Below are 121896 nucleotides of genomic sequence, written 5' to 3'. Positions count from 1 at the left end.
TGTTAAGTGGCAGGGGAGGAGACTTGAAATCCTAAAATTAAGGTTGTGAAAAATTAAGTCATCAAACCAATTAAGTTACTGCAACTTGAACTTAGTTTGAAATTAATTTACGCAGAAGTTTGAGTTTAAAGGACACACAATGCTAAGTTGATGTAATAAGTAACATTCTTATGTCAACACATTTATTGAAATAATGTGTGTAACTTAAAAGTTGAATCTAAATCAATACATTAGATTTTTTAATTTGCAGCCATGCTATTAAGCGGTAGTAACAGTTCCCCTGAATTACTTTTTAGAGTGTAGGAGCCCATCAGTGAGTCTTACCCATGGGAGTCTTCAGGGTTAAACCTGTGAAACACTAGGAGATAATGATGATGCAATGACAGGTTAAAAGTTCCCCGCCCTGAGTCCACACCTCACCCTGGACCTCTGACCCTCACACCAGACCTGCAAGCCCCATCCAAATAACACAGCTGATCAATCAGACAGAACTCGAGGAAAAGATGGGAATGGTGATTTAAAAACAGCAGGGAGAGTTGATATGGACTGAAAAACAAATATTATTACTATTATTTTTACTTATTACTATTAGTTTTCCTAATTGTTTATCATGTGCTATGTACAATTATTTGTAATCTACTATCTTGGCGCCAGGAAGGCCAGCGGCAGCTATACTGCAGCTAATTGGCATCCTAAATAAACTTAATTACAAAAAAATGTTGACTTATTATAATTATTAATATCTTCTATTACACTGTAAAATCTACAAGTGACAGCTGCTGATTAATCCTTCCATTAAATGCCAGAAAAAATATAAAATATGTCATCAAATTTTCAGACTGACTAACTGTATTGTGGTTACACTTACACTTAACGTATCACAAATTAATTAGAAATGACTCAGCAGAAGTCCACGTAGGGAGGAGGTCTGGGTGGTGGACGGCTTAAAAATACACAGGACTTTCACCCAGGAGACTGATGTTAGTGTCCTGTGTGAATGAATGTTTGTTGTGTTTTTTTTTGTTTCAAATTCATTTTAAACCAAACCATGATGTGTTTTGCAAAACCTATCCAAGTCGTTTTGTTGTCTTATTCTAACTAGTTAGTTTTGTAGCGTGATTTGTTATGTTCGTTAACCACCTGTTTCAAAATGGGACTGTTCAGAAAAGTCGAGAAAAATAGGTTTCCCTGGAAAATATTTCAGTGCAATTTAATTTTATGGGAAGGTACATAAAATCAATACAATTATAACTCCATATGACCTCTTATTCACTTTTAAAGCACTTACAGTATAAAATAATAAGAATTTTAACAGCATATTACTGCTTAATTTAACTAATTCAAATATGTCTCCTTCAGGGGGAACTTCGACAGTTGGAAATTAGCTTTTGTCACTTGAACATAAACATACAGTATATTGCCAAAAGTATTCATTCACCCATCCAAATAATTTAAATCAGGTGTTCCAATCACTTCCATGGCCACAGGTGTATAAAAGCAAACACCGAGGCATGCAGACTGTTTCTAAGAACATGTGTGAAAGAATGGGTCGCTCTCAGGAGCTCAGTGAATTCCAGCGTGGTACTGTGATAGGATGCCACCTGTGCAACAAGTCCAGTCATGAAATGTCCTCACTCCTAAATATTCCACAGTCAACTGTCAGTAGGATTATAATATAATATATATAAGTGGAAGAGTTTGGGAACGACAGCAACTCAGCCAAGAAGTGGTAGGCCAGGTAAAGGACGAGTCTGGGTTTGGCGGTTGCCAGGACAACGGTACTTGTCTGACTGCATTGTGCCACGTGTAAAGTTTGGTGGAGGGGGATTTTGGTGTGGGGTTGTTTTTCAGGAGCTGGGCTTGGCTCCTTAGTTCCAGTGAAAGGAACTCTGAATGCTTCAGCATACCAAGAGATGTTGGACAATTCCATACTCCTGACTTTGTGGGATAGTTTGGGATGGTAAATGGTAAATGGCCTCATTTATATAGCGCTTTTATCCAAAGCGCTTTACAGGAATGACTGACATTCACCCATTCACACACACATTCACACACCGACGGCGGAGTCAACCACGCAGGGCGACAGCCAGCTCGTCAGGAGCAATTGGGGTGAGGTGTCTTGCTCAGGGACACCAGGTACTCAGCTAGGAGGAGCTGGGGATTGAACTGGCAATCTTGCGGTTGCTTGCCAACCCGCTCTACCTCCTGAGCTAAACCCACCCCGGATGGCCCCTTCCTGTTCCAACATGACTGTGCACCAGTGCACAAAGCAAGGTCCATAAAGACATGGATGAGAGAGTTTGGTGTGGATGAACTTGACTGGCCTGCACAGAGTCCTGACCTCAACCCGATAGAACACCTTTGCGATGAATTAGAGTGGAGACTGAGAGCCAGGCCTTCCTGTCCAACATCAGTGTGTGACCTCACAAATACACTTCTGGAAGAATGGTCAAAAAGTCCCATAAACACACTCCTAAACCTTGTGGAAAGCCTTCCAGAAGAGTTGAAGCTGTTATAGCTGCAAAGGGTGGACGGACGTCATATTAAACCCTATGGATTAAGAATGGGATGTCACTTATGACTTATATGCAAGTCAAGGCAGGTGAGTGAATAATTTTGGCCACATAGTGTATGTTGTTTGAGGCATTTGCTGAAACAGCTGACTGTTTTCTTTCTTGGGAGGACAGTCTCAAACGTTTTCTACAGCTGGCTGTTTCTACAGCTCAACCTGACACCTTTGTAGTGTTCAGTGGCCCATCTTGTTTCAAACTTCTTTCAGTGTATCTGACAACCAAAGGTCCTCCAGCAGCAAACCATCAAAGAAGACCAATATTATCGAAAAAGCAACAAGAATTCTACTAAGGGGCCAATCACCATAGTTTTTGATTGGTACGGCATGCGTGCATTGGGCACTTCCCTCTTACGCCCTGCTTCTCATTTTTCTAGCCTTTTTTTAGATGTGCATTAAAGTTAAAATAAGGAATTCTTTTCAGTGACACTTTAGGTGGGATTTATGTTTATTTTGAAAAGACACACTGCATACAACAAGCATATATTGACCTGCCATCACTAAAAACAAGCAAAGGTAACTCTTGAGGTGAGAATGTGTCCTTTCAAAATATGCTTTGCCAAAGGTCGTTTATGAAGCAGACACGCCTGTTGCAACGTATCTCTTGATGATGGTCTTAGTCTATTGAATAGACCATATTTTCTGGGTTGCCCACAGTAGAGACATTTTGACTGCTTGTCAAATTTGGCGCTTGATCCAAGCGCTTAACTTCAAACTACGACATTCTACATGACCTTCTAGCATCAGTTTTGGCATGGTGTCTTCAAAATAAACTTCTCTATCTTCACAGGTTAGGTTTAGGAAAAAAAAACACTTAGTCGTTTATGTAGGGCCTACCATCTCTTTTCCTAAACCTAACAACTGACGTGACAAAATGACAATTACTTTCAGTTTCACACAGGACAAGACCGGCGGCTTTCCTGGGTGAAAGTCCTATGGGTGCAGTCGAATAGTCAAAAAATAAGGTCCTAACTCCTATTCCTTGACCTTTGGAGGAAACGTCACGGGGTAAAGGAAAGGCGATAGGAGAACTGAAAAGGATTTAGAAAAGGCAGCCGCGGTGCTCAGGGAATCCGACCGGACTTTCACTAAGCTACATGTAGCCCGGTGGAAATTTAGGAAGATTAAAACAGGAAATATGTTCAAATAAATGGGGTAATTGCTAGAGATGTCATAAAGTATATATAAATAAAGTTAATGTCATTGAGTTTAAGGAGTGAATGCTGTGTGATGTTTTTGGTATGTGGAGCTATGCCTTTAATATGTTGGTTATTTGTTGTTTGTAAATGTAACTGTGGTTCGACTATGCCTGAAAGTACAGGAAGAAATAGACACACAAATGTTATGAATGTATTTTATTTTGAAAGGTGTCAGAGTGAGCCGATGATCCGGTGGTAGAAAAAAACACGAGGGAGACGACGCAGGAAAACACGGTGAAAAGAGGAATAGACTGTCGAGTGAATGTCCGTCACCAGGGTCGTGGAGGTGTTCGACCAGAACTCCGTGAGAGACTTTGGGGTGAGGTTGCTGTCTGTTTGAGCGGACTGCTCAACTTAAGAGAAGCGAAAGTTAGCGGCTGGACAAGTGGCTAGTAGTTTCCACGGACTTTGCTAATAGGCTAGCGGCTAGCGACCCCTACGGCAGAGCCTGTGGGACAGCGTGTTTGTGCTGCAGACAACGGAACCGAGTCACGGCGAGAGTGACAGCGACGCGGACGACGACGACGTCGAGCCACGGTGGGTTCGGTGGCGGCATGCGTCTTCTTTTCCTCTGGGTGGATCATCTCTTCCCACTTCGGCCGTTCTTCAGCGCAGGCGTGTGAGGCTTCAACACCTGTGGATTACGGTACCCCTTCTTTTCTTTTGCCCTCGTGGCGAAGCCGCCATTTGTTTGAGGATACAACGTACCCGAGCTGCATCCTGGTTGAACGGTATATTTGAACAATTGAGTTTTCATTTCTTTGCTGGCTATTTTATCTTCCTGGGGCCCATTAAAGTGTCATGGTGACATGTATTCTTGTTTGGCAATGTCTTTGAAAAGTGTGTGTGTACCTGCTGAATAATTTGTGAGTAAATGGTTCATTTTTTATTTATACTGAACAGTTGTGGTCACTTGAGTTACTATTTCAAGTTCATTAAGGTCAAAAAGAATAAGCTACGTTAAAAGGTGATTAAAAAGTAATATTATTATAAAAGTATTTAAGTTAATCCGAGAGTAAAATTGATGGTTAAAAATTTGATTTAAAGGGGAAGTCAAGACCACATTTAAAATTCTCTGTTCGCACCTACTGTTGTTGTATATGTTGAAGTTTATTACCGAAACCCTATCTTGTTGTTTAAGAGTAAAGAAAGAGCTCAGGTTAGCCACCTCTCACAATAGTTTCATACACTAGAGAGGCGCTACATAAAATGGAGGCACCGCTGGGATATTAGTGTGGATTTTTAGTGTGGGTTTCTGGTGTTTTGTATATATTCTGGGAAAATTTTGAAGGTTTTAAATAGTGCTAACTGTTAACCTAAAACTCAAGCTGAGCTAGTATCAGAGTTAAAGGGATGGTGCCGTGGCGAGGCATTAGATGAGGCTCATGCAGTTATGGTTATCATTCAAGAAGATGTAAGCTCTGATGCAGTTGAGGAGACTATGCAAACAGTGAAGAGTTGGGGACGTGTGCGTGTCCGAGGTCGAACCTTCAACTTACGGCACAACCGGTACTATGTTTTGTGCGAATGTCGGGAAGCTGTTAAAAGTGACATGGTTCCCCCTGAAGTGGCTCCTATTGAAGGTGGGGAGCGTTGGTCTGTCATCTTAGCAGATAAAGATACTCAAGACAATACGCAAGTGTCTGGGTCATCACCAACAGACGGTCAGCACGTGGAAGACCTCCGCACATTGTTCCCTGCCGAAGAGGCTGCAGCCAAGTCAACAGAGGCTATACTTCGGGCAGTGAATGATTTGCTCGACAAGACATCCAAGTCATCAAGTGAACATGGAAGCTATCGACGCCTACGAGTTTTCTCTGGGTTATCTCCCACGCCAGCTGGAGAAGAGCAGTTTGAACACTGGCTGGGTCAAGCATGGCTCATGGTGGAAGAGTGCGACTGCTCGCCAAAAGAGAAAAGGCGGAGATTGATGGAAAGTGTTAGAGGTCCTGCTCTTGACATTTTAAAAGCTGCGCAAGCTAGTGATCCTGAGGTCGGCCCTGAAGACTGTTTAGAGGCACTTGAGCATGCATTTGGGACAGCGGAGTCAGGTGAAGAGTTATACTTTGCTTTCCGTTTACTGCAGCAACAACCAGGTGAGAAGCTGTCGGACTTCCTTAGACGGTTAGAACAGTCGTTGGGTAGGGTTTTGCAGAGAGGCGGTCTTCCCTCTGGTTATGCAGATAGAGCAAGGCTTGAACAGTTATTGTGTGGTGCTATAGCCTCTGATCTGATGCTCCTCAATCTTCGTCTGAGAGAGAGGAAGGAAAAGCCCCCAACCTTCCTCCAGCTGTTAAAAGAGATACGCACAGAAGAAGAGTATGAGGCATCAAGAAAGCAGATTACACCTGTTGTGCACAGTTCATATAAGCAAAATGTGGATGCAAAGCAAATTGACATACAGAACTTGAAGTCTGAGATCAAAGAACTCAAGACACTCATTGCTGCTGTTGTGTCTAAACCAGCTCAAGATGGGTCAGCTAGCGATGAGAAAACTCCCCCAAAAGTTGCATCCAGTGAGTCTAGTTCTGATAGTGAGATAACAGCTTTAAAAAAACAGTTAAAGCACCTACAGCAGAAGTTCACTAATAAAGTAGCTGAACCTCTAGCCTCTGTTTCAGCTGTTAATGTGGCAAAGCCAGTTGCAAGCTCTCCCCAAAGATCTTTCAAAGTCCCAGAGGAACATTTTTGTTATCGATGTGGGGAAAATGGGCATTATGCTGGGAAGTGCCAAAACCCAGAAAACCAGGCTAAAGTTATCAAACGGCTCATTCAGGCCCTGAAACTGTCAAAAAACAACAAGTTGTCAAGTGATGCCACAGTGAGTAGAGTTAACTGCTTTGTGAAGAAAGGTGCTGCTGACCGGTCAGACAAAGTATGTATTCCAGATGGTTTGGTTGGTCCGCCTAGCCTGGTGCCATTGAAGGTAAACGGACAACCCTGCACTGCTTTGTTAGATAGTGGCTCGCAGTTGACGATCATTTTTTAACCCTGGTACCAAAAACACCTACCTGATATCCCTATTCAGCCGGTGTCCGGTCTTTCCCTGTGGGGATTAAGTGAGTCTGGAGTTGGTTACCCTTACCGTGGTTATGTGGTGGTTGACTTGGAGTATCCAGCTGAGGTGGTAGGGACCAGTCAGACTGTTACTGTCCTTGCACTCATTTGTCCTAACCCCAAGACAGGAGATGATGAGACATCTGTTGTTGTGGGCACCAAAGCTAGCCATGTTAGACGCTTGGTGAACCAATGCAAGGAAAATGGCGTTGATGTCACAAAGACACTTGGGTTTCGAGTTAGTGTCAAGGAGGGTCAGCCTGCCCTCAATGGGACTGCTGCCCCCACCTGGGAAGGTGAGGCTGGTTGGATCAGATGGATGGGTCCAGGCCCTTTGATCTTACCATCAGATGGTGGCACTCATGTGGTGTGTAAGGTTGAGTTGAACCAACCAGTTGGACAAGAAATTCTGATGGTAGATTCGGGACCAGCAGCTGCCTTACCTGCTGATGTGTTTCTCCATCCCATGGTTGTGCCCAGTGGGGCTTTGGATGTCAACAGTTTGAGAGTGTTAGTCAAGAATGATTCTTCGAGAGAGACTTCCATACCTCCGGGAACGGTGATTGGAGGTATGTACCTCATCGACTCTGTTACTACTATTCCCCCCAAAGAGACTGTTCCCCCAGAGTTTGATGAGAGTGTGATAAACTTTGGAGACTCTCCTATCTCTGAACAATGGAAAAACAGACTACGAAGGAAGCTGGCTCAGAAGTCTCATGTGTTCTCCATGTGTGAGTGGGACGTGGGATTAGCCAAAGGTGTGGAGCACAAAATCCGGCTCTCTGATTCCCGGCCTTTCCGTCAACGATCACGCAGGCTTGCCCCTGCAGACATCGAAGATGTTCGAAAACATTTACAAGGGTTGCTGCAAGCGGGGATCATAACTGAGTCGCGAAGCCCCTATGCTTCCCCAATAGTTGTCGTCCGTAAAAAGACTGGAGCTATTAGGATGTGCATAGATTACAGGTTGTTGAATAGCCGAACCATACCTGACCAATATACGACCCCCTGCATTGAGGATGCACTAAATGCTCTCACAGGGAGTCAGTGGTTCTCTGTTTTGGATTTACGTTCAGGCTATTATCAGATAGCTATGTCCGAAGAGGACAAAGAAAAAACGGCATTCATTTGCCCATTAGGATTTTTCCAGTTTGAGCGCATGCCGCAGGGCATTACAGGGGCTCCAGCAACCTTTCAGAGGTTGATGGAGAGGGCAGTAGGAGACATGAACCTCTTGCAAGTGTTGGTGTACCTTGACGATTTGATTGTGTTTGGAAAGACGCTTGAGGAACACGAAGAGAGACTGCTCAAGGTCTTGGATCGTCTTGGTGAAGTTGGGCTGAAACTTTCAGTGGACAAATGTCAGATCTGTTTGCCAAAGGTTAAGTACCTAGGGCATATTGTGTCTGCGGAAGGTGTCGCGCCCGATCCAGACAAGATTGAGGCCGTTACCACCTGGCCTAAGCCCACTAACCTGAAGATGTTGCAGTCTTTCCTTGGATTTTGCGGTTATTACCGTAGGTTCATACAGAACTATTCTGCAATCCTTAGACCACTGACTGAACTCACCAAGGGTTATGCTCCGACTCAGAAGAGAAACAAGCATGCCCCAGATGTAGACAAAGTCTACTTGAAGGAATCAGAGCCCTTTGGAGATAGATGGGACAAATCCTGTACAGATGCATTTCACCAGATCATCTGCTGTTTGACCCATGCACCTGTTCTGGTGTTCGCTAATCCACAAAAGCCATACATTCTGCATGTCGATGCAAGCTTAAAGGGTCTTGGGGCTGTATTGTACTGGGAGATTTTAACATTCACATGGACAATACCAACAACCCACTCACAAAAGACTTTACATCCTGCCTCGACAGTTTTGGATTTCATCAGCACACCGATACCCCCACTCACTCGAAGGGTCACATTCTGGATTTAATCTGCTGCTCTGGTGTTCCCCCTTCTGACCTAACTGCAGTCGAACTCCCCATATCTGACCATTTCCTCCTCTCATTTAATGTTAAACTCCCTTTCTCCACCACCAAGCTCCGCCGTCTCATTTCTTTTCGCAACATTAAGGACATTAGCTTAGATTCCCTCTCCTCCAGCATCGACTCCCTCATGGCCACTCACAACTCAGTCTCCCTTGAACAGCTGGTTTCACACTACAACACTGGACTTCAACACATTCTCAACTCCCTTGCTCCGCTAAAAACCAGATCTGTCTCCTTCTCCCTTTCCGCTCCCTGGTTTACCCCCGAACTTCGACTCATCAAAACTAAAGGACGACAACTCGAGCGGCTATACAGGAAAACTGGACTTCATATTCACAAAGACAATTACAAAAATCACATGTTACATTACAAGAACTGCATTACCCAAACCAAATCAAATTATTACACTGGCATAATCTCTTCCAACAAAGGTAACACCAAATCACTGTTCTCACTGCTCAAGAATGTCACCCAAGCCCCGGAATCTCTACCATCTCACCTCTGTTCAACTGCTTTCTGTAACTCCATCATGTCATTCCTCAGTCAGAAAATCCAGATGATTCACCAACATCTCAGCTCACAAACCACCCTCAATGTTGTATCTGAACTTCCTCCTCCTACCCACTCTTTCTCCTCCTTCCAGCTCCCCACCCCCCCAGAAATTTCAGATCTTATCCGCAAGTCCAAGCCATCCACCTGTCAGCTCGACCCTCTCCCCACAGTTCTGGTCAAAGCCTGCCTTCCTCCTCTGGTCCCTCTCATCTCCGCCATTATCCACTCCTCTCTCTCCACTGGAACTGTTCCTACATCATTCAAGACTGCTGCAATTACCCCAATTCTGAAAAAACCTGGTGCAGATCCCACAAACTTCAATAACCTCCGTCCAATTTCTAATCTCCCCTTCATTTCCAAGATTCTTGAAAAAACAGTAGCAATTCAACTCCATTCTCATTTATCCAACAACAACCTGTACGAACAGTTCCAGTCTGGTTTCCGCCCTCTCCATAGCACAGAGACTGCACTCATTAAAATAACCAACGACCTCCTCATGGCAGCTGATTCTGGTTTACTCTCCATTCTCATCCTCCTCGACCTCAGTGCAGCCTTCGATACCATCTGTCACACCACCCTCCTCAAGAGACTATCCTCCCTCGGCATCACTCATACTCCTCTAAACTGGTTCAAGTCATATCTCTCCTGCCGCACTCAGTTCATCCAGCTAAAAACCTTCACATCCCAACCTTCCCCTGTCACCTCAGGTGTGCCTTAAGGCTCTGTCCTGGGGCCCCTCCTCTTTATCATTTATCTCCTCCCCCTTGGCAATATCTTCCGCAAACATAACATCACTTTTCACTGCTATGCGGATGACACCCAGCTCTACTTCGCCAGCAAGCCCACTTCCAACCTGCCGCCCTCCTCCCTTACTGACTGCTTAACTGAAATAAAATCCTGGTTCACTTCAAATCTACTAAAACTCAACTCTGACAAAACTGAGATTCTTCTCGTTGGCACACAATCAATACTCTCCAAAACCAACAACTTCCCCCTCACCATTGACAACTGCTCCGTTTCCCCCTCCCCACAGGTTAAGAGTCTGGGTGTCATCCTCGACAGCACACTTTCTTTCCAATCTCACATCAACAACATCACCCGGTCTGCTTACTTTCACCTACGCAACATCAACCGCCTCCGCCCCTCCCTTACTCCCCACACCACTGCTATCCTTGTCCATAGTCTCATCACTTCCCGCCTGGATTACTGCAACTCCCTCCTCTCCGGTCTCACCCATAAATCCCTGCACAAACTTCAACTGGTCCAGAATTCAGCTGCCCGTGTCATTACCAGAACCCCCTCCATCCACCACATCACTCCCGTCCTACAGCAGCTCCACTGGCTCCCAGTCAAGTCCCGCATTGACTACAAAATCCTCCTGTTAACATTCAAAACCATTCACAATCTTGCCCCCCCATATCTTTCCAATCTTCTCCATATTGCCATCCCCTCTCGCACACTCCGTTCATCCTCCTCCATTCTGCTGACTGTCCCCCCGGTCCGTCTTACCACCATGGGGAGCAGAGCTTTCAGCCGCTCTGCTCCCCGGCTCTGGAACTCTCTGCCACCCGAAATAAGGAACATCAGTACATTTTCACATTTCAAGTCCCGACTCAAAACACACCTGTTTAAGATTGCCTTTTCCCTCTAACCGAGCTCCCCATCCATACTTTACTTTACTCTTGTGTACTTTTGTGGCTTATTTTTATTTTATTTTATTTTATTACTTCATTTTTATTTTATTCTATTGTGTACTGTACATTGTCTTTTATTTACTGTAAGGTGACCTTGAGTGACAGAAAGGCGCCTATGAAATAAAATGTATTATTATTAAGAGTATCCTGAAGGCCTGAGACCGGTTGCTTTTGCGAGCCGAAAGCTGAGTTCCGCTGAGAAAAATTACCCCATACATCAGTTGGAGTTCTTGTCGCTCAAGTGGGCTGTAGTTGACAAATTCCATGACTACTTGTATGGGGCAAGATTTACAGTACGTACAGATAACAATCCGCTGACGTACGGGCTGAGTACAGCAAAGCTCAATGCGGTAGGGCATCGCTGGCTAGCTGCTCTATCAACATATGAGTTTGATGTTCAGTATCGTCTGGGGCGACAGAACATTGACGCTGACCTGTCAAGAAAACATGCCAGGTGCAGATGGTGATAGTTGGGTGACTATCCCACAGTCTGGGGTCAAAACGATCTGCCAGAAGGTCTGCGCCTCAGTAGCTGATTGCAGTACGCCTGTTTATGTTGCACAGCTTGGGGCATCCTCCCACAGTATACCTGACATTTATACGTTTCCAACGCACATGGAGTTAAAGTCACTGGAACTCATGAGTAAGTCAAATCTGAAGAATGCTCAAGAAAATGATGAGGCCATCGGACCAGCCATCAAGGCTCTTAAGAAAGGAGGCTGGCCAGAGGAGGCAAACATGAGTCCTGAGTTGTCAAGGTTGAAAAGAGAATCAGGGAAGCTGTCCGCTCGGCGCAAGGCGTAAATAAAGTCCATTCATTCAAGGCGAATCACAGCTGGCGGAGTGGAAGTTTGGCTGACGGCGCGCAGTGCGCACACATCACCGAGACCTCACAGGCAGGTTTCCACAGTTCCAGGCACATTTAAATGCAATACATAATCACAACAAACACTATTTAGTGCAACTAATTGAATCAACACGTGAATTTATATCTATATAGATTGTCCCGTCACATCTGACGTCAGATCAAAGGCGGATGGCACGCGTAACGGAAACTCAGCCTCTCGGACCAAAACATCTCCCTCTCTCTCTCCTGTTTTTTTAAATATCGGCATTGTTATTATTATGATACGCACGCACAGCGCGTGATGCACGTGGTGGGAGTGGCGGCGCTGCTTCTGTCATTGGGTTGTCAAGTGACGGAACTTGCACTGAACCTCCCCTAACGCATTAAAGGAGAGGAGAGGAGCTCATTTGATTGGTGAAGATCTGAATCGGCTGTATTAATCCCAGTCCCCGCCTCGTCTCTTCCTCGTCTCCCACTCACGCCTTCTTCTCCTCCCTCTTTCCCACTTGCGCGGGTGGGCGAGACGGGAGGTGTGCCTGCGCTAGCCTGCGCGGAGCACGAAACTTACAAAGTCCAGGAGGACACACCCCGTCGGCGTGGCGCAGGTGCGCTGAGAGCTGACTGCGCCTGGTCTACGAAACTAGGGCCCTAAACTATTATCTCTGTCCACACGCATTTATCAACACAATTCCAATTACTATATGTCTGCATGAAAGTAATTGTTAAATATGCAAATGCCTATATTGTACACGGCACTTTAAATGTTGCTCTCACAAAGAATTGTGGGTCGGCGTAATCTCCTTTCCTTTCGTAAAGGAAAGTCTGTTGTATCCTATGCTAAAGGAGCTCTGAAAGGAAACATTGGAGCTCCTTTCCTTTGCATTTAAGAGAATTTGAACGGCTCTGATCATGGCGGCCACTTGTTTACTTCCGGGTCACTTCTTCAGTTAGAAACCTTCCTAAGCAAAATAGACTATTCGACTGCACCCTGTGTTTCTTTGACCCTTCCACCTCCCCTCCCACCCTACCTCTTTATTCTATGTAAATAAGACTCATGAATTGGTTTGAATGATCCTTTTCCTCCCACTCTGCATGTCCTGTACGTTTCAGGATCATCACTCACCAGAATTTACATGTTTTCAAAGCTCTTTGACTCCAGGGGAGAACAGACATTCACTCAGAGGCCGGTATGTTGGCTCTGCAGTGTAAAACCACTGCAGGCTGGAGTTTGAACAGCGACTGAGTGGGAAATGGAAACCACTCTTTCCATATCACAAACCAGCCAGCAACACAAGCCAGGATCGTTAAAAAAATATAGTCTCACAATGTTAATTGTGTTTCTGTAAGCATCATTCGAGGATGATATGATTTTTCGATTCTGAAATGTACATTTTTTTGGGCGTTGGATGGAAAACTATGACGTTTGACACCTTTTTGCATTGAAATATTTTGACAACCCTACTCAGAGTTAAACATTTTATTTTTCATTCTCTGATTTGTTCTTTCCCTTTTTCTTTTCGTCCACTGACTTGAATCATGGAAACGCCTCTTGCTTCTCTACCTATTGCTCTTTTTGTTTCCCATTGCCCTCCCTTTCTCTTCTCCCCTCCAACTCTCCCCCATTATCTCACCATCCCCTCCTCTTTAATTGTGCTTTACCTCGGGGCAATGGGAGCGACAGGCTGTTGTTTTCAGATTCCCTCTGCTCTCTAATTATGTTCCCTGAAGACCTGATGAGAAGTCAAACTAAATGACATGCAGACACTCGCAAAAGCGCACACACAGTTTACGTTGCTTATTTGCACTGACTGAATGAAATTAAAATGTGTCGACAGATAGTAGTAACTCTCCAGCCGAGTGAGCTGTCTTAGGTGTATTTTCACTTCTCTCATTCACAAAGAAATGTGAAAAGTTTACTGTCCACATTCTGACAGTTACATTCATGACTCCCAAAATGTTGCCATGCCTGATATAAAATGACCTTTCCATACAACTAAACTGACTCAGACCATAAACTCATGGTTACTGCACTCATAAATCAAGTGAGTTTCTCAGAGACATATTTTTGCAATCAGAGGCGTCGTCCCCTGATGGCCAGTAGAAGAAGAAGATCAAAGTTTGAGGCCCTTTGGCATTGGCTCCACTTTTCAGAACCTGAGGTTGTCGCCTGGTACCAATCAATTTCAACCAATAACATCATGACATCAATCCATCAGACAATCTTTAATTTTAAGCAGCACAGAGCTAGAGAATGAGCTCATCTTTTCAACCATCAATTCAAATTCCTCCCAACCTTATCTCCCGCTTATCTCCTATCCTGTTTCACTGAGAAATACATCACCGTACAGAAAATAGATACTCTTGAAATGATTTGAGCATGATTTAAAGAGTTAAACTGGCCCAAATGAGTTCAACTTAAACCCAGGGCACACACTAGGCAATCTGTACCATGCCGAGGGATGTCTGAGCTAGTGTGAGTGTTCTGTACCATACCTTTCTTAAACACTTCCTCGGGCCCTGGAACGGCTGGAAGAGGAGGGCTTCGACATGGTAAAGTTGCTCATTCACATTCACATATCGATAGGGTGTTCCTCTCATTATCTCTCAGCGCTCAAATCAGATTGCATCCTGCTCCTCTCGAATCGCAACAACTACATTTTGCTTTCTTCCCAGCATGTTCACATAGTACTGTTTGACAGTATCCTTTTTTAGGTACTTTGTGAACTCCATTATTGAACCAATTTTTGACTGAAAATAATGTTGATGACCGTGCAAGACACGGGTCAGGCATGCTTCAGACCTATGGTGTGAGAGGCACCAGAGCGAAACTGGAGCGGAACATAGGGCAACCTTCCATCCTTGTAAAAATGCCACTCTGTGCTCTGTCCATCATCCGCCTGCTTGTGCTCAGCTCACATTCTCTGATGCAAGTCGAGTGGTTACTCAAAATTTGGGCAGATGCAAATTGTCAGTGAAGTTGCAGTCATGTTCTCTCTGTTCTCCATTGTAATAACTCTGAGACGGCGCTAGTTGGAGCCTATGTAAAGCCATGCGTGTCGTAATGTTGTATGTAGTAGGGGTAACCATGCTGCTGTGAGTGCAGACCAGTGGAGGACTGAGGGGGGACAATCTTGCTTCAGCATGGTACGGGGGCAACTGGGCCTAGTGTGAATGCCCCCCAGATGGTCAATTCATGTACTCATAACCTGGGGCAAGTTAAGTCATAGGACCCCTTTCATTGCCAAGTCATATTTTCAGGGTCCTTTCTCATAGATGCATTGTGAGAATGTCTATTGATAGGAGACATCCTGGAATAAGAGTTGATGTTTTCATTCTTATGTCTCCTTTTTCCTTGCCAAAGGACAACATAAGATTGATTGCCTCCCTTACTCTTCCTTACTTAAGACCGTGATCCGGCTTTTCATCTCTGAACTTAAGCCAATGACATTTTTTCAACATGTTGAAAGAATTTGGTTTGGGTTAGAGAAAAGTTAAAATAGAAACATACCGCTTCTTTAAAACCGGAAGAATCTAAAGAAGGCATAACATGCCTCTTCCTATAATGGTGGTGAAGCACACTTCCTCCTTGCTATTTAAACTTCGGGACACAGAGCTCGTTTCTGAACATTTCACGAGATCTGGTGGAGCAATTTTAGGGAAACCCAACCAAAGGGTTCAACGACGTATCTGCCTCCCAGATGTTTGGATTGTCCTCGTTAATCTGTTTATGAATCTGGTTCACCACATCGGTCTCTCCTTGGTTACGCTGACAGAAAGACAGCGAGACCACTTCCCCTAAAATAAATAAAAGGAAAAAAACAGTCCACCTTTTGTGGTTGTTGGTGTACAGTAGTTTGTTCCAGAATAGCCTCTAATAGACTGCAGGCAACTCCTTCGCTATTCCATCCAAAAGAAATCTAGTGAGCTGTTGACAAAGTTAGCTTCCATAGTTTAAGATCAACTTTACAGCGAAGTGTTCTTAGTGGCTAGGTGCATCTGTACCGTGGTTTACCGACGGTAGTGACACTGTGGTAGTGACCTGTCAATCACTGATCACTGTAACTTGTTCACTTGGTTTACAGCGTCATACCAGAAGCCAGATTTGTTAATGGTTTTATTTCGATTCAATCGTAGGAAAACTGAAGAAGGAAGCAAAAATGTTATCACACCAATCATAATATGAGGATAAGTTGAAACTAGCAGCAAGCTTGTGACCTTTTAGCCCAAAAACTGGCAATGCTGAGCAGAACAAATAAATCCTCGTTGCATCACTTGTTTCAAGTTTATTAATCACTTTCTACCCAATCCCTCTTGATACAAGAAGGAGTAGATTTAATGCAGGAAACCTTCCAGTCTGGAAATCTGTTTCTTATTGTGATTCTTCACTTAACCAGCAAGTTTCCTTTGAATAGTTTCTTTCTCATTATCGACTGTGTATTCTCTGTAAACATAGATATAAGTTCACTGTCAGCTCAGAAATGACGTGAGAGCAGATGAATTATCAGGCTCAAGGGTTGGTTCTCCAATCCTATAGCTAGCAATAAGTCAAACTGAAATTCCTCAGTGGCCTCCATCAGCGTCTCTGCTAACACACCTTCCCTCTTTGGTCCATTATCTTCGCTCACAACTGGACTAAAGCTAGTGGTGATGGTAAATCTTAAAGAGTGACCATCCTGGGCTCCAGGAAATAAAAATATATAACATGTAACAATATAAACCCTTTTTATTTTATGGGACCTGGGATCCCTTTCTGGACTACATGGGTGCCACTGTATCTCGTAGGATGAGGTCAGGGCTTATAAACATGGCCTGGAAAAAGGGCGTAGGGCTATAGTCCGATATGTCAAGCTGCTGTAGGAGTTATGCTGTCCTCCTTGGTCTCCCTGAACTCTCAAGTGTGATTGTTATTATTATTTTTGCCTTTTACCCTTTTTGTCTTTACTTTTCATTCTTTCTTATTTCTGTGTCAGGTTTTATTGTCTGTGGTTTATGTACTTTGGTACTGTTGCTGTTTTTGTGTTGTTTGTGGCAGACCTGCTTTGCAAAAGGAAAAGTTCAATAAAAATATGTTTGAAAAAAAAAAAAAAACATGTAACAATATTAGTTTTTTATTCTATAAATTTGGAATGAACCACTTTTTGGATGTCCTTTGATGGCATTTAATACAATTCAAATCCAGTCATCAAAACATATTTGTCTTTTAACATTTACAAGTACAACTAACATTTGTAAGTAGTAATGAAGAGTATTTTTCATTTTAACCAAAATGAAAAGCAGCTGCTGTTTGCTAATTAAAGAGTGATGGTGAAATAATGTGATATCCTTGTAGCTCAATTAATGTTAGACTTTGGCTTAAAGAATCTGTTTGCATTGTGGCTTCAGGAATTTGTTATTGTGGCTTAAGAAGAGAAAAAAGCTGAATGATTGAGACCGCAGTGCGAGACTAAGAAAGCATAGGAACAAGATTGGGGTCAGCAGCGGGTGCAGCAGGCTGTGATTAATGACATTCAAACCTTGGAGGTGTCTCACTGCAGACCCAGCCTCCCATGTGTATCCTCCTCCTCCTCCTCCTCCTCCTCTCTCCATCTGCTATCATACAGCTCCCAACCGGTCACGTTATCCTCCCTCCGTCTGGAAACCTCTCAGGATACTGAGACACTGTGCTCCTGGGTGGCGACTGTTGCAGATCTTTGGATCCAGTTGGACATTTTTTGGTGGGGTCTTTTGTGTGTAAGCCTTCGTGAGGTCAGGTGTTTAACTCCTTTTTTTCTGTGCCTCTTGCCATCTTACTGGAGGTATTTTATCGTGAAGATCAAATCGCTTTTGGCAGATTTCTCACCTGGACGCTGAGGAAGAGAGCAGGATGGACTTACCCACTTACTTTTGGCTCCTCACCACAACTCTGATGTTGATCCATCAGCATCAAGGTAAGGCCACCTTCAATATCTGTCTCTGGAGCTTTATGTTTAGGTGTATAATTTAAAAATACACCAACAAATATGAGAGAAAAGGCAAAAAAACGCTGTGTGCTTATTTGAAGCTTCCAACTGAAGTTAAAATTTCAAAAGATTAATGTGCATTGATGGAAAAGAACTATTGCTCCAGCTTCTCCAGTTTGGGTCAGAATAAGAAAAACTCTTCGTCATAATGTGCTGTAGTCAACATCTTGTTTTTAAGTCCACTCTTTCTGTAAAGTTTGAGCAAACATCCAACAAGCCATCTATCTATCTATCTATCTATCTATCTATCTATCTATCTATCTATCTATACATATATATATATATATTAAGTTGCTGTTGTTTCTTGAGTACTTAGCGGTTGTCATGCAAGTTGTTTATTCTCCCATGAACAAGGGTATAACTATTACCTGCTGGGCCACTGTTGACTCTCGTTCTTCCCAATTCCCTTTGTGATGTTCATGATTCCCCAGGCAAGGATTGGCTAGGATTTGGTGACATTCATAGTCCTCTGATGATAATGACATCAGGGATCTAATTCCCTCTAGCTCTTCCAGTTTTGCAGTGAAATGTCTCTACAAGTACTTTTGTAAAATTGGGAAGGGGCGTTGCTGGATATTTTTAAGTTTGCTCTTATGGAAGGTTTCCTATTTACACATAAAAAGCAGAGGGAGGAAGGGGAAATGACTATAAATATCTGCCACACCTGAGGCATCAGCACCTCTGAGATTTCACATCTGAGCAAAGCAGCTGTGCATATCTGCACTTCTGGTGGACACACTGGTATCTTTCAGTGTGGCGTAATGCCGTCCTCACTGTCAACTTTGTTTATTTCCATTGGAAATGTTTTAATGCTGGGAGATATGAAAAATGGACAATGTACATGCAATAATAGATTGCATAGATTGCTCCACCTGTCGAGGTTCAGCAAACACAGGACAATAAACCTTGTATCTCGAAGACAACATGTTTTTTTTTTCATGTTCACACAACCCGGTCTCACTCTTTGTGTTCAAGGACACAAATTGTCAATTTATTTTCCATCTCATAACTAACACAATGGTAACGGAAAATGGACCCCCAATCATAAGTAGTCTTTCTCAACACTTGCTCTGGATATTTCAGAGTCACATGGTTGTTTTATTTGTGTACCCACCTTGGAAAAGGATCCTAATTAACTTTCCATTGACATTGTTTTATGCTGAGCAACACTAAAAACTTTGACAATTCATGTCCCTGTAGATGGAACCAACAGATTTCTGCCGTGAGACTGGGCTGAATGACCTGGTCGCTTCTTTTTGCTATTTTGCTGCATTCAACCAGAGTGTCTCAGCAGGAAATCTGTCCCAACTGTCCATGCAGTGCTACGACGATCATAAAACCTAGAAGGAAGCTAGGTTCGATGAGGACAAGAACCTTCTATTCTAGCATCACTACAGAACCAAGAAGTAACCAAACGCCCTTTAGAAGCTTCTTCAACCTATTTACTCTGGCGGCCTCTGCTATGCTGTGCTGTGATTTTATAGATTTCTTTTTTACATCTGCAGACTACGCCCTTCACTTTCCCCGTTGCAGAGATTAACGTTTTTATTACATTCCCACTAGATTACTGTCATGCCCCTCATTGCACGCACTCGGGTGTTAAGAAGACCAGAATGTCCAGAATTCAACTGCAATGGTTTGATCTTGGGAACAAATCTCTGCGTGGCTTGGCCTCTTTCTATCTCTCAAATGTTCTGTATCTTCACTGGCTCACTATGTTGTTCTGATGTTCCAACGCTCCACTTCCCCCTCCAGGCTCCAGGCTATGGCTGATGGGGCCTTTGGTGTGGCAGGCTCTCACCTCTGGAATGCTCTCCCTCAGGGTCTGCACATCTGTTGCTTTTCTGAAAACTCACCTTTAAAATTTGACTTTCCTGCTATTGTCTATCTTTTATCTATTTTTATATTTTATATTAAGTTCTTTTTTTTTTCATTAGCACTTTTCTTGCCATCTTTTATTATTCCGGATTATCTTATAGAGGGAGGTTTTTGGCCCATTCTGGCGATGAGCCCCTGAGTCATGGCCTGGAGAATATCTCCCTCCATGCCTGCCTCAGGGCACCCTGGCCTCCTTACAGAGAGCACGCCTATACTCGCCTTGGAGGCACAGGAGAATCATAAATCATATTGCTGTGCATTTTAGCTAGTTCCTTCTGTTACAGTTCAAAGGAAAGCTTTAATAAAACTTGCAAAAACAGTCAAAAAACTAAAGAAGGCTACCAGAGCAGGGGGACCAAAACAGGAACAAGACAATAATTAAACAAAAAAACAGAACTTAGAGGTGGATCTCAAAACCCAATATTGTACAGACAGAACGGTGATGACCAACTAGCAAAGAAAACAGAGATTAAAAACACAAAGGCTGATAGGGAAAATGGGACACAGGTGGATAAACACGAGGGCAGGATGAAAGTGATTGGGGAGAACGCAAGGGAACAGGTAAGGCTGATGAGACTTATCACACACAGGAAGTAAAGTAATCACAACACATCACAGAAAGAGACTTAAAAATAAAACAGGAAGTCAGGACAATACACCATAAAACAGAACTACCAAAATAACTCAACAAAAACACCAGATCCTGACAGAATGTGTGACGGGGCCATGACAAATTAACCAAAATGTGGCTAATCTAGGGTTTTTATTGTGAAGGCAATGTTGTCCATGTTGTTAAATAAATATAGGTGCAACTCAGCCCCACAATGTGATGGGTTGATGCCTTTATTCATGGTGTGAATCATTCGGAAATAAATGTGTTGCTAAATTAACCGTTTTATTTTTAGAAATATACGGCTCATCAGTGAAATCAAGTGGTGACGAGTTGAAACCGGGTTTAGAATCTTGAGGGTAGTCAACCAAACAAGCCTTTTGTAAGAAAAGATAAGGTGAAGCTTTTTAGAGTTCTACGGCTAAAATGTTAAGGCGGACCATGCGTCACCTGAGGAGAGGTGTGTTTATACTCGTTTACCTCATTATTATGAAAGGTGGTTTACTGAGTCCTGATTCATTTCCTCTTGTTCAGCTCTCTACATGCTTATTACTGTCAGAGGGGAGTACTTATCATCCAGCTGAAACGCTGACATTTCTCAGCATGCTGACTCGCCGGGCAGATGTCACCGCCATCACAAAATATCTTCAGCCGTTTGAAGGCCTCACAGGAATCTCTGAGTAGCCATCTGTTATCATCTTGTCTCCTTTTTAGTTTCCTGTCTGGGATGCCTTGAATGTCCATTCCTCTCCACTTCCCTATCCTCAAGTCCTCAGGTTTCCAGGCTGCTTTTCTCGCTCTACTACATCCAACACTTGTTTGTTGTGTTGAAGCAACACTTTTTTTTAAAGATTTTTTGTGGCATAGACACCTTTTATTAGCAGTGGACAGATAGGAAACACAGGAGAGAGAGGGGGGTGTGACATGCAGCAAAGGACCTCCGGCTGGGATTCGAACCGGGGTCGGCTGTGTATGCGTACGTGCGTACATGGCATGCGCTCTAACCACTCGGCCACCTGTGCGCCGAAGCAACACTTTTGAATCGCTACACAACACCAGGGTGATTTGCTTAAAAGAGTACGATTCGATCTCATGACAGTTTGTGAAATGGTCACGAAATTCAATCTATTGGTTTTGTGTGCAGGAACAAGGATTGCCCATTTCTTAGACCAAAAGAGATACAGGGTCCTTTTTCATGGTGGACACATGAATAAAATGCCTATGACTATGACTAATGAGTATGCAATGTGCAGCTAGTGACGTTGAGCATTTAACACTGAGAAAGACTTTTTACGGTGGGGGGCTGGATGGGTCCAACAACACAGGACTTTCAACCGCCAGATGGGTGTTGAACATGTTGTGTCCTAAAGTTTTCTTTTGAAGTTGTTTTTTAAAAAAAAAACCTAACTCAGAGGTTTTGTTGCCTAAACCTATTGTTGGTTGTGTTGTCTAAACCGTGTCTAAAGCGTTGGTTTTGATCTCCCACAGGATCTCAGTCAGAGCGAGCACAATTACCTGGTTCTAGTCACATTTGATCTTCTTGGGCTGGGTCTGCCCCGTACAGAGGTTGGACTTTCAGGCAAACGAGTCTCACTGGTCAGTTATCTCTGGCGTGAACTTACAGAAATGTAATATGAAACATGTATGGGTGTTGTCCTTGAGGTGTGTATCAATTCTAGCAAACCTAATTGACAGATCAAAGAGGGCCTTGAAGATACAACAGGTTCCTGTTTATCAAGTTAAATGTCACACTGTTCTCAGAAAATTAACACAACCAGTAAGTGACATGAGTTAAAGTGAAGGTTCGGAGTGAAATGCACCCTAGGTAATTTCCACCATGACATCCAGCCAAATACCCCCTTGGAAGCATTTTTAGCGATGGTCAGCATTGGTCAAGATAGGGCTGTCAGCCGAATGGCTTAGTACTAGCGCTATAGTACATAGTGTATATCTCGTAAATTACCCCACTAATAATGCATGGAATGTTACCAAACTTCTGCAGCAGTACACATAGGGTCTGTACTCACAAAATGAGGCATTTGAAAGTTTGTACGTACACCAGGAGTTTATTTAAAAGAACACTTGCCTGATAGCTTCTATCCTCGGCTGCTATGCTACCACAGCGTAGACGCCACTTCCGTGTTTACCTAGCCGATGCCGTGACGCGAGTTTCACGCGAGAGTATTAAAACGTTTCGCTGAATTTTTATAAATGCTTGTATTATCAGGTCAACACATTTTTATAAATGCTTGTATTATCAGGTTAACAAGTGTTGACAAGTGTTGACCTGATAATACAAGCATTTATAAAAATTCAGCGAAACTTTTTCATACTCTCGCGTGAAACTCGCGTCACGGCATCTAAAGTGACCAAAGTAAAAGCCAATTCTAACAGTTTTGTTGTCTAAACCTAATGTTGGTTTTGTTATCGTCAAAGCCTTACGTCACTTTTGTGGTCCAATCCAAACTTTGATTTTGTTGATAACCTACACTTTCATACTACAATAAGACAATTCTTCTTTATGTTTGGTTTGTTTTTGTATCCTTTTTTTTCTTCTTGTTTTTGTCATTGCTGCTTCGTAATTCAAATCAATTTTATTCATAGTGCCATATCACAATAGAACTCATCTCAGGACACGTAACACATTGAGCAGGACTAGAATATGCTCATGATGTTCGAGTCAATACAATTTTAAAGTCCCAACATCACCCAGGGGCAAGCGTTACAGCGACAGTGGCGAGAAAAAACTGCCTTAATAGGCTTTTAGGCAGAAATCTCGTGCAGCCCACGCCCTTGGCTTTCAATTGTATTTGGTGTTAGTAATAGTATAGTAGTAGTAGCATTAGCAAGAGTAGTAGTATTTACAGAAGCAATAGTCTCAACAGTAGTAGTCCATGGCAGCAGGCACAGCCACGCCGAGATGGATTCCCTCTCCAGCTCTCAACGAAGGCGGACGCATCTCTCTCTCTCTCCCACTCCCTTATCTTCCCTGCTTGCTTGTCTTGCTGCTGTCTTGTCTCATACATTTGGGAGCCTCTCTCTGTATTTTTCTCTAAATTAAATCATGGAATTGGTCAACTGCTCTCTAAACGCAATTGACAAAATCTTCTCGACGAGAAGTTCGGGGGAACCTGCCTGCCCTGACGGGACGCTCGCCGCTGGTTACACTATTGACTCGTGGGAGCAGTGGAGGGTCGTGTGCCTGGCGATTCTTTCTGTTGAGGACATCAAGGATGTGTACTTATTCGGAACCAGGATAACGGGCTTTATGCTGATTGGATTAGGCACTGCCCTGGTGTATCGGAAAATTCTGAAGATGGTGTCAGCAGTCCAAAGCCCCGGGAAGCTGCCCGGCACAATTGATGGATGGAGACTGGAGCTGCTAGCACTGTGGCTATAAACCACAACACGGATAACATCTTGGACAAAGCTGTCAACACTCTGACTGTGGTAATGAACCGTAATATGGTAAACATCTTGGATACAGCTGACAGTGCTCAGACTGCGGTGATTGACCGTAATATGGTTAACATCTTGGATAGAGTGTCCAGCGCTCAGACTGTGGAAATGAACCGCAACATGGATAACATCTTGAAGAAACTTTCGGCTTTGCTAAGGCGAATGGATCGACTTGAAGATCAAATTGGAAAAAGAGAGTGAGTTGTGTCTACTGAAATGTGACTAATCGCCCTAACCCAAACATCTACAATCTAATCTGCATTCTGGCCCCTCGCGGCAGCTGCCCTGGCCAAGGTTGCTGCTGGAACCAGGAGATCCCTGCTGTGAAAGGCTCTACAATACTGCGTTACTATTCCTCCCTCCCTTCCTACATGGACACCTGTTGATTGTTGACTCTGTCTGGGACCCAATCAAGGACATCTCCATGGCAACTTGCTTTGTTATTGCGGCACTGACTGGGAGGCTGGGCGAGGCAACTCTTCAGGCTTATGATTCACACACGCATGGACACTTTACACACACATTTCGCTGTATTCGTATAGTGACAATAAAGTCTATCATCATCATCATCATCATCATCACTTGTATCCATCCCAACCATGGCATAGACCAAAAGGCAGGAGTAGTTGAGCAGTCACACAGCAGCAGGTGGAGCTACAATATGGTGTTTCCAGTGTCAGGCCAGTTAGCAGTCTGCATCAGTCTGGGCCTCAGCGGACTCTGCTGGACCAGAAAGCACAGACTAATACTAATTTGCACTTCATTTCAGTCATTCTCTGCCTTGTCTTGTGCAGTTTCATATGCTTGTTTCCATGCTGATCACTTGTATTGCATTATGAAAAAAAAATCTAAAACTCAGAGATGAAAAGGGAGACCAGCACCATTTAAAATAAAAAATTGTATTAAATATGAAGGTACAAGGAGTGATTTCTCCTTGATACCATCACTTCAGCCGGCATGTTTTTATTAATGCCGTATGTTGCAGTGGATGCAAACAGTTCTCTCAACCAATAATACTGCTTCACTACAGTGACGTGGAAACCAATGCTGGATTATCATGTAAAGCAGCATTGTTGTTCACATTGTGGTCTTTTGGTGGTAAAGAGTAGTCATGTGTTATTAGCCATGTTTTCCAGGAGCAGCTTGGTCTGACCTCAATGGGAGTTTGATGAGGACACGGTGAGCTGCAGAGAACTGAACCCTGACCGTGAATTGCTGTGTGGGAGCCTTGATCTACACAACGAGCTACGCAGGGAGCAGAAAGAGTGAAGCTGTAACCCACTACATGACCTTGTGTGGCCTTTTGGAGCTGAGAGGATGTGACCCATCAAACTTGTAGCCATCATGTTGACATAAAAAAAAAGTAGTATCAAACAAAAATGACAACAGAAATGAAACATTCAGAGCCATCATCAACCGCTTATCCTGTTCCTGAGCCGATCCCAGGTGAGATTGGGCGAAGGCAGGGTACACCCTGGACAGGTAACCAGTCAATCACAGGGCTGACATGTAGAGACAGACAGGTAAGCAGTCTATCACAGGGCTGACATGTAACGGGTCGGGAGCGGACCCAAATGCAGCATACGTGGGCCGACAGTCAGTTGGTAATGACTTTTATTGCACACTCGGGAAACAGGACAGTTCATAGATGACACCGTAGACAGTTCTTGCTTCCGGGAATGATGCCGCCCACCCACGAGGAACACGCCGCAGGAGGCGACTGGGAACAATGCGGTGTGTGGCGTAGGCCTGCCAACACACGGGAACAGTCTCTTTCCTGTACATAGTACTGTCGACGCGGTTGGAGATCCGAGTGGCAGGCGAAGAATTCCGTGACCGAGTGGATCGTGGAACTAGATCCGGTGGAGCGCTGTTCCGTCACAGAACCACACTGGCGTAAAACAGAAGGAAAACTGATGAGGACTGGTCGGGGACAGGCAGAGTTGGAATTAAAATTAGAATTAGTCGGAGACGTCGACCTCCATCCTGCTCTCCTGGGCTCCCGGGTACTTGTCTCCCTTGTCCGAGGAGGGATCCTCGGAACTGGCGCCATTTTCCTCAGAGTCGTCGCTGGACAGGTCAGGAAAAGGGGGTGACTGAGGAGGCCGACCCCGAGGTCTGGGGATACACCTGGTCCTGGTGGGCTGGTCTGGATGTTCTTGGTGGAACTTTTTGATGAGGGCCCAATCCAGCACATCCCTCGCTGGGACCCAAGACCTCGTTTCGGGACCATAACCCTCCCAGTCCACCAGGTATTGTATCCCTCTGCTGCGGCGACGGGGCCGTAGGAGGTGGCAGAACGTGTAGGCGAGGGGGGGGGGGGCACTCTCTCGAACCGGCTTGACCTTTGAAATGTGAAAGGTGGGATGAACTCTCATGGACTAGGGGAGCTTGAGCCGTGTGGCCACTGGGTTGATGATTTCCTCGATCTCGAAGGGCCTGATGAACCGTGGGGCCAGCTTTTTGGATGCCACTTTCAGGGGGAGGTCTCGGGTAGAGAGCCAGACCTTATTCCCTCGCTGATAACCCGGAGCCTAGAAGCGACGACAGTTGGCGGCAGATGCGTAGTGGCTGGCGGCTCAGAGGAGAGCGTTGTGGGCCTGGACCCAGGTCCGACGACACCAGTGGATGAAGGCTTGGACTGACGGGCAGGAAGCTTCTTTCTCCAGAGATGGGAACAGGGGGGGCTGGAAGCTGTAGGATCACTGGAAAGAAGAGAGACCCATGGCAGAGCTGGTCAGGGTGTTGTGGGCGTACTCCACCCACAGGAGTCGCTCGGATCATGAGGATGGGTGCTGGGATGCTGGGATGTCATGCAGCGAAGCAACGTCTCCATCTCCTGGTTCTTTCGCTCTGTCTGGCCATTGGACTGGGGGTGATATCCAGATGAAAGGCTGACGGTGGCCCCCAGCAGCGAGCAGAACTCTGAAGGGACCTGGACTGGCATCAACCAGGATGCCGTGGAGTCGGAAGACGTGGTTAAGCAGTAGCTGGGCAGTCTCTTTGGAGGATGGGAGCTTAGGTAGGGGCACGAAGTGGGCCATCTTACTGAATCAGTCCACCACTGTCAGTATGGTGGTGTTGCCACTGGACGGTGGCAGACCGGTGACGAACTCCACGGAGATGTGGGACCAAGGACAATGAGGAACTGGCAGAGGGTGTAGGAGACCAGCAGGAGCCTGGAGCAAGGGTTTGTGTTGGTTGCAGGTGGGGCAGGCGTTGACGAAGCCCCTGGTGTCCTCTCCCAGGGAAGACCACCAGAAGCGGCGCTGGACGACCTCCTTGGTCCTCAGAATCCCAGGGTGGCAGGTGAGTTGGGAGCTGTGGGCCCACTGCAGGACCTCGGACCAAAGGTTGGGTGGAACAAACAGACGATTGGGAGGACAAGCGCTGGGAACGGGTTGGTCCTGGATGGCGGCCCTGACTCTCTTTTCGATCTCCCAGGTGAGTGTGGCGACCACGCGGGAGGGTGGAGGCATAGTATCCGGGCCGGCAGAGTCCTCCTCCTCTTCCTGAAACTGCCAGGACAGGGCGTCGGACTTGGCGTTGCAGGACCCCGGCTGTTATGAGAGGGTGAAGTCAAAGCGGATGAGGAACAGCAAACCTGGCGTGAGTTCAGATGTCTGGTTGACTGGATGTATTCCAGATTTTTGTGGTCTGTCCAAAACAGAAACGGCAGCTTTGTCCCTTCAATAATAGTAATAATAATAATTCTTTATTTATATAGCACTTTTCGCAGCCCAAAGTCACAAAGTGCTTCACAAAACATAATAAAACAACACAACAAAGTGCTTTCACGAAACATAATAAGACAACACAGTATATACAAAGATGAAGAGCAGCAAAGAATAAAACAACCACAGTAATTAACTGCCATGCAGTTCAGAGGCCTGTCGAAACAGGTGGGTTTTTAATTGCGCCTTGAAAGCTTCAATCGACGCAGAGGCTCTTAAGTCTGAGGGAAGAGCGTTCCAGAGTCTGGGGGCCACCGAACAAAAGGCTCGGTCCCCTTTTCGTTTTGAGGTTGGTTCGGGGAAGAGCGAGGAGCCCCTGGTCGGAGGACCTTAGGGACCGGCTAGTGGAGTAGGGCTGGAGGAGGTCGGAGATGTAGGCTGGGGCAGACCCATGCAGGGCATTGAAGGTGGTTACCAGTATTTTAAATTGGAATCTAAAAGCTATGGGGAGCCAATGTAGGGAGCGGAGGATAGGAGTGATATGGCAGGACTTCTGTGAGCGAGTTAGCAGCCTAGCGGCAGCGTTCTGTATTAGTTGTAGACGGTCCAGAGATGATATATTGAGGCAAGTAAACAGTGAGTTACAGTAATCGAGTCTGGATGAGATGAAAGCGTGGACGGCCAGTTCGAATTCTGAGTGGGATACCATGGTTCTGAGTTTAGCAATATTTCTGAGATGGAAGAAGCAGGTGCGGGATAGGGTTTTGATGTGTTTGTGTAGGAGCATGTTTTGATCAAATAAAATGCAGAGGTTTCTCAGGCTGGAGCGGATGTTACAGCTTAAGGCCCCCATGTGGGCAGTCACCTTGGCTACGATGGGATCAGCAGCAACAATGAGAACCTCAGTTTTTTCTGAGTTTAGCTGGAGGGAGTTGCCTGCCATCCAGTTCTTCATGGCAGCTAAGCATTCTAAGAGAACATTTATTTTTTCTAAGTTATCTGGTTTAAAAGATAGATATAGCTGGATATCGTCCGCATAGCAATGATAGGAAATACATTTGAAACTATTGATTAGGGGGCCTAAGGGGAGCAGGTAGAGAGCCCAAAGGATTGGAGCCAACACAGAGCCTTGGGGCAGGCCGCAATGTAAGGCTGTGGGCACAGATGTGTGAGGGCCGGCAGCCACAGTAAAGCTTCTCTCAGATAGGTATGAGGTAAACCATTTCAGGGCGTTGCCAGAGACACCTACCCAGTCTTTAAGCCTGTCTAACATGATATGGTGGTCCACAGTGTCAAAGGCTGGGCTCAGATCCAGCAGTACCAGAATGGAGCATTCCCCAGCATCAGATGCCATCATGATGTCGTTAGAGACTCTGAGGAGGGCTGTCTCAGTGGAGTGTTTCTGGCGGAAACCGGATTGAAATTTATCTAGGATGTCATGATTGGCCAGGAAGGAGGAGAGTTGGTTGGTAACAACATTTTCAAGAATTTTGGAGATGAATGGCAATTTGGAAATGGGCCTATAGTTTTTAGGCAGTGATGGGTCTAGATTGGGTTTTTGGAGAAGTGGGTTGACGACAGCTTGTTTGAAGGAGGAGGGAACACAACCTGATTGCAGTGAGGTGTTGATGATAGAGACCAGGCTGGGGCCAACAGAGCCAATAACCTCCTTCAGCAGGGAGGTGGGGATAGAGTCTAGGGGGCTGGAGGAGGATTTCATTGAGCCGACTAACTTGATGAGGTTTTGCCTGGTAATACAGGCAAAGTTGTTGAGAGAAACCTGCCTAGCAGGGCAGGTGAGGCGGGGTACTGTAGAGGGGGTGATACTGGCCCTCACATCAGAGACTTTATTTACAAAAAATGAGAGGAAATCATTGCAGTCCTGGTTGGATGCAATTGGGACTACAGGGAGAGGGGCTGACGATTGTGTTTATGGTTTGGAAAAGGACCCTTGGGTTTCGCCTGCTAGTTTTGACTAGGGTTGCAAAGTAGGCGGCCCTTGCCTTCTTTACACTATTGTTGAGTTCCCTCAATAGCTCCTGTAAAAACAAACGGTGCACCTGAAGGTTAGTGGACTTCGACCGTCGCTCAGATTGGCGGCATTTGCGTCTGAGGCCGCATATCTCATCCGTTAGCCAGGGGATGGGTTTTACAGATGGAAGGTTATGCGTTGTAAGGGGGGCAATATCATCTAGAATAGCAGAGCAGTGTGAATTGAAAGCATGGACCATGCAGTCGAGGCTACGTTGCTGTTAAAAGCAGCTGTAAAATTTTCAGCTAAGAGACTATTTAAATTTTGTGAGGTTTTTACCTGCTGCACTGGAGCAAGATCAGCCTCAAAGGAAAGATTGAATAAGACACACGAGTGATCAGTTACAAAGGGTTGTTCAATGGTGACAGACTCGACGTTTAAAGCCAGAGTGAAAACAAGATCTAACGTGTTTCCCTTTGCATGGGTTGGACCAGAAATGTGTTGAATCAGGTTAAAAGCTTCGGTAACATTTAGAAAGTTGGAGGCAAGGCAATTTCTGCTGTCATTTACATGGATATTAAAATCCCCGGCTAAGAGGATCTTCTCATGGTGAATAATAGATGCTAAAAAATCACTAAATTCAGACAGAAAAACACTATTTACTCCTGGAGAGCGATAGACTAAGGCACAATGAAAAGGGTTCAAGCGACCAACTTTACACAGCAATACTTCAAAGGAGGCAAGAGAGCTGAGGCTTACTCTGCGAATTATAAGGCAGTCTTTATGCGCAATTGCAAGGCCCCCACCCCTGCCTGTGGCCCGGGGTGCACAGATAAACGAGCAATCGGGGGGGCAGAGTTCGTTTAGGGAGACATAATCATCACCTTTTTGCCAAGTCTCTGTCAAAAGGAGGAGATCCAGGCCTTTAGAGGTAAATAAGTAATTTAAGATAAAAGCTTTATTGTTAATTGAACGAGCGTTCAGCAGGGCTATCTTGAGGGGCAGGGAGGGGCACTGCTGTCAGCTACCAAGACCTGTGACAGGGAGCGCAGGTAACGGGGGTCAGGTCCCCTGTGCCTCTTCCCTTTCACTAGTGAGGGTCTAGCACCGGGAGCAGCATTTTTGATGGTAGCAGACCTTGTAGAGATGAGGACAGGAATGACAGGTGGAACGACAGGTGGAAGGATAGGTTGAGAACTAAATGTGTTCATGTTTATGTTAACAACATGTGAGGCTGGAGGAAAAACTACAGAAAAACTTTTCCTGTAGTTGTTAGGAGCAGGGGGAATAGCAGGTACGGCGGCAGCAGGGGCTGTACTGTCTGTGGAGGAGATGTGTAGTAGCGGCAGGAGCCTGTAGGGGGAGTGGTTGCGGGAGGCAGTGCTCACAGGAGTCTCAGAGGGCGCCATAGAGGAAGAGGGAGAGGGAAACACTGCCGAGGGGGTGTGGCACGTAAATAGTCAACACGTGTGGGCCAGGACGTGTACGGTGTGCTGGATGTTTGCAGTAAGCATGCGGCTACCAAGTTTACCCGGGTGAAGACCGTCATGCCGATAAAAACGGGGGCGATTCCAAAAAAGGTTAAAGTTGTCTATAAAGCAAGCAGACCGGAGCCAAGCCAGTGTCGCCATTCCTCCAAAGCCAACTTGATGGCAAGGAGCTCTCAGTTGCCAATGTCATAATTCCTCTCTTCAACCACCTGGAGAAAAAGGCGCAGGGATGCAGGCCCCTCTGCCTTTAGCAGCACCCCTTGATGCCGCCTCTGGTGTAATTGATGAATCTCTGTTGGTTATAATACAAATAGTTAGTCCAATCAACATTTTTATTTATTTTTATCATTCATTTATTATATTTATGGCACCTTCCAGAAATGTGTATGATAGGCTGCCTCTATCAACTGCTTAGTATTACTTTTGACTTGTGTAATGTAGCTTGAGTGGGGTGTATAATTCTTAAAATGTAATTTATCAATAAAATTGTATCTATACCAGTACCATCATGTATTGGTTTACTGTATTTTCTCATGGATTAGCTCTTGTCATATCGCAAATTTGTTTCAAAGGAGTGGTGGTCCATGTAGGGAGGAGGTCTGGGTGGTGGCACAGATGTTAGTATCCCATAAGTATCAAGTAGTTTTGAAGTGGAGTGACGTGATTGAGAAGGTTTTCATAAACCTAATTAAGCACTTTAGTTGCCAAAACATTGGATTTGCTGCCTAAACCTAATGTTGCTTTTGTTGCCTAAACCTAATGTTGGTTTAGTTGCCTAAACCCAAAGGCTTTTACACACCAACAGCAATGTGAATAAATCACACAAAATTACAAATCATTCGGACGCAAATTTAGACATGCCTGTCTGTTCACTTCACGGTCATCACGTATGATGACCTGGTGACAGTTGGTGGACAGTTTAAAGCGCTGCTGCGACAGCTGGCCCCATACCTGAGGCTGAGGTCATGTTAAAATGTGATTTTACAGGTTTCTAAAGAGCGTAGGGAGTCACACAATCAATGGTTTGAATTAGTATAATTTGACTGGCATTAGCAGCAAGTCACCCGGGTGAATGGAGACAGCAGACTCGACTCACCCCGGATCAGTTAAAGGATCTGGGTGATACGAGTGAATCTTCTCCAATCTCTAATGTGCATACCAATTTTGATGATTTTTTTGATGCTGAGGCCTCCAAAAGGCACGTTGAACCTGTGAAAGAATGATAATAAACATTGCAATTACAATAGGGCCTTGCCAGGCCCAACGTTCAGGCTCGGGCCCTAAATATGCAAATTCCCCACTAATTAAGCTGAATGTGTTCTATATTTCTAATCTTTTGTCATGTTTAAAATACTTGTTTTAAGTCATCTGCATATTGTAACAGCACAGAACATATTAATATTTTAATTGACAAGCAATATTTTTGTGCAAGCTAATCTAGGCATGTTCTACAAGAGGTCAGAGGCAGGATGTTGATGAATGCCGAAACACGTAATTTCCCTCTGCGAGCAGTTTACACACAAATTTGTTCTGCTCAAATTTATGAATGAGACCAGTTGTCTTTAAAATCATTGTCTCTGTAGTGCTTTCTTGTTTATCATACAAAACTGAGTTTTGTGGGACAAAATCAATTACTCTGTCATGTTGAATGTTTTGAAAGTGACGTCAACAACATGCCTTTTGATTGGTCCGATGTGTGATGATGTTAGAAACTAAACATTTACAGGTTTGAAAAATAATATAAACATACAAATTAATCGCACAAAAAATACTTCTGCCAAGTCTGGTCTCTAGTTATTTTAAGCCCAACCATACTGTTTTTCCTAAACCTGGAAAAGTATCAGGGAAAACGAACCATAGTGGAGCATCATAGTTTGATGCCCTGGGCCACCCATTAGTGACACCAATGGGTCCAACTTGTTGCTTGAGTCTGCAGCCAGAGGCCTGTACTACGAAGCAAGTTCAACATACCCCAGGGTATCTTCTAGTTATCCAGCTTAAGTAACCCTAACAAAGGCAATCAGAGATAAGCGGTCACACGACGCTGGTTATCAACTCGGTAAGTCAACCAGGGTTTCCCTTTCCAGTTATGAGCGCGTGCACATGAAAGAGGCGGGGTTTGCAGCATTTGACCAATCACAAACATGGATCAGTCTACGGGCAGCAGAGCGGCATAATTCACGTATGAGGAGCAAACCATAATCTTACAGAAATACGAAAAAGTTAAACATATAATACAGGTAAAAGTCAACAGTTTCATCTGCCAAATGCAGGAAAGACAGCTGGCAAAAACTCATGAATAATCGTATTAATATAATGTAATATCACTGCCCCATTATAAGGGCACGAGTAGATCTGACTATAACTACATTTGAGTATTCCATTAAATTAATGAGTTGTGGGTGATAGCTCAGTGGTAGAGTTGGTGGCCCCGAGTTCAAATCCGCCTTACGGCTCTTTTCAGGCTGTCCTCTCAAAAAGGACAAAAAAAAAAACTGAATGTGTTGCTTAGATGTATTTTTATGGCATGGTGTATGACAATATCAACCTCATTCTTTCAGCTGCAATCCCAGCGGTGCATAAAATAAAAAATAAATCTAAAAACATAATTCGTAGCATACATAAAAGTACCCGTGGCAAAGTCACAGTGCAGTACAGTATGCACTGTACGTGCTCGACTCCAACGTGTCGCCCCCCGGCAACTTACCGCTCGAGGAGCTGACACAGATAAGTCATTCCCTCCGATGAGAATCTGTATCTCTCATATAAAACATCATCAGGGAAAGAAAAAGGCTTTTGCCGGTCTCAGAACACTCTAGTTCTCCTAAGAGACCCGATCCACGATCCGGACCGAGCTCCACGGGATCTTTTACAAATGCTGATTCCATTTTCCAAGAGAGCTGATTGGTCAGTAGGCGGTGTTTTTCTCCCCGTTGATCTATTATCAGGAATATAACATGCTCCGGAGCAGGTTAGCTCCACAGCATAAGTTACCATGGCGATCTACCCCGGTAAGAAATGAACCAGTGTCGTAGGACGGAAAACACAGAGTTAACCCTGAAGTTACCTTGCTAAGCCCAAATCCTGCTTCCTAGTACACTGCCCTACAAAGCCTAACTGCAGTAACTACATTTTTGGTCGAAATTGAGTTATAACTAAAAAATAACTTAGATTAGATAGACAAATTTTTAGATTTCAATTTTGCTTGATTTCAGAGAAATAATTATATAAAAATTGCAGTAACTACAAAATCCAACTCAAAATCAAAGCAGACTGCTTTGTTTTTCTGTATGAATTTTAACATAAAACCAAAGCAGAGCGCAGTAAGTGAATTTTCCGCGGTCTGCTCCTCGCGCGACTGCTTGAGGATTCTACTACAGCCGATTTCACCCATTTAACTTCTTACTTGACTTGACTTCTTACTGCTAGCGGCAAAAAACTATATTTAAAAACTTGAAAGGTTTCACATATTAAGGAATGACACAACAATCAAGCAACCATGAGAGTGATCTCTGGCTTTGTCTGATAACATGTGCGTCTTAATTCCATTCATAATCATTCACGGCATTGTCCGCCAGAAATATTGTCCATATGATGCCATTTTATTAACGTTAGTATCCCAACGCGTTTACTGACATTTTAATGCCAGTAATGTGATAAACTGCCCAGCATCAAGTAAGTGTAACCGGTATCTGTCACGTTGTTGACGGAAGTGTTGTCAAGCATGTCAGGTTGTCTGTATGAAAGGTGCTCTATAAATAAAGTTGAGTTAAGTTGAGTTCAGTAGTGTGTTTGCAGACTCTCTAAACGCCACCTACTGATTAGAATCCCATACTGCACCGCCAAACAATGACTTGAAAACATGTACAGTAATATCTGATATATATCTGGGTTTTTTATGTAGCTGTCATTGACTATAGTTATAAACGTGTTATAATAAAGACATTTGACTGTGATACAGTGTAGCCTTGTATTTCTTCATTGTGTTGAATAGTGAAGACAAGAATAACAGAAATTCTAAGTCTATTTGATAGGGAAACTATTATCTAGATAGTGATTAAGTAAAAAAGTGAGATAAAATTATATTAAGACTAAAATATAACAACTTTATAATATCAAGTCTAAAATACACACACTTTGTAAATACACATAACAAAATCAATTTGAAAATGTTTATTCACTGCAAACAAAATATAAAAGCTGAAAGAAGACAACAACATTGTAGTTACTGCACTCTCCTTTTGCATTACTATGAGCCATAAATAAACCAGAGTGCAGTAACTACATTTTTGGGGTCAAAGGTAAAATAAATAATCATGATTTTTGAGCATAAAAATTACATCATCAATACATGTAGAAATAAGTGTCATATCACTTACCTACCTATAACCCATTTGGCTGGCCAGTTAAAAAACTTTAAAGCAGTTTTTCTAAGTTTCACCCTTTGCGTAGTTACTGCAGTTAGGCTTTGTAGGGCAGTACAGGCCTCAGGTGTCCTAAAAATATGTTCTCATACAGCAAACTGCATTAGAAGTTTCATTTTGAGAGAAATTTATTTTCTCACAAGTAAGTTTCTATTGCAATTTGATCCTGATCCCGTTGAGGGATCAGACTAATTAAACATCATAGGATCTGACCGGTTTAAAGAAATAAATGTGGTGTGGTCTGAACTGTTTGCTGCAGTGAAGTGTGAACTTGTGAACCTGACGATCAGCAATTGGCTGAATATCAGAATATCATGAGCATGTGTTTTGTCTGTCATGATGGTTGTTGGTGAGAAGCATGAAATCTCCATACCAAATGCATTCATAAACCATAGCATTCCTTTTGGGATCGGCAGAGAAAAACTCAGCTTAGCCCAGTTTGTTTTGGCAGCGCCCAAAGTGACCTTAACAACCGTTTGGGAGGTTAAAGAAGCTATAATGAGGCAGCGTTGAGTTTCCAAAAGTGTGTACAATCTGCAGGATCAAGTTTATTGATTTAAATTGATCCAATATTACTGGATTATGATTATTGTTTTATTGTTTTTGACATTCAAACCACCCCATTCATCAGGCCTCATTATTGGTACCTTATTCCAAAACAGCAAGTTGGTTTAACATCTATGATATTGACCCCACGAACTCAGGAAGTCAAGGTTAAGCCTGCAGCTGGTAATTATCAGCATGAACAAGGACTTAAGGCTGAGAGAGATGTGTTGATTTACCGTGAACTTTCTTGGACCACCATTAAACCAGCCCTTTATAATGCCTCCTAAATTTGAAAAATGTTTTACAGCATTTCAGACCATTGTTGAACTCACCCCTTTTTTAAACACGTCATGTCACGTTTTCAGTTTCTAACCAAAAGTCGTTTCATAAAACTGACATTCCCACACATCAAAACATTGTGAATTGCGAGGCTTGTTTTGTCGTTGGTTATTTTTTTATTAATTTTGTAATAGACATGGTTGCTTACAGTAGACAATTTGTTCAAGCTTTATCACATTGTTCTTTGATGTCAAGTGTTTTGTTAGAATTGGCTTTTACTTTGTTCACTTTAGACTTGTACTTTTGACATTGACATTTTAAACTGATAAGCAGGAACCAGTTGAATCTTCAAGTAGATACACGCCTCAAGGACAACACCCATACACATTTCATATTACATTTCTGTAAGTTCACGTCAGAGATAACTGACCAGATAAAATGTGACCAGCACCCGGAAACAGGGTTCGTTCTGACCGAGATCCTGCGGGAGCTCTGCCATTCCGAGCCCAGCGCTGCCATACTTAATACAAGACCTGATATAACCTGATATACCTGAATAAATAATATATCTGTGAACGGAGGATTTCTTCCAACAAAAGTTAGTAGTTTCTTATTCTTTCACCTCTTTTGAGTTTTGACAAAGTAATAACTGATTGTGATAAATATAGAATATTTTTTAAATTAAGCCAGTCTCACACAAACATATGTTAAAAGCTTCTCTCAAGTCACCCAGCAACAAATTTCCACTTCTCTGTTCAGAATGTCTGGAGAAATATCAGGTTCTATTTCATTCTTACTGACCGCTAGATGCAGTGCTTAAGCACTGGATGGTTCCATCTCGCGCGTGCGCAGGTCGAGTAATTATACCAACAAAGTCACCTGTGACACCTGGGTGACCCATGAACATCTATATCTTCCGGGGTCACCAAAGGCTCTGACCCTTCTATCTTCTCGCGATAGCGGACTGACGTAGCATGTCAAGTACATGAATTGTTTGTTGCTTAAGTTGTTCTTGTTGTTGTTGCTTGTAGCATTGTAACCCAAGGGTTGGTGCTGTGATTGCGTTTATCCACCAGAGGCTGCACTTGCTGTCTTGAATCACAGAACACAACAAGGTCGTTCTGCACGCTGCGGCCAGCTTTGTTTTCGCCGTGCCAGCTTGCGTGGTCGGTATCTTTGTCCTAAATGCTGTGTCCACATTACGACCAAAGCTGGTGAGTACAGTGCATGATTTTTCGTCATCGCTCTACCAGCGGGTGTTTTTTGCCTAGTTGTTGTTGTGCGTGTGAGAGTGTGAACGGTATAACCTGCGGTCAGCGCGGCTGTTAACCTCGCTTCCCAGCTCTACTATATTGTATGTGCTCTCGCCTGAGTCGATGCATTGTATTCATTTTCCATAGTGCCAGCAGTTGGCTATATTCCATGCAGATTTGCGTTGGGTCTGCTTGTTTTGTTATTGTTTTTGGCAGCCATGTTGGGCTCTCATAACTGTGTTTCTTGTATGGCCTCCCTCCAGGCAGAGGATGGCCATGACCAATGTCCTAAATGTCTCGGGGTTGAACACCTGAGGGACGCAGTGTCAGATAATGGTTGCAACAACTGTTGTTTGCCTGTTGCACTCAGGCTTAGTAGGTCGGCCGTGCTTCAAGGTCTGGCGGACCCTCCAGGAAGTCCCGTAAGGTGGACAGTCTGGCTCACAAGGTTGATACTCTCTCAAATGAGTTTGCTGATATTAAAGCCCTAGCCCAGCTCATAATATTCCGGCCATGGTAGGTAACCTTGAGCCTTTGCACTCTCCTTGCCCCCCAGAGGACGACACGCTGTCCACAGCTGCATCGTGTGCTCTTTTTACGGAGGAGATAGAACCTGGCGTGGAGGAGGAGGTTTCCCAAGCCTCTCAAACCTTCTCTCGAGGGTCTGCTTGTAGCTCGACTGGAGGGTCAGTGTCTGGCCATGACACTGCTAGGCCAGCCATGCGTATGGCCCTGGTACCTCTGGGGTTGGATGAAGCCCCAGTTTCAGCTGCACCAGTAAATGCCTTTTTCTGGCAGGCTCCTCAGTCCTCCGCCTTCTCTGCACCGCGTCTGAGCCTTACATTGCAGAGCTCCATAGATGTTGGCCGGACTCAAGAGCTCTCTCACACCACAATAGTGATAGCAGAGCTCTGGCGGCCATGAATAATGCTCATAGTTATGGCCTAGACCGGTTATCTCCGGTTGAGCCATCTATTGCATCCCTCATTGTCTCCCCTGATGAGGCTCTGAGGCCTGATGCACGCTGTCCCCGGCCCCAGTGCTGAATTACAGACGATCTACTGACGAGGAGCTATAACATTGCTGCCTGTATGAGTCGCCTCTCACCTCATCCTGGCCCTGTCGCAGACTAGACAGGAGTCCTGCTCTAATCCCGCATCACAGACTCTCGGTGATGCTTCACTGCAGACATTTGCTTTTATGACCCGGGAGTTGGGTAGGTTAATGTCGACTGTAACATTGGCACATGGCCTGGTCTGGCTGGCGCAGTCACCCCTGTCAGAGGTGTGTCGTAGGACCCTCCACTCACCTCTGGTGGTACCAGGCCAGACGTTCGGCCCGGCTGCCCAGCAGGCCCTGGAACGGAGTGTACAGGTTGACCAGGCTAGGCAGCAGTTTGCAAGCTTGCGGTTGCTCCCTCCCAGGCCACGGTCCTCTGCGGTACCCTTTGCCACTTACTCCTGTCCTCGTTCAAGTGGGCGGTTGAGGGGCCATCGCCAGGATAACCAGCACCGTTGTATTTCAGCGCGGTTGTCACTTCAGGTGCCGGGAGGTCTGGTTCCAAGTCGCAACCCCCCCAGGGGCCCAAGGGGCAGGGGGGGAATGGCCTGAACCTCAAGGGCAGGTCATCAGACGCTTTTCCTAGCAGCACCTGACCTACTGGGAAGAGCAGACCACAGACCGCTGGATAGCGTCCATGTTTTCCAAGGGTTACATGCTCCAGTTCCGACGCCGGCCCCCAACCTTCAGCGGGATCAAACTTACTATGGTCAAAGATCCCGACAAATCCCTGGTTCTGAAACAGGAAGTCGTCACCATTCTTGGGAAGGGCGCCATCGAGGTTGTAGAACCTCAAGCACAGCTAGATGGGTTCTACTCAACATTTTCTGGTGCCGAAGAAGGACGGCGGGTTTCACCCCATCCATTTTTTGTTGTTTGTGTTGTTGTTTTTGTCGTGTTTTTAATGTTTGATATTTGTTTGTTGGATAATTGTTGTTTGCTGTGCCTCTTTTTACTGCTGGCTGTACACCAAATTGCCCCTCGGGGATAATAAAGACACCTTAAATCTTGACTTGCATGGGTTGGTTCCTCAAGGTTCTTCCCTTCCACATGCTGTGTGTGGCAGCCATCCTCCATAGTGTCACTTGGGGGGACTGGTTTGTGTCAATAGACCTCAAAGATGCATACTTTCATGTCCCAATTACCCAACATCACAGGCGGTTCCTCCACTTTGCCTTTCTCGGCAAGGTTTATCAATTCAGGGTTCTTATGTTCAGGCTGTCCCTGGCTCCGCGTATATTTACACGATGTGGTGCAGCAGCCCTATCACCGTTACAGGCCAGAGGTATGACAATCATGCCATACCTGGACGATTGGTTGATCATTTCCCCAACGCAGGAGCAGGCAGTCAGGGACACAGCTGTTCTCCTCAGCCATGTGAACTGGTCAACTACACCAAGAGCAACCTCACACCAGGCCAGGTCATGAGTTACCTGGGGATGGTGCTCGACTCTGTGTCGATGCAAGCCTGCCTCTCTCCAAAGCGCATAGCTGCCATACTGCAGCTTCTACTGCGCTTCCGGTATGACCAGTTGCTGAGACACGGCCTCATCCTTCAGCTGGTTGGCATGCTGACTTCGGCATCCATGATTGCCTGACTGGGCCTCCTCACATTACGCCCTCTGCAGATCTGGGCGAATGGTCTCCGCTTGGATCCAAAGTGGCACAGACACAAACTTGTCAGGGTTTCTGGCTTGTGTCTCCTTGCCCAAGCAGAGGCTGAGGCATATAAATGTGTTGGAGCTCCTTGCAGTGTCCTTAGCGCTCAGGCACTTCCTTCCAGTTCTGAGAGACCGGCATGTTCTCGTCCGGATAGACAACACCTCCACAGTCTATCACATCAACCACCAGGGGGGCACCAAATCGAGGCAGAGCCTGCGGGTGTCGCAACGGCTCATCAAATGGGCATTCCCCCGTTTTCTAAGCCTGAGGGCGGTCCATGTTCCAGGTGTGCGGAACACTGTGGCAGAACTCCTGTCTCGCCAGAAGCCACCCCCCGGAGAGTGGAGACTCCATCCGGAAGTGGTGGGCGAAATCTGGGACAGGTATGGCAGGGCAATGGCGGATCTCTTTGCTTCCGAAGAGACAACCCACTCTCCCCTATTGTTCTCCTTGATGGAGGAGACCAGCCCACTGGGGCAGGATGCTCTGGCTCATGCTTGGCCAGACAGCATGCTTTATGCATTTCCTCCAATTCCCATTTACGGGCAATGCTGGACAGTGTGGCTTGGCGGTCCCAGTCTACTGCTGGAAGCTCCACATCGGCCGGGAAGGCCATGGTTCCCGGCGTTGCTAAAACTCCTCAATGGAGTGCCATGGTGCCTACCGGAGAGACCAGACCTTCTGTCTCAGGTGGGTGGATGCATCTGGCACCCAAACCTAGGTCTCCTGCGGCTGTACGTGTGCTTGCAAGGACCCACTTTTGTGACCAGTCAGTGATCCAAACTATTATGAGCTCTAGGGCACCCTCCACAAGGTTTCTGTATGCCAACAGGTGGAAGTGGTTTACACAGTGGTACGAGTCACAGGGCGAACTCCCAGAGACTTGCTCGGAGGCTGTAATATTATGCTTCCATTGGACGACGGAAGAGCTGCTTCCACGCTACGGGTCTATTTGGCTGCTATCTCGGCCACACATGCCAGGGTGGATAGCTAGATGGTGGGGTCCCACTACCTGGTCAGGCAGTTTTTAAAGGGAGCCCAGAGGCTTCGACCGCCTCGGCTCCTGAAGGTGCCATCATGGGATTTGCAACTCATCCTGAGGGCCTTATGTCTACCCCCATATGAGCCACTGAGTCAGGCTGATCTGAGGTCACTGTCTATGAAAACGGCATTCCTTCTTGCCATTTTATCTGCAAAACGGGTGGGGGAACTACATGCCTTGTTGGTAAGCCAGACGTGTCTGCGCTGGCATGCAAATGGGTCAGGAGTTGTTCTCTGCCCAAATCCATCCTTCCTACCCAAACAATTGTCTCCCCTTCATGTGAACCAATCAATCAAGTTGACGACTATCAACGACTATCACACTGGTTTGTTGATGTGATCTTGGGCACATATAGAGCACAAGGGCTCCCTGTGCCCTTGAGGGTTAAGTGCCACTCTACCAGGAGTATGGCTACATCATGGGCTGCCTTGAAGGGAGTTCCTCTTCAAGACATTTGCTCCGCTGTTACCTTGTCTTCAGCATGTACCTTTGCTCGGTTCTACAGGGTAAATGTTGCTGTCCCTCATCCTATGGCAACGGCTGTCTTGTCGACAGCTTCGGGCCAGTAGGTGGGTGAGTTCTCCTCGTGACCTTTCTGGTATGAGTCATCCAGTGCTTAAGCACCGCCTCTGGCGGTCAGTAAGAATGAAAAAGAACGAGAGTTACGTATGTAACTACAGTTCTATGAATTCTGGATGACCGCCAGAGTTCTCTGTCACTCGGTTCTCTCATATTTTGCGAGAAGATCAAGTTGGAACAGAGCCTTTGGTGACCCCAGAAGACATAGATGTTCACGGGTCACCCAGGTGTCAGAGGTGACTTTGTTGGTATAATTACTCGACCTGCGCGAGATGGAAGCATCCAGTGCTTAAGCACCGCCTCTGGTGGTCAGTAAGAATTCATAGAACCGTAGTAACATACCTAACTCTCGTTTTTCAATACTCTTTCTTGCTAATTCATACTCTTGAAATTTGTTTTAAATAAAAACTCATATTCACAACATCATTAAGCTCAGCAACTCAGCAACTCCTCTAACACATGACACTCAGCCTCAGAAAGCAAGAGGCTTTATTTGTAGTGAAGAAAAAATGATGCTCCCACACAACTTGGCTGCATTGTGAATTACGTTCCAAGCAGGTGGAAAACTCCAGTTCTTAACCTAACTAAGTGGTTTTGTTGCTACAAGTCTTTAATTTTGTGACTATTTCATAAACTGCAGTGAGATGTTTTTATCTTTTTTGTCAAGAACTTTGCATCAGCATCATCATCAGTAAAACAAAGACATTTTTACTGAAAAATACAAAAAAGAAATACAAAGAATGTCTGCATCCAAATGAGTCTGCCAAGAAGATTCAGGGTCAAAGAGATCCGGGGATCCAATGAACAGAAGCTCCGTTATTGTCATTATCTTGTTCCGTGATACAGTTGTCATCAGTCTGGCACCAGCTATGGCGTGAGAATCATGCCAAAACCTCACACACACACAAAAAGTGTTTTACTCACACCCAACGATTCACAAACAAACTCAGTGTGGTTTGCAAATACAAAACATCAGTCACATATTTGTAATATCCTCTCTGTACTGACTGTGAGAATATCTAGCTTGCTGTAGCATCAATATGCTGGACCACTGGAAGAGACGACCGACCACATTCAGGTGTAGTTTCACACTGGTTTGTTTATTAGCTGAAGTGTGCACAAAACCATTCAATGAGTATAGCGTCACCTACTGGTGTGGTGGAATAACTGCAGGCTATTATGACCAATACATCACAACTCCTCCCCTCTTATTCAATTACCGCTATTCATAACAACACTAGCCTGATAATAGGTACAGTAGCACCAAACTAAACACTTACATCAGATGAACAACTTTTTCTTTTTTTTTTTTTCTTTTAATTATTATTATTATTTTTAATGTCTCAAAGAAACAACAGACTAACTTAGGCTAGGGGGTAGACTGCCCCATCGCCTAGAGTGTGTCAAGGGATTATTCTGCCCTTTTCTTCAGACAACACTCTCTAACTGAACACATTCAAAACATTCACCAGTTTAAAGAGTCAGTCTATCTGGTGGTTTGCGGTCCCGCCTTGGGTACCGGCTCAAAGTCTGTTGGTGTGTCGCTGGAGTGTCAGTGTGAGTGATGTCTGACTGACCTGTGGATGTAGTGACACACTCACTGACAGGGCTGGGTGTCTCTGGCTTTCCACCAATGTCAGGCGGAGCAGGTGGACTGTCCATGCTGGGCATCGGCTGCACATCAGCTGCAGCCTGGACGATGTTAGGGTGACATGCCATCATCTGATCAGCATGACGATTCCACTTGTGTGTTGATCCCACACTGACCTGGTAGGATACTGGACCAGCCTGTGATGTAACGGTTCCAGCCGACCACTTTTCCTCTCCCTTCCGGTAATCCCGGACAAGGACTGGGTCGCCGATGCTGAATGACCTGGCCTTAGAGCGCGCTGCCCTGTAGGTACACTGAGCATCTTGTGCCTGATCCACCACCGCTGCCACACTCGGTTTCAGCAGATCAAGGCGAGTGCGAAGCTTGCGGTGCAGGAACAGCATTGATGGTGTCTCCTGAGTAGTTGTATGAGGCGTGTTTCTGTACTGAAGCAGGAAGGCATCCAGTCGCTTTTGAACAGTTGAGGTTCCCTTTGATGATTTCAGAGAATGTTTAAAGGTCTGTACAAAACGTTCAGCAAGACCGTTAGTTGCCGGGTGGAATGGAGCTGAGCGTACGTGTTTCACGCCGTTAGATGTCAAAAAGCTGGCAAACACCTCGGACGTGAACTGCGGTCCATTATCACTAACCAGTACTTCTGGAACTCCATAATGGCTGAACAGACCTCTAAGCACCTGAATTGTCTTCTCTGACGTGGTTGAGTCCATTAGAACAACTTCAGGCCACTTAGAGTGGGCATCAACCACAACAAAGAACATGCGTCCCTCAAACGGGCCGGCGAAATCAATGTGGATACGCTGCCATGGGGCTGCGGGCCAGGGCCATGGGTGCAGGGGTGTAAGACTAGGTGTTTTCTGGATGCGTTGACAGGACACACATGTTTTGCATTTCTCTTCGATCTGAGCATCAAGACCCGGCCACCACACGTAACTTCGTGCTATGGCCTTCATCTTGACCACTCCGAGATGTCCTGTGTGCAGTTCTTCCAGTACCTGTTGACGCAGTTTGGGTGGGACGATCACCCTATTTCCCCACATCACACAGCCTTGGAGCAAAGTCAATTCATTCCTCCGTACCAGATATGGCGAGAGACTACTGTCCGACTCTTTGATGGTGGGAAAACGGCCGGTGGATACCATCTCCATGACCTGAGATAGTGTAATGTCTGATCTGGTTTCTCGTCTCACGTCAGCACAGCGCATGGGCAGACATTCCAGGTGGTTAATAAGGAACGTGTCGATTGTCCCCTGTTTGTCCTTGTGCTGCACGGGAAGTGGCAGCCGGGACAATCCGTCAGCGTTACCATGGTCAGCAGCACGCCGATACTTGATGGTGTAATGGTGCGCTGCTAGTAAGAGTGCCCATCGCTGTAGTCTTGCTGCAGCCATTGAAGGGATCGCCTTACTAGGGCTCAGTATGGTTGTTAGCGGGCGGTGATCTGTCAACAAAGTAAAGTGGCGACCGTAAAGATAGGAGTGAAAACGCCTAACTCCAAAAATGATTCCTAGCGCTTCTCGCTCAATTTGAGCATAGTTTTGCTCTGCTTTGCTCAATGTTCTTGAAGCGAAGGCGATGGGTTTCTCTTCGCCGCTGGGCAGTTTGTGGGAAATGACAGCTCCCACCCCGTAGGGCGAAGCATCGCAGGCAAGTATAACTGGAAGTGCTGGATCATAATGTGTTAGAACACTTTTGCTTGCGAGCTGTTCTTTTGCTTTACAGAATGCATCATTACACTCTTTTGACCACTCCCACTTCACCTCTTTATGCAGCAACGCATTCAGTGGGTGGAGTAAAGTCGATAGGTTTGAGACAAAACGTGCATAATAGTTGATGAGTCCTAAGAAAGAGCGCAGCTGACTTGTGTTGGTTGGCTCAGGAGCGTCTAGTATGGCACGGATTTTGTCAGGTGACTTGTGAAGTCCTTTTGCGTCTATTACGTGTCCAAGATACTCCAGTGAGCTCCGGAAAAACTCACACTTCTCCTTTTGAACTCTCAACCCGAATTTTTCCAAACGGTTGAGTACAGCCTTCAAGTTTTCCAGATGATGAGCGTCATCTTTGCCTGTTACAAGGATATCATCGAGGAAACAGTGGACGTTGGGGAGCCCCTGCAACACTTGGTCCATGATCTTCTGGAAAATTGAGGGTGCAGAGGTTATACCAAAAGGTAAGCGATTGTAACAAAACATGCCTTTGTGTGTTGTGATGGTGAGATATTTCCGAGAATCTTCACAGACAGGCACCTGGAGATAAGCTTGTGAAAGATCCAGTTTGCTGAAACGATGGCCTCCGGAGAGAGACGCGAACAGATCCTCAATACGGGGTATTGGATAATGCTCAATGCATAAAACTGGATTAACGGTAACTTTGAAATCCCCGCAGATTCTGACACCACCATTCTTCTTGATGACAGGGACAATTGGAGTTGCCCACTCACTGAACTGAACTGGAGAAATCACTCCTTGTTGGAGTAATCGATCAATTTCAGCTTCCACTTTAGGTTTCAATGCGTATGGGACGACGCGTGCCTTACAAAACTTTGGTTGTTGGCCTGGTTTCACTGTCAGGGAGGTTTCAAACCCCTTCAGCGTTCCTAGAGTTTCACTGAAAACTTGAGCATGACCACACAGAACATCTTCAAGTGTCTCACGGGCCTTGTGTCCTGTTCTCATTGTCTTTATTTCACGCCAGTCAAGCTTTATGCTCCTTAGCCATTCACGGCCAAAAAGTGGGGGTGATTTCCCTTTAACAACGTATAGGGGCAGTCTGACTTTCTGTTTATTCATCTTCACCCATACTTTCACCATGCCCTCTGGTAACAGCATTTCTCCTGTGTAGGTTTTCAATACTACATTAGTCTTTCGTAGACGAACATGGGCAAATTTGGCTTTGTACATCTCCATTGGGATCAAGGATACAGCTGCACCGGTGTCTAGCTCCATCTCAGTAAGATGACCTTCAATCTTGGGTCTAATCATCATCAAAGCCGACCCTGCATTTTCCTTTTTGACTGCCATAACTGGCTCTGTGTCATTGACCACTGCTGACACCATATGCAATGTCAAATCAGAGTCTGAATCTGATGTAGACTCCTTTTTACTGTCATTAGCATTAGCTCCAACTTTGTGAATTTTGCCTCTTTTTCCTCTTTCAAACTGTTTCCTTGGTTTCATTTTTGTTTCATATTTTTCTTTGGTGTACTTTTGGTCACTCTTTTTATTTCTGCACAAACGGGCAATATGGCCTCTCTTTTTGCAGCTGTGGCACTGCTGCTCTCTGTAATAACAGTCTTTTTCATTATGATTAGTCTTGCCACAACGGAAGCATTTTTCTCCCCCTTGTGGTGGAGAGAAGGACACAGCATGCACTCTCAGAGACGTTTTTAAGTGCTGAGATTCTCTAGCTACGGCTTCCATTGACATTGAAATGTCCACAGCACGCTGAAAAGTTAATGCTTCATCTGTTAATAGTTTTCTCTGGATACTTTCATTGTTCAGGCCACACACAAATCTATCGCGCAAAGCGTCCTGCAAATGAGTGCCAAAATCACAGTGTTCCGACAGCTTCTTCAAAACGGCGACGTACTGTGCAACACTCTCTCCCTCCTCCTGATTTCGTTTGTGGAAACGGAATCTCTCCGCAATAATAATAGGCTTTGGAGAGAAGTGATCACTCAAAATCTTCACGAGCTCCTCGTACTGTTTACTTCCTGGTTTATCTGGAGCGAGTAAACTGCGTAGCAGTCCATATGTTGTAGCCCCCATTACACTCAAAAATACGGCAACTGTCTTTGTCGCCGGGACATCATTTGCTTCGGCAAAATGTTCAAACCTCTCGACGTACGTCGACCATTGTTCCGCGGACTCGTCAAAGACATCAATATGACCGATGAGCGCCGCCATTCTCGTGGTCTCTCTCCCGCCGTCAACTTCTCCAACGGATTCGACTTCCGCGACCTCGTCCTCATCTGACGGCATAGGTGGGTTACTTATCTCGTCGCCAATTTGTAATATCCTCTCTGTACTGACTGTGAGAATATCTAGCTTGCTGTAGCATCAATATGCTGGACCACTGGAAGAGACGACCGACCACATTCAGGTGTAGTTTCACACTGGTTTGTTTATTAGCTGAAGTGTGCACAAAACCATTCAATGAGTATAGCGTCACCTACTGGTGTGGTGGAATAACTGCAGGCTATTATGACCAATACATCACAATATTAATGCATTTTGTTTTGCAAATAAGAAATGTGCCTATCAAAAAAAAAAACTAAAGAAAAAAAACATAATGCTTCAGAAACAAATACAGTATGTTTTACACATACAAGTACAAAAAAAATAATAATTCTGCAAGTACAAACTAAAATCTTCCGAGGAAAAAACTAAAATCTTTCAAGTACAAAAAAAATCCTTCAAGTACAAAAAAATCCTTCAAGTACGAAACAAAACTCTACAAGTACGAAACAAAATTCTACAAGTACGGAACAACTGTCACGTGACTTTTGGCACTAATTTTCCAGCTGATCCACAAGCAAATGCCAGTAACGCACTCCACAACAGCAGATGGTGCTGTTGAGTCAATTTAAGGCCGCCAGGACAATCCCCCCCCCCCCCCCCCCCCAAATCTTTATTGAAGGCCGCCAAGTGTTCGAAATGCCATACTCACGTCCTACTCGTACTAAAATGTGACGTATAAATGAGTACGTAGTGCGTCTACATACAATAGTACGTGAATTTGTGTACGCGAGAAATGCCTGGATGTATACTGCATTGGCAAGAATTTCTGAGTATACAGCGGAACTTGCTAGATCTACTCAACTTCTCCAAAAATGCATCGCGGCTCGTCTGACTTATGAAACAAACCGCGTACACATGTAAGTATACTGTAACACGATTTTTATGTTTTCAGCTTACTTTTAAATTGTATTGATAATGAACGTTACTTCATTGTTGTTGGAATTCTACGTTAACGTTACAAATCGACGGTCCTGCTAGCCGGCTAGCCAACTGACGGTAATTTACCACAGAGGTTAGCGAGCGTAAGCGAAGCGGCAAATGTGCCGTTTTTACCGATGTTACCTACGAATATAGTGCTTATATTAAAACGTGGTTATATATTAACTAATGGTGATTAATAACGCGGTGCATCGTTCGTTAAAGGGACAGATGCAGACACCGAGCGCTTCATTCGGTGGAGGGAACGATGAGGAGAAGTTCACCGGCAGGAGAAATGCTGCTATGAGAGGCTTCACGTACGAAAATGTGTTATTATTAAATGTTGTAATTCTCATATGCAGGGCTCCGTTTACGTACTACTGTTGCATATTTAGCTACTCAATGATATAAGGTTGAACACCAGCGTATATAGACGGGAGATGTCCTGCTCTCCTGAGATGTCTACCTGAAACGTTCTGTTGAACAGCAATAAATCATCAATGAGCTGTAACACTTTTCTATGTGCTGTTCTTCCTATAGGATGTTTCTTAAAGAACAGGGATGGAGGGAAGGTGGAGCCGGATGAGCTAAGAAGTGGGAGACCCTCAAGCAGAAATACAAGGTGAGTTGGAAGCAGTTGTACACGACATTCTTGATGTGAAGCATAAAAGAAACAAGATGATGCTGTCTTTCTTATAAATAATCGGGCAAAGTCAGTGCTGGGTAATATCTACAATGTGTTAAAACATCAGAGTCCATTAAGTTTATCCCATGTGCTACAGTATTACAGTACATATTCTAATATATAACTAATGGTGAATAGTTTAGCTAAAACATGTTTATGAGAAGTGTTTGTATACGTTGTTTAAAGGAACTGAAGGTGTCAGCACTGAGGGAGAAGAGGTCACTGCTGCACACTGGAAGTGTTTGTTGTCATGAATGAGGTGATGGAGCAAAGACCTGCTATTACCCCACTACACCCTATCTCCTCAGCCATGATGCCAACCACTGCAGCAGGGTCTCTCCTCCAGAGCAGGAGGGAAATAGACCTGCAGGCCTAAAACACGAGTCAACAATAATATATATTAAGATATTTATTATTTAGATTTGTACAGAACATCAGATATATTCATAAAAACATTTAACAGGAAACATTTGACTGTAAGAACTTATACCATGTGGTTTTACTTATAAACTGCACCACTGATGAACAAAAATAAAACCTCAACAATAATCATGTTCCTGCAACACAGGGATCTGGACATTTGGAGCAGACACTGCAGCTACGACCCTCTGAGGATGTCCCAGGACTGCTGGAGCCTCTGAGGATCTCCCAGGACTGCTGGAGTGGCTCGTTGGCTTTGTCGCCACCGTGGAACTATGGACATGGAACCCAACTATGTTCTGTTAGTAAGCAGTGGACGAGGTTCTCCATGGAATGCCTTGAAAGACGGAGGTCCTTCCTTAAATCCCATTACCCAAAGTAGAGGCCCAGCAGGGGAACATGAGGATTGACCTGCAGTACGGCCGTCTGGCACCAACCTGTAACAGAAAACATCAGATATTACATTTATTCCGAATGTTTTCCTATTAATTTGTTGATAAACAGTACTTATTTCTTCTATTGCAACCTGTATATATAACATGGATTATTTGTCTAATAAATGATTCACTAATAGCCCACTACATGTTTTTTTTATCCCACCAAACTCATACATGATATTATTAAAACAACTTATATTAGCCGACATGTCTGTTGATTTTGTTTATGCATCAATATGCCTGTCTTTTGATGATCAAATAACAAAGGAACTTATTTAAACCAGATAAGTGATATTACTTAATTCAGAGGGAAATCCAAATTCCATGTACATGTGAATAATGTAGCTCCTCCGACGGGCCGATTTCCTCCGTCATCTCCGCTGTGAAGGTGCTGGCGCGCATATATAATAAACTGTAGTAAACATTTGACAATAGTAATTTGACTTAAAAAATATTTAGAAATATTTAATGAAGTGTAATAATAATCATGCTTTATATTTTGATAAGCAATTTCCATTAAACGGGATCTAGAACCGCTAACGTAATCGATTCAGTTATGTGAGAGAAGATGACGAGATGTCAATAAAGTAAAAAAAAACCCCAAAAATGTAGCATGAGATGTGTATACTTCCATGTGAACAGTCCGAGGGTAACAGCATACTCATACGTTCATTGAGTAGGCAGTATGCAATACATACACGTTGAGTAGCCTATGTAGTAGGCAGTACGTTAGTAGGCTATGGCATTTCATTTGTATGTAGACGCACTACGTACTCAAATATACGTCACATTTTAGTACGAGTAGGACGTTAGTATGGCATTTCGAGTCGGGTCGTACTGGCCTTAAATTGACTCAACAGCACCACCTGCTGTTGTGGAGTGCGTTACTGGCATTTGCTTGTGGATCAGCGCCAAAAGTTACGTGACAGTTGTTCTGTACTTGTAGAATTTTGTTTCGTAATTGTAGAATATTGTTTCGTACTTGAAGGATTTTTTTTTTTGTACTTGAAAGATTTTAGTTTGTACATGAAGGATTTCTTTTTGTACTTGAAAGATTTTAGTTTGTACTTGCAGAATTTTTTTTTGTACTTGAAAGATTTTAGTTTGTACTTGGAGGATATTTTTTTTTGTAATTGAAGAAATATGTTTCTTTGTATGTGTAAAACATACTGTATTTGTTTCTGAAGCATTATGTATTTATTTGATAGGCACGTTTCTTATTTGCAAAACAAAATGCATTAGTTTGTGACTGATGTTTTGTATTTGCAAACCACACTGAGTTTGTTTGTGAATCGTTGGGTGTGAGTAAAACAGTTTTTGTGTGTGTGTGAGGTTTTGGCATGATTCTCACTCCATACTAATCACATGGTCAAGACATGAGCTAAAATTCATCAAGAGCCCGCCCTCAACGCCCTCTACAAAAAAGGCCGGAGCAGACTCTTTCTGCTATAAAGAGACCCAGGACCGTTTATGACTCTGTGGTGGCATCAGCTATCTTTTTTGGTGTGCTGTGCTGGAGCAGCAGCATAACAGCTGCTGACCGGAAGACTGAACAAACTGATTAGGAAAGCCAGGGCTGCGGTCGAATAGTCTATTTTGCTTAGGAAGGTTCCTAACTGATGAAGTGACCCGGAAGTGGAGCTCCAATGTTTCCTTTCAGATCTCCTTATCCGCACAGGATACAACGGCCCTTTTACGAAAAGAAAGGAGATTACGCCGACCCACAATTCTTTGCCAGAGCAACATTTAAAGTGCCGCACACCTCGGCCATTCATGAAAACAAATGATATGTGCATTTGCATATTTAACAATGACTTTCATGAAGACATAGTAATTTGAATTGTGTTAATAAATGTGTGATAATCATTTAATGGTATTTTTTATTTATTTCAATCATGTTACAAATGTTTGACAAAACTAAACTAAAACCACAAATGAAATGTTAATACAGCAAACGGTCAAACAGGAAGGAGGAGCTGCTGGACCTGAAGCCGTCATTATTTTAGTTTCTCCGGCACAGACGCATGTAACTCACCAGTGCCGATCATCAGCTGTCAATCATCAGCAGCATTATAATGACGTAGCTTAGTGAAAGCACCTCTCTAAGTACCGCGGTCGACTTTTTCTAATTCCTTTTGCCTTCTCCTATCGCCTTTCCTGGCGAGTTTGCTGATACTTCTCTTGGCTGATGATGTTGAACTAAATCCTGGGCCTCAATCTTTAACTGGACTAGCCCCACGACTAGCTGGACCACCTCCAGTGCTAGCTGGGCCTCTACCTCAGCTGGTGGGGCTAAAATCACTGCCAGCTATGCCTCCACTTCTACTAGCAGGGTGAACACTACTGCCAGCTTGGCCTCCATCTCTGCTAATTGGACCTCCACCTTCACTGCCTGGGCTTCCACCTCTGCTAGCTGGGCCTCCAACTCTGCTAGCCGGGCCTCCACCGCCACTGCCTGGGCGTCCACCTCCACTGCCTGGGTGTCCACCTCTGCTAGCTGGGCCTCCACCTCCACTGCCTGGGCTTCCACCTCTGCTAGCTGGGCCTCCAACTCTTCTAGCTGGGCCTCCACCTTCACTGCCTGGGCATCCACCTCTGCTAGCTGGGCCCCCAACTCTGCTAGCTGGGCCTCCACCTCCACTGCCTGGGCTTTCACCTCTGCTGCCTGGGCCTCCACCTCAGCTAGCTAAGACTCAGACTCCTTCAGACTCCATCAGCGCGACAAGATCGGTGTGGCGGCGCAGCAGGGGGAGGCGTCACAAATTCAGCTTGGCGCAGCGGAAGTTTCATGGCAAAAAGCCTCACCGAGACTGCGCAGAAAGCCTGCCAGCTCCAACCTGGTCTGCTCTTGGCGCAAGGCGAATTACAGCTGGCGGAGTGGCAGTTTGGCTCACCGGCGTGTAGTGCGCACACGTCACCAAGACCTCATAGGCAGGTTTCCACAGTTCCAGGCACATTAACATGTAATAAATAATCACAACAAACACTACTCAATGCAACTAATTGAATTAACACGTGGATTTATATCTGTATAGATTGTCCCGTCACATCTGACATCAGATCAAAGGCGGATGGCACGCGTAACGGAAACTCAGCCTGACTGAATTAACACAGCTGAACCTTGGACCAGAAATGCGCAACTTTACCGCGAGCTGGAACCGCGGCTGCAGCTGGTCTGAGTGGCGGGCGAGGTCCCGGTGTCCCGCCGTTCTGGTGTTGGACGGGGAATCCGGGGCAGCTGTGGAGCGCAGATGATGAAGACGGTGATGATGATGATGATGAATGGCCCGGCCGGCTCGTGCAGGCACCGGGTTCTCGCCACCATTATGTCTACTGCTGTGCGCCCTGACCCTGTTTTGTGATAGACAATTTCTATAGTGATATAATATAGGCATTATAATTATTATGACTATATGCATGCACAGCGCGTGGTGGGAACAGCGGCGCTGCTTTTGTCATTGGGTTTTCAAGTGACGAAACTTGCACTGCACCTCGCCTGGTGCATTAAAGGTGAGGAGAGGAGCTCATTTGATTGGTGAAGATCTGAATCGGCTGTGTAAATCCCAGTCCACGCCTTGTCTCCTCCTCGTCTCCCACTCATGCCTTCTTCTCCTCCATCTTTCCCACTTGCGCGGGTGGGAGTGACGGGAGGAGTGCCTGCGCTAGCCTGCGCGGTGCACGAAACTTGCAAAGTCCAGGCGGACACACCCTGTCGGCGTGGCGCAGGTGCGCTGCGCTCCGACTGTGCCTGGTCTACGAAACTAGGGCCCTTAAAGTGCAAACAGATAGACTGGGTCTGTGAACACAACCTTGAATGTATCAGTCTTAAAATAGCACTCTCTCCACAAATGTTGATAAAGCTGATTGGGATGTTTAGACCTCCATCAGCTATGCAGAGCTTCAGGCTCTACTTAAGGAACGAAAAATGACACGAAAAATGAAGTTATCTTGTTTGGAGATTTAAATATTAACTGGCTTGACAAATCAAATCGGAGACAGTTTAAATCACTATTAACTAATTTTAACTTTACTCAATTAATCAAAGGTCCTACTAGACCAACTACTTCCTCTGAAACATGCATAGATCTTGTCTTTTTCAATAATCCAATTATTTCACCAATAATCATGTTAGTGATAACTGTAATGTATTCATGACTGTTATTCAAGACACAGTGTCTGCACTTACCAAAAAAACTAAAGCAAAACCATCAAAAAAGAATCACCTCCCGTGGTTAAATGAAACCATATGGACATTACTGAAAAAATGCTCTTAAAATATCACTTAAAACGAAAAGGGTGAATGATAGACAGACATTTACTTCTCTCAGAAATAAAGTGGTAAAGGATTTTTTTTTATTAACATAATTAGTACTGCAAAAGGAAATGCTAAAGAGATCTGGACAAATATTAAAAAACTGACGGGAAATTGTATAGTGCATAGAGAAATTAGGGAGCTACAGCTAGAGGAGAAAGTCATCCATGATCCAAGGGACATTGCAACAACTTTGAACGATTATTTTAGAGACTCAGTTGAAGAACTGACGCGAAGTAACTGCACTCAGGTAGAATACCACCTACCATACAACTGAACACTGACAAACCCTTTCTAAATTTGTGCGTAGTGTCGCAGTCACAAGTTGATAAAGCTGTGTGTGCTCTCAAAAGCTCTAAAGCCAAAGATGCATTTTGTATGAATGTAACATTTCTAAAATATCACAAAGAATGTTTCATAGCACCCTTAACTACTATTATAAATAAATCCATAATCGAAAGTTCCTTCCCTGAACCCTGGAAGTGCTCTATCATTACACCAGTCTTTAAATCAGGTAATCCTGCAATATCAGAGGCCCGTCCTGAACGTGTCTGCACTGCAATATTGACTCAGTCAGAACGCTACCTAATGGCAACATGAAATGTGACTGATTTTATACCCTTTTTCTGAGTAGCAGCCCCCCTCTAGGTTGGACGTACATGCATGGAATATTTTTTCCTAGATAGAGCATGTGGAGATGTACAAAAAAGCCTCTTGGATCCACCGCCTACGGTCAACAGGAAGTGGGCAAAAAATGTATTTGACCACCTGCGTATCAGCTCTGTGACTGTAAATAGTGGGGGAGGGGAAGGAGAAACACTAAGGGGACTCAGAGAGATGTCAGGAAGGCATAGAGACTGCCAGTCTTGCCAACTGCAGCTTTAATGATGTCTTTGTATACTAAGAATGAAGGAGGTAAGGACCCAAATGCAGTTAAAAATGTTTATTTAAATAATAAGCTAACAAAAAATCAAAGTCCAAAAACACTATCAAAAACAATGAACCTGATAATCCAACAGAAGTCACAGACAGTTATCCAGAACAAGAACCGGGGCCTGTACTAGGAAGCAGGAACGTAAGCGTTAAACCATGTTTTTTTTGTCCTACGACGCTGGTTCACTTCTTACTGGGGTAGATCGCCATGGTAACTTATGCTGCAGAGCTAACCTGCTCCGGAGCAGGTTATGTTCCTGATAAGACATCAACGTGGAAGAACACCGCCTACTGACCAATCAGCTCTCTTGGTGTGCGGATAAAAAAAAAAGAAGCTCGGTGGATCGTGAGAGGGTCTCTTAGGAGAACTAGAGTGTTCAGAGACCGGTAAAACCCTTCTGTCTGTGTCTGATGATGTTTTATATGAGAGATCCAGATTCTCATCGGAGGGCATGACTTATCTGTGTCAGCGTACAACCTACTGACCACTTTGAATTATGTTTTTATATTTATTTCATTTGCTCCCAAGTCCGTTTTACACCGCCGGGATTGCAGCTGAAAGAATTAGGCTGATATTGTCCAACACCACGTTATAAGAATATATCTAAGCAACACATTCATTATTTAAAAGTTATATTTTTGGCCTTTTATTGCGGGAGGACAGCGTGAGAGTTAAAAGGATGAGAGAAAGCGATTACGCATTTTCCTCAGGGTGGCTGGTGTCTCCCTTAGAGATCGGGTGAGAAGCTCAGACATCCGTGAGGGACTCGAAAGGAGACAGCTGAGGGGGTTTGAGCCGGTGATGCCCGAATCAGAAGGAATGTAAAAGGCAGCAACAAAAACCATCTCTGGTCAGAAAACATGGCCGACATCATAACATTCACTAACTCACATAACATTCACTCTTGACTGTGTTTGAGGACCAAGCATCCCTCATGTTGAGACAGAGTCCACATCCTCTCATCTCATGTATCCGCAATGGGTCAGGTCTTAATGGGGGACCAACACTCAGCAACCCCTCATTGCCAGTTAACCTGAAGTCTTATTGCATCCATCTTATTTTCTTGAGACTGGACATATGACATAGTTTAGTAGCCTTAGGTTAGAGCAGCTGGATTAGCTTAGCTTTCATCCCAGCCCTCCCCACTCGCAAGGTCTGCTCCCCAGGAATGAATCCAATCTCCACGCTTCCTTCTCTGATATAAGTATGCCATAAGTGCTCCAGTAATAAACATGGAAGTGCAACAAATTCAGACAGAAATGTAGAAACATTCATGGAGCTACCATCTGCAGCATATGCATGTAGTTCTTTATAAGCTAGTATCATAATTAATACTTTTACTAATCGATGTTTTCCACTTGTGCTCCCCAGCCTTCTCTGTTCCAAACCCCACAGTGGAGGAGGGCCCCCTGGCGCAGCTCCCTTACATGGCCCACCAGCGAGAGAAACGCTGCTCTTGCGAGAACCAGAAAGACAAGGAGTGTATTTTTTTCTGCCACATCGGCATTGTCTGGGTCAACACGCCAAGGTGAGTTTCTTTTCACTGTGAGAAAGTTGAGTTCAAGAGTGACAATAAAACAAACCCAAGATTAAAAAAGTGGCCGTTAATCTCCCATTGCAGCAGCTGGGAGGTTTCCCGTCATGGACGGCAGGCACTCACATAAAACTTTCACTGTTCTGCAGGTCAGACAGTTTCCAAGGAGAAAATCAATCAACTTATTTAACAACCTTGAGACCTGAAAAGTAAAGAGGACTCAAAAAACAAAGTGGCGGGTTCTTGTTTCCTTTTACCAACTTTTAGAGAATAACACGTTCACTGATGCAGCATTTTTTCTTTATCTACAATGCTTTTAATTTTACTTTATATTCTCTGGAAAGTACATATAGAGTATACTATCACAAAGTCAAGAGGATTGTTTGTAGAGGAAACTAGTCTGCACATGTGTGCAAAATTTCATGTCCTTCGGAGTTACGGTGCCGCGGGGCTGGTGAATGGCCACCCTAGGTGGCGCTAGCGAGCAACTTTTTTGTGGCCGAATACGAAACCGCCAAATTCTTAAATTTTTTACCAGGCCGCATGGACACACCAAATTTGGTTAGTTTTTTTTATTTTTTATGCTGAGGCCCCCAAAAGGCACGTCGAACTGGTGAAAGAATAATAAACCGTACAATAACAATAGGGCTCCACAGCCCGACGCTGCCGGCGCTCGGGCCCTAAAGAACACACAGCCTCGTAAAACGACTAAGATCCAATCTCTGACTATGGAGCCTAATACTCTGCAACAATAACCTGCTGATCAGCAGCTGCAGTATGAAGCTAAACAGTCTAATGCAGGGGGGTCCAATCCTACCCAAGAAGGGTCCAGGTTTTAGTTTTCGCCCAGTACTAAGACACCTGATTCAACTAATTAACTAACCATGGTCTTCAATCAAGACCTTGATGAGTTGGATCAGATCAGGTGAGGTAGTGCTGGGCTAAAACAAAAACTTGGACCCACACCGGCCCTTCTTGGATAAGATTGGACACCCCTGGTCGTGCATCTCCACCACATCACTTCATTTAGCTGTGAAGTTGTCAGCTGTGTCTGTCGGAGTTTCACCGATGTACCACAGCCGTTAGCATGTAGCGTTAGCGAGTGTCTGATGGGGGGAGAGAGAGAGGCAGAGAGCGTGTGATGGTGTTACAGCTGTGAAATTTTAGTTATGTAGTCCGTCTCTCTCTGCTGGGTAACGTTATCATAGTGGTGGAATAAGTAAGGTCACTAGCTAACGAGCCAGCTGCTGAATGAGAACAACTTAATGTTTCAATAACACACTCTTTGTCACAGAAAAGCACACTGCTATCACCAGATAAGTCCCAACTTTGTCAGATGGTTTTGTGTAACATTTGTGTTGCATTATAGCATGGTGCAAGTAGATACTGCACTGGTTACAGAGGATGAGCCCGGCAGCAGGCGATCGCTTGAGATTTCTAATAGTTGGTCTTTTGTGTGCTGCAGGCATGATGACTAAACCAAACTATTTGCAACATTGTCTCTCCATCTCTGAAATCCTTTGCTGATATTGTAGCTTGCTACAGCCAAGAAGAACAGTTTATCATCTCAGGTGAATGCAATATAAAATCTGGCACCCAACAACACAACTTTAGTGTCTTTAGCCCTCTACTCTGACATGATTCGTGTCTGCCAACAGTCGGCCCTTTTGTTATATCTCCAGCTAACACAATTTGTTGTAAAATAGTCTATAGACTTGAAGAAACTTGTTTGCAGTATTACAGTTTTTCTCGATTGTTTACACACATTTTCTGAAAGCATGCCTCATACTCTCAGAACTCTACACACAAATCAAAAAACACACACACAATGGGCAAAACGCCTCAATTCTCCTGCAAAATGAAACTTTACATTCAAAACAATGTTATTTCTTCTCAAAATGGTATTTTGTTTTCAAATGACACACACAAACCATCATATGAATAGACATTTATAAGAACCAGTTGAACACTGATGTGCTCAATGTAAAACACAATGAACACTTCTTCTCCATTTACCATAATGTCTTAGGCCTTTTTTTGTTCAGTGTTACACTCACTACAGACAGTACATACATACATGTGTTGTAAAATATTTTAGAATATAGTTTTTATATATTTTATTTTTCCCACAAGAATACTGTAATGTATACAGTTTTCATCCCAACCAACACAAAGTTGCATATACAGTGGTCTACATACAAAACCAGAAGAATTTACAGTTACAAAAAACAACAACAACTATCGCGCATCCTCTCTTCTGTTTCGGTCTGGCCACAGCACCTCATCCACATCACAGGCAATGCAAGCGATGGCCAAGCAGCGAGGGAAATATAGCCTAGCATGGCAAATCCATGCTAGGCTCCTCCTCGTACTCTCACTCCTCTTGCTCTGCCTCTGTTGCCAATGTTGGCATCCATTGCTCCAAAACAGAAGAGCTCACCTGTTGCGCTTTTATGCTAATGCTCTGATTGCAAATTGTAAAACTCTGTTGCAGGTGTTTGCCCATGTGATGAGTCAGTGTGCATAGTAGGGAAATTAACTTTAGAATTTTTAATGGCAGTGTGTTCCTTGTGAAAACAAGAGATTTTCTTCATGAAAATTGTGCCAAATGCAGAGAATTGTGTGTAGTGTTTTGAAAAAAGTGTGTTTTAAAACTGCAATTTGAGTGTAAAGCAGGAATTGTGCTTGCAGTTTAGCAGAGTTAGTTCAGGGGGTTGGTGCATGAGTTTCATGTTGTGGTCATTGTGTCTCAAGTACCAGTATTTGTGTGTAAACAATTGAGAAAAACTGTAAGGCTTCAAACAACCCATAATGCAACATTCTCTTTACGAGCCAGAGCTTCCTCCAGTCAAAATCGATATTCGATGTTGTGAATGCGTTACACATTAACACAAGTGGCTAAAGCTTAAGTCGCTGCTGTGAGCTGTTCATATTTTTAAATTGGAACCAGACAGACTGTCACAATTGGTGGCAATTAACTTCATTTTAGTTCAGTATGCACAAGCAATGAATAAGCAGTTAGATGTGGTGGAGCTGATAAGAAAGAGCACGTTTCCTAACGAAGGGTAATTTCTGCCATGTTTCCTCTAGCTGTTTCTTAATAGCCCGTTTAAACCCTTTTAACATGAAGCCACCAAGGAGACCACAAAGACTGAAATCCCCGTGGTGGGACCCTGGTCTGAACCACAACCAGTTAACTCCTCACAGTCGGCCACTTCACATCAAAGTGTTGAATCAAAATGAGAAAGGATTTAACGTGGGATTTTTTATGATAGTCACTGAACATATGATATTGTATTTGTCATGTAGTGGTGAACAAACACAACCGTGGTTAAAATGACTTTATATCAGCTGGAAATTGGAATTTATTTTTACATCTTAACCTCATATCAAATTATCCAAAGTATTTAACCAACCTGGGTGATTTTGTATCACAAAACACACACTATACTGATGAATAACTGCACTGTCTGTGTTTCTGTCACATTCGAGGTTAATTAACTCAAGCAGGAGAAAAAGAAAAGAGGTGTCACCGAAATACCTTCCAGGGATGAGCCAAAAACAGCACCAGCAGTGGCAGGACCCTCTCACTAAGATTGTTAGTTCAGTCTAAACATAGCAGTGTGGTTGAACGTAATCTTCCTGCCTTCATCATTAAGACCATTTCAAACAGCAGTGGGAGAGCCCGCAATCACTAACTCACCGCTTAACCGTGCAGTTTTCCTCTGCAGCACATCCTGCCAACACCATTTAGTCTGACATATTAAACTAGTTCACAAGTTAACGTGGTGAATCTGTGTCTCGTTCTTCATGTTCAGACTCAAACTAACAAGTATTGGGTGATTCTCTACTGCATCTGTGCCATAGAGCCGTAAAAAACGGCTTAACTCCAATAAATAGTTGTAGCAAAGTGCAATTAATACAATAAAGCTTTATGCACTGGAATCTGTCGTGTTGTCAGTATAAAAGGTTTCTTTGAACATGGTTCCATGTTGTTTTTGAGATGTTTTTTATTTAAAGAAACTATTAGCACTGGGCTCAAGACAGATGTCCCAACAGGGACAGTTAAGTTGTTCTGTCCATTGTTGGTTTTTGTCTTTTTATGAAAACACAGACAAGTACTAAACTGATCCTTTAAGGGACTTCCTGTTGTTCACCGCTATTAGGTGCCAGAAAAAACAAACCGTTAAGTACTTTTGAGTGTAAATGTTATTTTTTTAAATCCATTTCTCACACAGATTTGTTTATGGATTTGTTTTTGCAGATTTTCACGCTGAAATTAGTTGTGATTTTTGTTCTCAGTCACGTCTCAATATCTCCAATCATCCAAAAAAGGGCTGAGGTCCAAACCTCAGTTGCTTTCCAAAGAAAGGCAACAGAGATCCTCCTCTGGGATAAATTCACTTTATTTTGAGGAATTCAAACAAAAGCAGTGTATTTAACAAATCTTCCATGTAATGGAAAGGTTTATCCAAAGTCAGACACCAAAAAAAAACCAATAGGTTTCAGCAGCGTTGAAGAGCTGTTTTTCATCAGACATGAGAACCTGGAGCACCTTGGTAGCTTGGTCATTGATCAAATGAAGGCAAATACGCCAAACACAATATTGAAAAAGTTGTGCGAAATTCAATGTATGCTGTGATATTTTTCTAGTTTTTGTCGTGTAGTATATTGGGGGTGTTGAGACCTAGATTTGTACTGAAGTCAACCAGTAACTGAATATACTACAGTTACTTTCCACCACTGACACTCATAGTAAAGTTCAGACAAAGGTCATTAACTCAAGTGGAAACGGACGGAATACGTGAAGAATACAGAAAAGGTACATAACATACTGCTTGTGTTGAACAACACATTATGGGGAATTATGTCTGAACAGTTCACTACAATATTATTGTATTATAAATCTTGATGCATTAATGTGTTCATCTGGCAACTAGGCTGTGGAGCATATTCAAAACATTTGCTTTCAGGGGAGTCCCTCAGTCTGTTTTGTTAAACAACCTTACAGAAGAGGCAAACATGAGTTAATGCACCTTCAATGGTCACATTTTTTTTATTTCCAATTACACAGAAATACAGAGCAATGTGAACAGATGAACAGTGAAACACTCCATGTAAGAGTGACACAAAGTTAAAGTTAGATACATGATGGTTACAGTGTTGGAGTGCACGCTGGCGCGTCTTGCTGCCGTTACTCCAGCTGGACAACACTTCTCTCCCCCTCACTTGTGACTTCTTATCCTGCCTTGAGAGCTCCGGTTACCACATCTTCACTGACTTCCCTACCCATATTAAAGGACATACACTGGACTTAGTATGTTGCTCTGGTCTCACTCCCTCCAACTGCACAGCTGATCAACTCCCCATCACTGACCACTTCCTCCTTTCATTTAATGTCACACTCCGCCTCTCCATGACCAAGCCACCACGTCTCATCTCATTCCGTAATATCAAAGTCATAAATCCTCACACCCTCTCCTCCACCATCGCATCTATACCGGACCCGGACTACTCTTCCTCCCCTGATGAACTGGTTCTCCATTACAATAACTCGCTCACTACCATTCTCAACTCCCTCGCTCCTGTTAAAACTCGGTCTGTCTCATTTTCCCATTCTGCTCCTTGGTTCACCCCTGAACTCCGCTCCATCAAGTCCAAAGGACGTCAACTTGAGCGTCTCCATAAAAAGACAAATCCACTTATTACTCCGGTCTCATCTGTTCCAACCATGGCAACTCCAAGGCACTCTTTTCACTCAACAAAATCCTTCAACCCCCAGATCTCCTACCCCCCCCACCTGTACTCTTCAGAAACGAGTGACTCCCTCCTTCTGTTTTTTAATCAGAAAATCAAAAAAATCCACCAGCACCAGAGCCCCACTCCCTCACCTCCCCCCTCCTTTGAACCTCTCCCCTACAGTCTCCCCCATTTTCCTCTTTCCATCTCCCTGATCCCTCTGCTATCTCTGATCTCATCTGTAAATCCAAACCATCCACATGCCAGTTAGATCCCCTCCCTACTGCCCTGGTCATATCCTGCCTCCCCTCACTGCTCCCTCTCATTGCTGCTATCATCCACTCCTCTCTCACTACTGGTTCTGTTCCCTCACCCTTCAAAACTGCTGCTGTCTCCCCTATCCTCAAAAAACCTGGTTCAGATCCCAACAACTTCAATAACCTCCGCCCCATTTCCAATCTACCTTTCATCTCCAAAATACTTGAGAAAATCGTTGCTTCTCAACTCCATTCTCATCTATTTCAAAATAGTCTATACAAACAGTTCCAATCTGGTTTCCGTCACCATCATAGCACTGAAACGGCCCTTCTGAAAATCACCAACGACCTTCTTACTGCAGCTGATTCTGGTTTACTCTCCATCCTCATCCTCCTTGACCTGAGTGCGGCCTTTGACACAATTTCCCATACCATCCTCCTCAATAGATTATCCTCCATTGGCATCACTGGCATCCCCCTTGACTGGTTCCACTCCTATCTCTCAGACCGCACTCAGTTCATCCAACTCAAATCCTTCCGTTCCCAACCCTCCCCTGTCTCCTCTAGTGTCCCCCAGGGCTCTGTCCTGGGTCCCCTCCTTTTCATTACTTACCTCCTTCCCCTTGGCCTTATTTTCCGTAAATGTAATATTCTTTTTCACTGCTTGACACCCAGCTCTACCTCTCCACCAAACCCAACTCCATCCTCCCTCCCTCCTCCCTGACAGATTGCCTTTCTGAAATTCAAACCTGGTTCACCTCAAACTTCCTCAAACTTAACAGTGATAAAACAGAAATCCTTCTTGTTGGTACTAAATCCACTCTATCCAAAGTTGACAGCTTTTCCCTCTCAATTGACAGTTCCATAGTTTCCCCCTCCCCCCAGGTGAAGAGTCTGGGTGTCATCCTCGATGGCTCACTCACCTTCAGATCCCATATCAACATCACCACCCGCACTGCCTACTTCCATCTTCGTAATATAAATCGCCTCCGTCCCTCCCTCACCCCCCACACCACCTCTATTCTTGTACATAGCCTTGTCACCTCCCGTATCGATTATTGTAACTCTCTCCTCTTTGGTCTCCCCCAGAAATCCCTCCATAAGCTCCAACTGGTCCAGAACTCAGCTGCCCGTATCATCTCCCAAACCCCCTCTTTTCACCACATCACCCCCATCCTACAGCAACTCCACTGGCTTCCAATTATCTTCCGTATTAACTTCAAAATTCTCCTTCATACCTTTAAAGCCATTCACAACCTCGCCCCTCCCTATCTGTCTGACCTCCTTCACACTGCCACCTCCACCCGCTCCCTCAGATCCTCCTCTTCCATCCACCTCACTGTCCCCTCTGCCCGGCTCATTACCATGGGGAGCAGAGCTTTCAGCCGCTCTTCTCCCAAACTCTGGAACTCACTCCCATCGGACATCCGAAATATTGACTCCCTACCTCAGTTCAAATCCTCTCTCAAAACCCACCTTTTCAGGACAGCATTTTCATTGTAGTTTTCATGATGTTTTTACTTGCACTTTTAATGGTTTTGTTATTTGTTTGCTCTTGTTTTATATTGTAAAGTGTCCTTGAGTGACCTGAAAGGCGCTTCTAAATAAAATGTATTATTATTATTATTATTATTGGAGGTGGAGGAATGGGATCCAGATGTGTGACTGAGAAGTGATCTCAATAACATGACTCGTCACAACTGGACCTAAATCTATTCCGACTGCTCGTTCCAGAGAGTTCAAATGGGATGAGGCACTTTACAGACGCTGAAGACAAATCCTTGTTTTGACGTATTGTGCTGCTCGGGGACTGGCATCTGCTGATGGTTCTCCCTGTGGTCTAGTTAAACCCACCACTAATCCAGCAGTGGACCCCCTTTAACCTGCAGCCGGCTGAGATCCAACACAGCTGTCACACTGGCACCAGATGCTTCACTGCAGCTCTACAAGAGAGTCCACTGAACGCAGGAAACAGGTTTGGGGAACTGAAATGTCGTCATTGTATGTTTCTGCAAAAGCACAGACGTTGTGCATTCGGTCACAGCAAGTCTTATGTTAGGTTATGTAGTATAATAACAAGTAAAAGAAGCAAGAAAAGAGTCTGTCTGACAAACACAGGACTGCTGCCCAGTAGACCACTGTCCATGTCACTTTTGAACCTAATATGTAATGTTGACTTTACACTTGTTATGTAACGTTATCTCAGAAAGTCCACTAAGAGCAGATGCTGTTCATACACGCTAGTTATTGTTAAAATGTTAACACTAAGCATGTGTTTGTTTGGCCATTGCCATCTTGTATCTTGGCTGTCGCCATCTGTGTTGTTTTGGTGGTCACCATCTTGGCTTTTGGCCCACAGCATGTTTGGCCATTGGCATTTTGTATTTTGGCTGTCTTTGTTTTTTTGCCATCTTAGTTTTTGGTTTTGACAGTAGCAGTCTTGGTTTTTGGGCATTGCCACCTTGAATTTGTCCGTCGTCATCTTGGTATTTTGGCTGTAGACATCTTTGTTTCTGCAAGTGTGATACAAGGCTGATGAAAAGAAATCTCAAAACTATACAAAGAAGCTTTAAACTTACTCATAATAATACATGAAACTAAAAGAAGACTGCTGGTTATATATATATATATATATATATATATATATATATATACAGGGGCGGATCTAGAAAAATATGTATGGGGTGGCGAGAGGGGGGCAGGAATTTTTGAGGGGTGGCAACATATGGCAGACGTCTATATATATATACTGAATTTACTCACAGTTATCACAGTTTGATGAGAAATAGTATGTACACACTACATAAGGGCACAGGCTGACATTTACATTACATTTATGCTCTCTCTCCTCCATATCTTGACCGCTGTGATGTTCTCCCACCTCCTCCTGTCCCTGGTCGCCTTGGCCTTGTATTCTATCTCTGTCACCTTTCTGTTGCCCTTCTCTCTCTCCTTCCACCTCTTTTCTCTCTCCTTCCACCTCATCTCCTCCGTCTACCTTGCTCAGATCATTTTCTATTTTTCTCTCCTTTTTCTTTGGTGAGAAAAAACTAAATATGCTACCTTTCCTCTTCATTTCTGTAAGATTCAAAGTAACTTTAGTACAATGTTTTCCTTGACAGACGTTGAATCAATATTAGCTTTCTTAGCTGCTTTACACAGAACTAACGTCAGACCTAGCTAACATTACATGTATAGTTAGCGAAATAACGTTCTTCAACCTGATTTTTATCATCTCAAAATCAGCATCGCAACTATACTAGCACTGTGCTTTCATTATTATTTCATTTTGTGATAGATAGTTAATCAGTTTTTAAGCTCTTTCCTTGCGACTCCTGGCTCCAGGTACGTGTCCACAGGGGCGATTTTAGACGCGAGTGGACGCGCCGCTTCCCAGTATTGCACGCTTGGTGGGCTGCACTAGAGGATGATTGACAGGCGCTCTCCTTCATACAATCACGCGTACACTTCATGGCTGCACCTGATTGGACGATCGCTTTCACAGCTGTCCAGCAGACCAACATGGCGGCTCGTTTGGAAACTTTCTCTTATTCTACGAAAATAGTTCACCGGAAGGTGTTTCTGAAAACATTTTAAGCGAGAAATAAGCTATGCAGTTGCTGAATCTGTCTTTATTTTAGATCGACAACATTCAGTTTAGAAGATTTTCGCGAGCGTTTGCGAGGCGGCGAGTCGTGCCCGGTGCCTCTGATGACGATCGGCCAACTCGCGGGCCGTCTCTCGACATTCGCCGCGACGCTACCAGAATGCATTGCACAGCTTTTCTCATAGACAATGAATGGGACGCGGGGAAACACCGCTGCCTGTGGACACGTACCTTCCCTCGCTTCGCGAATCGCGCCACTCAATTTTTCTAAACAAAGCAGCGTCTTGCTGATCTGACGTAATCTCGTGCTGCATTCACTGCAGTCGGACATTGGAAATTTGCGCTCGTAAATGTCAAATTGGACATAACTTTTCTTTGAATTCGTTGCTGCAAACTGGGGTGGCAGCAGGGGTGGCAAGGCTTTCTTTTAGGGTGGCATTTGCCACCCTATGCCACCCCGGTAGATCCGCCCCTGTATATATATATATATATATATATATATATATATATCTCATACTAATATTCACACAACGGGAGTGGATGGAAACAAATGTAATATCATGTTTTGCAGATTCTCTGAGAAACTGCTTCATTTGCGTAACATTTACATGGGAAGTCATGTGAATTTTTACCGCTGATCTTTCGCTTCCTGTCTTCCAGCCACGTGGTTCCTTATGGATTTGGTTCAGTCCGACTGAGGCGGGAGCTTGGCCGCTGCCTCTGCACGAACACACGGGATGCTGAGTGTGTGAGCTTCTGCTCCATGGGGTGAGAACACACACACAGCTGCTGAAACGTTTGCCATTAGCTTTTGTCTTGATGTGCTTCTTCATCCCCCCCTCAATAATGAGCAGTGTTGGTCAAGTTACTTGGAAAAAGTAATTAGTTACTGATTACTTATCCAAGAAAGTAATCCAGTTACTTTACTGATTACTTATTTTCAAAATTAATTAGTTACTTTACTAATTACTTTACTTAGTTACTTTTCAAAAATACACTAGCTATACACAACCTCAATACGCTTTTTTAAAACTTGTTTTTATTACTCAATCTTTTTAACTATGCACATTGCAAACAAAAAAATAAATTAAATGCAACAGTCTCATTTAAAGAAAATCGTTTTAACCATCTTTTAACAGTTGCAGTGCAGAGAGGAGTAATGCGTTTACCAAAACAGAAAATGCTGTTGCATGCCACATTTAGGCTGTTCTAATCAAAGAAGACGACAAGCTTCTTCAGTTCAGCGGCACAAGTCCTGTCGCTGACGCTCTTAAATCTATTTTCACCTGTTTAGCAGTAGAGGGTCCCTCTGTTGCTGCAGCGGCCATGTCGGGATTTCGGGGTGTCTCAGTGAGTTTCACATTCTTGTGCCGGCTTGCTAGGTGCTTGCTCAGATTTGAGGTGGAATTTTTCGCTGTAGACAAAATCTTTCTTCCCACGCAGAGTGTACAGCGGACGTTAATGTTTTTTACATCTTTTACCGAGTCAAACTCAAAGTAATGTCTGAACTTCCATGAATGAAATGCTCCATGTTCGCTCTCTCTCCCGCACTCCATGTCTTGCACACACGTGTCTGTTGTTTACTTCTAGACGTCGCGCCGCTACGTCATTGTCACGAGTCGACTCATGAGACAGTGTCACGTGGCAAAGATAAATCACGGTTTAGTAACGCAGTAACGCAGGCTGCTTGCAGGAAGGTAATCGAATTACTATTTTTGCAATTGTAATCCTTTACTTTACTCGTTATTTGAAAAAAGTAATTGGATTACAGTAACGCGTTACTTCTAACGCGTTACTGCCCATCACTGATAATGAGTATTCTGACAGTGACACAAACGGAAGAATTCCGACACCAGATGTTTTATTGACACATGAACATACAATGAAGCTTCCATTTAGTGGCTGTCCCCGCAGTGTTACATCAGACTAGCAGCAGTACAGTACTGTTGACCTTGGATGTTGAAATAGTTTTCCACTCCAACAAAGTGTCAAAGACCCTTCACCATTATTGAACCTTAGCCGTGATCCATCTGTGCTCTCTGCTCCCACTGCACCTGAACACACCACAACAGTTAATCAATGGCAGGATCAAATGAGTCATTTTGTTTCTTTGTCACAGTTTTACTTCTCTTTGTAGTTTTTTTGTGACTTTATAAATGTTTCGTTTCTCTTTGTATCGTTGTAGTTGCTTGTATCACTTTGTAGTTTTGTGTCTCTTTGTAGTTGTTTTGTGTCTCTTAAGTCATTCTGTGAACCACAATGAGTCAACATGTCTCTATATAATAAATTAATAATAATAATAATACATTTTATTTATAAAGCGCTTTCAATCAAAGTGCTGTACAGGCAGTAAAAACAAACACAGACAGTAAAATACAGACTTAAAATAAATAACTCAAGACATGTAACAAAGAGTAAACAAGTGGGTCTTCAGCTTTGCTTTAAAAACATCCACAGAGCTTGCCAGTCCACAGGAAGATCATTCCAAAGCTTTGGTGCCCGGAATGAAAAAGCTCTCTCACCAACAGTCTTTTTCCTGACCTTTGGAACAACCAAAAGGCCAGTTCCCTGAGATTGAAGGTTACGGGAAGGTGTATAAGGGATGATGAGGTCATTCAAATAAGAAGGTGCAAGTCCATTTACAATTTTGAAAGCTAATAAAAGTACTTTAAAATCAGCTCGAAGCTGACAAGGAAGCCAATGGAGAGAGGCCAGCACTGGGGTAATATGCTCGTATTTCCTCGCTCTTGTCAGGATACCAGCAGCAGCATTTTGCAACATCTGCAGGGCATGAAAGCTTTTCTTTGGGAGTCCTGACAGAAGCACATTGCAGTAGTCCAGGCGTGATGTCACAAAAGCGTGTATGAGGATTTCTGCATCTCTGTCAGACAGGATCGATCGTATTTTAGCAATCCTTCTCAGATGGAAGAAAGACGCCTTTGACACCTCCTTAATGTGTTTGTCAAACACAAGAGTCTGGTCAAATGTAACCCCAAGGTTTTTCATTTTTTCACTGCAGTGAACCACACAGTCATCCAGGGAAAGAGTAACATTTTTAAATACATCATGCACATTCTGGGGTACAATTATCATCAATTCTGTCTTAGCAGAGTTAAGAAACAAAAAGTTCTTAGAAAACCAACTCTTGACAGCTTTGGACATGTTTGACCCGATTTCACAATTTACAGGCATATATTATTGTAAATCATCTGCATAACAGTGAAAACCAAAACCAAAAGAGCGTAATAATTGACCAAGTGGTGCAAGGTAAAGTGAGAAAAGCAGTGGACCCAAAACAGAACCTTGAGGAACCCCATGCTTGACCACACAAGGCTCAGACAGGACATTATTGAAGAGAACACGCTGAGATTGTAGTTGTAGATCTGTTTGACAAGAAGGATTTCAACCACATCAGCACCTTGCCCGAGATGCAGAAGTATTGTTGTAGTCGATTCAGTGATCGACTGTATCAAACGCAGCGCTGAGGTCCAACAACAAAAGGACAGAAGCACGACCAGAATCAACATTTAACAACAGATCATTCACAACCTTTGTCAGTGCAGTCTCTGTGGAATGATTTTTCCTAAAGGCAGACTGAAGAGGCTCGAAGAGATCATTAGCTGTTAAATACTCAATGAGTTGATTGGAGACTACTTTTTCAAACACCTTTGATAAAAGCGCAAGGTTTGAGACAGGTCTTTAATTTAACGGTGTGTCAACATCTAGTCCAGGCTTCTTCAACAATGGTTTAACAATGGCAGATTTAAAACACTCTGGGAAAATTCCTGAAGACAACGAAGAATTTAAAATGGATAAAATATATGGCCCTAGTGTGTGCCAAATGTCTTTTATAACCCAAGAAGGAAGAGGGTCAGAACAGGTTGTTGAGTGTGCTGTTGCAACAATCTTTGACAATTCAGACAATGAAGGGAGCTGGAAGTCTGTCAATCCCTGTCCCCTAGTGACAGTAGGAGCAGGGGATGAAGATGTTTAAACTGTGATAGAATGATGAGATGAGAAACAGTGCTAACCCTTGAACAAGAACAATCTTCTGTTTCTGTTGTGAAGTTTGCTGATTGTTGAAATAGTTCAAAGTGCATTTTAAGACAAATATTCTGTTAACACAGACTATAAATAAAATACTCTCAAACTGTTTTCAACCTTTTTTCTTCCTCAGAGGGGAACATTCTGCCATGAAGAGGACAACTGACAAACGATCGAAAAGATACAGAGCTGCATTCTGGGAAAAAAGGAGCCGACACGCACTCAAACACCAGACCTGAGCAGTGACACGAGGCCTTTATGCACCAGAATTAACTGTACAGCATGTGTGTGAGTGTTTGTTATGTAAATGTAATTTCGGTGAAGTATTCAGATAGGAGTGCTGACGTTTGGCTGCTGACACACAGAGAGGGTGTTGAACCTGTGACCTTTCTGTCAGCTGATCGTTACTGAGAGGTGGGAAACATTTCATTCACACTGCCTCACGGAAAATCACCCAGACTTTTCTGACTTGTTTTTGGTGTTTTAATTCTTAATTCTTGCTGGGACGTGTCAGCACGGTCTGTTTCTAATCCACAGCTCTGTTGGTGAGGGAAATCTGTGACAGAAAGATTTCTGTGAGAATGGTGACATATAAATCCTGCAGAATAAAAACAAAGTTGTATTTTAATAATGGACACTAAATCTGACATTTAGGAGAGAGTGCTGACAAAAATCTGAAAACCAAACTGAGGGTTGAGGCCACAATAGTCTGACATTTGAGAATTAAGATATTTTGAGCAAAATTTCACAAGAAAAAGTTGTATAAGAAATAAGGTTGTAATTTTCAAGAAAGGGTCTTGATATTTTATAATATAAGAATAAAATAAGAAAAGTTACATTTCAAAAGTAATATATGTTATTTTATGTTATGATTTGGGTAGATGACATTACATGTGAATATTTAATTCATATTTTTCATTTAACTGTGGTTCAAAAACACAACAGACTAAACTGTAGCTTTCATTTATTTTACATGTTTCCGTCTCAAAATATTTTAGCTTTACACTCAAAACACTCAATCTTTCTTGTCAAATTAAATTTAGAAAAAAATTAATACATTTATGAAATCCATCCATCCATCGTCTACCGCTTATCCTGAATTAAGGGTTGCGGGGGGGCTGGAGCCGATACCAGCTGTCATTGGGCGAAGGCAGGGTACATCCTGGACAGGTCGCCAGTCTATCACAGGGCTGACATGTAGAGACAGACAGGTAACCAGTCTATCACAGGGCTGACATGTAGAGACAGACAGGTAACCAGTCTATCACAGGGCTGACATGTAGAGACAGACAGGTAACCATTCTATCACAGGGCTGACATGTAGAGACACACAGGTAACCAGTCTATCACAGGGCTGACATGTAGAGACAGACAGGTAACCAGTCTATCACAGGGCTGACATGTCAGTTTGGCAGTTTGGTGGATCGCTTGCGCCAAGATGGGTGTGGCGGCGCAGCAGGGGGAGGCGTCACAGATTCAGCTTGGTGCAGTGGAAGTTTCGTGGCAAAAAGCCTCGCTGAGACTTCGCCGAAAGCCCACCAGCTCCGTGCTGACTGCGCCTGGTCTACGAAACTAGAACCCGTAGAGTCAGACAGGTAACCAGTCTATCACAGGATTGACATGTAGAGACAGACAGGTCCATCCTGCATGTCTTTGGACTGTGGGAGGAAGCTGGAGAACCCGAAGAGAAGCTTACACGGGGAGAACATGCCATTCATGAAATAATTCTCCAATTATTTTTGTTAAATTCTGACTTTATTTTGAAAATGTGAGCTTTTCATATAAAATCACTGCATTATCTTGAAAAATTACTTTTTCTTGTATATTTTCAACTTTATTACAGTTAGTTTGTCAAATTAAACCTATGTATAAATATATGAACACTTTAACTTTTTCTTGTAAAATTGAAACTTCTTTCAGATATTACAAGTTGTTGTTCACATTATTGCGACTTCATCTTTTTTTTGTGAAAAAAAGTCAAACTTCCTTTGATAATAATAATCTGAATTTATTTTTTATATATTATATTTATGTTGGCCTGTTGTCTTCTTCTAGATTTGTCTTTTTGACAAAGAATAAGCTATAATGGTGACTATTATAATGTGACATGGTTTTATGGCGTTAATATATCTCAGTTGTAAAGTTTGTGAAGAGAATTATTTCCACGATACTGATGTAATGTAATCCACTCTCTTTTATTTGTGCCTTCTTGATACTTTAATTATTCCTCCAACACATCAAAGTGGAAAAAAAAGTACACAGAGATGTAGAAGTATTTTTTTTACTATTCACTAAAGTATACTCTCAGTGTATAATCTTTCAAAATGACATGTAATAACTTCATCAGCACCTCCTCAGACAGCAGCATGTTTGGTGACTTGACCTTTGACCTGAGGTGAGCTGAAAGGTGATAAAGCCTCTTTACAGCCGTCGTAAAGCCACTGCACACTCGGATCCCTCTGACTTTCCTCGCAGTAAAAAATCTTCATCAAGAGGAATTATTAAATTAAACCAACCTGTCTTTCTGCTAGAAGCTAGCTACTGATTGTTGTTAGTTGTCATGGTGACAAGTCACAACAGTGGGGCGGTAAAGTGATGTCACAGCTCACCAGGAAGAGAGAGGACACAGCTCTAAAGACTCTGGATGGCTGTGTCTGAAATCATTCCCTCCTCCCTACAAAGAAAAGTTCTATGTAGAGCATTATATAGTGGACTCATCGGGAAAATGAAAAAACACTTTCAGACACTACTTGGGGGATTTCTTTCGGCACAGTCGATGACGTCGTTCCTGGCGCATAATTAATACGTGTCAGATCCCGCCGACGGCTCTCAAGTCTCACGCTCACACGCAGAGAAATGACCAGGATAATACATTTACATATACATATACGTTGCAAAAATGTACAAAACAAAAATAAGAGTCCTCCAGCAGGAGGGAGATTCTGTGACCGTCTCACTTGAAAAAATTATTCTTTCAATAATGAGACGATCACTACACTGTCCTCAATGCTGGATTTATTTTCAACGATCCCGATCAGGTCCAGGTGGACTTCAGGACCAGTTTGCAGCACTACCGGGACCCCACATCTCCGCGATCCACCGGACCCTGAACAGGCTGCCGTACGTCCCCCGATCCCAAGCTCCTCGGTGATCACTGCCACAATCTGTCCCTCATCTCCATCTTTATAGTCTTCAGACTGTTTCATCCCCATTTTTACCTTCAGACTGTCATACGGTGCTTTGCTTTGAGTGACGGATTTTGCCCCCCCCCCCGCCGCAGCCTCAGCCAAAATCTCATATAAAAAAGAAATCTATATTGCGTTTTTAAGTAAATAGTAATGTCCACAATACATATATTAAATATTTAACATTTATTAATATTTTTGCCACTCTCTCTCCTCTCGTCCTTTCGGCATTTGCCCTTCGGCGCAATGCATGATGGTAAAATGGTAAAACATCGGTTGTACGCTATTTTTCGCGATGCATTGTGGGAAACTTTGAGTGCACTATATAGGGAATAGTAATGCTCACAAAACATTCGGACACCACTACAAAATGGCGAACTCCTTATATAGTGCACTTTATATGGAGTAGGGAATGATTTCGGACACAGCCGATGTCTTTAATAAGCTAGCTAGCTAGGCAGCCTGCCTGTTCGTTAGCCAGCTAGCTTGCTAATTACACTGCTTTGATGTTGAACTTGTTCATGAAAATGATCTGAATAAAGTCGTCAGTCATCTGACAATATCAATGTTGTTTTAGACGGTGTGATCACAGCATCACAATGGCAGAGGTACACATAAAGATTGCTGCCGATCTGACCATCCAGCACGTTGATTTAAATGGGAATGTCCCTTCTACTCCTCTCTATTTGATTTCTATGTATCTAGCTTTAGGTCAATTGGTGGCTCCTTCATTTCATTGTTATTATGTTTAATACCCCATGCCTGACAGTAATTATTAAAACACTGTCACCAGACCAGCTCCTCAGTGCTCCAAAATGATTATAAGGCATAATGCAGTTATATTGATTACATTTTGGGAATCTAAATGGTTACTTTCTTATTACATTTACACACAGAAAGCCTGTTTTCTGATTGAATCATTGGAAAACCTTATCCATTTACATTTACATTTACATTTAGGTCATTCAGCAGACACTTTTGTCCAAAGCGACTTACAATAAGTACATTTGTCAAAAGAAAGAAACAAAGAAACCACAACATATCATTGCTGATAAAGTAAGAGCTAAAAATAGAAGTGTTGGATCCTCGTCTGAGTAAAGTAGTAGCTGTTCAGCAAACATACCTTGAGATCAACAGTGCTATGATCAAAGTGCTATAGGTAAGGATTTTTTTTTTGTGTGTGTGTGGCGGCGCAGCAGGAGGAGGCGTCACGGAAGTTTCGTGGCAAAAAGCCTCGCCGAGACTGCGCTGAAAGCCTGCCAGCTCCAACCTAGTCTACTCTTGGCATAAGGCGCAAGGCGCAAATAAAGTCCGTACCTCACAGGCAGGTTTCCACAGTTCCAGGCACATTTAAATGCAATAAATAATCACAAAAAACACTACTTAATGCAACTAATTGAATCAACACGTGAATTTATATCTATATAGATTGTCCCGTCACATCACGTCAGATCAAAGGCGGATGGCACGCGTAACGGAAACTCAACCTCTCGGACCAAAAAATCTCCCTCTCTCTCTCCTGTTTTTTATAATATCGGCATTGTTACTATTATGATATGCACGCACAGCGCGTGATGCGCGTGGTGGGAGCGACGGCGCTGCTTCTGTGATTGGGTTGTCAAGTGACGGAACTTGCACTGAACCTCCCCTAACGCATTAAAGGTGAGGAGAGGAGCTCATTTGATTGGTGAAGATCTGAATCGGCTGTATTAATCCCAGTCCACGCCTCGTCTCCCACTCACGCCTTCTTCTCCTCCCTCTATCCCACTTGCACGGGTGCGCGAGCCTGTGCGGTGCACGGAACTTGCAAAGTCCAGGCGGACACACCCCGTCGGCGTGGCGCAGGTGCGCTGCACGCTGACTACGCCTAGTCCACGAAACTAGGGCCCATGCTATGCAGAGTCTGGACTTTTGCTGAGCGACATTTGTTTGATTTCAGTGATGGTGTTACCAGCCGGCCAGCTGAAGTAGAGGAGCGAAGTGCTCGCTTCGGGGCGTGTGGTTTGACCAGTGTTTGAAGGTAGATGGTAGCCGTTCCATTGATGGCCTTGAAGGCCAGTGCCATCGTCTTGATATTGTTATTAAATATTAAAACTTAATAACAGCTTTTTAAAAACTTGAAAACCTTAAATAAAGGATGATAAAGAGATGCTGTGCAAAGTAATTGTTCTAAAACAGAGGTAAGAGTTTTAAAAATGACCCCCTTATTCAGCCAAACAATAAGGTGAATCATGAGATGAGATGGAGTGAGTCTCTTCAGTAAATAAAAACAGCTGACCGTGTTTGGTTGATAATCATAGACATATCGGGCCCTAGTTTCGTAGACCAGGCGCAGTCAGCTTTCAGCGCACCTGCGCCGCGCCGACGGGGTGTGTCCGCCTGGACTTTGCACGTTTCGCAGGCTCACGCAGGCACACCTGCCGTCTCGCCCACCGGCGCAAGTGGGAAAGAGGGAGGAGAAGAAGCGTGATGGTACAGACACACCAACTCCGGCAGCAGACGTCAAGTCAACGGATCCCATTCATTGTCTATGTAGAGCAGGAGCTCCGCATGATGGATACTAGGGGTGTAACGGTACACAAAAATTTCGGTTCGGTACGTACCTCGGTTTTGAGGTCACGGTTCGGTTCGTTTTCGGTACAGTAAGAAAACAAAATGCAAAATATAAATGTGCTAGTTGTTTATTACTTTTGTGCTTTTAACAGTAGGAACATGCACTGGAGCTAGAATGCTGCTCAACAATATAAATATATAAAAAAATATAAAAGTATTTAAAATATTTATTTAAAAAATATAAATAAATAAAAATAACAGACTGTTTCTTTAAAACAAATCTTTTCTCCATCTGATGTGCAAAATTGAACAGTTGCAACACTAAATAGTTTCAAGTTGTTGCTCAGATTAAATAACATGAATAAGGCTCAGACTGTTTTTTTAAAAACAAATCTTTTCTCCATCTGATGTGCAAAATTGAACAGGGCAGGGAGAGGCTGTTTAAATGCGGTGGGGAGCTGTGTTTGCACTAACGCTCGTTACGCTCGTCTTTCTCCTCGTTGTAGCGATGTTCACGTGGGGGTGGTGCCGTTTCAAATGCGTCAACAGGTTTGACGTGTTGCCAGAAACATACCCGACCTCACATGAACAATGTCGGCAAACCGCTTTGCCGAAGTGTTCCCAAACGGGAGACCTTAATGTCGCGGGAGGGTCCTCCAACTCTGGCTTGTTGCCAACGCTAACGGCATTAGCCATGACGTCCGCTACTACTGCTGTTTATTGTGTCGCGGTGTGCTGTTGTGAAAAAAAATAGTAAGCTTGAATATACGAGGAGAGTCTATGGGTTATATAAATAACAGCGCTTTATTAGCACAAATATCAGGAAAACATATTCCGGCAGTTATACGTGCACGGACCTAAAAGTGAACTCAACATAGGGTTGAATTTACTCAAAAGGCGCTTTACAACAGAGTGCGCAGTGTATTTCAAGAGACTCCGCATGAGTCTGATTGGCTCATTCTATAGATGCAGGCGGAGCGTAATTTTAGCATGCCGCGGCCTGGTTGGAGCGCTGGGTATCTCCACCCACACTGGCTCATACGGTCCATCCCTCCGGGTGCTGTCTTCTATGTATGTGTATGTATGTTGTCGAGATGCACATATATCATATACTCCCCCCCTGTGCGGATTCCGCTAAGGAATGTGTCCTATGTATATTGTTTGGCCCCTACCCCCGCTGCTCTCTCGCCTGTGCCTGTGGGTGTGTATGTGTGTGTAGTAATTTAAAACATGTGTGATTAGCTTATGTATTTACATTTTTCTCCACAGTGCGCAACTGCGCATGTGCGGCTGCAGCATGCTCCACAAATGCGGTCCTCTACTTAATATGTCCGAATGGAAACTCGTTTGGTACGCCTCCGTTCCGACCCGATCACCCCGTACCGAAACGGTTCAATACAAATACATGTACCGTTACACCCCTAATGGATACGGCACGTCGAATTGGCGGCCCTGTCGCCGTACGTGAATTTGCATAAAGTTCGATGGATTGAACTTTATGCAAATGCCGTCCGTCCAACGCAATGCCGCCGGCTCCAGAAACTAGGCAGTGTTGATCAAATATGAATCCAGATTCTGTTACTGCACTACACATTTCCCGCCTCAAATGTTTTCAGAAACATGCTTTAGCGTGTAGTTTAACTGTAAAATGAGATCGTTTGTGGCCCGGCCGCCATGTTGGAAACGGCAGAGCAAAACTCAAGTCCCGCCCACTTCGCAGGACGTCTATCCAATTGATCCAACTTGAACACAGAACTGCCCACTCGCGGGTGCGTTCGACGGTCCGTTGCGTCGCTGCCGGAGTTGGTGTGGTGCGTGTCCACAGGCAGCGGTGTTTCCCCGCGTCCCATTCATTGTCTATGTGAAAAGCTGTGCAATGCATTCTGGTAGCGTCGCGGCGAATGTCGAGAGACGGCGCGCGAGTTGGCCGCTCCTCATTTGCCTAAAGTTGAAGTCGAATCTACTTTATGCTAATCAGAGGCGCCGGGCTCGACTCGCCGCCTCGGGAACGCTCGCGAACGCTCGCGAACGCTCGCGAACGCTCGCAAAAAGTTGTTGTTTAAAGGAGAGCGCCTGTCAATCATCCTCTCGTGGCAGCCTGCCAAGCGTGCAATACCATGAAGCGGCGCGTCCACTCGCGTTTAAAATTTTTAAGAGTTTCCGTTACGCGCATCCGCCTTTGATCTGACGTCAGATGTGACGGGACAAAAAACAACCACTGAATGCCTAAATGTGTCGTTGTCATTTTCTGATTTTATATGTGCAACAAATCCACAAGACTGGATGGACGAGAAGGAGGGGGTTCATCTACTTCCTGCTGTACAACTACGAGGCCAATGTCAGAGGACCGGAGTGATCTCAGGGGAGCATAAGTTGAGAGCATGTCTGACAGGTATTCAGGCGCTAGTCCATTGAGATATTTGAACACCAATAAAATCAATTCTAAAACTAAGAGGCAGTGAAGGGACATTAGGACGGGTGAGATGTGTGGTTACGTCTGTAGACATGCTGCTGCATTCTGAATGATCTGTAGTTTGCTTATAATTTTTTTGGAAAACCAGAAAGAAGAGCATTGCAGTAATCAAACATGCTGGTGATAAAAGCATGCATTACAGGTAACGAATGCTTGCATTGTTTCCAAGTACTTGACAATAAAAATCTTGAATCTTGAATTGATTCTTGAATCAGTCTCATGTGCATGTGATCCTCTTCTACGTCTTTCTAACCTTTAGACTGTTGGTTAGCGCCATCTCCTGTATATATTAGTAAAATGACGCCACCTGATCTGAATTCTGCCCCTAGTCAGACAGGTTTCCACGTCATTGCTGATTAAACTGAACTGATCTGTCAGGGTAAATGCAGGCAGACACCGTGTTTCCTCCACACATGGAGTTGGAAAGCGTCTCTGACCTATAGTGAGTTCAGCAGGTGAGAATGTGTATTTGTTCTATTTTGATTTGATTTTAGCTCGCAGAACACAGAAATTGCTGCTCATACATGTGTGTTGTATTCACAAACGGACTGACAGATCGACGCTTAAACCGGCATAGATCTAGACGTGTCTAAAAGAGGCCTGCTGCCGCACCCCGTCCATTCCCTGCAGGTACGTTTACTCCAACAAGTTATTGATGGGAAACGGGACGTTAGACAGGTTTCATCAACTCGGCTGAGGTTTGTTTTATATTTTTTGTCTGTGAGTCTCTAAGTATTGTTTTTATTAGGAGTAGTCGTAGTAGTAATAATGCTGATAACTGGTATTATTATTGTTGCCATTATTAACAGTATAATAACAACAATGAGAAGTTATCGTTTTGTTCTTGTTATTATTATTGTTATTATTATTATTATTATTATTAATAATAATAATAATAATAATAATAATAATAATAATAATAATAACCTGACACACTTTTCTTGGTTGAGTCCAGTGTATTAATTCAATTAAGTTTATTCATATAGGTCACATTTAGGCATGAGACAATATGAAAATCCTGTCCAGGGTGTACCCTGCCTTCGCCCAATGACAGCTGGGATCGGCTCCAGCCCCCCCACGACCCTGAATACAGGATAAGCGGAAGACAATGGATGGATAGACGGACAATATGAAAATGTCATGTCACGATTATCCTGCCAAAATAATTGAGATTGGGATATTATCCTGATAACCATCAAAATATGCCAGAGAAAGCTTAAAATCGCACTCAAACTTATTTCAATCACTTAATTTTATATTTTGTACAGATATTTTTTATGAATCACAGATTAGACATTATTTATTTTTATTATTTTCAGTGACAGACACAACAGTTTTAAATTAAGTGATCATAAACCCCCCTGCATTAATAAAGGGTAAATAAATAAAATATGCACAGGGTGCGATTGAGAGCCGGGGACATGCTGCGTGCGGCTGCTAGCTGCAGCATCGAGAACACTATGCCCTGCGAGAGCTGTCATAAAAATCAGCAAGACATAGCCATACTCTGGGGGAAAATCTAGACACTTGCCGATGAGCTCAAACAAAAAGACCAACTTCTAAACGACTTCATAGACACTGCGGCCACACAGTCGCAAATAATCAACATTCTCAACTCACCAGCAGCAGCAGTGGCGGACACGATTCTGTGGGAACCATCCACATCCCGCCACCGACCATCCTCCAATCCTCAAATTTTCCCCAAATGGTAAAATCATCACTCTCCTAAATCTCTCTCTCTCTCCCTTAACTCTCCAAACTATCTCCAAACTATATAAACGCTATCCAAACTCTAGTATCCAAACTCCCCAAACTATCCAAACTCTCAACTGACCGCAACTCTGCTTCAAAACCCACATTTTGAATGGAGCCTGAAGGGTCTATTTAGCTGTAAAACCTCGCGGCAAACTCTGAAGGTGCATGTCCACAGGGGCGATTTTAAACGCGTGTGGACGCGCCGCTTCCCAGTATTGCACGCTTGGTGGGCTGCCACTAGAGGATGATTGACAGGCGCTCTCCTTTAAACAACACATTTTTGCGAGCGTTCGCGAGCGTTCCCGAGGCGGCGAGTCGAGCCCGGCGCCTCTGATTAGCATAAAGTAGATTTTCACATAGACAATGAATGGGACGCGGGGAAACACCGCTGCCTGTGGACACGCACCTTGAACCACTTCCCAAAGCAGTCACGTGGTACAGCCGGGCAGCGAGGCTTCGGACGTCATCATTTTTGGCCCCTCCCCTAAATGAAGCAAGCCTCGATACGCGCTTTGCGGAAACGCCCCCTCCATTACTCAACACACGCTTTGAAGCCTCGGCCCATCTCGTAACATCACTACCCGGACTGTCTCTCCTCCACCTCTCAACCTCACAAACCGCTTCTCCGTGTTGTCGTCCAATGTCACCGTTCACCCCGATGGCGTCCTCAGGGCCGGGGCTGATGCATGCCCTCTGAACGCCGAGCTCTCGGCTGGTGTTCCGCCTGTCCCGGTGGACACGGCGGGGGCTCCAGTCACCATCTCTTGGGCTACTCCAGCGACGGCTGCTTCGGTGACCGTCTCGACTACTGCTATGAGCCTCTCTGGGAGAGGGGGCTCTCCTGGTGCTGTCTCATTTCCACCCGGCACTGGTACTGAACGGTCGGCTGACCGTTTTTCCGCGGGACAGCACAACACCCGGCTGGGAATGCCCTCCACTGCTCCGGCTACTAGCATCGTTGGTGCTAGCACCATTGACGCTAACACCGTGCTTCGCTCTCCACCTCCACAATACATCCTGGTTGGGGACTCCATGAAAAGGTCTGTTGCAATCCCAAATGGCATTACTTATTCATTTTCTGGTGCAAAAATCCTGGACTTACACAAACACATCCCTGCTATTTCCGACCGTCACCCGTCTGCCCACATCGTGCACTGTGGCGTGAACAACCTCAGATGCAGACAATCAACGAAGCTCTGCGCTGATTACGAGCAGCTTGCAGACCTCATTGATAGCCTTTTCATTTGCGTAAAGTTGAAGTCGAATCTACTTTATGCTAATCAGAGGCGCCGGGCTCGACTCGCTGATTAGCAATATTTTTTCAGGATTGATTCCATCCCCCAAACATGGCTCTGAGTTTTTTAGCAGGTTATTTAGCATCACTCAGTGGTTATCGGACTTTTGCTCTGCATGTGGGCTTGGTTTTATCCTTATTATGTCCTTGGGTTTCTGAGGTATTTCACTCAAATTTCAATTCTAAAGCCAGGGGGGTTGCTATTTTAATTGGTAAGTCAATTCAGTTCTCAGCTTCTAAGGTTATATCAGACAAAAATAGCAGATACTTAATTGTTTCAGGTACATTATTCCATGTTCCCATATTATTAGTTAACATATATGCCCCCAATTTCGATGATCCGCATTTTATGAATAAGCTTTTTGAATGTCTTCCCTCATTGAATAACAATCTCCTTATAATTGGTGGGGACATGAATTGTGTAATCAATCCCAATTTAGATTGCTCTAACCCGCGAACTCTGACCCCATCATTAATGTCGAGGTCTCTTTCTGATTTCATTTGAGCCCCTCTCTCTCTCTCTCTCTCTCTCTCTCTCTCTCTCTCTCGCTCTCTCTCTGTGTATGTTCCCCCGGAGTCCCTGTGCTCTCTTGCCTAGCAGGTCTCCCTGGACCGTGGTGGAACCTGGTCCGGACTGCACTGATGTTGTGGTCTTGTTTGCCTCTTACTGCCAGTATTTTTAATTAAAGTAATTGACTAAAATCGGCATCTCTACTGTCACTAACTTGACTACTCCCGGGATCACTCTCGGGAGTCTGGCTATGCTTTCTGGTCCAGCAGAGTCCACTGAGGTCCTGACCGATGCAGACTGCTAACTGGCCTGACGCTGGAAACACCACATTGTAGCTCCACCTGCCCGCTGCGTGACTGCTCAACTACTCCTGCTTTCTGGTCTACGGCGACGTGGTTGGGATGGATCCATCTCGGCGTGGCTGTGCCTGCTGCTATGGACTACTACTGTTGATACTATTGCTTCTGTTAATACCACCACTACTGTTAATGCTACTACTACCATACTACCAACACCAAATGCAGTTGGAACCCAAGGGCCTGGGCTGCACGAGATTTCTGCCTAAAAGCCTATTAAGGCAGTTTTTTCTCGCCACTGTCGCTGTAACGCTTGCCCCTGGGTGATGTTGGGAATTTGAAATTGTGTTGACTCTTGAAATTTTGAGCGTATTCTAGTCCTGCTCAATGTGTTAAGTGTCCTGAGATGACTTCTGTTGTGATTTGACACCATAAATAAAATTGAATTGAATTGAATTGAATGTCCAAAAATGGTTGCATTGATCCTTCTTTTCACAGATGCATCAGTCTTTCTCTCGGATTGATTATTATTTTATTGATTCTAAACGAATTCCCAATGTACTTACTGTTAATTACCACCCTATTGTTATTTCTGACCATGCCCCTCTTTCTTTAGACATTGAGTTTTCCTCACAACCCCGGTACCCAACACCTTGGACGTTCAATACATTACTTCTTTCAGATGATAAGTTTAATAAATTCATTGCAGCTAAAATTGATGATTTTATTGCTATAAATAAAAATGACTCATGCTCAAGCTGGGATCGGCTCCAGCCCCCCCGTGACCCTAAATACAGGATAAGCGGTAGAAAATGGAGGATGGACTCATGCTCATTGCTCTGGGAATCGTTAAAAGCATACCTACGGGGACAAATAATCTTGTACTCTGCCCATTTGAACAAGTCCCATAAAGCCAAATTGCAAGAACTCTCTATTAATATCACTAAATTAGACCAACAACTTGCTACCTGCCCCTCTCCCAGTTTACTTAAACAACGTGTTGAGCTACAGACTGAATTCGATTTTATCACCACTAATGATGCAGAGCGACTTCTCTTACGATCACGCGCCACATATTATGAACATGGTGATAAGGCAAGCCGGCTTCTAGCTCATCAGCTACGTCGCCAGGCAGCCTCACGTATGATTCCCAAGGTAAAAGATTCTTCAGGCATAGTGCATAGAGATCCCACCACCATTAATTCTGTTTTTCACTCATTCTATTCCTCTTTATATAAGTCTGAATCTCCACCCGACACTACTGAAATTAACTCGTTCCTAGATAACCTCAATTTCCCTGTGATAAACCCAGATTCTGCTAAAGAACTTGACTCGCCGTTAACGGTAGAAGAAATTATTCTTGCTATGAGAAACATGCAAAATAACAAAGCTCCTGGCCCGGACGGATTCCCAGTTGAGTTTTTAAAAATATTTCAGGAAAAACTGTCCCCATTACTGCATGCTGTATATAAGGAATCGCTACAACATGGTACTCTCCCTCCTACTTTAATAATAATAATAATAATAATAATAATAATAATAATAATAATAATACATTTAATTTAATAGCACCTTTCAGGTCACTCAAGGACACTTTACAAAACAGACTGGGTTAAAATCATACAATCAGTTAAACAAAAGTAGATAAAAAACACAAAATCAACACAATAAAATAGGCAGTGACGGTAAAGGCAGGGAGTTACGCCCAATTTCCACTGCATACGTCTCCGCTGCGGTGCGTCTCCGATCCGGCTTCGGTCCGCCGTCCGCCAATCCCCACAGGATGCGTTTGAGTCCGCCACGGTGCAGTCCGGTAGAATGACTGTGACGTCGCGAGACCTCGCGATAATACGTAATCGCGTGAGACTGCAGTTAAAGTGTAAGTTTGGCGGAAATTGAAAATAAAGCTATTTTCTGAATGAAAATACATCAACTAAGCCGTGGAGGAAGTAATTTTCGCTCATCACACAGTTCAGAGCTAGCACGGGCGGGAGCTAGAGTCCAAAATCGCAAACAGTGGGTTAGCATGGGGCCAACAGCCACACGCTTTCAAAATCGCATTTTTAAACCACTAACATTGCTCAAAACAGCGCCAAACCTCGTCAGCAGCTTGCTCTGGGTGTCTACACATAAAACGAAGCACCAACAACTCAGTTCATGAACCCGAAGTTTATAACAGAAGACAGTTAAGAACACTCACCAATTCTACCCCTGCCAGCTCCTCGCGAAGGATAGTCCGTAAGTGTCGATTACCGAACGCAATGCAAAAGTGAAAGTGAAACTGAAGATTTCGCCCAGAATAAAACGAGTATACTTTTAAATTAGTGGCAGTTTGGCCAAATATAAGTTAATAACGGTGGGTAAAAACGTCGGGATAGTTTGTATACACTTCCAATCAGTTCAAGACAGCAGCCTTATCTGAAGCACATACATGTCACGCGAGATCTCACACGGGAACACGAGAGCTGCGTTCGGTAATCGACACTTACGGACTATCCTTCGCGAGGAGCTGGCAGGGGTAGAATTGGTGAGTGTTCTTAACTGTCTTCTGTTATAAACTTCGGGTTCATGAACTGAGTTGTTGGTGCTTCGTTTTATGTGTAGACACCCAGAGCAAGCTGCTGACGAGGTTTGGCGCTGTTTTGAGCAATGTTAGTGGTTTAAAAATGCGATTTTGAAAGCGTGTGGCTGTTGGCCCCATGCTAACCCACTGTTTGCGATGTTGGACTCTAGCTCCCACCCGTGCTAGCTCTGAACTGCGTGATGAGCGAAAATTACTTCCTCCACGGCTTAGTTGATGTATTTTCATTCAGAAAATAGCTTTATTTTCAATTTCCGCCAAACTTACACTTTAAAGAACTCTGAAAACCTCTGATCTGTTGACTCCGTACCTGGCCCCGCCCATTCTGACGTTTTTGTGATGTAGTTAACTGAAATATGATCCGTCGTCAAGAGGTTTTATTAACACTAGTGTTTTATTTTGAAAAGTAACTGGATGTTTTATTGTTGAGTATGTACCGAACTTCCTGTTTCGCTATGTTTGCTCTGTGCTGAATTGCTGCGCCGTGGTCCGCCATCCACCAGAAATAGAAGTCCTCCGTATTTGTTGCGGAGAGCAGCGGACTGCCGGAGCTGAGACGCAGCGGACCTGGTGGGGATTCACCCATAGACTAAAGTGAAACGTATCTGCTCCGCTGGCGTGGCGGAGACGCAACGCAGCGGAGACGTATGCAGTGGAAATTGGGGGTTAGAGGGAGTAGGCAGTCCGGAACAGGTGAGTTTTGAGTCTTGTTTTGAAGATGGGGAGAGAGTCACAGTTACGGAGGTCGGGTGGGAGGGTGTTCCAGAGCTGAGGAGCAGAGCGGCTGAAGGCCCTACCCGCCATAGTGCTGAGGCGGGCAGGGGGCACAGAGAGGTGGGTGGAGGAGGAGGATCTGAGGGAACGGGTGGGGATGATGACGTGCAGGAGGTCAGAGAGCTAGGGAGGGGCGAGGTTGTGAATGACCATGAATGAGTTTGTAATTGATACGAAATTTTACAGGAAGCCAGTGAAGGTGCTGGAGGGGTGATGTGGTGGTATGTGGGGGTCTTTGTGATGATACGGGCGGATGAGTTTTGGACCAGTTGGATTTTATGAAGAGTCTTTTGAGGGAGGCCGAAGAGGAGGGAATTGCAATAATCCAGACGGGAGGGGACGAGGCTGGACAAGGACAGCGGTGGAGGGGGGGGTGTGGGAGGGGCGGAGTCTGTTAATGTTGCGGAGATGGAAGTAGGCGGTGCGGGTGGTGATGTTGATGTGAGAGTGAAAGGAGAGTGTGCTGTTGAGGATGACACCCAGACTCTTTACCTGAGGGGAGGGGGAGACTGAGGAGCTGTCGATGTTGAGAGAGAAGCTGTTAACTTTAGAAAGGGTGGATTTAGTGCCGAGGAGGAGGATTTCAGTTTTACTGCAGTTTAATTTAAGGAAGTTTGAGGTGAACCAGGTTTTTAATTCGGAGAGACAAGAGGTGAGGGAGGGGGGTGGTAATGTGGAATTTGGTTTACAGGAAAGGTAGAGCTGGGTGTCATCCGCGTAGCAGTGAAACTGGATAATGAATTTACGGAGGATGTGACCGATGGGGAGGAGATAGATGATGAAGAGAAGGACTGATCCCTGGGGCACACCTGCAGTGACTGGGGAGGGTTCTGAAGTGAAGGATTTGAGCTGTACAAGCTGAGTGCGGCCTGTGAGGTAAGAGTGGAACCAGCTGAGGGGAGTGTGGGAGAGGCCGATGGAGGAGAGTCTACTGAGGAGGATGGGGTGTGAGATGGTGTCAAAGGCAGCACTCAAATCAAGGAGGATGAGGATGGAGACAGAACCAGAGTCAGCTGCAATGAGGAGGTCGTTGGAATTTTGGAAATTAAAGGTAAGTTAGAAATGGGGCGGAGGTTATCGTAGTTGTTGGGGTCTGAACCTGGTTTCTTTAATATGGGGGTGACAGCGGCAGTTTTGAAAAGTGAAGGGACTGTTCCAGATGAAAGTGAAGAGTGGATAATAGCTGATATGAAGGGGAGCAGGGAGGAGGAGCAGGATTTGACTAGGGTTTGGGGAGGGGGTCGAGCTGACATGTGGTGGGCTTTGATCTGTGGATAAGGTCGGAGATTTCAGAGGTAGTGGGAAGAAGAAAACTGGAGAAGAGATGACAGGGTGGAGGAGGTTCAGGTGGGGAGAGAGGAGACGAGTTGAGATGTAGCTTCTGATGGATGTAATGGATTTTCTGGTTAAAGAAGTCCATAATGGAGTTACAGGTTTCCGTGGAGTACAGGTAGAGAATTTGGGGGCTGGGGGATTTTATTCATGACAGAGAAGAGGGTTTTTGAGTTTCCTTCGTTGGAGAGGATGAGGCGTATGGGATGAGTAGTAGCTGGTTTTGGTTTGAGAAATTAGGTCCTTATAGCGTGAAATATGGGTGGTGTACATGTCCTTGTGGATGGTGAGACCAGTTCTTTTGTAGAGTCGCTCAAGCTGACGGTTTTTGGTTTTCATGGACCTGAGCTCGGGGGTAAACCAGGGGCCAGATGTAGAGAAGGACACAGACCGGGTTTTCAGGGGGGCGAGTGAGGTGAGAGTGTTGGTGAGAAAGGTGTTATACAGAGCGACCAGTTCATCGGGGGTGGAGAAAGAGTCCGGGATCTGAAGACTGGCAATATTAAAGCAGAGAGTATCGGTGTTAATGTCCTTGATATTACGAAATGAAATGAGACGGGGTGATTTGATAGTGGAAAGGTGGAGTACAGCGTTAAAAGTGAGGAGAAAGTGGTCTGTTACAGGGAAAACATCAGCAGTAGGCTTGGAGGGGGTGAGACAAGAGCAGCAAACTAAGTCCAGTGTGTGTCCTTTAGTGTGGGTGGGGAAATCTATGAGAGGTTGTAATCCAAAACTGTCCAGACAGGATGCAAAATCTCTGGTGAGAGACAGGTTGGTGTTGTCCATGTGTATATTGAAGTCCCCCAGCACAATTAAATTAGGTGACAGAGTGGATATATGAGTGAGTAGGGTGGAAAATTCGCTGATAAAATGACTGTGTGGCTTGGGGGGGGGGGGGGGCGGTAAACTGTGGCAATGATGGTTGGTGAGGGTCCAGGAAGCTTAAAAACAAGGCATTCAAATGAGCTGAATGCAGGGACAGAGACGGACAGGACTTTCCACTTCTCGAGATGGATTACCGCGAAACCTCCTCCATGGCCGTTGCCATGGGGACGGCAGATATAAACAAAACCGGGAGGAATGGATTCATTGAGTGTGGAGAAGTCGTTAGGCTGTTGCCAGGTTTCTGTTAAAAAGAGAAAGTCGAGCTTACGGTCTGTGAGGAGATCTTGGACGAGGTGTCCTTTGCTCGTGAGTGAGCGGATGTTCAAGAGTCCGAAGTTGACAGCGGAGGTGTCGTGCTTGACAGCGGTGGCATCAGCCGACCTAGCCAGGCCGGCTAATGCGTGGTGGCTGGCGGTACGGCCGGAGTTTCTGGGAGAGCGACAAGAGGTGGACCAAGTAGAGTTGGCTGCACCGGCAGACAAGCCTCCATAAGTCTCCTCTTAAAAAAAGATAAGGATCCGGTTCTCTGCAGCTCCTACAGACCTCTCTCTTTAATAAATGTGGATGCTAAGATCCTTGCGAAAAGCTTTGGCCTATCGCCTAGAAAACATTGTACCAACTATTGTTTCACCTGAGCAGACTGGATTTGTTAAGGGGCGGGAGCTGTTCTTTAATGTCCGTACTCTCCTAAATATTATCTACTCTAAAACTAACACAGCAACACCTGAAGTAGTGATCTTGGTTGACGCTGAAAAAGCATTCGACAGGGTTGAATGGGACTATTTATTCACTGTACTAAAGAAATTTGGGCTGGGAAATGTGTTCATTTCGTGGATACGTCTCCACTATACATCTCCACAAGCTAGTATCTCCACCAATAACATTCAATCCAGTTTTTTCACTCTTGCCCGTGGCACCAGGCAGGGGTGTCCTTTACCTCCCCTACTGTTTGCACTAGCTATAGAGCCCTTGTCAATCTTTCTGAGGTCCTCTTCCATTTTTACTGGAATTTCACGTTTGGGCACAGAATTTAAGTTGTCTCTTTATGCTGATGATTTATTGCTGTATGTCTCGGATCCTGTTCTTTCCATCCCAACAATTTTATCTACTTTTCAGAGATTTTGATCATTTTCAGGTTACAAAGTAAATATCTCTAAAACTGAATGCTACCCTGTGAATGCTTCAGCATCACAGCTCAAACAGTCTGATATTCCTTTTAAATTTAGCCTGTCCGGCTTTAAGTATCTAGGGATCAATGTAACTAGAACGCTAAACTCTCTTTTTTCTTGTAATTTCCTGTCTTTAATGTCTAAAATTAAATCTGACCTCCAAAGATGGGGAAGCTTACCTCTCTCATTAATCAGAAGAATTAATGCAGTCAAAATGAACATTTTGCCCAAATTTTTATTTTTGTTCCACTGTCTCCCACTTTTCCTCCCAAAGCAGTTCAAACAATTGATCAAACTATTTTTCACTTCCTATGGTGTGGAAAGGCACCCAGGATCCGCAAATCCCCACTTCAGAGATGTAAATTCAATGGAGGATTGTCACTTCCAAATTTTCAATTGTATTATTGGGCAGCACATATCCACAAGATTTAATTTTGGTTCAAATCAGTTGATCTGCCATGGTGTGATCTAGAGGCGCAGTCATGTGTTTCATCCTCCCTAACTGCTTTACTTACCTCTTCTATTCCATCCAACCTCTCTGGCTTTACAAATAACCAAGTGGTTCGCTCAACACTTAAAATTTGGTATCAATTCAGAAGGCACTTCAAATTTAAGTCAGCATCTCCCTTAGCTCCTTTATTGAGAAATCATTTATTTCAACCTGCATTTACAGATTCAACATTTTTTGCATGGCATAATAAGGGCCTGAAATGTTTTAAAGACCTTTACAAGGATGGTATTTTTCGTAGCTTTTCAGATCTCTCGGGAGAATTTCATCTCCCACCCTCTCATCTCTTTCGTTACTTTCAAGTTAGACACTGTGCTAATGCTTTGTTTCCAGTTTTTCCCTCTTTACCGCCAAGTCTACAGTGGGAGGAGCTTCTAACCCATGACCCACTTCAGAAGTCACTCATCTCTAAAGTTTATAATGAAATTCTGTCTTTTGATTGCTCACCAGTTACCAAAGTCAAGACTGTTTGTGAACAAGAACTGGGTCTACATCTGGGAGATGACTGGTGGAACACTGCTCTTAAGAAAATTTGCACTAGCTCAGCCTGCGCTCGTCTCACACTTACAGTTTAAAGTATTGTTTAGAGTCCATTATTCCAAAACTCAACTGTCACAAATCTATCCCAGTATCACCGACAATTGCGACAAATGTCATGCTTCATCTTGCAACATAACTCATATGTTTTACTCTTGTTCGTTACTTTCTCGTTTCTGGCAGAATTATTTTGATACCATGTCAAAAATATTTTCAATGACCATAAAAGTCTCTCCCCATGTCGCAATATTCGGGCTCCCGGAAGACCACAACCGGTTTACCTCTAACCAATTAGATATTTTAGCCTTTACTTCCTTACTGGCAATACGCCAGCTTCTTCTTCACTGGAAGTCAACTAAAGCTCCATCTAGCACTCAGTGGCTCAATGACGCCATGGGCCCTAGTTTCGTGGCGCAGCGCAGTGTGGCGGAGCCGGCGTAATGCAAGTTTCGACCCGCGCAGCCTTGCACACGGTCAGTTTGGCAGTTTAGTGGATCGCCTGCGCCAAGATGGGTGTGGCGGCGCAGCAGGGGGAGGCGTCACAGATTCAGCTTGGCGTAGCGGAAGTTTCGTGGCAAAAAAGCCTCGCCAAGACTGTGCTGAAAGCCCGCCAGCTCCAACCTGGTCTACTATCGGCGCAAGGCGCAAATAAAGTCCATTCATTCAAGGCGAATCACAGCAGGCGGAGTGGAAGTTTGGCTGACGGCGCGCAGTGCGCACACGTCACCGAGACCTCACAGGCAGGTTTCCACAGGCCAGGCACATTTAAATGCAATAAATAATCACAACAAACACTATTTAATGCAACTAATTGAATCAACACGTGAATATCTATATAGATTGTCCCGTCACATCTGACATCAGATCAAAGGCGGATGGCACGCGTAACGGAAACTCAGCCTCTCGGACCAAAACATCTCCCTCTCTCCTGTTTTTTATAATATCGGCATTGTTATTATTATGATACGCGCGCACAGCGCGTGATGCGCGTGGTGGGAGCGGCGGCGCTGCTTCTGTCATCGGGTTGTCAAGTGACGGATCTTGCACTGAACCTCCCCTAACGCATTAAAGGTGAGGAGAGGAGCTCATTTGATTGGTGAAGATCTGAATCGGCTGTGTTAATCCCAGTCCATGTCTCGTCTCCTCCTCGTCTCCCACTCACGCCTTCTTCTCCTCCCTCTTTCCCACTTGCGCGGGTGGGAGTGATGGGAGGTGTGCCTGCGCAAGCCTGCGCGGTGCACGAAACTTGCAAAGTCCAGGCGGACACACCCCGTCGGCGTGGCGCAGGTGCGCTGAGAGCTGACTGCGCCTGGTCTACGAAACTAGGGCCCCATGTCTTTTCTAAAGCTGGAGAAAATCAGATATTCAGTGAAAGGTAACTCTGATCAATTTTATAACAAGTGGCTTCCCTTTTTAACATTCTTTCGCTCTCTTCAGGCTATGCCTCCTGATTGATGGACCCCAACCTCCTTTCTTTCCTTTTCTTCTTATCTTTATCATTATTATTATTTATTTATTTACTTATTTTTTGAATTTTTAATTTTTTCCCTCTCCTGTCTTTTGGCTTCCCTTGTATTTTTGTTTACACCCTGTAGCTGAAACACTTATTCACTCATCACATACAAGAATCCTCAGTTATTTGTTTATTATTATTTTTATTTTTCTATTATTTTTATTTGTACATTGTTTGTTTGTCGCCCGATCATGTTCCTATTGGGCCACAAATACAAAATAAGAAAATATCCTAGGAGGCAGACTGTATGTCTTGCTCTTCATTCATCATGATGCACAGTATTTCTATTGTATCGATATGTTTACATTTTCAATTGTGATGCAGATGTGTTGCGATACTCAATGTAATTATAACATTGGTTTCTGTTGTTATTGTGCCTTACCTCCTAATAAAAATATTTAAAAAAAAAAAAAAAAAAAAAAAACATACTGTCGTATTTGATCATTTTCCTCTTTTATTTTTATTTGCTCACAGCAGCATAATCATCCATCCATACATCGTCTACCGCTTATCCTGTATTCAGGGTTGTGGGGGGGCTGCAGCCGATCGCAGCTGTCATTGGGCGAAGGCAGGGTACACCCTGGACAGGTTGCCAGTCCATCGCAGGGCCAACATGTAGAGACAAACAACCATTCACACTCACATTCACACCTACGGGCAATTTAAATTGGTGACAATTTAGAGTCACCAATTAACCTATCCCCATCCTGCATGTCTTTGGCCTGTGGGAGGAAGCTGGAGAACCTGGAGAGAACCCACGCTTACACGGGGAGAACATGCAAACTCCACACAGAAGGAGCCCGGGCCGACCGGGAATCGAACCCGAGATCCTCTCGCTGTGAGGGGACAGTGCTACCCACTACACCACCGTGCAGCCCCAGCAGCATAACATTATTTGAAAGAAAATATAATAAATAATAAGCCACAAAGAATGTGCAAATGTCTGGTAAACATTTGAACTCCAGCTTTAACTAAAGCTATAGTGTGTGTGCAAATGTAAACACAGAGCTCCAGCTTAATAAGAAATAAAAATAACAAATGAGAAAAAGTATGCGCCGTGATGGCCTCCGTTATCTCCCTCCATCGACGTGATTTTTTGTCATACAGGGTGCCTTTGGCAAAAGACTCTGCCAAGCTCTTTCGGGCGAGAGGAGCTGCTACACTTTTGTTTTTGATGCAACGGGTGCGCCACGCATCTTTTGGCTTTCATAATACTGTTTTGCATGTGTTAATTTTAAGTGGTGGAAGAGGTTACTGGTGTTTCCACCTCCAGCAGCAACAGTCGCGCGACATTCTTTGCAGAGTATCACTTTTTGTTCGTCGTCGGATTTTCTAAATCCGAAAACGTTACACACAACAGACGTAGCACCCTTTTCCGGAACGAGTTCCTCCTCCTCTTCGTCATGAGTGGGTCGGGCTGCCTGCGTTTCCTCGTGACGTCCACTCTCCGCCTCCGCCATGATTGTTATCACTCAGGTAAAGCCGTTTCTTCTTCGTCGTACTCATGCAACCACGCCAACCAGTCTGCCTGCAGTGCCCCGTGTGTCAAGGCGGTGTAATTACAGTGACTCAGAGAGACGCCGCAGACATCTGCTCTTTCTCCGGTATAAACGGTATTGCAAAATCTCTACCAGTAGACACTTTTATACCGCCACACGGTATAATATCGTCATACTACCCAACCCTAATAGAGGGCTATGTAGAGTTCTATATAGAGGACTATGTAGACTTCTATATAGAGGACTGTTTAGAGTAGAGGGCTATGTAGACTTCTATATAGAGGACTATGTAGAGTTCTACATAGAGGAATGTTTAGAGTTCTATATAGAGAGCTATGTAGAGTTTTATATAGAGGACTATATAGAGTTCTATATAGAGGGCTATGTAGAGTTCTATATAGAGGACCATGTACAGTTCCATATAGAGGACTATGTACAGTTCTATATAGAGGGCAATGTAGAGTTCTATATAGAGGACCATGTAGAGTTCTATATAGAGGACTATGTAGAGTTCTATATAGAGGCCAATGTAGAGTTCTATATAGAGGGCAATGTAGAGTTCTATATAGAGGACCATGTAGAGTTCTATATAGAGGACTATGTAGAGTTCTATATAGAGGCCAATGTAGAGTTCTATATAGAGGACTATGTAGAGTTCTATATAGAGGACTATGCAGAGTTCTATATCGGGTTGGCTGGCAACCGCAAGATCGCCAGTTCGATCCCCGGCTCCTCCTAGCTGAGTGCCTGGTGTCCCTGAGCAAGACACCTCACCCTAATTGCTCCTGATGAGCTGGCTGTCGCCCTGCGTGGTTGACTCTGGCGTCGGTGTGTGAATGTGTGAGTGAATGGGTGAATGTCAGTCATTCCTGTAAGGCGCTTTGGATAAAAGCAGTATATAAATGAGGCCATTTACCATTTGTTGTTGCAACTGAAATACCAGTTTAGTCTAGTGCAGGTGAGAGTTGGCAATGAAATACCAGTAGACATAATATCCAAATCTGAAGATCTTTTAATGCTGCAGCATGAGCCATCCCCAGTGCGACGCAGGAATGACTGAAGAGTCACTGTTTCTATGGGCACTTATAATGCAGTTGAATTTACATACAGGTCTGACATCCTGCAGCCCCCCCTCCCCAGGTGTCCCCAGATGTTGTCTTTGATCAAAGGGTCATTGTCTTATCCCGCATCAAAGGGCTTGTTTGGTGACGCCCCTGGTGGCAAATGGTCCTGCAATACGCATTGAGGACAAACAGCCATTTGCCCACATAAATACATGATTCAATAGGAATTTCCCTCACACATTTATAGAGGGCTATGTAGAGTTCTATATAGAGGACCATGTAGAGTTCTATATAGAGGACTATGCAGAGTTCTATATAGAGGACCATGTAGAGTTCTTTCTAGAGGACTATGTAGATTTCTATATAGAGGACTATGTCGATTTCTATGAAGAGGACTATGTAGAGTTCTTTCTAGAGGACTATGTAGAGTTCTATATAGAGGACTATGTAGATTTCTATATCGAGGACTATGTAGATTTCTTTCTAGAGGACTATGTAGATTTCTATATAGTGGACTATGTAGAGTTCTTTCTAGAAGGCAATGTAGAGTTCTATATAGAGGACCATGTAGAGTTCTATATAGAGGACTATGTAGAGTTCTATATAGTGGACTGTGTATGTGTGTGTGTACAGCACATATGGTTAACTGGGTACCTTACGGTCCCAGGCTAAACTGTAGGAGATCTTGGAGCAGCAGTGGGCTCTAGAGAGAAGGCGTGCAGGCAGAGGGCAGAGATTGCGCGCCACTGCCCACTATATCTATTCTCCTGCACAGGCCTGCTCCAAATACCTAAGAACATAACCCCGGTCAGATCAGCAGATGGTACCATCCTGGGCTGAATTTCAACACTCTGCTGAACATCTCATATCCAATCAGGAACGAAAAGCCTTTGCTGGCCTGAAGAACAACAAGAGCCCAGGCCTCGACAGAATCCCAGCAGAAATCCTGAAGCATGGCGGATACCTCCTCACCCACAGATTACACAAACTGATCAGCACCATCTGGTCATCTAAGGCCATCCCGCAAGATTGGAAAGATTCCAACATCATCACAATCTTTAAGCGCAAAGGAAGACAAGGCAGACTGCGGTAATAGCAGAGGCATTTCCCTCTTATCAGTTGCTGGGAAGGTACTAGCACGGGTCATGCTACTTCGACTAGCATCCCATGCTACTGATAACATTCTACCGGAATCCCAGTGCGGATTTAGGCAACAGCGAAGAACTGCAGACATGATCTTTGTTGCTAGACAGGTACAGGAAAAATGCAGAGAACACTGCAAGGACACCTAGCTTTCATCGATCTGTCTAAGGCATTCAACACTGTGAACCGGGAACTGCTGTGGGAAGTGCTGGGAAAGCTGGGGGTTCCACCAAAGTTTTGGAGCATCCTGCGGCAGTTCCTTGATGGGATGCAAGCCTGTGTGAGTGTTGGTGGCCAACAATCTCCATTTTTCAGTGTGGATGTGGGGGTCAAGCAAGGGTGTGTCCTAGCCCCAACCATCTTCAACATTTTCCTCTCCACCATCACTCTCCTCTCCCACAAACTCCTGGACCCCTCAGATGGGGTACAGATACAGTACAGACTGGATGGCAACATTTTCAACATTCGTCGCCTTCAAGCCCACACCAAAACCACCACCCAACACATCTCAGAGCTACAGTATATATATATATACACAGGCAACATGTGGAAATAAATGAATGATATCCCATGTACAGGAATTTGTATTATCATTCTACGTTTGTATTTACCAGACCTCACGTCTATAAATAGGCCTACTCGCAGCACAATGCACAGAACTTTAGATCAAGCCATGAGATCAAAGCGACCAAAATAAAAAGGCAAATCATTTCACCACAAGGTGGCTGCCGAGTGCGGACCTGAACACACGTCATTAAACTTTTAAACAATAGGGAACCATTCCGCTGTAGCGGAGGTGTGGGCAAGCCGGTTGCAGCCACCGTAGACCGCGCTGCCTAGTGCTGCAAGGAGCGGCTCTTAAAAACTTGATCCTGCGATGGTTTGGGTCACATGATATAGTTGCAAACCTGTGACGTCTTTGTAGTTGGCTGCTAAATTGTACACAAATTCTAGCCATCATGCATCGCTTTCAACCCACAATACATCACATTAGGTAGCGCGCTGCAGGCGGCTAGATCAAGTCGAATCCCCCTATCGTCTTATCGCACACCCCTAATGTAAAGTTCTATGTTGAGGACTATGTAGAGTTCTATGTAGAGGACTATGTAAAGATCTATGTCGAGGACTGTTGGTGCGATCCATTTACCTCGGAAGTCGGAAGCCGGAGCTGGGAATGACGTCACACCCGAGTTATCAGCGTTTCAGTTACGAAGTTGGAAAAAGTAGCCAACGGCCAAAAACGGAAGAGGAAACAAGATGGCTACATCTACAAAAGTTATTATCGCGCTTGCCTTGTCCAAATATAAACACCTTCTGGACACATATGCGGTCCTTCTGCAACCTGCAAACGCGGTGGATGAAGAGAAAACACAACGCTAGCAACATGAAGAAAGCCATGGACGAGATGGATGTACCAAGTTTGGGATGCTTCGCCCATGCTCTCCAGCTGGTGGTGCATGAAGGGCTACTGTCACAGAGAAGTGTGAGTGATGCACTGCCGAATGGTAGGAAGACCGGATACTACACGCCTGGAGGATATTCAAAAAGATCTCCAAATGCCCACCAAAGTCTGCACCAAGACGTAGCAACGAGGTGGAACAGTACCTACTATATGGTCGTGAGTTTACTGGAGCAGAAGCGGTCAATTTCAGCATATAGAGCTGACCACGACCTGCCAGTGACCCTTACGGCTAACCAGTGGGCTTTACAATAATCACTGTTCTGGCACCATTTGAAGAATTGACCAGACAGATTAGCTCCACCACCTCTTCTGCAGCTGAAGTCACCCCCTCAGTCACAGTGCTGAAACGCCTGCTTGCTCGGGAGAACGAGGGGGACACGGGTATAAAAACCATGAAAACAACCCTTCTTGAGGCTGTCCAGAAAAGATTCAAGACCATCGAGAATGAGCCCTTGTATGCAGTTGCCGCTCTGGTAGACCCACGATTCAAAGACAGGTATGTCTAATATTTTTTATTAAATGTCTGTCTGACCACACCTGAGGGAGCAGAGACAGTGCCAGAAACCCCCCATAAAGCCCCACGTATGGAAGCAGCAGCAGCAGCAGCAGCAGAAAGAGCAGCTGGTTTGAGGAAATCCTGCAGGAGCATGTTGAGGAACGTGGGGCAAGTAGCACAAGCACACAAGTTCAAATACAAACATATTTGACAGAGCAAACGGTCCAATGCTCGGACAGCCCATTCCACTACTGGGGAGTCAACCAAATTTGGTTTCCCACCCTGGCTGCCACTGCTGCAAAGTTTCTCTGTGCTCCTTGTACCAGTGTCGACAGTGAGAGACTGTTCAGTGCAGCGTCCAACATTGTTGTTGCAAGAAGGAACAGGCTAGGAGGAGAGAGGGCAGAAATCTTCTTCATCGATTTGTCGAAGAATCTGCCTTTGCTCTTGAAATTATGAGCAATACTAAATTGCTAAAATGCTACTGCAATGTGTAGCCTACTTCCATCCATCCATGCATTTTCTACCGCTTATCCTGTATTTAGGGTCACGGGGGGGCTGCAGCCGATCCCAGCTGTCATTGGGCGAAGGCAAGGTACACTCTGGACAGGACGCCAGTCTATCACAGGGCCGACATGTAGAGACAGACAACCATTCACACTCACATTCACACCTACGGGCAATTTAGAGTCACCAATGAACCTATCCCCATCCTGCATGTCTTTGGACTGTGGGAGGAAGCCGGAGAACCCGGAGAGAACCCACGCTTACACGGGGAGAACATGCAAACTCCACACAGAAGGAACCCGGGCCGACCCGGGGATCGAACCCAGGACCCTCTTGCTGTGAGGCGAGAGTGCTACCCACTACACCACCGTGCAGCCTGTAGCCTACTTGTTTTAAAGTATTTATTGTTTACTGTGTAGCAGCTGCTCTTTTGATTTTTTTTTTTTATGTTTACTTTATAGGTTAGTGTTGCACTATTGTTAAATACTGCACTATTTAAAGATTTAAATGCCTTTTTTATTTTACAATATGGTGGCTGCACTTTATTTTTTTCAATAATTATTCCTATATTGATTTAGTTAAGTTGCTGTTGCACTACTGTTTTATACTGTTCTATTAAAAAATACATTTAAAAATAAATGGCTTCCATTTGCTGTATTCATTGTTTTACAAAGGGTTAAACCTGAGCCAGGCCTCACCACAGTGATAATCATATCACAGTCATGCAGGAGTTGTATTATCTTTTTCTTTCTTTCTTTCTTTCTTTCTTTTTTTAAAATTTTTTAAACACACTGGTATTGGACCGGTACTCGGTATCGGCCGATACCCACCACAGCATGAGTATCGGAATCGGTATCGGGAGGGAAAAATGGTATCGGAACATCTCTAGTTTAGACCCCGGTCTCTTCTTCTGTGAACATTGGTGGGAAAAAGAAATGAGGCAAAGGTTGCAGTTGAATAGTCAAGAAATGCAGTCCTAACACCTTTTCCTTGACCTTGGGGTGAAACGTCACAAGGTCAAGGAAAGTTGGAAGGAGAACTCAAAAGGATTTAGGAAAAGTCTACTATTACTATACTGTATGTCTGCATAAAAGTAATTGTTAAATATGCAAATACACATATCGTTTGTTTTCATGAACGGCCACTTTAAATGTTACTCTCGCAAAGAATTGTGGGTCGGTGATCTCCTTTCCTTTGGTAAAGGAAGATCCGTTTTATCCTTTCCTTTGCATTTAGAGAATTTGAACGGCTCTTATCATGGCGGCCACTTGTTACTCCGGGTCACTTCTTCAGTTAGGAACCTTCCTAAGCAAAATAGACTATTCCACCGCAGCCAGTGTCTCTCTCTCGCTCTCTGTGTGTCAATGGCTTGAGAGGATCCGCCGGAACTCATCATAAACACGTCAAGTCGGACACAGGTGCACTTCACAGACTTTGCACAAAGAATATGGCCTACCCAGTGGCGCTGGCTTTCTTATTCGCGGACGAATTCGAGGCATTGGAACTCCCCTTGTTGATGGAGGCTGAGGAGCAAAGGTGAGGAATTATCTCACGTGGGAAATTCCACGTGGTAATTCTAACCAACGAGTGCAACGTTGAGGGGAGTGTCTTACGTCCGCACTTATTTGAGACCATCTGCACAGAAAAGCATGCGGAGGGAGGTAACCTGGAGATCCCGCAAGTTTTTAAAGCCATGTGACATGTCGCAAAGGGAAGTTATCGCCAGCATTTCTGACGTTTTTATCCCAGAATGCCTGGCTATGCGAGGCAAATGCATGCGCATGCATGATTGGAAACACGCCTAATCTCAGGTGTCTCTGATTTGTAAACTCTCCTCCACCTCCTTGTGTGTGATGTCACTTCCTGTTCACCTTAAGTTCTGTGTCCTGCTCTGCTACAGTCTATTTGCCTCTAAATGGACCATAATGTACTAAAAGAACATCATGCTGGATTGAGGAAGACTTGAAACTAGAGATTGAGACATAAACTAATGTTTACAATGATGTTTGAGGTTCTCTATGAAGGGTGTATTCAGAATTCAGAGGATGGGGATAGAGGTAGAATGTTGCTGGGTTCCTGCTCATGTAAAATGGCCTCATTTAGAGCTTTTGTCCAAAGCGCTTTAAAGTAATGACTAACATTCACCCATTCATACACACAGTCACGGCGTCAACCACGCAGGGCGACAGCCAGCTCGTCAGGAGCAATTATGGTGAGATGTCTTGCTCAGGGACACCAGGCACTCAGCTAGGAGGAGCCGGGGATCGAACCAGTCAACCCGCTCAAACTCCTGAGCTAAAGCCCCCTGTGTGTCTGTCGTGGGAATAAAAGGGAATGAATGAGCAGATCGAGTGGCAAAAACAGCACTAAGCACGAGACATATCACTTATATTCCATTTGGAAAAGGTGAAGGCAAAGCACTCATCAAAAAGAAAATATCTGAACTTTGGCAGAAGAAGTGGGATGAGGACAGTAAGGGCAGGACTTATTATGGAATACAAAACACATTCAGAGCACAGAGTATTCAGGGAAGAAGTAGAAGAGAGGAGGTAGTTCTATCAAGATTAAGACATTATTTTTATTGGGAAAAGTCAACTCAGAAGTTTGTACAGTTTGTAATAACATAGAAAATGCTGAACACGTAGTTATGCACTGTATTAACTTTAGTGAAGAAAGGGAAGGTTGTAACAAAGGGTGAGAAAGGCAGGACGAGATTGGGATTTGGCAGGGGTACTGGGAACTAAGGGAGATAAGGTGTGGGAGACGCAGAGAGGGTTAACACTGGTTGTTTCATAGAATATAGCGGTTGAGGAGAGGTTTTTTAATATATTTTTTAATTCATTTATTTAATTTTCGTTTGTGTAGTATTGTTTGATTGTGTTATCCTATAACATTTCATGTAAAAAAATAGATCATGTCCTACATACTCCGGTTCAGTAGGTGGCGGTATGCACCTTTAATGGTATTGCAATCCGCCAGAACACCCACAGAGAGAGAGAATCACGCCCTCAAACGCGACGTAAACAAACGCCACGCGTGAACGGCAGTTGTGCTGGAGACGGTCAGCATGGTGAAGTGTATTGTCTCTCGGTGTACTAACCGCATGGTGACCGTGAACCGGGGGGCCTTAACCCGACCACGGAAGAGGTTCTACAACTTCCCCAAAGACCCGGCGCGGGTTACGGTAGGCGCTGATGACAGCAAGCCTGTGATACTGTTGGGAGTCTTCCTCTCAGCGGAGCGGCTTAAGTCCACGCGACGTCTTAGTTTTTGTCCCCTTAATGTTTGTCCCTCCTTGTTTTTAAATGTGCTATTCATATAAAGTTGACTTATGTAGCCTATTACAAAGTCATATTCACCGCTTGTTAACTGCACTAAAACCCTCACAATGGCGGATAGGTTTCTTTTCATTTTAATTGTATTAATTATTTAAGAAAATTCGTAAACAAACACAATGGCTCAGAATTATTCACAGTATTAGAAAGGATCAGGTGCTTCCAAGTGTGTGAAATATAACAAAAATAATATAAACTAGAAAGAAGAGAGGAACCGGTACCAACATGTATTTCGGTACTTTTCGATACTTTTTCAAATCAAAAGAGAATGCAAAAAATGTAATTACTGACTTTATTTTAATAGAAAATGTTAGAACAATAACATATTAATCAGTAAATAAAATAAAATACCACAAAGACAAGCTTTTCTAATGCACACAATTTTAAAAATGTGAAAATATAAATACAATAATATAAAATATAATAATATAAATAAACCAGCTTTATTTTTTCTTCTTCCAGAGCTAATTTTTGTTAAGACTGAAGGGGGGTGGCGCTTGCTTTTAGCACCAGTGTGCAGGTCTGGGTGCTTGTCCTTTAAGGCCCCCACACACCGCCCAGACGTCCAACTGCCTTATCCGACCACTCTCCGCCCACTCTGTTGCCTCTCGTCTGACCCGTTCGGCAGAAAAGTTGCGTTGTACACACCGCTTCGACGTGCTTCCGACACCACAGCAGCGTGTACGTTCTGCGCTTGCGCGAGATGCAATAAGCTTCCTTAACAGCGGGTGGCGCTAGTCTCGTGCCAGTACTCCAAAACAGGAAAACAGGAAATGACGGAACGGAGTGCAGATAAAAACAATGCACACACAGTCTTGCTTCAGTATTCGTTCGACTCGAGAAGACCTTTGTGGACTAAATACTTGGCATTTCTGGAAAGATGACTCTGGCTAGGGTGACACTCGCGTTGTGTGCTCTCGGGCTCATTATTTTACGAAGACGTCGTCTCAGTAGGGAACGAGTAATACAGAGTTTACCATCGTCACTTCCGCCCCGCCCACACACCGCCATTGGATACTCTGATTCGCTAGCACACCGCCAATCAGAGTATCCAATGGCTCAGACGTCCAACAGCCCACCTCCTCAGACTTCGCATGCTCAGTCTGATCAGACAACGTCCGCGCGGCTCCGAAAGCTTCCGACGCAGCTGTACACACCAAACATATGTGTTCCCGACCTCGTCCGAGCCTCTCCAAACGCTTCAGACGTCCAACGGTTGGGCCGGTGTGTTCCTGCCTTTAAGTGTTTGGCTAGTCGGAGGTGTTTCCGCCGTTAGCCATGCATGTTTTAAACACAGTTTACACAGTGGTGCATCGGCGTAACTGCCTCGCCTTGCGCATTTGTTTTTAAGCTAAAGTACTGCATATCGCACTTCGCGCCCCTGGTTTGTCAGCAAGTTGCAGCGTGGTGACGGTTGCAGCAGCCATTCTCCTCTCCGTGCTTTGCGCTCTCTCTCGCGCTGTCGCTCTCTCGCGCTCTCCAAGCTTTTCGTTTGTTGCTCGTCCGCTGCTCACTCACTTGCTAGCGGTTTCCTCCGGCTTGCTTGCTTTTTCTTTTTATCTCCCCAAACTGCAGCTCGCTCCTCGTCCTCTCAGCTGTAGTTACAACGCGGTGACGTCATGTGGCGAGTTCGCCGCGCTGTTGCGGGCGCTGCACGCGCGCTGCAAGTACCGGTCCCTTCCAAATGCAATATAGTACCGTTTTAAATGCCTCAGTACCCCGGTACCAAATTAATACCGGTATACAGTGCAACCCTAGTTACATCCTTTACTCAGGGTTGAGAGCTGCATGTTGCATTGATGAAAGGAATCGGTGATTGATGACTTTGTTCAGGTCTGGCTTGCAGCGCTGAGGGAGACACACCAGCAGGACTCCTCAGAGCAGCATTTCATCTGTGAAGACCACTTCCTGCCAGAGGACATCTCCACCAATGGGGTCAAAAGGGACACCATTCCCATCATGCCCCCTTACCTCGATGGGCCGCTGGGCCTGGTCAGCCCCTGGGGGGCGCATTCTTCCGAGGAAGAGGAGCAGTGGGCCACTGGAGGCTGCAAGCAGGAGGAGGAGGAGGAAGATGAAAGTGGAGAGGATGCTTCTCCTGCACCGGATCCACCACAGCAGGTCTGGAGGAGTCTTTCTCCTTATACAGTGAGGGGAACAAGTATTTGATACACTGCTGATTTTGCAGGTTTTCCCACTTACAAAGCATGTAGAAGTCTGTCATTTTTATCATAGCTCTTCAGCTGTGAGTGACGGAATCTAAAACAAAAATCCAGAAAATCATATTGTATGATTTTTAATTAATAATTAGCATTTTATTCCATGACATAAGTATTTGATACATCAGAAAAACAGAACTTAATATTCGGTAAAGAAACCTTTGTTTGTAATTCAGAGATCTGGGCCCGGTTTCCCGATAACGTCCACTCTTAGCGCGCTACGAAGACTCCTACGTTATGACTTACCAAAGTTGTTTACCTCTATAGTCGTGGTTCCTGAACGGTCTCTTAGGAGTCTTCTTAAGAAACACTCCATACATCGTTCGTACACGCCGCTGTCCAGAAAGAAAGTGCTGAAATCGATTGCTCAGAGTTCGATTTTCCATTTCATGCGCAGGTGCATGACAGCACTATATTATAAAATGTAGGCTATTGCAGTGTTTGCGAATAAAACATTGCTAGAAATCCTTCTAGGCCTGAACATTTATTTAACCATGGTCGAACATACTACCATAGCCTATACTGATTTAAAAAAAGATATAGAAAATATAGAAACAGCGGGGGAGATTGAGCCAATTACATCCTTAATTACATGTATATTTGTTGCCGTTGTAGTCGAAACTTATGCAATATAGCAGCGTCGGTCAATATATCCATGGGATTGAAGTTGATCCTTATGAAATTATGTATTCCAACTAAACGGCTGCGAGGACGGCGACGTCTTTGGTTCAACACAAGGATGCGTTGTATCGCAGCCATAGTTTTGCCACCGTTCACAACCGTCACCGGCGTCCATTTATGAAATTTTAGCCACTCAGACCCTAATTGTTTATCAATGTGCCAATTTCCCAAATTGCTTGCAGGATTGTGCATGCCTTGACATTGACTAGGCCTAATTGGCTAATTAAATGACACTGTAATATACCTAGGCTACTGAGGTTGCGGTAAAGCTTAGACTTGTGATGAAATGCATGCGCATTTTATTTTTATTTTCTTCATGAATGACTTAAAACTATTTGTTACAGCCACTTTGCTGTTTTTTACTTTTTAATATAATTTATTTGTGGCTTTGGAGTATGGAAGGTTTTTGTATGACGAAATTATTTTGATTTTGTTCTCCTATGTTATTTGACGTTTGTCATCGTCATGGGGGCTGACGAATGTTTGTGTTGGCCGATGGATGAGCGTAGCCTGGTAACATACTTTGTTTTGACCACTACTGTTGATATAAATTCTTTGTTTGATATTTTCTTCGTTAAAATGGCATTTTTTACCTAATTTACAAGTGCATTGGATTACTTTTTTGTTCCTGGAAAGGATCGAATAAATATTTTTTCTATATCGAGAGTGTGCTTAACAATACATTCACGTTTTTACGTTGTTCATCGCCACAAGAAACTTCGGTGGACACCACACCATTGGTGAAACACAACACTGGCAATGTGCAGTTCCATGCGCAACGGGGATTTCTGGGTTACTGTAGCCTACAGTGGTGGCGACTAGCGTCAGGAGCTGAAACATCGCTACGGTAGAGCTAAGAAGGCTCTAAGAGTGCTCCAGACCACCCTTACTAACGTATGACGTACGAAAGAGATTCGTAGCAAAGAACGATTCGGGAAACACGCAAAATGTTAAGTAGGAACTCTAAGTAGTGGTTACGAATGACGTAGCGTTAAGAAGGCTTCGGGAAACCGGGCCCAGATCTCTGGAGGACCTTGACATGCTTCTTACGGAATCACTCCTTGGTTGCCCTGGCTGTGTGTTTCGGGTCGTTGTCATGCTGGAAGACCCAGCTATGACCCATCTTCAATGCTTTCACTGAAGGAAGGAGGTTTTTGGCCAGGATCTCGCGATACATGGCCCCATCCATCCTCCCCTCAATAAGGTGCAGTCGTCCCTTTGCAGAAAAGCATCCAAGAATGATGTTTCCACCTCCATGCTTCATGGTTGGGATGGAGTTCTTGGGGTTGTACTCATCCTTCTTCCTCCTCCTCCAAAAAGCTCTATTTGTGTCCGATCAGACCACATGACCTTCTCCCATTCCTCCTCTGGATCATCCAGATGGTCATTGGCAAACTTCAGACGGGCCTGGACATGCGCTGACATGCGCAGGGTGACCTCGCGTGTGCTGCAGGATTTTAATCCATGATGGCGTTGTGTGTTACTACTGGTTTTCTTTGAGACTGTGGTCCTAGCTCTCTTCAGGTCATTGACCAGGTCTGCTGTGGAGTTCTGGGCTGATCCCTCACCTTCCTCATGATCATTGATGCCCCACGAGGTGAGATCTTGCATGGAGCCCCAGAGCGAGGGAGATTGACCACCATATTGAACTTCTTCCATTTTCAACAGTTGCTGCCTTCTCACCAATCTGCTTGCCTGTTGTCCTGTAGCCCATCCCAGCCTTGTGCAGGTCTGATATTTTGTCCCTGATGTCCTTACACAGCTCTCTGGTCTTGGCCAGTGTGGAGAGGTTGGAGTCTGTTTGAGTGTGTGGACAGGTGTCTTTTAAACGGGTAACAAGTTCAAACAGGTGCAGTTAATACAGGTAATGAATGGAGAACAGGAGGTCTTCTTGAAGAAAAACTAACAGGTCTATGAGAGCCGGAATTCTTACCGGTTGGTAGGTGATCAACTACTTATGTCATGCAATAAAATGCAAATTAATTATTTAAAAATCATACAATGTAATTTTCTGGATTTATGTTTAGATTCAGTCTCTCACAGTTGAAGAGAACCTATGATAAAAATTACAGACCTCTACATGCTTTGTAAGTGAGGAAACCTGCAACATTGGCAGCTTATCAAATACTTGTTCTCCCCACTGTATATCTGTCCCTCCAAGAGTTCATGGGCTTTTTTCGGGATTGTTGCCATTTAAAACAGTTTTTAAACCCTGTGAGACCCTGTGGATCATCAGCGAACCCCGTCTTTAAGAGGCTCAGTCTGAAAGCTACAGTGAAGCTTGTCAGCCTTGTCAGGAAGCAGGTTGAATAACACTCCTAAGTTAGCCCTGGGGAGAACTGGCATTGTATCTTTCAAAGGGGTCCCCTGACCTGTGAATGATGATGATGATGATGATGATAATTATAATAACAATAATAGTCCCATTATTAATGCTTAATATCAAGTATATTGTGATATTTACTGAACTACGTACAATACAACCAACAGAAAGCAGGAAACTTTCAAGTGACCGCCATCCTCCCAGCGAACACCATATTTTGCTCATTTGCGGAAAAGTAAATTGGACAAAATTGCAAGCTCGTGCATAATTCACAAGGTTTGGTTGAATCTGCGCTGATTTTTGCGATCGCGACTCCCTGGCGGCTGATTTGTGTTTATTCTTAAAGTTGTATGTCCTCGTCCACAGCAGCACAGTGGACACATGAAGCACATTAAAACTGCTGTAGATAAACAGTTAGTTTGATTTTTTTTCTAATGTTAAAATGTAAAAAGAAAAAAGAAGAATAAAACTGCTGCACCTTTGACTTTCTCTGCGTGATTTCCAGGTGAATCCTCCAGAAGCAGAGAGAACCAGGTAAGAAACGGTCCTAGTTTTAATATTTTCTACTGGGAAAGTTTTGTGTGCATGAAAAATGGATCATATTTCCATTTTTTAACTTCAGTGTTACCAAACAGAAATTGAAATGTGTATATTTCTTTTTCCAGTGCTTCCCTGCAGCAGATGAAAGAATCCAACCAGTCAAGGAAAGTCAGCAGAAATGGTGAGTGCTGCTTTCCTTTTCATATGAATGCAGTGAAGCTGTGAACATGCAGTAAACGCACATTTTCAGATTCAGTGTGACTTCCACAGGACGTCATGATCACAACTGTCTATTTAGAATAAAGTTTTAACACACAGGCTGAAAATGGAGCTCAGATTGCAGCTTCTAAAAATTGAATAGGTCCTTATGCTGTGTTCACACCAACTGAGACTGTCTGTGGTCCCCCAGAGGTCTAGATAGTAGCTCACATTAGTCCAGAGACCAGACCAGACTATGTGGAGAAACCAGAGACTGTCTGTGGTCCCCCAGAGGTCTAGATAGTAGCTCACATTAGTCCAGAGACCAGACCAGACTATGTGGAGAAACCAGAGACTGTCTGTGGTCCCCCAGAGGTCTAGATAGTAGCTCACATTAGTCCAGAGACCAGACCAGTCTATGTGGAGAAACCAGATACTGTCTGTGGTCCAAACAACAAGGTCTCTGCTGTATTTATGTCTAGATTACCATATTTGGAGTGTTGATGGAGCAGCTACAACGTTAGCATAGCCTAGCACCCATCAAACCAGACTCCATTCAGAAAACAAGCGTTTTACAAGTAGTTAGCTTGTAGTCTTACACCCAACAAAGCATGAATTCACACATTTTACTGATCACCATCATGGTGGAGTTATGTCAGCATCATTCCATCTGGTTATTGATATTAAATCATAGCTAAATAGTTTATTTGGGGTTCACCCAGCTGGGTCTTCACAACATGTACAAGGCAGCAATATTTCAGCCATGATTGATGAAACCTTGGTGGTGTCTACTAGGAGCTAAGCCCCGCCTCCTCCCTAGTGTGAGTGACATGAATTTACACAAACAAGTAACGCGGGGCAACAACTCACTGTGATATGATCAACAGATAATTTATTGATTCATTGAAACTTTTTGAGCTTTAGATGGAAACGGAGCATTTTTTTTTTTTTTTTTCAGTGGATAAAAATTTAAAAGGTTAGCTTTTTAGTAACTATACAGATGTCAACAAATAGTTTAAATGTTCACAAACATGTAGGTAACGATTATTTTCATTTTATTTTTTCATTTTATTTTGAGAACAGTCAGTAAAATTGAAAGGAAAACTAAAGGTGATGAACAACTAAATGAGGTCTGGTCTCGTGTCTGACTGCGTTGTTGTTTCAGTCATGTCTCTGGGGCTGCTGACTCTGCGTTTCCTTGAACTGCTCCTGGCGGCTCCGTACGGCGCCATGGACCTCAGGGATGTCGCCACCAGACTTCAGACACACAAACGGCGAGTCTACGACATCACACACATCCTGAAAGAACTCAACCTCATTGATGAGGAGTCGACCAACTGGGTCAAGTGGATGTGAGTCTCAATGATTGCATGCTTCTACTTAAAGACCCTGCTTTCATGATATAATAACACTGTAGCGTGAACTCTACATTTTCCATAAATTTCACCCGAAAGACAATTATCCCTAACTTTTTGTGAGTAGCATATACCAGGAGCCCCGTTCTTTCCACCTGGGTCTTTCCAAGACCATCTCATATAGATGGGCTACGGGGACTTGATCTGCTTGGGAGAGGCCCATCATTCATGAACAGATGTGTTCTCCCTGCAGAGGAAAGACTCCCATCTCCAGTTTCCTGTGGAAGAACCAGCAGCGGTTCCAGAGAGAGCTGGACAACCTGCAGCAGGTGGAGGAGCAGCTGGACGGTCTCATCAAACGCTGCTCCCAGCAGCTCTTCCACATAACGGATGACGTGGCCAACAGTGCATATCCTTCCAGGCTGGGAATCGGAGCCACAGGTGGACATGTTGGTGTAAACATGATGCAGATTTTCTTTAACGCTGAGTCACGTCGGCCTACGTCACCCAGGAGGACATCAGACGGCTCAGGTTTGTCCAGCAGCAGACGGTCATCATCATCAAAGCTCCGGGGGAAACCCAGATGGAGGTTCCTGCACCGCAGGAGGTAAATGGGGGGGGCAGAGAGAGAGAGAGACTCTGACTGACTGACTGACTGACATTGTGATTTTGGACACGTCTAATTTCTGAAATGTTACGACCAAACTATGAATGGATGAATAAATGAGAGGATATGATGTGTAGAATGATCAATAGAGTATATTGAGAGTATAATCTCAGCAGCCCTGACTCCAGTCTGAACTGTGAAAAGCTCTCATTTCCTCTTCACAACATGATGAAAGCTCTGTCTCTTCAGGACAGTGTCCAGGTCCATCTGAAGGCAGTCAACAGCCCCATCACGGTGCTCACCTGTGAGCTGAGTTCAGGAGACACCACGACCTTTGACCCTGGCTTCTTTCTTACTCTGGAGGAGAGTCGGGTCAGGACAACCTCGCTACACACAGGTGACCAGTTATCCGGCCTATTAGTAATAATCTATAAATATAAAGAGACTAGTCAGACCAGCAGTGGCAGGAAGTAGATATGTTTGTTGTTTGGTCTCTAAACACCCGTCTAACCATAATTATGATTCCACCATCACCGTTATTAAAGCACAACAGGGATGATTTCACTCGAATACATCACATGCCATCATTTCCTGTTTTCTTTACCTCCTGTTCTGAAAAGTGACCCTACTTCTTACTTGATCAGTAAACAGTTTACTGTTCTCAAGCACTAGTTTCAAGTCTTCTTCAACCCAGCATGATGTTCATTTAGTACATTATGGTCCATTTAGAGTCCAACACACCAGAAAGCAGGGGATGATTTAGGGGCGGGGCTACCTTGTGATTGATAGGTGGTTACTGCTGCCTCGCTACTATAGCCGCGCTACAGTTGGTACCACGCTACCAATGCACACTTAACTGTAAAGTTGGCCTTGGTTTATAGATGTGTGGTGTGCTGCAGTGTCACCTACTGCTATTTAATCTGGTTACCTTTCGGCTGATGCGTGCAGTGGTTTATGGTGTTGTGTCATTGCAGCAGAGGCTTCAGGTCAGAGTTCATAGCCAGCAGCCATCCAGCAGGAGGCGCCGGCTGTCCTCAGGGTTCACAACGTCACAGATCATCTGCAGGTACGGACAGTCAAATACAAGAGCGGAACACTCCGGGGATGTCGACTGAAGGAGGAACGTTTTAACGCCGACTGAGAACAAAGACCTGCGATCATGAAATCTGAAAAGGAGAAGTGATGGGTTTCTGTAAATGTTATTTACATCACGTCTCTACTGACCTCCACTGTGAAATGTTGTATCATGTTTTTGTTTTTTTGTGTTTCTGTTGCTCTCACAGTATGAAGTAGCGATATTTTAAATAATAAATAATGTGAATTCTCATGGTAGTAACCATTATTTTATTGCTTCTTTAGCACTGTATGAAAAAACACTGAATACTAATATTTTTTTTACTTTATATCAGTTTCCAACAATTGCCCATAAAATGTTTTTGCTGTGATCATGGGATATTGATTGTTTAGCTTAGTAGAAGTAGTATTTGAAGTATTGCAAATAATGCAAACTTTCAACTTTAAATTTAACTTGGAACAATAACAACACAAATAAATCAAACATGATTACATTTTAATACATTTACTGTGTTTAAATGGAGGTTAGTTACTTCAAGAAAAATTGTTTCATTATTATCATTAATATTATTTGAACCAGTATTGCAAAATTGCAAAACTTTGTCTCCTTAAAACAGAACTTATAATACTATCAGCACTAATAAATGAAACATTATATTTAAAAAAACTGTTAAATGGAGGCTAGAACTAAATGTTCACTTTTGCATTTTTATTTCACAAATACTCTTTTTTTTCTCCCTCCCAATACCAAGGGGAAATATTAATACTATAATAATAGCTTAAAATATATATATAAAATGTTCTGTATTTGTTGCTGCCACAGTTCATTTTTTTTTATTACAAAGAAAAATAGATCTTGTTTCAATTTTAATCAGATTACATATTTGTCTTTAGTCATGGCGACTAATTGTGTTGATTAAATAAGTTGTTTATAGTAATACCCCAGTGTAGCAGACAGGGGGCAGTGGTGTACAATTATTATTATTAGTATTATTTATTTGCTCCAGTGTGTCTGAGAATTTACTGGTAGAGTAAGTATTCAGTAAAGGTTGTAATACATACTTAATTACAAGTTAAAGAAAACATCTACCACTCTTCAAAGAAAATAAGACTATGGGCTCAATGAAATAGCAAGAAAAAATGCTGATTTTGTGCACTGGATGCATCACTGTGTGATATATTTTGAGTATTAAATCTCATTCTGTAAAATATCAATGAACTAGTGTTAAATAAAATGTAGAGAAACATAATGAAGTAAACGGTGAAAGTATCACTGAGCTGTGGTTAAGTGAAACAAATCCTCCTCCTTGCGCTGGTCCTGGTCCTGCTGGTCCCAGTCCAGCTGGTCCTGGTCCAGCTGAACAACCCCGCCCTCCTGCTGTCAGGACGGGAAACACAGATTTATCTGAAGCGAACGCAGCAGAGGGAAACCCAACCTGAACTGTTATAGAAAATATAGAAACAGCGGGGGAGATTGAGCCAATAAGATCCTTAATTACATGCGTATTTGTTGCCGTTGTAGTCGAAATTTATGCAATATAGCCGCGTCGGTCAATATATCCATGGGATTGAAGTTGATCCTTATGAAATTATGTATCCCAACTAAACGGCTCCGAGGACGGCGACGTCTTTGGTTCAGCACGAGGATGCGTTGTATCGCTGCCATAGTTTTGCCACCGTTCACAGCGTCCATTTATGACATGCCTTGACATTGACTAGGCATAATGTCCTAATTAAATGACACTGTAATATACCTAGGCTACTTCTGAGGTTGAGGTAAAGCTTAGCCTTTTGATGAAATGCATGCGCATTTTATTTTTATTTTCTTCATGAATGACTTAAAACCATTGGTGAAACACAACACTGGCAATGTGCAGTTCCATGCACAACGGCGATTTCTGGATTACTGTACAGTGGCGGCGACTAGCATCAGGAGCTGAAACATCACTACGGTAGAGCTAAGAAGGCTCTAAGAGTGCTCCAGACCACCCTTACCAACGTATGACATACGAAAGAGATTCGTAGCAAAGAACGTTTCGGGAAACATGCAAAATGTTAAGTAGGAACTCTAAGTAGGGGTTACGAATGACGTAGCGTTAAGAAGGCTTTAAGAAGGCAGTGCTTTATTATTAGTTTATCCTGAAAACAACTGGGCGCTAGAAGTCACTCTTGGCATGAACATCGCAGGCTATGTCCTTAGAAAACTTTTGGCCACAGTCTTTTGACAAAATGGTACGAACCAGAGGAATCAAAGACAAAGGAGATGCCACGACTGAGCCCGGTGAGGATATACAAGATGGCGACCAGGCCGGGGCCGAAGTTTCCGACAGACTTGACCCTGCTCTCGCTAAAGCCCTTAACCTGCTTGAATCATTGAAAAACCTTATCCCCTGCTTAGAAAGCCTAAATAAGCTCATTTCTAGCATGAATCCTCCAGAAAGCCTGTTTCCTGCTTGAATCATTGAAAAACCTTATCCCCTGCTTAGAAAGCCTAATTAAGCTCATTTCTAGCATGAATCCTCCAGAAAGCCTGTTTCCTGCTTGAATCACTAAAAAACCTTATCCCCTGCTTAGAAAGGCTGAATAAGCTAATTTCTAGCATGGATCCTCCAGAAAGCCTGTTTCCTGCTTGAATCATTGAAAATCCTTATCCCCTGCTTAGAAAGGCTAAATAAGCGCATTTCTAGCATGAATCCTCCAGAAAGCCCGTTTCCTGCTTGAATCATTGAAAAACCTTATCCCCTGCTTAGAAAGGCTAAATAAGCGCATTTCTAGCATTGATCCTCCAGAAAGCCTGTTTCCGGCTTGAATCACTGGAAAACCTTATCCCCTGCTTAGAAAGACTAAATAAGCTCATTTCGAGCATGGATCCTCCAGAAAGCCTGTTTCCTGCTTGAATCATTGAAAATACTTATCCCCTGCTTAGAAAGCCTAAATAAGCTAATTTCTAGCATGAATCCTCCAGAAAGCCTGTTTCCTGCTTGAATCATTGAAAAACCTTATCCCCTGCTTAGAAAAGCTAAATAAGCTCATTTCTAGCACGAATCCTCCAGAAAGCCTGTTTCCTGCTTGAATCATTGAAAAACCCTATTCCCTGCTTAGAAAAGCAAAATAAGCAAATTTCTAACATGGATCCTCCAGAAAGCCTGTTTTCTGATTGAATCATTGGAAAACCTTAACCATTTACATTTACATTTACATTTAGGTCATTTAGCAGACGCTTTTGTCCAAAGCGACTTACAATAAGTACATTTGTCAAAAGAAGGAAACAAAGAAACCACAACGTATCATTGCCGATAAAGTAAGAGCTAAAAATAGAACAAGTGTTAGGTCCTCATCTGAGTAAAGTAGTATGTTAAGAGTGACAGTGCTATGATCAGAGTGCTATAGGTAAGGTTTAAGGTTGTTTTTTTGTTTGTTGTTTTTTTTTGGGGGGGGGGGGATGTTAGTGGGTTGTGCTATGTAGAGTCGTGGTGAAGTCTGAACAGATGAGTCTTCAGCCTTATTCGGAAGATGGCAAATGACCCTGCTGTCCTGACATTGGTCGGGAGTTCGTTCCACCACTGAGGCGCCAGAACAGAGAAGAGTCTGGACTTTGCTGAGCGACATTTGTTTGATTTTAGCTATGGTGGTACCAGCCGGCCAGCTGAAGTAGAGGAGCGAAGTGCTCGCTTCGGGGCGTGTGGTTTGACCAGTGTTTGAAGGTAGATGGGTGCCATTCCATTGATGGCCTTGAAGGCCAGTGCCATCGTCTTGAATTGGATGCGTGCTGCAACAGGGAGCCAGTGGAGGTCACGGAGGAGGGGGGTCACATGGGAGAATTTGGGTAGATTGAAGATAAGGCGTGCTGCAGCGTTCTGGATACGCTGCAATGGTTTAATCGCAGAGGCCGGGAGTCCGGCCAGGAGAGAGTTGCAGTAGTCAAGGCGGGAGATGACCAGTGCTTGGATGAGGAGTTGCATTGCATCCTTTGTTAGGAAGGTCCGAATCCTGCGGATATTGTAGAGGGCAAATCTGCAGGATCGGGCCACAGCAGTGATGTTGCTTATCCCCTGCTTAGAAAAGCTAAATAAGCTAATTTCTAGCATGGATCCTCCAGAAAGCCTGTTTCCTGCTTGAATCATTGAAAAACCTTATCCCCTGCTTAGAAAAGCTAAATAAGCTCATTTCTAGCATGGATCCTCCAGAAAGCCTGTTTACTGATTGAATCATTGAAAAACCTTATCCATTTACATTTACATTTAGGTCATTTAGCAGACGCTTTTGTCCAAAGCGACTTACAATAAGTACATTTGTCAAAAGAAGGAAACAAAGAAACCACAACGTATCATTGCCGATAAAGTAAGAGCTAAAAATAGAACAAGTGTTAGGTCCTCATCTGAGTAAAGTAGTACGTTAAGAGCGACAGTGCTATTGATATGGAAATGTTGTACTTCTTGATGAGAGATATCTGAACTGAAGACTTACACATGAGAAGGTTTGGTGTGAATGTGACCTGTGGCCTGTGGCCATTTGTGTGTGTTTTGCAACCCATGTGTGCTTTGCGACATAGGTGTGGTTTATGACCCAGGTGGGGTTTGCGACCCATGCAAGGTTTAGTTAAACATTTGAGTTTACGACTTCCATCCCTGTGAACTGAGTGAAAACACACCCACAGAAGATGGATAAATACCATGTTTGTCTCACAACACGTTGAGTCTTCACATTGTAACGGACCAGCATGTTGCTCTGTGAATTCTCCTCTTGATCAAGATTAAATCCCTGTTTGGACCTTGAGCTGACTCCGATCTCCTTCCTCCAGTTCTAAACCATCGGGTAATTATTTTAACACTTTGGCGCCCAACGTGGGGCCCCAATATCTTTCCCTCTCTTCGTACCAGAGGACCTGAAGACCTTGCAAGGCAGAGGAAATAGAAACCCTCTGAAAAGACCTCCACCGCGGGGCTCATATAGCCTCGTTTTGGACAGAGAGGCCAGGTCCTCTGAAGAGGGGGCGGTGACGGGGCCAACCACAGAGGGGAGACGGATCAGCCAGGCAAACAGAGTCAGGGACTCATCGAAAGGGTAAGAAATTTCTAATAAGTAAAGCAAGTCGGGAACTTGGGGGATCGATCTCTTAGAATAGGTCAAGGACCTAAAGGTAATAAATAGGAATCAAGCCAAGGCTTGGGGGAGCAGGACTCTCTTAGATTTAGGGCAGGACCCTAAATCCAGGTAAGCTGTCTTTGGAAGGACAAAGATTAAACTAATCCCGAAGGCCTGCGAAAACAAAAAGACATCAGGGAGGGTCAGGGACCCATAGGTTAGAGTACCCAAAAGGAAAAGAAATGAAAAGACCGGTAAAATAGAAATAACGTTTAAATAAAAATACGTATTGAAAATAATTAAATAGATAAATAAATAAATAAACAAATAACTAAACAAATTCAAGCTGGGAAATTGTAATAGTTGTTTTAAATTGTTGTTGTTGTTTTTTTTTAAATGTTGTTGTGAACCTGACGAGGTTCAATATAAATGAGATGCAAAACGAATGAGCCAGAAAGCTCTAGATAATGTAAATTATATAAAGAAGTGGGAAAAAAAGTATGGGTTTAAAGGAAAGTTGTAGGTGGAAGAATGCAGAGAATTGGTAAAAAAAAGAAGAAAGAGGGATACACTCAGGCGAAAGCATGGTTCGACGAGGCAGAAGAAAAGAAAGTGAGACAATGTAAAGAAGAAACTGAGAAAAGAGAGGTTGAAGAAAGGAAAAGATAGGAAGAAAAGGAGAAAAAGGAAAAGAAAAAGATTCAGTATGTAATAAACTTTATCCTGTTTTATACTCCAACCGAGATAAACAGGATGACAAGTATGTGCCTCTGGGTCTCCACCCTCCCCCGTACATCATCCCTCAGTCACCGCCGCCTCTTGTCCAGGCCTCAGCTCCACTCCTTCGCCCTCCCTCTCTCTTCGCATCTACTCTCTCCACTCCTGCACCGATAGCAACAGCCGTAGGAAGCACCTAATTGGTGTTGGAACTGCTGGGATACAAGCTACGACTGACTATGAAAAGCCAAGAAAGGCAGAACAAAAAAGGCAAGTGAAGTATTTGTCATGGATGATGATGATGATGATGATGAAAATTATGCTAATTCATTTACTGATGTGTATTTCCGAGGCAATGTGAACAGTGGAGCCTGGAGAGGGAGAGGAAGAGGAGAAGGACGGGGAGGACGGAGATTTGGAGATGAGAGCTGCTACAATTGTGGTAAATTTGGACATTGGGCTCAAGACTGTAGAGCTCCAAAGGGCAGAGGTCAAGGAGGCTGGCGGGGGAGAGGAGGAGCAGGGAGACCCAGACGAGTTGATGATTCATCGGCGTGACTTCAATAAATCAGGTCATGCATGGACACACACACACACACCAAGACACAGATGAGGAGGAAGAAGAAGTATGTTCACTAGAAAGTGCTGAAATATTTTTAAGCATGAATCAAAAACCGATTACCGATCATCAGATTATTGGTTAACAATTATAAAACTTTAAAACGTTTTCTATGCGATACGGGAGCATGCAGAACAATTAGAATAATCAGAAAAGATGAAGGCGGTGGTAGACTGCCTACAGACAACTATCTTTTCTATGGCCATGTCCGCAAACTTAGCAAAATTTGAACCCCCGTGAAAAAGCCAGATACTATTATATGTGGATGACATCTTAATAGCGTCTAAAACTGAAATAGATTGCAAAACTGACACTTTAGCTCTATTAAAATTCTTAGTTGAATAAGAATTTAAGGTCAGCAAAAATAAATTACAATTGTGGCAAACGGTTGTAAAATATTTAGGTTTTAAGATTTCACAGTCAGGTAAACATCTAGACGAGAAAAGGAAAACAGCTATTTTACAAGCACCAAAACCTACAACCAAAAGACAAATGATGTCTTTCTTAGGTATGACTGATTTTTGCAGACAATGGATTGCTAATTATGCTGAAATAGCACAACCGCTCCAAAATACTATATATGACCAACCTATTGCAGCTCAAGACAAAATAACATGGACTCAAGAAACGAATGATGCTTTTGTTAGACTCAAACAAGTTCTAGTGAGCTCTGCAGTATTAGCTTTCCCTGATTACTCAAAGCCGTTTGTTCAGACTTGCGATGCAAGATCTGGTTTTATGACTAGTGTTCTAACACAACCATTTGGAGGAAAACAGAGACCTATTGCATATTATTCATCAAAACTTGATAACATCACAAAGGCTATGCCACCTTGTTTGCAGGCAGTACAGGCAGCTGCACTCAGTGTGCAGAGTTCTGCTTCTATAGTGTTATTTCACCCACTGACACTTATGGTGTCACATGCGGTCTCAGCACTTCTAATGCAGAACAAAATAGCCTTTATGTCACCAGCGCGACATCTTAGTTGTATGACTATCCTACTGTCACAGCCACATCTCACTATAGAGAGATGCATCACATTAAACCCATCAACCCTGCTACCAAATGAAACAGATGGAATAGCACATGATTGTGTAGGAGAAACTAGTGCTAGAGTTTTACCAAGACCAGATCTCACCGATGTACCACTTGATGCTGCTGATATTGTGATATTTGTAGATGGCTCATGTAAAAAGAATCCTGACGGGACAAATGTAAGTGGATATGCTGTAGTAACATCTGACAAGGTTTTGAAGTCAGGCTCCTTACCGTCGCATTTCTCTGCACAGGCAGCAGAACTTGTTGCACTTACAGAGGCGTGCAAAATAGGGAGAAATAAAGATATAACTGTATATACAGATAGCCGATATGCATTCTCGACACTTCACGTGTTTGCACAACAGTGGAAAAATAGAGGCATGGTAACATCTACAGGGAAACCTATTACACATAAAGATCTCATTTTGCAGCTACTGGATGCCGTTCAACTGCCAAGAAAAGTTGCAATATGCAAGTGTGCCGCACATACTACAGGTAAAGATTTTATTTCAATGGGGAATAAAAAAGCGGACGAGGAAGCAAAACGAGCGGCTACTACTCAGAAAAATGTAGATGACATTTATACTACCGAGACTACGCTTACACATATAGATCATGACATTTTGAGAGACATGCAAAATAGTTCACCTGAGACTGAGAAAAACGTGGCGAAATAAAGGAGCCACACAGACAGAAACGGGGATTTGGGAGAGCCTCGACGGAAAGCCTATACTACCAAAACATTTATTTAGATTTGCTGCGATATTGAGTCATGGGATTACCCATGTCTCAACAGGAGGGATGGTATCCACAATAGAGAACATTTTTACTACATATGGATTTCACAATTACACAAAAAAATATCTGTGCCTCATGATTGATATGCTCTAAGCATAATGCTCAAGGTAGACTACGTCCAAAACCAGGTAAATTCCCAGAAGCAACTTACCCATTTCAATGTATCTGTATGGACTTTATTGAATTAAACAGAGCCGAAGGAAAGAAATACTGTTTAGTAATATTGGATATGTTCTCCAAATGGGTAGAAATTACACCAACAGTGAACAATGATGCAATAACTGTGGCCAAAATTTTAGCTACAATAATAGCTCCAAGGTATGGTTTTGCAGAAAAGATTTATTGTGATAACGGTCCTCATTTTAGGAATCAAGTAATACAAAAGCTATCGGAAATATTTTCAATCCAACTCAGGTTCCATTGTAGTTATCATCCACAGTCAGCAGGACTGGTGGAAAGAAACAATGGAACTATTAAAGCAAAACTGAGGAAGGCTATGGAAGAAACAGGGAAGAGTTGGGTAACATGTCTACCAGCTGTAGCATTAAGCTTACACATTCAACCTAACAGTACAGGATTATCACCATTTGAAATATTATATGGAAGGCCATTTAGGGTACCGCTAATAGATACAAAGGGAGATGATACAAGATTGACTGAAACAATCGTTGACTACATGTCAAAAATGATGAAGAACAAAAGTGTTATGTCTACAGTATCTCCTCCTACAGATCCAGCACCAACAGGAGGGCCAATAAACCCAGGAGATTGGGTGTTTATCAAAGTCCTGAGGCGAAAGGATTGGTCAGCTCCCTGCTGGGAAGGACCCTATCAAGTGTTACTGTCTACACCCACAGCAGTCCGCATAGTTGAAAGACAGACTTGGATCCATCTCACACACTGCAAAAGAGCACAAATACCACTGTCAGATAAATAGAAACATTCACCATGCCGGACTTAAAGCTATGCTTGATAACTGTTTTATGTGTGACCACAATTGCATTCCTTATTTCAAATATAGTGACACAAGGCCAGGTATACGATAAAATGAGGGAAAGAGCTATAGGAATGCAATCCAGGTGGGACACTAGTAGAGGTGTAGTGATAATAAAATGTACTGAAGGGATGAATTGCATTGCTCAGATTGATGCATGTCAGGTTTTCCCCTTAATCTAGATAATGATCCGAAAGGTTTTCGTTGCATGCTAGAATTATACAAATCAGAGAGTGCTACAAACTGCACCACTTTGAAACTTCTGTTCCCTCCAGTGTCACCACAGATTAAACCACCTTGGTTTACGCCATACACCGGGAATTATACCTGCTTGACACGAAGCAGAGGTACTGTGTCAGTAGGAGTATTGACAACCTGTAAAACCATCATTGATGTAATTAAGGGCGAGAGCAATGTCACTGATGACATAGTGAATGATCAAACCATGGCCAGAGCTGATGTATGGTGGTTCTGTGGAGGTAAGATACTCAGAGCAAAATTACCAACTGATTGGAAGGGAACTTGTGCTATGGTACAATTATTAATGCCGACATATATTTTACCATATGACACAATGGCATTAGAAAAAGTGACGATACATAATTCACGAACAAAAAGAAATGCACCAGCAGGATCTTTTGACAACAGAATTTATATAGATGCAATTGGTGTTCCTCGAGGTGTTCCTGATGAGTATAAAGCCAGAAATCAGGTTGCTGCAGGGTTTGAATCACTCCTGGCTTGGTGGGTAACCGTTAATAAAAATGTGGATTGGATAAATTACGTCTATTATAACCAACAAAGATTTTTAAATTACACTAAGGAAGCAATTGGGGGCATACATCAACAGTTAGATAAGACTAGTTTAATGGCATGGCAGAATAGGATGGCGTTAGATATGTTGTTGGCTGAAAAAGGAGGAGTATGTAAAATGTTTGGAGATATGTGTTGTACGTTTATTCCTAACAATACAGCACCTGATGACAGCATCACTAAGGCGGTGAATGGATTAACCTCCCTATCTGCAGAGTTAGCTGAAAACTCTGGTTTTGATGATCCTCTGACAGGATGGCTCCAGGACATTTTTGGAAAATGGGCAGGTTCTATAAAAACTATGATGTTATCTGTAACCGTAATGATTACCATTCTAATCGTTTGTGGATGTTGTTGTATCCCCTGTTTGAGAGGACTGTTACAGAGACTCATTGACACCGCTGTGACTAAAACAACTATGCTGTACGAAAGGATCCCCATCACCGATGATCACCGAGGGGACTATGAGAATGCAGCACAAGAAAATGTTACTTCTGATCTGACAGATGATGATTTATATGGTGACCTCTTTGATGAAAAGAAGGACACCACGGACTAAGAGATATGTTTATTCTACTGATTATGATGAGACTACAGAAAATCTAATTGAAGTTGTAGTTTTCTGAATTGGCCAACTAGAGCCACTTAGGAGAAAAATATTCACAGCATTTGTACATATTGAAGGTGACCCCATTGCTTTTGTACTTTTTACGTGCAAGGGATAGTTTAACTAGGTAGGGATAGGTCCGTAGCCAAGCCCGATAGGTTGACTAGCTTGGCGAGGACATTTATGTTTTGTTTTTGGGGGCAACAATGTAATCAAAATGCTTTTGAATTTATGCTTATTTTTATATAATTTCTGTGCCTTGTTAAATGGAGTACCTGCGGGTGGTTGCCGGGGCAGCGGGACCGTGAGAGAGTTTCCCTTTCTAGAAGGATAATGGATAATAAAGAATGTTTATGATGTTTATGACCCAGGTGGGGTTTGCGACCCATGCAAGGTTTAGTTAAACATTTGAGTTTACGACTTCCATCCCTGTGAACTGAGTGAAAACACACCCACAGAAGATGGATAAATACCATGTTTGTCTCACAACACGTTGAGTCTTCACATTGTAACGGACCAGCATGTTGCTCTGTGAATTCTCCTCTTGATCAAGATTAAATCCCTGTTTGGACCTTGAGCTGACTCCGATCTCCTTCCTCCAGTTCTAAACCATCGGGTAATTATTTTAACAGCTATGATCAGAGTGCTATAGGTAAGGTTTTTTTTGGGGGGGGGGGGTGTTAGTGGGTCGTGCTATGTAGAGTCGAGGTGAAGTCTGAACAGGTGAGTCTTCAGCCTTTTTCGGAAGATGGCAAATGACCCTGCTGTCCTGACATTGGTCCGGAGTTCGTTCCACCCCTGAGGCGCCAGAACAGAGAAGAGTCTGGACTTTGCTGAGCGACATTTGTTTGATTTCAGCGACCAGCCGGCCAGCTGAAGTAGAGGAGCAAAGTGCTCGCTTCGGGGCGTGTGGTTTGACCAGTGTTTGAAGGTGGATGGGTGCCATTCCATTGATGGCCCTGAAGGCCAGTGCCATTGTCTTGAATTGGATGCGTGCTGCAACAG

At 44.0% G+C, this 121896-nt stretch overlaps 2 protein-coding genes across 3 annotated transcripts; both read left to right on the top strand.

Moving 5' to 3' along the window:
• Nucleotides 1-17594: 17594 nt before the first annotated feature.
• On the top strand, nt 17595-70918 carry LOC311027209 (endothelin-2). Of its 2 annotated transcripts, XM_084031114.1 has the most exons (5): nt 17595-17654; nt 17740-17836; nt 56541-56697; nt 66967-67074; nt 70484-70918. In XM_084031114.1, the coding sequence occupies exons 2-5, from the start codon at nt 17773-17775 to the stop codon at nt 70587-70589; spliced, it is 435 nt and encodes a 144-aa protein (XP_083887240.1). In that variant the 5' UTR covers nt 17595-17654; nt 17740-17772; the 3' UTR covers nt 70590-70918. The 2 variants fall into 2 exon arrangements, with proteins under 2 accessions (XP_083887240.1, XP_083887239.1); XM_084031113.1 differs by having other exon boundaries at nt 17595-17836.
• A 30072-nt stretch (nt 70919-100990) lies between these two features.
• On the top strand, nt 100991-110276 carry LOC311026749 (uncharacterized protein; the record flags this gene model as incomplete). Its single annotated transcript, XM_084030447.1, has 10 exons — nt 100991-101071; nt 103056-103343; nt 105832-105911; nt 106929-106979; nt 107111-107166; nt 108349-108535; nt 108792-108943; nt 109027-109145; nt 109395-109542; nt 110120-110276. The coding sequence occupies 10 exons, from the start codon at nt 100991-100993 to the stop codon at nt 110143-110145; spliced, it is 1188 nt and encodes a 395-aa protein (XP_083886573.1). The 3' UTR covers nt 110146-110276.
• Between the last annotated feature and the right edge of the window lie 11620 nt (nt 110277-121896).

This window comes from Eutrigla gurnardus (genome assembly GCF_963514095.1).
Source record: "Eutrigla gurnardus genome assembly, chromosome: 16".
In the NCBI taxonomy this organism is placed as follows: Eukaryota; Metazoa; Chordata; class Actinopteri; order Perciformes; family Triglidae; genus Eutrigla; species Eutrigla gurnardus.
This window is presented reverse-complemented; position numbering and strand designations above follow the sequence as displayed.

Bases quoted from the DNA above. Each gene is read 5' to 3' on its own strand.
- LOC311027209 (XM_084031114.1), top strand. From the start codon at position 17,773: ATGGACTTACCCACTTACTTTTGGCTCCTCACCACAACTCTGATGTTG. The intron at 17,837-56,540 runs GTAAGGCCACCT...TGTGCTCCCCAG, and splicing joins GTTGATCCATCAGCATCAAG to CCTTCTCTGTTCCAAACCCC. The intron at 67,075-70,483 runs GTGAGAACACAC...TTTCTTCCTCAG, and splicing joins GTGAGCTTCTGCTCCATGGG to AGGGGAACATTCTGCCATGA.